The sequence below is a fragment of the Heterocephalus glaber genome, unplaced genomic scaffold (assembly GCF_053883595.1).
Source record: "Heterocephalus glaber isolate CG9 unplaced genomic scaffold, H.glaber_assembly_v1.0 deba00001481, whole genome shotgun sequence".
Classification (NCBI taxonomy): domain Eukaryota; kingdom Metazoa; phylum Chordata; class Mammalia; order Rodentia; family Bathyergidae; genus Heterocephalus; species Heterocephalus glaber.
The window spans coordinates 17,894,164-18,031,454 of NW_028258317.1; the positions used below are offsets into that span (position 1 = coordinate 17,894,164).

General features: G+C 48.6%; 10 protein-coding genes and 1 long non-coding RNA gene across 31 annotated transcripts in view; 8 read left to right on the plus strand and 3 right to left on the minus strand.

The window, feature by feature from the left end:
- The first annotated feature begins 4,747 nt into the window (after positions 1-4,747).
- Positions 4,748-6,613, plus strand: Ccl19 (C-C motif chemokine ligand 19). The gene is made up of 4 exons (XM_087183534.1): positions 4,748-4,987; positions 5,813-5,945; positions 6,162-6,255; positions 6,346-6,613. Exons 1-4 carry the CDS (start codon positions 4,927-4,929, stop codon positions 6,364-6,366), a joined length of 309 nt encoding a protein of 102 aa, XP_087039660.1. The 5' UTR covers positions 4,748-4,926; the 3' UTR covers positions 6,367-6,613.
- Positions 6,614-24,132: 17,519 nt separating this feature from the next.
- On the minus strand, positions 24,133-35,249 carry LOC101709319 (uncharacterized). The gene is made up of 4 exons (XR_204924.4): positions 35,064-35,249; positions 33,099-33,173; positions 27,758-32,508; positions 24,133-24,342 (listed from the first exon to the last, which is right to left on the minus strand). It is a non-coding gene; the product is annotated as an uncharacterized LOC101709319 (long non-coding RNA).
- LOC110347746 (uncharacterized) lies at positions 34,703-35,780 on the plus strand. Of its 2 annotated transcripts, none has more exons than XM_021253004.2 (4): positions 34,703-34,780; positions 35,147-35,214; positions 35,436-35,495; positions 35,618-35,780. In XM_021253004.2, the coding sequence occupies exons 1-4, from the start codon at positions 34,778-34,780 to the stop codon at positions 35,772-35,774; spliced, it is 288 nt and encodes a 95-aa protein (XP_021108663.1). In that variant the 5' UTR covers positions 34,703-34,777; the 3' UTR covers positions 35,775-35,780. The 2 variants fall into 2 exon arrangements, with proteins under 2 accessions (XP_021108663.1, XP_021108665.2); XM_021253006.2 differs by having other exon boundaries at positions 34,738-34,855.
- A 524-nt stretch (positions 35,781-36,304) lies between these two features.
- Positions 36,305-39,641, plus strand: Ccl27 (C-C motif chemokine ligand 27). The gene is given in 3 exon segments (XM_004921052.4): positions 36,305-38,663; positions 39,142-39,274; positions 39,464-39,641. Coding segments are annotated over 3 exon segments (330 nt in total). The 5' UTR covers positions 36,305-38,623; the 3' UTR covers positions 39,621-39,641.
- Positions 39,642-39,656: 15 nt separating this feature from the next.
- Il11ra (interleukin 11 receptor subunit alpha) lies at positions 39,657-50,094 on the minus strand. Of its 6 annotated transcripts, XM_087183739.1 has the most exons (15): positions 49,999-50,094; positions 49,049-49,131; positions 48,025-48,111; positions 46,757-46,856; positions 46,415-46,475; positions 45,418-45,587; positions 45,193-45,307; positions 45,016-45,048; positions 44,762-44,925; positions 43,553-43,716; positions 42,156-42,297; positions 41,743-41,847; positions 41,537-41,633; positions 40,905-40,987; positions 39,657-40,056 (listed from the first exon to the last, which is right to left on the minus strand). In XM_087183739.1, the coding sequence occupies exons 4-15, from the start codon at positions 46,854-46,856 to the stop codon at positions 40,040-40,042; spliced, it is 1,251 nt and encodes a 416-aa protein (XP_087039865.1). In that variant the 5' UTR covers positions 48,025-48,111; positions 49,049-49,131; positions 49,999-50,094; the 3' UTR covers positions 39,657-40,039. The 6 variants fall into 6 exon arrangements, with proteins under 6 accessions (XP_087039865.1, XP_087039864.1, XP_021108659.1 ...); XM_087183738.1 differs by lacking the exon at positions 48,025-48,111 and having other exon boundaries at positions 49,053-49,131; XM_021253000.2 differs by lacking the exon at positions 48,025-48,111 and having other exon boundaries at positions 40,905-40,999; positions 49,053-49,131.
- Positions 50,095-51,862: 1,768 nt separating this feature from the next.
- On the minus strand, positions 51,863-55,150 carry Galt (galactose-1-phosphate uridylyltransferase). 5 transcript variants are annotated; one of them, XM_004838443.3, is made up of 11 exons: positions 54,997-55,150; positions 54,540-54,709; positions 54,236-54,311; positions 54,098-54,146; positions 53,854-53,983; positions 53,645-53,701; positions 53,330-53,452; positions 52,931-53,063; positions 52,746-52,829; positions 52,285-52,439; positions 51,863-52,032 (listed from the first exon to the last, which is right to left on the minus strand). In XM_004838443.3, the coding sequence occupies exons 1-11, from the start codon at positions 55,076-55,078 to the stop codon at positions 51,952-51,954; spliced, it is 1,140 nt and encodes a 379-aa protein (XP_004838500.1). In that variant the 5' UTR covers positions 55,079-55,150; the 3' UTR covers positions 51,863-51,951. The 5 variants fall into 5 exon arrangements, with proteins under 5 accessions (XP_004838500.1, XP_012925127.1, XP_087039866.1 ...); XM_013069673.3 differs by having other exon boundaries at positions 54,540-54,677; positions 54,997-55,137; XM_087183740.1 differs by having other exon boundaries at positions 54,540-54,677; positions 54,914-55,095.
- Positions 55,151-60,123: 4,973 nt separating this feature from the next.
- Positions 60,124-62,794, plus strand: Sigmar1 (sigma non-opioid intracellular receptor 1). The gene is made up of 4 exons (XM_004838438.4): positions 60,124-60,391; positions 60,514-60,714; positions 60,848-60,940; positions 61,754-62,794. Exons 1-4 carry the CDS (start codon positions 60,241-60,243, stop codon positions 61,978-61,980), a joined length of 672 nt encoding a protein of 223 aa, XP_004838495.1. The 5' UTR covers positions 60,124-60,240; the 3' UTR covers positions 61,981-62,794.
- A 156-nt stretch (positions 62,795-62,950) lies between these two features.
- On the plus strand, positions 62,951-78,835 carry Arid3c (AT-rich interaction domain 3C). The gene is made up of 8 exons (XM_004838441.4): positions 62,951-70,693; positions 71,581-71,967; positions 73,686-73,758; positions 75,983-76,166; positions 76,281-76,570; positions 77,384-77,566; positions 77,794-77,883; positions 78,341-78,835. The coding sequence occupies exons 2-8, from the start codon at positions 71,653-71,655 to the stop codon at positions 78,439-78,441; spliced, it is 1,236 nt and encodes a 411-aa protein (XP_004838498.2). The 5' UTR covers positions 62,951-70,693; positions 71,581-71,652; the 3' UTR covers positions 78,442-78,835.
- Positions 78,836-79,717: 882 nt separating this feature from the next.
- Dctn3 (dynactin subunit 3) lies at positions 79,718-88,189 on the plus strand. Of its 2 annotated transcripts, none has more exons than XM_004838436.4 (7): positions 79,718-79,903; positions 82,815-82,899; positions 83,598-83,684; positions 85,740-85,823; positions 86,788-86,846; positions 87,649-87,708; positions 87,892-88,189. In XM_004838436.4, exons 1-7 carry the CDS (start codon positions 79,808-79,810, stop codon positions 87,979-87,981), a joined length of 561 nt encoding a protein of 186 aa, XP_004838493.1. In that variant the 5' UTR covers positions 79,718-79,807; the 3' UTR covers positions 87,982-88,189. The 2 variants fall into 2 exon arrangements, with proteins under 2 accessions (XP_004838493.1, XP_021108654.1); XM_021252995.2 differs by lacking the exon at positions 79,718-79,903 and adding an exon at positions 79,926-80,060.
- Positions 88,190-92,326: 4,137 nt separating this feature from the next.
- On the plus strand, positions 92,327-93,982 carry Rpp25l (ribonuclease P/MRP subunit p25 like). 4 transcript variants are annotated; one of them, XM_004838434.4, is made up of 2 exons: positions 92,327-92,424; positions 93,185-93,982. In XM_004838434.4, the coding sequence occupies exon 2, from the start codon at positions 93,212-93,214 to the stop codon at positions 93,701-93,703; it is 492 nt and encodes a 163-aa protein (XP_004838491.1). In that variant the 5' UTR covers positions 92,327-92,424; positions 93,185-93,211; the 3' UTR covers positions 93,704-93,982. The 4 variants fall into 4 exon arrangements, with proteins under 4 accessions (XP_004838491.1, XP_004838488.1, XP_004838489.1 ...); XM_004838431.3 differs by having other exon boundaries at positions 92,328-92,424; positions 93,182-93,982; XM_004838432.4 differs by lacking the exon at positions 92,327-92,424 and adding an exon at positions 92,434-92,618 and having other exon boundaries at positions 93,182-93,982.
- An 18,565-nt stretch (positions 93,983-112,547) lies between these two features.
- Cntfr (ciliary neurotrophic factor receptor) overlaps positions 112,548-137,291 on the plus strand; it is a 38,996-nt gene continuing 14,252 nt past the window's right edge. Inside the window, exons 1-4 of one of the 7 annotated variants that reach the window (XM_021252989.2) lie at positions 112,548-112,715; positions 121,633-121,746; positions 131,574-131,690; positions 133,815-133,899. In XM_021252989.2, the coding sequence (XP_021108648.1) occupies positions 131,631-131,690; positions 133,815-133,899 (145 nt within the window). In that variant the 5' untranslated portion in view covers positions 112,548-112,715; positions 121,633-121,746; positions 131,574-131,630. Of the gene's footprint in view, positions 112,716-112,941; positions 113,075-113,603; positions 113,762-121,632; positions 121,747-124,822; positions 124,848-131,573; positions 131,691-133,814; positions 133,900-137,291 lie in introns of those variants that run through there. The other 6 variants (XM_021252987.2, XM_004838427.4, XM_021252993.2 and 3 more) reach the window with 6 other exon arrangements.

A 137,291-nucleotide genomic window follows, 5' to 3' on the forward strand; every position in this document is an offset into this window, starting at 1 on the left:
AGGTACAAGCACCCAATGAGAAATGTAATTGTGTTGTATACCTAAAATGTACCAATAAAAGAATTTAAGCAAAAAAAAATAAAAATAAATCCTGTTTCACTTGTTGGTCTCTCCTGGCTCTTAATATCTTGCAATAATCTCATTAACATACAGGAGACTTATCAATCCAGTGGTTCCTAGGATTTTAGAAACTGCTTGTAAGGAAAGGGGCAGGAGGATCAAATATATATATTTCAAATATCGTACTCAAAAAAAATTAGCTAGAAAGGTTTTAACAAAGGGGCAGTTTAAGATGTAGGGTCAGGATCAAGGAACAACTAGGGTGCTTAGGCACCAGATCTAGCAGTAATGGGAACTCTTTACCATACCAAAGCCTAGCAGCCAAAAGGAGGGAATAGTTTTCAAGCGCTTTGGTTAGAGGCAACCAAAAGAATCTGTAATTCTAGATCAGTGGGACTCAAACTAGCATCTATCAGTGTCACTGGCACATGTGCTAAGTATTGTAGTTTATTGGACCCACTTCCAGAGTCTTTGACTTAGTAGATCATTGATAGAGTCTGAGGGTTTGTGGTAGGGTCTGAGAGCTTGAATTTCCAACAAGGTACTAGTTGATATTGATGCTGCTATCTAAGAACTACTTTTGAGAATAACTGCAGTAGAGGAAAATTACTTGTTGTCAGACCTGTAGCAAGACAAAGGATGTGTAGAATGAACACCCCAACTTCTCGCTCCTTCTTCATCTCTCTCCTGCTGCTTCCTCCCATTGGCCAAATCCAAACAGGAGCCAGAGGGCAAGGGACCCTCAGTAATGCAATCTGTAGAAGTCAGGTTTCCAGGGAACATAGCAGGGCAAAGAAGAATGGAGAATGGACAAGGCTGGTGCCAAAAGAGTAACCACAACTGAGGTAGGGTAGAAAAAATAAAGGTAGAAAAAGAGACAAGAAAAATTGTCATTTTAAAATTGTATTTTTGTTTTGTTTTGTTTTGTTTTTGAGACAAGGTCTCACTATGTAGTTCAGGCTGGCCTTGAACTCAGTATGCAGCCCAGCCTGGTCTCGAACTCAGGGGGATCCTCCTGCCTCAGGTTCCCTCAACCTGGGATTACAGGCATGCGCTGCCACACCTAGCCTAAAATTGTATCTTTATGTGGTGTTTATATATAATGGAGTACTACTCTGCTATAAAGAAGGGTAAATTTGAATCATTTGTAGAAAAATTGATGCACTTTGAGGCAATAATGTTAAGTGAAATAAATCAGACACATAAACTTTAATATCATGTGATTTCTCTTATATGAGAAACCCAAAGTATAATTCAAAGAGCAAAATATATAAAAGATAGATAATAGGAAACAGGGAGACAGGTCTTTTGCAAATGGGAAGGGGTCCAAGAGCTGGAGGGAGTGAGGAGGAAAGAGAGAAGTAAAAAACATTAAGATGTGTTATATATATGTACTAGCTCCCCACAATGGGTATAATCATTATGAATACAAATATATACTAATAAAACATTTTAAATATTTTACATTATATTTTTAAGAAAACTGCCCCTTCAGGACACAAAAGTCATTCAAGAAAATAAGCCTGTAAACTGGGTGTTATGGCTTGTGTTTAGATGTCCCCCCGCCAAAGTCTCATGCTTTTTCAGAGGTGGCTGAATCAGGTGGGGCTAAGGCTGAGGGCAGTAGTATTAAGGGTGTGAGTGAGATCCACCATAAGTAGTCTGAATAAGATAAAAGAGGTGGAAAGATGCTGTCAAGGCCCCTTGTTGCTTCTGTTATCTTCTGCCACCAGGAACCTAGCCCCTCTGCCACCCTGCTTTGGAGCCAGCCGATTATGAACTGAAATCTCTACAAACTGTAAGCTAAAAAAAAACTTTAACTTTGGATGTCAGGTATTTCATCTCAGCAATGAGAAAAAAGTAACTAAGACACTGGGCTCTGGACCTGTGCCTTTTTTGGTTTTGGGGGGAGTTTTTTATACTGGGGATCAAACTCGGGTCCTTGCGCTTGTGCAGCAGAAGCCAAAACTACTGATCTAAATCCCCGGCCCTGGACCAGTGGCTTTTTCAGGTATACACGGAGATCCTTCCTACAAATCTCCATCCTCAGGAAGCTGCACAATTGAGTGGGCAGCATATCTCAGCTTCAAACACAAGCAAATGGTTTGCATTCTAACACAGACCACCAAATGGGTGGCTGCAACACTAGGAATAAGCTCCTACAGATCCCATTTAGGGACACACCCTGGTCCACATAAAAATCCCAACTCCTAATCACAGCCACCTCTCTCCCTCTTAAGGGCCTGCACTCTTCCCTGAGTGTGTACTTTTAATATTCTACTAAATAAACCTCTTTATGCCTCTTATTGATGAATCTTAAAAATTTCTTTTCTGTGACAGAAGTGAGCTACCATGAGGATGGTAAAGCAAGGATCTGTATCTCTGCTTTGGGGGACTTCTTGGATGCTATACAGTAACAGAATCATAATGGCTAAAGGATGGATAGGTCAATGGAAACATGAATGGACAGCCTGGGTGTGGTGGTACATGCCTGTAATACCAGCACTTGGGAGGCTGAGGCAGGAAGATTGCTGTGAGTTCAAGGCCAGACTGGGCTACACAATGAGTTGAAGGCCAGCCTGAACTAATAGTGAGACACTGTCTCAAACAAACAAAAACAAAAAAATGAACAGGTAAATGAATTAATAGACATACAGTTGAGTGAGAGGATATAATAATAATAATAATAATAATAATAATGGTTAAACTGGGCATGGTGGCACAACCTGTATTCCTAGAACTAGGGAGGCTGAGGCAGGAGAATCACCTTAAATTTATGGCCAGCCTGGACTACATAGTGAATTCAAGGCCAGCAGGAACTACTTAGCAAGATCCTGTCTCCAAAAACAAAACAAAAGGTTAGTACTTATGGGTGCTTATCATCTGACAACTTCTAAACTATAAAGACTTTAGGGCCGGGGATTTAGCTCAGTGGTTCCACCGCCTGCCTTGAAAGCTAAGGACCTGAGTTTGATCCCCGGTACCAAAATAGATAAATAAAGAAATAAAAAGACTTTACTCAGAATAAAATGAGTAAACCTCATTCAATCCTGAAACATAGATCTATTATCACCCCCTTTTTATAGAGAAGGGCACCAGGACAGAGAGTCTGGATAACTCTCACCTGGCTTCGCACTAGTAAATAACAGAATCTGAATCTCAATTCATAGTATACAATATGTGCTCTGTACTATGATCAAGGGCAGCTGACAGGCATTTTAGGGTAGTGGCAAAAAGTGCAAACTTTGCCATGCAGGACATTGTGGTCCATGCCTATAATCTCAGCTACTCAGGAGGCTGAAGCAGTAAGATCAAAAGTTTTTTGTTTTGTTTTTGGTTTGGTTGGTTGGTTGTTTTTTTGTGTGTTTTTTTTTAAGAATCAAAGTTTGAAACCAACCTGACAAACTTAGCAAGACCCTCTCTCAAAATTTAAAAAAAAAAAATTAAAAGGGCTGGGAATGTAGCTCAGTGGTAGAGCATTTGCCTAGCTTGCACAAGGTCCTGAGTTTGATTTCCACCACACACCCACACAAAATAGAAAGATAAGTCAGAAAGGAAGAGGGAAACACTGTTCCCACTCACCCAAAACTGAGCACAGAGCTTGAATGTGATGGTTGAATGGATACCCCACAATTAATTCCTTTTTTAAGGACTTCTCTTCTGGTCATTCTTGTAACAATAGGAAATTACTTTATTCCTTCCCTAGCCTGTCAATTCCTTGAAATTTGGGGATTTGTCTGAATATGACTTGCCAGCCCATCTCCCTAGAAATCCCCTCTTGGTTCCCAGGATTGAGAGAAAGGGAATATGAAGGGGGCTATTCCAGGCCTGGATCCCTCCAGCTGTTCCTCTGACCCACGTGTTGAATTTTTTTTAGTGGTGAATAGAGGCCAGACATGGTGGCACACACCTGTAATCCCAGCACTTGGGAGGCTGAGACAGGAGGACTGCTGCAAGGTAGAGGCCAGCCTGGGCTGCTTAGTGAGTTAACATCCAGGCAGAGCTATACAGCAAGACCCTGCCACAAAAAAAAAAAAAAAAAAAAAAAAAAATGTTGACTAGGGGAAGGGGATGGTACGCTTGAGGAAACATAAGGCCAAATCCCAGGGGGCTGAGATGTAGGAAGAGGTCCTCAGCCTCCCAAGGAACTTTCTTTTGGCTCTGCTTTTCTCAAGGGAGGGGCTGATTCCCGGATGGTAGATGAGCAGGCACTGTGATGACACAAGGAGGCCATTCCAGGCTCCCATAGTCGTTCTCAGGACTCCAAGGAGTCTTTTCACCACCTGCCACACCAGAAAGGAGAGGGGCACAGGTGAGGATGGGGTGAAGCTGGGCCAGTGGATTTGCCTCCTCACTCCGGCCCCCAGCCCTGGCCACCACTTCCGAAGCCCTGTCTGACAGCTGATGATGCAGGGAGATGAGAGTGCAAACCCTCTCCCTGGAGCTGACAGTGCAACCCCCCCACCCACCCCCCTGCTTCTTGGCCAGACTACAGATTGCTGCGGTTCTCAGGGCTGAGGCCAAGGAAAGCAAAGAGAGGAAAGCTGCTGAGGGGGGAAAATAGAAGGCAGGGTCGGATTGTGACAGAAAGAGGGGGGTAAAAGGGAATCCCCCAACAAAACACAGAAGGGAATTTTTGGACAAAGTGAAAGTTCTGAGCTATAAAACAGGAGGCAGCCACAGCCTCTCACAGACTCGCATGCTCACACTCTTAGAGGACACCTCACACCCCACCTGGACACCAGTGTGCCTCTCATCGCTCCCTCGCACACGCATCTGGGCCTTGGCCTCACACAGACTCTTGCATACACCCAGACACTCGCTCAGCTCACACACGCACTGTCAGCCTGCCTCAGCTCACCCTCCATGGCACCCCGTGTGGCCCCGATGTTGGCCCTCAGCCTGCTGCTTCTCTGGACCTCCGTGGGTAAGGCTAAGGGGAGGGACAGGGAGTGGTGGCAGTGAGTGGGGCAATGTCTGGGTCTCAGACTGCTTGATGATGGTCAGGAGAGACACTGCAAGTTCAGGTCTGCATGTTTCAAACTGGGGATTCCCATACCAGGTGTGTCCCTGTGCTTGTGGGTGTACCAGTGCCTGGAATTCCAACATGGCTCCACGCTGGGCATGTCCAGGACCCTATGGCTGCCCCTTTTTCTGCAGGCTCTATTTCCTGCTGCCTTCATTTCCCAGGCAGGAGAAAGAACAGTGTATTTGTTTAAGGTAGGGAGAATGGGAAGCACTAGAGCTGGTAGTCAAAACATTTATAACTGTAATTGACTCATTTATTCCTTTTTTTAGAAAATTTGAGACAAGTTCCCCCTATATTGCCCAGGTTGGTCTCAAAATTCCTGGGCTCAAGTGATCCTCTTGCCTCAGTCTCCCATAGCTGGGATTGTAAGTGTGCACCACCAGCCCAGTTATTTAGAAATTCATAAAACCCTTAACACCAGCCTCCCCTGCCTCAGTACTATGATGGTCATCAACTCTGTTCTCTGGAATGAGGGGAACTGAGTGAACCTGGGAGAGAAGTTGCGGGATCAGAGCAGCAGGAAGGTAATGTGGGGCTCAGGCCAGTGGTTCTTTACCAAGCTTAGAAGAATTATAATATATTTAGCAACCAGTAGGGCCATACTGTTGTATACCAGTTGAATATCAGGTCCAGCTGTCCCCATCCCACACACTCAGGTGTCCTTAATGTCACTTAGGCCTGTGGCCCACCCTTATGTTCCATCACCACTTTCCCCTATCCCAGCCCCTGCTCTGGGTGGTGCTAATGATGCTGAAGACTGCTGCCTGTCTGTGACCCGGCGCCCCATCCCTGGGAACATCGTGAAAGCCTTTCGCTACCTTCTCATCAAGGATGGCTGCAGGGTGCCAGCTGTTGTGTGAGTTGTGGGAGGGAGTATCTGGCCACATCGCTCCTCAGCCCTTAGCGATAGCCCCCCATGCCTCATCCTTCTTTCCTGGTCACACTCAGCCCCTTCAAGGAAGCCGCTGAAACAGGCTCCCAGGCATGATCCCCAGCATTTGCCCCTCAGACTAGAGCCTTCCAGGAAGCTGGGTTCTGCGATTCCATTCTTTGGCTCTGGCTCTCACTCCAGGTTCACCACACTGAGGGGCCACCAGCTCTGTGCACCCCCAGATCAGCTCTGGGTAGAACGCATCATCCGGAGACTGAAGAAGTCCTTTGCCAAGGCAAGCCTGGCCCCTTCCCAGCCCTGTCTCCATCCTCCAAGCCCCCTCTAAGATTCTGTCCCATGACCCTGTCTTGCCTTCCTTCCTCAGGGCAAGTGCCATAGCAGTTAGCCCCTGAAAGCTCCAGAGGGAGCCTTGAGTTTGACAGAAAGGATGTGAATCACCTTGGCCTGGAGAACCAAGGACCAGAGAGAGGGACAGGCCTCCAGCTGTTCTGTACCAGACCTGACCCAGCCAGGACAGGGCCTGGAGTGTCAGTGTGACTGTGAATGTGAGTGTGAGCAAGAGAGTGTGCCACAAGCCCAGCCTCTCCACATCCAGAATGCAGTGCTTCCAATAAAGCCACTTGGCACCCATGGATCTGTCTGTCTGCTGTCTGTTTGCTCTCTACCAGAGAACAGGAATAGGAAGGGAGAAGACAGAATAGCAGCTGAGGTCTGGTGCCATTCCACCCTGAGATCTGAGCAGTCTCCTCATCAGTCTCCACCTAACACCCTGATGCCCTCAGGATCAGCCCCCACAATTAAGGCACCGCATCATACCTCCTCACCACGAATCACATTCCACATTCGGCCACACTCAACTTGCACCATTTCCCTGAATGAGCCAAGTCTCTCAGACCTCCCTGTCTCTACTCTCCAAGGCTGGTGTTCAAGCACCTAGGTTTCTCAGGGGTCACCTATCGGGGGGGCAAAGGGCAGGGAGAAGGGCTTAACTACTACCTAGGACAAAGTGCTCATCCACCATGCCATTCCCTCTGCTACACTCTGTCCTCTGCCCCCTGCCTTCCCATCTGGATCTGTATGTTTCTTCCTCTAGGAAGCCTTCCCTTACCCCTGACTGGTTTAGGAAGTTAACTCCCTTCCAAGCTCAAAGGGCCCCCTGTGCTACCCCCATCCCCCACCACATTCATCATACTAGCCTACATTTGCTAGTTTGTCCGTGTTTCCTGCACAGGGGTTGTGTCTATTTTGGCTTCCAATGTGCTGCCTGGTACAAGGTCACTCAATAAATATTTGTTTAGAGAATGAATGAATATGTGAGAAAGGGCTCTGCAGCCATAGCTGAAGGCCCCATCTGTCTATACAGTTTGACCTCTGGACCAGCCCTCCTCTCACACAGTCTAAGCAAGTTCCAGCTCTATCTGAGCAATCCTGGGGTCACATCTCTCAGGGACACTGACAGTCATATAGAGCCAGAGGTCAGATATGGGGGTAGGCCCATGGGCAGAAAAAGGAGCAGCTAGGGAAGCTAGTAGATTCAACCTAAAGGAGCCCCACTACCACCCCTGCAGTGCACATGGGCTACAGGACTCAGAGGCAACACAGAGACCAAGAGGACAAGAGCCCCATGACTTGGAATATGGGCTGCTCTGTGAGGAGTAAGCTTCTTGTGCTTCAGAAGTCACTGGGAAAGCTTCCAGACTTTGTCCTCTAAGGGCCTATCCAGCCAGAAGTGACAACTCTATGCCACTAGGGTCAGATGGCAGCTAAGAGTCCAGATCAAGTGTCCTTGACAGGAAAGAAAAGCTATCATTATACCAGATACACTTCAGCTAGTAATAAATCCAGGCCAGAGGAGACCTGGGCAAGCGTTGGAAGAGGAACAGTGGTGAGGCAGTTGTGCCAGCTCCTCCTCACTGGGCTGAAAGCATGGCATTCTCTTCCTCTTCTCTGCTCCCACAAGCAGGTGTTCAAAACCTCAGGTATCCCAGGTCTCGGGGTCACAAGGGTTGGGAGGGGTGGGGATAGTTTCCAAGAACAGCTGCTATGGCTGGAAAGCTTGGCTCAGCTGGCTGAGAAAAATTACCCATCCATTCATGCATTCATGCATCCATCCACCCAGCTGTCCTTCCACACATTAGACATTCATCCATCCTCTCACCCACCTAGCCACTTCCCACTCATCCATCCATGAACCCATCCATCAAGCCACCCAGCCATGGAGTGTCCTGAACCCCATAGGCAGAGAACACATATGTGAGGGGAGCACATTACCTCAAATCTTTCTCATGCCCCAATGAAAACAAGAGGAAGTCAGCCTGCCTCAGAAGCAGACACAAATCCTCTCCCTGGACCCTCAGGCTAATACATAGATGAAGTAGGAGAGGTGAGGGTGGGAACCCTGAGGGAGGTGTTAACAATATTGAGCCCCCAGACACTATCTTCATGACACTGCCACTGGGAGTTTCAAGAGAGAATCAAAAACTCATTGAATTCAATCCCTGAGTCCACATCACACAATCTTGTCTCTGCCCCCATCACTGTATGGCCTTGGGCAAGTTCATTCAACATTCCCCATTTTAAGGCCTCAGTTCTTCCATTTGTCAGATGCCAGGGTGGGGCTTGATTTTTGAGAATCCTTCCAAAGACTTGGCTCTTCAATCCTTGGATCTCATGCTCCATCCCAGAATTTGCATAGGCTCCCTCAAAGTTGGCCATATCCAGAAACTTTTCCACTTCTTGGGTCCCCAGGGGCCCTCATCTGGGAACAAGGAAAGGCTGAGGCTTAAAAAGACTGAAAATAATCTACAAACTAGTGAAGTGCCTTAGATTGAATAGTCCTCTGCTTGACCTTGGCAGCCTGAGAAATGAAGGATGTGAAGGAAGTCTGAGGGGCTGGATACCCCACAGGGAGCCGGCATATAGCTCCACCCTCACCCTCCTCTAGCCATTACCTTCTATCCTAGCTTTCTCTTGTTCTCTATTTCTAACTGCCCATCTATACCAACCCCTCCTGACACTGGGTCTTATCCCCATAGCTCTCTGCCAGGTATACTGATCTAGCAATCTGAGGTTGCCCCCTCCTATACAAACATTCTCAGCACTGTAACTACATTCAGTCAATATATGCTCCCTGTTTCACTATAATTCTCTGACAAATGTTTCATCTGCACTTATCACAAGTATTGCCTACCTACCTCTGACAATGATGAAGCTGCTAGCTTTCTGGCAGGTAGCATGACTTGTGGGTCCCCCAGCAAGGATATGGAATGTTATGGTTTAAATCTAGAATGTTCCCCTCAAAAGTCTCCTATGTTCAGAAGTGGAGCTTTTTAGAAGGTGATTGGATCATGAAGGTGCTAGAACTGATCATAGCAGATGGATCCACTGATCCACTACAGCGAAATGTGCTACAGGAGGAGGTGCCTGGTAGAAAGAGGAAGTTTGCTGGGGGTATGAACTAGTAGACAACCCACCCTTGCTTCTCCTTTCTCTCTCTGCTTGCTGGCCACCATGACATGAGCAACTTTCTTCCACCCACCCAGACTCTTCCACCATGCCATTTTTGCCTTGGAGTTCGACAACCATGGACTGAAACCATGAGCCAAAATAAACTCCCCTCCTTTATGTTGTGGGTATCACATATTTTGTCCCAGTGACAAAGTGACTAAGGTTCTGGGGATTTAGCTGAGTGGTGTCACGCCTGCCTCACAAGCCCAATGTCTTGAGTTTGATCCCCAATACCACGGGAATAAAAAGTAACTAAGACATGGAGGCCTTGACACCTACCTCTACAGACATCTTCCTCTCTCCTTGCAAATTCTTTCCCAGATCTCCACAGCACATGGTCCTTCCTACAAGTTTAAGTTCTGCAGCTGAATACCTCCTTCCCTGAAAGCTTATGGTCCTTACAGCTAATATCTTCCTAAACATATCTGAAATCCCTGTTCAGGGAGCTTTTTAGGATAGCTGATGTCCTGACCATCAGTTCTGGGAGGTCCCAGGGAGGAAAGACTGAGCCTTGTCCATCTCCATTGCCAACACTGCTCTGCACAGTGGCTGGCACACAATAAGCCCCAATACACATCTGATTAACAAAAAATAGATTTGAATGTATCCTTTCCTATTATGCGCACACACACACACACACACAGACACACACACACACACACACACTGGAGCACATCCAGTTCTTAAAACAGTTGGGGCTAACTCTGTTGCGTGGTTGAATATTTGGTCTGAGCCAGCTCCATACGGTTTTGATCATGTTTTTCATGTTCAACTTCTCAGCAAGCCCCCACCCCATGTCACTTCCTACTTCTAGCCTCTGGGAAATTCAGAAACAGACAGAAAATCTTGGAAATAACATTCTCACAAAAGAGCAGGACTCCTAAATGGGTTGTTTACTCCAAGAACCCCTACGTAGGAATAAGCAGGCACTTCCCTGGTAAAAGAGCTTCCTAGATGACCCTGAGAGTTTGTCCACATGGAAGGACATGGCTCTGTTGTACTAACTCACTATTAGTACTGGGAGCTGCTTTAAGTACTATGACCATTCTTCTGTTGCAGATCAGAAAACTGAGGTACAGAGGTGAAGTAATTTGCCAAGGCTATACAGCGAGGAAAATGTCAGAGCTGAGTTTCTATTTGCCAGTTTGGCTCCAGAATGTACCACCTACCATTTCACATACTGCCTCTCAGAGTTGATCTATATCCTAAGTAAAAATAGAGACCATTACAGCAGGGCCAGGTCTGAAGAAGTGTTCCCAGGGAATAGAGAAAGCCACTAGTTTGGGGTGTTAACCATAAGCCAGTCTCCAAGCTGAGTCCTATATTTACATTATATTATTGCATCCTCAAACAACTCCATGAAGAAGACTCCATTAGTACCATTCTATGTCTAAGGAAACTGAGGAGTAAGGAGGCAGAGTGACCTTCCAAGTCCATGCAACTTGTAAGTGTCAAAGCTGGAATTGCAGTCCAAGTCTGCCTTACCAGAATAACCTGGACTGATTGCTGATGGGCCCAATTAGAAAGGCCTTGCTTGTTGAAAAAACAAACAAGACAGCAACCTGAAAATCTCAGGCAGGACCTCTATGCATGAACCCAGAGAAAGAGATGGGCATTCCACCTGGGCCTCTCCAGAAGAAGGGTAATGAGTTTCTCCAGACTCTTCAAGAGGAAACCTGCTCAGGCTCATTTTTCCCAACAAGGGAGTGGTGGAGCAGAGGATCATTGGGCTATAACAATCCCATCCTATGCCATTCCCAGGAGAGCATCAGAAAAGGAGGAATGGAGGGGCAGGGCTGGGGATGATTGGAGATTGGAAGGGCAGGGGTAGTGGAAGGAAGGGGTAGTGGCAGTATTAAGGGTTCTGTGGGAGAGATTTCTAGAAATAGGTGGGCTCAAGCTTCTGATGAGCAAGTGACTAAGGGCCTCAGAACTAACCTGGAGAAGACCAGTCTGAAATACAAAGCACCTGGGAATGATGGGGGAAAAAACAGACCAGAGGTATAGTCAAATTGAGGGTTAGGTCTTTAACATATGAATTTGAGGGGCACACAGTTCAATCCACAGCAACATTCAACTCTAATTCCAAGACTGCAGGGTGACATCCATTCCTCTTCTAGTTTTGTTGTAATCTCCTCTTTCTATTCTGCAACATCTGGTAACTACTAGCAGAACACCTGATTGGCCAGGAAAAGCAAGGTTATGCTGTGATATTAAATGACACCAAAATCTCAGGAGCTCAGCACAACAAAATTCTACTCCTCACACATGCCAAGCCTGCTGTGGGTCCAGGCGAGTCTCTAGCACAGCTGTATTCCATGTGGTGGTTCAACATTCCAAACTGCTCTGATTGTTTGGCATGCTTCTTCATCTCAACATATGTGTCTATGATCATTCTAGTCAGGGAAGTCAGCAAGGGGGGAATCTTTGCTTAAATCTTTTTGTTCACATGCCACTTGTGCTCAAATTTCTTTAGCCAAAGTAGGTCACACAGCCATGCCTAACTTCAAACAGGGCAACTCCCAGGAAAAATAAATTAGAATCTTGCTTGGAGTAGTAATATTACCACAACAACCTACATTCCAGAATGGGACACAATGAAGCTTCACCTTAAGAAATCATGACACCGAGCATGGTGGTGCACACTTGTAATCCTAGCAATTGGAAGGCTGAGGCAGGAGGATCACTGAGAGTTCAAGGCCAGCCTGGGCTACATAATGAGTTCAAGGCCAGCCTGCACTACAAAACAAGATCCTGTCAAAATTAGGAAAGAAAAAAAGGAAAGAAAGAAAAGAAAAAGAGAAAAAAAGAAAGAGAAAGAGAGAGAGATAAAGGAAGAAATTAATTCATGACCATCAAACCAGCACTCCAAAATATTCTCCAAAATATCCTAGAAAGAGATAATGAAGCTAACAATGCCAAAATGTCTAATAGAATTAATACACCAGGCAGGGTGAGCAATTATCAGAAGAAGAGGGAAAAAAGAAATCAGCAACAGAAAAATAATGCAATGACAGGAATAAGTCAATACCTTTCAGTAATAACTTTCAGTATGAATGGTCTCAATTCCTCCAATCAAAAGACACAGATTGGCAGAATGGATCAATTCCAAATCTAATTCCAAGACCTCAAGGTGACACCTATTCTGCCAATGGTATGCTGTATACAAGAAACATATTTAATGCAAAATAGGAAGAAAAGGTCCAAAGGGGTAGGGGTAGTGGGAAGGGCAGGGGAAAGGAAAGAAGGGAAAGGAAAAATGATGAGAAATGGAAAAAATGGAAATAAAATCTTTGTAAATAGGGAAGGGTGGAAGGGGTGAAGGGAGGGCTAGGAATGGGGAAAAAATAAGAACCAAGATGCATTACGTAAAGGTACAATTCCCAATGAGAAATGTAATTGTGTTGTATACCTACAATGTACCAACAAAAGAATTTTTTAAAAAAGAAACATATTTAATTCAAAAAGAAATTCATGGACTAAAAATCAAAGGATGGTGAACAATATTCCATACAATGGGACCCCAAAAACAAGCCAGAGTAGCTATCCTCTTTTAGACAAAGTGAACTTCAAGCTAAAACTGATCCAAAGAGGCAAAGAATGTTACTACATATTGTTTAAGGGAACGATTTAACAGGAAGAAATAACAATTATAAACATATGCCCCAAACACTTGTGTACCCAACTTTATAAAACAAACCATACTGAACATAAAAATCAGATAAATGTCAACGCAATTATAGTGGGGATCCTCAATACTCCACTGTCACAAATAGACAGATCAACTCGACAAAAAATTAACAAAGAAATATCAGAGTTGAACCAAGCCTTCAAACAGACTTAATAGATATCTGCAAAGTGTTCCACCCAACAACAGAATACACATTCTTCTTAACAGCGTGTGAAATTTTTTCCAAAATAGACCACATACTAGCCAATAAAGCATATTTACATGAATGCCAAAGAATGGAAATTATCCCATGCATACTAACAGACTACATCACAATGAAACCAAAAATCATTGGCAAAAGAAACCAAAAGAAACTATGCAAACACGTGAAAATTAAACAATATGCTCTTGAATAATCAATGTGTCACAGAAGAAATCAAGAAAGAAATTGGACAGTTCCTAGAATCCAACCACAATGCCAGTACAACATACTAGAACCTGTGGGGCACAATGAAAGCAATCTTAAGAGATATGGTTATAGCTGCGAATGCCTATATCGGAAAAACAGATTGAGCCCAAATAAATAACCTAATGATACACCTCAAGGTCCTAGAAAAACAAAAACAACCCAATTCCAAAGCTAGTACAGTGATACCTCTATTCACAAACTTGATTCTTTCCACAATTCTGGTCACAAAACAAATTGTACAACAACCAAATCAAATTCAATGGTTAGGCTCAATTTTGACCTTATGGGAAAAATTGATTCAATTCTCGTCCAGTTCGGTTTGCCACCAGAATTGTGGAGAGGATGGAGTTCACGAACCAAGGTACCACTGTAAAGGAAGGAAATTACAAAGATCAGAGCAGAAATGAATGAAATTTTGAGACTCAAAAAAAAAAAAAACCAAAGAATCAATGAAACAAAAAGCTGGTTCTTGGGAGAATAAACAAAATAGACAAACACCTGGCTATCTATATGCAGGGGATTGACTCTAGACTATATGTCTCAACATATACTAAGCTAAAATCAAATGGATCAAGGAAATAAATGCTAGGGGCAGGGATGTAGCTCAGTAGCACCACGCCTGCCTGGCAAGCACAAGATCCTGAGTTTGATCCCCGGTACCGGAAATCAATCAATCAATAAGAAATAAATGATAGAACAGAAACTTCCTGCTAGAAGACAAAATAGGTAAAACTCTTCAAGTTATAGCCATAGGCAAGGACTTTCTGAACAGAGCCCCAGTTGCACAGGAAACAGTACTGAGAACCAAAAAATGGAATCACATCAATTTAAAAAGCTTCTGCACTGCAAAAGAAACAGACTAAAAAGACAACCTACAGAATGAGGAAAAATTTATGCCAGCTATTTCTCAGACAAGGACTGATATATAGAATATATAAAGAACTCAATAAAATTAGTCTCTCCAAAATAAAAGACCCAATCAAAAAATGGGCAACTAAAATGAATAGACACTTAATAGAAGTACAAATGGCCAATAAATATATGAAGAAATGCTCAACATCACTGGCCATGAGAGAAATGCAAATTAAAACACTGAGATTCCATCTTACCCCACAAAGAATGGTCATCATGGAAAAATCAAATAATATGTTATATAATATGTTATATAAATAACATGTTATATAAATAATATGTTATAAATAATATAATAATATAAATAACATGTTATATAAATGTTATAGAGGCTGAGGAGAAAGAACCCTTCTATATTTTCTATATTATTGGTCAGAATGTAAACTACTACAATCATATGGAAATCAGAGTGGAGATTCCTCAAAAACCTAAAACGAGAAATTCCATTTGACTCAGCTATCCCCCTTTCAGGTATCTTGAAAAATTAATGATACTGGGCCAGGGATTTAGCTCAGTGGTTTCGCCACCTGCTGCACAAGCACAAGGACCTGAGTTCGATTTTTTTTTTTTTTTTGGTACTGGGGATTGAAATCTGGTCCTTGCACTTGCACAGCAGGTGGCGAAACCACTGTGCTAAATCCCCGGCCCAATGCTTCAGTATATTTTAGTGATACATGCAGACCCATGTTTATAGCAGCACAATTCATAATAGCCAAATCTTGGAAGCAGCCCACATGTCTATCAGCAGATGAGTGGATAAAGAAAATGTGGTATTTACACACAATGGAGTATTACTCTGCCATAAAAAGAGGTAAACTTGAGTTATTTGTAGAAAAATGAATGCACATACTTACCTGGCAGGGGAGATACCATGATCACAAAAAATGAATGCACCTTGAGACCATGATGTTAAGTGAAATAAATCAGACATATAAACTTAAATATCATATGGTTTCTCTTATATGAGAAACTTAAAATATAAATTAAGAGCAAAATAAAAGATACATAATAGGAAAAAAGGATATAGATCTTTTGCAAAAGGGAGAGACTAAGAGATGGCAGGAGGAAGGAGGGAGGAAAGGAAAAGAAGATGGAAATAAGATGTATTATGTACATGTACCAACCTCCAAGGAATGTAAATATTATGCACTACAAACATGTACTACTAAAAATAAAAACTGGATAGCCAAGTGTGGTGCCACATGCCTATAATCCCAGCACTCGGGAGGCTGAGGCAGAAGGATTCCTGTGAGTTCAAGGCTAGCCTAAAATATATAGCAAAACTCTGTCTTGGAAATCAGTATGGAGATACCTCAGAGAACTAGGACTGGAAGTCCCATTTGACCCAGCTATTCCCCTACTGGGTATCTTCCAAAAAGAATTAAAAGAATCATACCACAGTGATATATGTGCACCCATGTTCATAGCAGCACAGTTTATAATAGCTAAAGCTTGGAAGCAGCCCAATTGCCCATCAACTCGAGACTGGATAAAGAAAATGTGGGTTTTTTATAAAATGGAGTACCACTCAGCCATAAAAAATAAGAAATTAGAGACATTTATAGCTACATGGATGTACACTGAAGAAATACTCTTCAGTGAAATAAATAGGACACACGTGTAAATACTGAATAGTTTCTCTAGTGTGAGAAACTACAAGTGTAAATAAGGACTAAAAGGTATAATAGATAATGTGAAATAGGAAGAAAAGGGGTAAAGGGGAAGGGGAAGTGGGAGGGGTAGGGGAAAGGAAAGAAGGGAAGGGTTAATATTAATATGAGAAAATGAAAAAATGGGAACAAAGTCTTTGTAAATAGGGAGGGATGGAGGGGTTGAAGGGAGGGCAGGGGAAGGGGGAAAAATAAGAACCAAGAGAGATTATGTAAAGGTGCAAATTTTCTATGATGAATGTCATTATATTGTATGCCCAAAATGTACCAATAAAGTTAATTTTAAAAAACAAAAAAACAACCACAACAAAAAAAACCCTGTCTCAAAAAAACAAAAATGGGGCCAGGGATTTAGCTCAGTGGTGCCAGTGCCTTCCTGGCAAGCACAAGGTCCTGAGTTCAATCTCCAGTACCAAAAATTAAAATTGAAATTAAAAAAATTAAAACTGGAAAGGAATGGGACTAAGGAGGGTAAAAGAAAAAGAAGTTGGGGCCGGGGATTTAGCTCAGTGGTTTTGCCGCCTGTTGTGTAAGTGCAATGACCCAAGTTCGATCCCCAGTACCAAAAAAAAAAAAGGAAGTCAATTAAACTACAAAAAATAGAAACATTCTCCCAGCTGTGGTGGTGCACGCCTGTAATCCCAGCACTCAGGAGGCTGAGGCAGGAAGATTACCATGAGTTCAAGGCCAGCTTGGGCTACATAGTGAATTCAAGGCCAGCCTGAATTACAGAATGAGACCCGTCTCAAAACAAAAAAACAAAATAGACACATTTCACAAAAAAGAAGGTAATATGGGTAGAGTTATGAAATTGGTCCTAGCACTTAGTTGGCAGTTACTTTCTTCTTGGGTTGGTTTTCAATAGCTGCATTTAAAAAATCATCACTGGTTCAGTGGCTTAAAATCATTCAAATGTATTACTGCACAGCCTAGAATCAGAAGCCTTGGCATGGGGGGCTGGGTCTGCTTAGGGTCTCACCTGGCTGAACTCAAGATGTCAGCTAGGGTTGAAATCTCATCTGCAAAGTGAAGTTTTTCTAACCACTGGTTGTTGGCACTTGTGGTTGTAGGATTAAGGCCTTTACTTCCTAAAGTTGCCTACTATTTCCTGTCATATGGCCCTCTCCATTTCTTCAAAGCCAACAAAGAGTGTCTGCTGCTGCTTTTTATTTCTAGACACTTTTGAAAAGGGTTGCTCTGATTAGGCCAGGCTCACCAAGGGTAATCCCCCTTTTGACTAACTCAAAGTCAACTGATTAGGGACTTTAATTATATCTGCAACATTCCTCCATCTTTACCATACCGCAAAACCTATCTTAATCACTCATATTCAAAAGTCAAAAGGTCAAAGGGGATCCCCTCAAAGTGAGAAAATTACACAGGGGGTAGGAAGCTTAGAATTTTCTACCACAATTCCTCTGTGACTCAGCCTAGAGTCTCTTTACCTCTAACTGGAACTTCAGCTGGTTGATATTCTATGTCCACTAAGGCACCCAAATCCCCTGTAGTCCTGTCTGATTAAGGTTATAGTGGTTATCGTTTCTCAGTCTTTCGGCTGGGATCAAGTGTAAAGTTATAGTAGTCTTCCATTAACTTTGACCACTGGACATGGCATTATCAGGAAGTCCCCAGAAACTGTACCTTTATTCCACTCCATAAATCCATCATGTAGCTGCAGCCTTACCTACCCTTGATAGTCAGGATTGGCTATCTCTGCCATTGTGATAACTTCCTACTCATTCTGAGGCACAAAAAACCCATGCCAGATGGTCTCAGCTGTGGTCTCAGGTGGTCTCAGCTTCCAATTCAAGGAGCCATTCCTCTTTCAGGAAAAAAAAAATACTCAGTAAGATGTTCTGCTCACTGGAAACATTGTCTTCTCCACTGTCCTTCAAGATCACCATGAATGGAGCTTTCATTTTATAGTGATCCACCCTATGTTAGTTCTAGCAAACTGTGTGGAGCCACATAAACCTGTTTCAAAATTGACTTCAGATAGTAGCCACAGAGAACTTTCCATGCAGATACGTGTGGACAGACAGAAAGGTGGTTTCTATGACCCAGAATCGGGTACAGAATGTGAGCCACCTCCTCACAGGTTCCATAGAGCATGGATATTGGCCACAGATACTTCAAACACTGCTGAGTCAAAGGGTCATTTCTATTGTGACTGTCTGCATTAGTCAGTTTTACATCACTGTGACCAAGTCCTTGAGAAAATAATTTAAAGGAAAAGATTTATTTTGGTTCATGGTTTCAGAGGTTTCAATCCATAGTTGGCCAGCTCCATTGCTATTAAGATTGTGGCAAGGCAAAAACATCATGGTAGAAGGGCATTGGTGAGGGGCTGGGGATTTAGCTCAGTAGTTCCACTGCCTGCCTTGTAAGCGCAAGAACCTCAGTTCGATCACCGGTACCAAAACAAAAAGAAGGGCATTGGCAGAGGAATGCTGCACACCTCATGGCAGCCAGGGAGCACAGAAGGTTGAAAAGAGCCATAAAGAAAGGCGCCAGGGACTAGATATAGTTCCCAAGATCACACTCCCATGGCCCCCTTCAACTAAGCTCCACCTCCTGTTTCCAGCCCTCCCAATATACCATCAAAGTATGATTTCATCAGTGGATTAACCCACTTGATGAAGTCATAGCCCTCATGATCCAACCACTTTCCAAAAAGCCTATCTGCTGGGAACTAAGTCTTTAGCCATGAGCTTTAGGGGACATTTCATATCCAAACCATAACACTACCAAACTGAATTCCCTATAGGCCCTGCTGTAGCTCTAGTTCTAATTTACAGTCCTGAAAAGGTGCATCCAGATTGGCTGAACCTCACTAGCTTCAAGGAAGGCTGAGAAAGTGAGTCCCTGGCCTATTTGGCTTTTACATAGGGAGGGGATCAAATTTTAGTTGGTCAAAAATAACAATAGTCGGGCCAGGGATTTAGCTCGGTGGTTTCACCTCCTGCCTAGCAAGCTCAAGGACCCGAGTTCGATCCCCGGTACCAAAAAAAAAAAAATAACAATAGTCTGCTGCAACACAGAAATAAAACAATTTATTGATACACACGCCATAGTTTTTGTTTTGTTTTGTTTTTGGTACCAGGGATTGAACTCAGGACCTTGCGCTTTCATGGCAGGTGCCAGAACCACTGAACTAAATCCCTGGCCCCCTAAAACAATTTAAATTTTGTGTAAGGAGAAGGAGAAATAAAAAGAATTAAGGGGTATTATGCACACATACTAACTCTCCATGATGAATGTAATCATTATGTACTACAAACATGTGATAATAAAAATATTAAAAATTTTTAAAACTGGGCATGGAAGTGCCCAGCACTTCAGAGGCTGAGACAGGAGGATCACTGAGAGTTTCAGGCCAGCCTTGGCTACATAGTGAGTTCAAGGCTAGCCTGAATTAGACAGTGAGAGTTTGTCTCAAAAAAGAAAAAAATTGAAATTGTGTATAAGAGAAAAATAAGGGTTAAGAAAGATAAAAACAGGAGAAGATGGCACAAATATGCTTAAAATGTAGTGCTTAAGGAAGGCCTCTTTGAGGATAGGCTATTTAAATAATGCCTACAGGAGAAGATGCCAACCATTCAAGGAGAAAGAGCTACGTGGCTAGAGCACAATGTACAAGGAGAGGAGGGTATAAGGTGAGATAAGATAGAGAGGCCAGGGTCACAGGATCTGAGTCTTTGTTGGCCACAGGAAAGGGTAAGGATTTTGTTCTAAGTGCTGTGAAAGATTTCAGCCAATGAGTAACATTATCTCATTTGAAAAGACCCTACTGGCAATCTGGAAGATAGATTGCGAGAAAAGAGGGGAAAATCAGAATCACTTTTCCAGAGTCTAGGAGCTGACACTACCCCGACCCAAGTGCTGGCAGTTGGAAGAGAAATGAGTAGGCATTCTAGAAATACTTATGAATAGAACAACAGACTAAGCTGAAAGATTAAATTTTTTCTCTTTTTGTTTCCCCCTGGTACTAGGAATTGAACTCAGGATCTCATGCTTGCCAGGCACGTACGGCACCACTGAGCTACATCCTCATCCCTGAAAGATTATATTTGAGGAATAAAGAAAAGGGACAAAACAGAGATGATCCCAGGTTTCAGCCTGAGCAGCTGAGGGATGGTAATGATAGTCTCAGAGACAGGTGAGTTGAGCGGGGGTGGAGACAAGCTGGAATGGAGGTCCTGGAAATCTAGAGTTTGGTTTTGGGATTAGGTGGCCATAAGAGATCCAACAGGAAATCCCAAATAGGCAGTTGGCTCCACACCCTGGAACCCAGAAGTGCATCTGTGTGTCATCCCCGGCTCTTCCATGTGCTTTTTCCTCTCAGTTGTTTACCAAGTCACAGACTTTCTATATCTTTCATGTCTCTGGTGTCTGTGCAGCTTCCTCTGCCCCACTGCTACAGTCCAGCCCTGGCTCCTACCTCCCTTCTTAGGGCAACTGCAGCACAGAATCCTCTTCCTACATAAGCGCCCGATTAGCCAGGTACTCACTTTCTCAGCCTCCCTTGTACCTAGAGAGATTCAGTCAATCTGGATGCACATTCTCAGGACTGCAAATTGAAGCTGGGATGGCCATCCCCACAGCTCCAGCCTCAGAAATCATTCTTTTCTTTCTTTCTTTTTTTTTTTTTTTTTTTTTGTACCAGGGATCAAACTCACAACCTTGCACTCTCGAGGCAGGCACAGTGCCACTGAGCTAAATCCCTAGCCCTCAGAAATCATTCTAAAGGTAGATCTGATCAGAAAACAATTCCCCCATTCCATTTTACACACCCACATATAGCCTTTCTTACACCCACCCTTGCCTATATTAGGATTAACACATTCACGATGGGGCCATACATACATATGACTGTGCCATCAGGCATGGAATAGCAATGTATGTATACCACCAGTGGTACAAGTCACCCAATGGGACAATCATGCATGTACTATCAGTGGTTCAATGTGTTAACCACAAACCCCAAGTCCTTCCTCTGAGCCTTTGTGCTTACTGTTCATTCTCCCTAGAATGTCCCTGCCTCATTCACCCTCTAGGTTCTCCAAAGCTCTCTTCATCATCCAGCTCCCCTGATTCCCTCTAAACATCCAGAACTCTTCATCTCCAGCCACATGAGTACTTTGTACTCAGAGGCCCTTGTTTACTGAGCCTCTCCCAAGCAAGTTTAGTTCAGACTCAGGTACCCTGGGGCCCAGAGTGGTCCAAATTACAGGGAATGAAGGAGAGAAGTATTCAAGAAACCATGGAGTGGCAATAATTCAAGCTCCAGGGGGTAAGAGGCAGTGAAAGGGGGTTATACTATTGCTCAAGACTTCTCCCTGTTCTAATGTCCTATTACCTCCAGAAGTTCTTGTAATATCCCACCCACACTCTGGGACTGAAGGGCCAAGCTCTGGCCTTGTCTGGGCCAAGACACTGGATGTGAAAGAAAATTTGGAGAAAGATGGGAATTGAAACAGAACTCTTCCAGGATCAGGGACTTTCAGAAGCTGAGTCATTTGATTTCTTGCTCATTTCCAGCCCCTTTCTGGAATAAGACATCCCAGTGTGCTCAGGCCAAAGCCCTCCTTCCTCAAGCCACATGCCCCATTTGCCTATACACTAGACGCCCTCTGCAGGACCCATGAGGTTGAGGTCTTAGGCCAAGAGCCCCCATCCTCTTTCCCCTAGTGATAGAATACTCTATGCTGGTCCTATGAGATTGAGAGGCACAAAGGGGTAGATTGAAACAGCAGCCAGAAAACAAGCCAACACACAAATCCCACCAGTGTCTATACCTCACCCACATACACATGCCCCCCCACCCACACATACAGACACACAATCACACAGTCATTCACATATATCAAGGGCATACCAAACGTTTAACCATATAATCACAGTACAGACACAAAGCACAAATAGACACATACAATGTAGAGAGGAATATTAGGAAGAAATAGGTTAAGAAGCCACTTGGAGAACAGGATGACATCCAGAGTGGTAGACTTAAGGGTGGGGGTTCACTAAATTGCTGTTAGGGTTTTTTTTCTTTTTTTCTCTTTTTCCTTCTTCTTGGTACCAGGATCAAACTCAGGACCTTGCACTTACAAGGCAGGCATGGCACCACTGAGCTAAATCCCCAGATGCTTTTAGGTTTAATAGAGCCAATTGACTGAAGAATCCTTTGTTTTGCTGGGCATTAGAGTAGTTTTAGATTTGGAACAGTGCAAATAAGAGTGGGGGTAAAACAGGGCTGAGATTTAGCTCAGTAGCGCCACAACTGCCTCGCAAGCACAAGGTCCTGAGTTTGATCCCTGGTGCCGCAAAAAAAAAAAAAAAGAGATGGGGTAAAACTATTAAAAAGATACAGCTGGAGTTTTCAAGAGCTTAATCTATATACCTTATATTGAAGGTTATTCTTAGAAACTGAACTCTAAGCTGGGCATGGTGGTGTATGCCTTTAATCTTGGCACTCAAGAGGCTGAGGCAGGAGGATCACTGTGAATTCAAGGCCAGCCTGAACTTCATAGCAAGTAGCTATGAGATAGCTAGACCTTATCTCAAAAAGTAAAACAAACAAATAAAAAGAACAAAAGAAAGAAACTGAGCTCTTAAATTCAGTAAACCAGACTGAACTGTCCTTCCTGCACCCCAAGAACCCTAAAAAGAGGCCTTCTGATACTGGTAACACATGGAAGTTGATATATGAGAAAGGGGAATGGACCTAGCTAACCTCATCTGTAAAATAGGAATGATACAGTAAATATTATGGAGGACTCTTTCAAATGCAAATGGCAGAAGATGGTGGAGTGGTGAACAGCAGAGAAACAGTCTGTCTTAGTTACTTTTCTCATTGCTGAGACAAAATACCCAACACCCAAAATTAAAAGGGAAAGGTTTATTTAGCTCACAGTTTGTAGAAGTTTCAGTCCATAATTGGCTGGCTCCAAGGCAGAGTGGCACATGGCAGAGGGGCAACAGTTCATGGCAGACCAAAGGTAGCAAGGCAACAAGGGACTTTAACAGCATCTTCCTGCCCCTTTTATCTTATCCAGAATACCAGAGTTAGAATGGTGCCAAACTAATCAGTGGACTGATTTAGTAATCACATACCCTTAATCCTAGCATCACACACTCTAGATTCAGCTACCTCTGAAAAAGCCCTATGAGCAACATGAAGCTTTGAGGGTACATCTAGACACAAACCATAACACACCCTCTCTGAGATTTAGTACTCAGATGCTGGAATATAGCAATGTAAGGAAGAGAAGAAGGAGGGAAGTGGGTCTCCTGGACCAAGCAAGTATCTGAAGCAAGAATTGAATCCCATGGAGAGAGCAAAGAGATTTCAGTGAAGAAGGAAGTGGCAAGTGGTGTTTCTCCCTAAGCCCTGACTCACTGGGTGGGAAGGGAAGCCCAAACCTGCAGATGCATGGTGACTACTGCCAACTCCAGAGGCCTCCACAGAGAAACATACCAGTGAAACAGAGCAGTGGATGCAGTGGACTGCAGTGGCTGGTGAGTTATTTGGGTTCAGACATCCCCCAGGAGAGGGTAATTGGCCAGCAGCCCTCTTGGAGAGGGGCCAACTGAGCTCAGAACTCAGAGCAACTGCTGGCTCCATCTAGCAGCTCCTAGTGTCAGAGTGAGGCAGAACTGAGTTCAAGCCAGCAGGAGGCACACGGAGTGTTGCAGGCTGAACAATCAGGTTCCAGCCTCACAGCCAGAAACCACCCTGACCTTTGGTAGAACTAAAGAGGCAGACTTACTGGGTTTATCCACTACCCCACTATAAATCTATGGTTGGTTTCCTGAGATTAATCAACATAGATGTGCGCTCTGTTTGCCAAATTTGTCTACCAGTGACAGAAAAGACACATCTTGAAGTGGACATTTTTTCTTGTTTTTGTTTTATTATTCTTGTTTCTATATGAGTGTGAACATTGTTTCCACTTTTTTTGTTGTTGGTCTGTTCTTGTTTATATTTCTCCTTCTCTCATTCCTTCCTATCTTCTTTACCAGTTTCCCAAAGTTTGCATTATCTTCCTTTATTTTCCAGCCTTGCTTTTAATCTCTTCCTCTTCTTCTATTTCCCTATTTTTTCCCCCAATCTTTTTAAAATTTTCTCCCCTGCAGGTAAAATCACAATATTGAGGGCATATTTACTGTACACAATTTTCTTGTTTGTTTTATAATTTGTTACATAACCACAAATATAGTTCACACAGTTAAAGGTACCAAATCAATGTCATTTTCTAGGCTGGGTTTGATGCTATTGTTATTGCTGATTGTACTACTTTAGCCAAGGTGATATAATTATTCTAATCAGTTGTTCTTCCTGGTATTCCAAGACTGAGATTGCCCAAGGGTCATAAACAATACTAAAGGCCAGTGCCAAAGAATCAGGGGCCAGGTCAAAGAGGCAGCAACTCCTGAACTCCAATAAATTGAAAAGGTAGGATCTTGCAACAAACTCAATAGCAAAAAGTCAGCTACATGTAGAATACATCTCTAAGTAGTCATTTCCTGAGGGTTCTAAATACTAGTAATAAAGCTACTTGCCATAAGCAATTTATAAGCATGAACCCAGAAATTTAAAAAAAAAAAATGAGAAGACTTAAGCAAGATGCAACTACAGACTTCCAGCTCACCAAAGGCAAACCCAGGGGAAAATGAGGTGGAACAATTTGAAAGCCACCCATCTGGGCTCTTTGAAGTGGTAACAGTACAAGTAACAAAGCAGATGAATGAGGCTCTAGAAAAAATCAAGTCAGAAATAATTTCTCATATAACTACAGAGATAGTGACCATAATGAAAGACTTGGTTAGTGACTCTAGAGCAGATATAGGTTAAAAAATAGAGGAGCTTAAGAAAATGATGGAAACCATGAATGCCCAACATAGGAAAGAAATTGAATCCATAACACAGATTCAAACAGATATCCAGAAGATTAAAAATTCCATTGAAAGTATATGCAGAAAAATGAGCCAATGTGAGGACAGGATTGAGGTTAGCAATCATGAAAAGAAAGATTTTTTTAAATAGCATAGGAGGGCCAGGAATTTAGCTCAGTGGAACTGTGCCTGCCTTGCAGGTGCAAGGTCCTGAGTTTGATCCCCAGTACCCAAAAAATAGCAAGGGAGGAGGCCAGGGATTTAGCTCATTGGTGCTGCCAATCCCTGGTTCTGCAAAAAAAAAATTTTTTAATAGCAAGGGACCATGAAAAATCAATCCAATAGCTGCTAGATGATGCAAAGAAGGATGACATAAGATTGATTGGAGCCAATGAAAAAGCAGGAGATAGCATAAATGACATAAAAAAAAACTGTTCACAGAGGTAAAGGCAAAGCCAGGAATGGTGGCACACACCTGTAATCCTAGCACTCAGGAGGCTGAGGCAGGAGAGTTTCCTTGAGTTCAAGGCAGGTTGGGCTACATAGTGAGTTCAAGGCCAGCCTGAACTACAGTGAAACTCTGTCTAAAAACAAAAAGACAAAAGAAGCAGTGGCAGAAAACTTCCCAAGCATGGGAAAAGAATTTGACATACAGCTAAGTGAGGCATATAGAACTCCAATTAGCCATGACCAAACGCAAATGGTAAAAACTCAATTCAAATAATCTTACATAAAAAGTTTGTCATATCACCAGCCATGGTGGTGAACAACTATAATCCCAGCACTCAGGGGGCAGAGGCAGGAGGATCACCCCAAGTTTGAGGCCAGCCTGAACTACAAAGTGAGCTCAAGGCCAGCTTAAACTACATAGTGAGATCCTGTCTCAAAAAATATTTTTGGTCAAATCACCTAATGGAACCTGTTAAGGAGATTTAGTCTTAGTCTTCTGCCCTGGTTAGAGATTCAATAATACCTTCATCTCTTACTTTGACTCCTAATTCTTTTTGTGTAGGGACATTCTTGTCATAAATAAGTGCTCTTCTAGTAGTGGGAAATATCACTACCTTGGTTCACCAACACTTCTATTCATGAACAACTCAGTTTGCAAACAGAATCATTCAGCAAAATTTTGCTTCTGATCACAAACTCTGCCTCAGGTGATGAACTCAATGATCACAGTCATCTTCCCTGCACAAACACAACATGTGGTTATGGTTTCCTCTAGTAGAGATCACAGTTGCAGACAGACCTGTGAACTCTTGCTGTGAATCTTTTCTGTGTGCTTTTTATTTTTTTAACACATACAGTACTGTACAGTATTGGTCAATCCAGCATGGATCCAAAGAATGGCACAGCAAGCACAGTGGTAAAAAGAAAGTCCAAAAAAAAAAGAAAAGTCCAGAACAGTAATGAAGATGACAAAAATGTGCAGAGCAATTATGAAGGTAACAAGAAAGTGCAGAGCAAGACTGGTAAGAAGAAGATTTGAAGAAAATAATCATTGACTTGAAGAAAGAAATTGTAGAAAAGCATGAGCATGGTATTCATGTGACTGATCTGGCCTTGGGGTACAAGATGGCAAAGTCAATAATCTTCACTATTTTGAAGAATAAAGATAACATCAAAGGAGCTGATGTGGCAAAAGGAGTAACAATGTTAACCAACCAGAGAACACAAGTGCTGGAAGAGGTGGAAAAACTTTTGTCAGTGTGGGTGAATGAGAAACAGCTGGCAGGTAATAATATTAGTGAAACTATGACCTGAGAAAAAGCCAGGAAATTGCACAGTGATTTACTGCAAGAAAACTCCTCTGTAAGTGCAAGATGATGCAAAGAAGAATAACATAAGATTGATTGGAGTCAATGAAAAAGCAGGAGATAGCACAAACAACATAAAAAACCTATTCACAGAAGTCATGGCAGAAAACTTCCAAGTGATGAATTTAAAGAGAATAGAGAATAGTTGGATAAATTCTGCAAGAGAAGTAGCATCCACAGTGCGATAAGACATGGTGAGGCTTCCAGTTTTGACAAGGCTGCTTCAGAACTCTACAAGAAAGAATTTATGGAATTCATGAATGCAAAAGGATAAGTTGCTCAACAAGTATTCAGCTGCAATGAAACAGGGCTCTTTTGGAAGAAGATACTGAACAGAACCTATATCACACAGAAGGAAAAGGCACTCCCATAAAAGACAGATGGACCCTTTTGCTGTGTGCAAATTGAAGTGCCAATCTGAAGATTAAGCCACTACTGGTGTGTCATTCCCAGACCCCTGATGCATTCAAGGAACAGAATGTGAACAAGGTCAGACTGCCTATCACGTGGGGGCCCAATGTGAAAGCTTGGGTCATAAGGCAATAGTTCATGGAATGGCAGCACATGGTGTTTGCATCACCATTAAGAAATACCTTTCAGGGGCTGGGGATTTAGCTCAGTGGTTTCGCCGCCTGCTGTGCAAGCACAAGGACCTGAGTTCAATCCCTGGTACCAAAAAAAAAAAGAAAAATATCTTTCGACTGGGGGGAGGGCAAGGATTTAGCTCAGTGACACTGCACCTGCCTCCCAAGCCCAAGGTCCTGACTTCAATCCCTGGTACCGAAAAAAAAAGACAGAAATATCTTTCTGACAACCAAACACCTGAAATGTACCTTCTTCTGTTGGACAATGCACTGGCACACCCTCCAGCCTTGGTGGATGATATGGATGGTGACTATCACGACACCTCTTCTGCAGCCCATGGAACAGAAAGTGATCTGCAACTTCAAGAAGCTGTACACAAAGGCAGCCTTCACCAGGTGTTTTAATGTCACTGAAGAGTTCTGGAAGAAAGATTTCAGTGTCCTCCACTGCACTGACCTCATTGACAAAGCCTGTGAAGGTGTCACATACTGGACCTTAAACTCAGCCTGGAGGAAACTGTGGCCAGAATGTGTCACTGAAAGTGACTTTGAAGGGTCTGATACACAGGGAGTGGAGACTGTGTCCATGGGCTGGATGCTGATGGGGCAGACACAGAGGAGCTTGTTGAGGTCCAGAAGGAGCTGATGACAGAGCTTGCTAAACTCCAGAGTGAGCAGCAGAAGGCATTTGTTGAGAAGCATCCCACCAAGGAAGAGGAAGACAGGGAGGAGGTTAGCAGTGATGTGATAAAACCCACTACGGAAAAATAGAATGAGTGCCAGGATTTCTTTGAAAAGCACTACCCCAAAATAACTGTAACAGAGTGTTGAACATGATGAATGGTAATATGGTCTCTCATTTCCAGAGGGTTATTCAGAGCAGGAAAAAACTAGTGAAATTAGACAGATTTTTTCATCAAAATTGACCCTTCAGCTTTTAAAAGACAAAGAAGAGAGGAAACCCTTGAAGGAGATCTCTCCCATGTTCTTATGGAGGGGGACTCTCCCTCCAAGACCTTCCTCTTCCCCATGCCAGAAGTCGCCTCAAACAAGGTTAGTGTTCTCTCTTCATACTGTACTGTACTATCTTTGGGTTCATATTTTTGTGGTTAAAAATAAATATATATGGCCCAGAATGGATTAACCTTATTTACATTGAATCTTTTTTTTTTTTTTTTGGTACCGGGGATCGAACTCGGGACCTTGCGCTTGCGAGGCAGGTGCCGGAACCACTGAGCTAAATCCCCAGCCCTACATTGAATCTTATAAGGAAATTTGATTCAGTTCTTGACCGATTTGTTCACAACCAGAACTGTGAATGAATTAAGTTCATAAGCCAAGGTGCTACTATACGGCCACTGGAAGCCTCAACTCAAATTTTCTATTGCAAATTTTTTTTTGAATACTGGAGATTAAAGCCAGGGCCTTCATACTGAGCTATGTCCCCACCTCTTTTATTTTTTATTTTGAGACATGGTCACTAAGTCCCCAAGGCTAGACTTGAATTTGTGATCCTATTGCCTCAGCCTCCCAGAATGCTAGGATTTCAGGCCTATACCACCACAACCAGCTATAGTGATTTAAACAGAGGCCTCCTTCTTCTGGCATCCAAACTTCAAATGTGAAAAGCTTTGGTTAACTATGCTTCTCATACTCAGTTCTTCAATCTATCACAGTGTCCAGGGAACAAGATATTCAGAGGACTGTGGTTAACAGCCCCACCAAGACCACATGAACTGGGAGAGGAGTTCCCTAAAGAAACATAAAAAGGAGTATGGACAAGTGGCCTGCATGAATAAACACAGCCAATGGCAACCTTCTGAGAGTTGTCATGAGACAACGAATTTTAAAAGTTTAGCAAGGTCCATAAGTATCAACAAACATTAATGACTATAACAATAAATTGATAAATGGATATATTAATAGATAGATAATGGTTGAATATAGAGATGATAAATGGAGATAAAGATATAAAGATAGAAGAAAAGAAAGATGAAAGAGGAAAGAATGGGCTGATGAAGAGACAAAGATGGGTAAACATAGACTCATGGATGGATGGATGGATGGATGGATGAATGGATGGAGCAGAAAAACACAGGCCTACATTTAAATTTGCCACATCATATAACCTAGGGCTAGGAATGGGAAACAGAATAGCATATCACAATAGTCTGCCCTGAGAGGTTTCCTCCCCTAGTCTGTCTCTCGGGTCTTGCAGGATAGTTCAAGTGGCCTTGGATAGATCCAGTCCCTCTCTCTGCAACAAAATTCCTCACTTGTAGTTCTCAAGAGAATGTTCTGGAAATGCAACACCTGAAGAGGGAGCTGCAACAGATCAGGTTCTTTTCTAGTCCCCTTCAAAAACTACCCTTCCGTGCTGTAGCCTAGTAAATCACATTATCCCAGGATATAAAATCCATCATGAGCTGTTTCCAGGCTCCTTCAGCTGCAGTGCAAGTGGAGCATGGGTGGCTGAGAGACTTCATCTGCCCTGGGTAGCTTTCCTGAGCTGTAGAGGCCTGCCTGGTTCACAATGAACCTAGGCTTCTGTTGTCCCCTGCTGCCTATCTATAAGTCATATACCCACTTCATGTTGCATATAAGTATGTTCCATATCACTGGTCAAACTGGTAACCAATGTGTAGTGAACCAGCTTCAGTTCTCTCTCATCCCTACTTTTCTTCCCTCTCTGTAAGCTCACCAGCCCCTCTCACTGCACTGCTCAGAAATCCCTCTCAATCCAGGATAGGAAGGGTATGGTAGAAGGGGGCGTTCTAGGGCAGATTCCCCTATAGATATCCCTCTGACAGATACGGGATATAAGAGAACAGAGGAGAGGACAGTTGCCTGGGCTAAAGGATTTTTTTCTAGTGTCCAGAAATATGAGACAAGGAAGCTGGATCTGCTTCCAAAGAACCTTCCTTTAGCTATGTTTGTGCAAGGGAGGAGTGGGTCTCAGGTGATGAACGTTTAGGCACTGTGATGGGCCTGGGGAGATGTGCACAATCTAAGAAAAGATTTTCTCCAGCCTTGCCCTGCTCCTGTGATTGTGCTCAAGGAACCTGTGGAACTGGCTCTGTCCCATCTTTCCCATTCATCCTACCACCAGGTGTCTTAAGACTACAGAGAAGAGGTAGGGGTAAGGAGAAATTTGGGAAAGACCTCTAATTACTCTGACCTCTAATCCTAAAACAAACCCTGACTCCCAGGCTTGGGATTAATAGTTCAAATAACTCCAAGGTTATAACATTGCAAACTTCTCCAAAAGGTAACACTACAACACACACACACCCCTTGTCCAAACTGATGGTCACTGACATTGTCAGATCTGAAGTCAGAGTGAGAAATGGGTGTAGGGTGACTACTGAGAAAAGTTGTAAAAAGGAAAAAATGGTCTTCCACAGAGGGAGACAATGGGGCATGCAGCCAGTGAGATGGTACACTGCAACCTGCTCCTGTACTGCATTCAGTTCTGACACTAACCACCCAGTTATCGAACCTCACAGGTTTAGGGGTAAAGCCTCCCAACAAAACTGCCCTACTCTAGATGCCAACTACAAGTAGGGTCCCCAAGCCACCTACATTCCTGATCAACTGGCTACAAAGTCTGGAAGGTTCCCATAAGCCTTCTCAAGTCAGATAATTTACTAGAATGCCTCACAAAATTTAAGAAAGTGCTGTTTACCTGGGCACGGTGGCACATGCTTTTAATCCCAGCTGCTCAGGAGGCTGAGGCAGGAGGATCCCAAGTTTGATTACAGTCTGAGCAACTTATTGAGATAATATCTCAAAATATAAAGGGCTGGGTCTGTAGCTCAGTGGTAGAGCACCTGCCTAGCACATATGAAGTCCTAGGTTCTAAATCAGGAATATCCAAATGATGAGACGAAGGAGTCAGGGAGAAATGTAGTTTCTGCACTCTCTGAGGAGACGTAGGGTATGCATCACCTTCCTGGCACATCAGTGTGTATCCCGACAGGAAGTTCTATAAACTTTGGTGTTCAGTTCTTATTGAAATATCATTACAGGGGCCAGGGATTTAGTTCAGTGGTGCCACCACCTGCCTCGCAAGTGCAAGGCCCTGAGTTTGATCCCTGGTACCAAAAAAAGAAAAGAAAGAAATATCATTACATAGGCATAATTGAATTGTTGACCACGTATTGGAACTCAATGTCCAGCCGTTCTTTTCTCCCTGCTGTTCAGGCTGACTCAAAGTCCCAACCCTCTGATCATATAGTTGGTCTTTATGGTGACCAGCCCCCATCTTAAGTCATCTACCTTTCAGCATAAACTCAGGTGTGATTCAAATAGTTCATGAAGCTGGATGTAGTGACATACACCTGTAATCCCAGCACTCAGGAGGCTGAGGAAGGAAGATATGTGAGTTCAAAGCCAGTCTGGGCTACACAGTGAGTCCCTGTCTCCAAAAACAACAACAAAAAAGTATTGTACTGCATATCACAGGACTGGAAAAAGATCAAAATTTGAAGTATGCTTGATAGTGAGTGCATATCACACCACTGTATCATTGTAAAGTCAAAAAATCCTAACCCAAACCATCATAAGTCAGAGATCATGTCTGTTACTTGGGAAATTTCAAAGGTTTAGTCTTCTCAAGAACCAGGGACAAATGCCAGTCAAATACTTTATTATACACCAGAGAGAAGGGAAAAGTACCGTAAAATTCTTCATTATACCCTGGAAGGGAGAGAATTGCTGGAAAATGAAAAAGTCTAGGGGGCTGTAAACAGGAAATAATCACAGCCTCCCACAGGTTTACATATATATCCTAGAGCCTCTCACCCTCAGATCATTCTCCTGTTCTCTCCCAGATCCAACTTCACATACAGTAGTCTCATACAGACCACATAAGCAGGACTCCTGCACATCCACACCCACACACGTCCACTTGCTGCTCCAGAGATTCTTGTCAAGTGTCCTCGGTGCATCTTCCTTGACCTCCAGCATGGCACCATTCCTCTTCTTAGTGTATTGATGTTCTCACATCAGTACAGGGGATAAAAATGAGACAAGGGTTTAAATAGTAAGGGGAGAGGCATAGTGGGGATCAGAACATACATCTTGGGCAGGAAATTGAGTTCATGTCAACATCCAAGTATGAAAATGAACCAGAGACCATGAGTGTGCTAAATGGCTGTGCTGTTTGGTGACTGTATGTCCCTGCAGGATGTGGGTACACCTGTGCATTGTGTGTATTCCTATGCAGTCTGTTTGCTTGAGTGGTGTGGGGATCTTTGTTCCATGTGAGCAACCTGTGTGATTTAGCTGTGTCTGTGCCTTGGTGTCCTTGCATGTGTCAGTGCCTGGAGGGGGAGCTCCTGGCTGCTCTGGTCTCCACAGGAACCCGACTCCTCTAGGCTGGCTTCCCAGAGGAAGAGGACAGTGCATATGAGTAGAAGAGAGAGCAATACTAAAGCTATGGCACTGGACAAAGACATCCTCAATTCTGATCAGGGATGTGGCCTTCTACCTTGGGGTTCCTTTAGGCCCTGATTCTAATACCCACCCCTCAGCTCTGAGTGAGGCCAAATACTCTGAGGACTCTGCTTTTTAGTAAACCAATACTTACTTATGGAGAAAGGGTGTGGTATCTTCTGCTTTCTTCTTTTCAACCTCCTCAAGGATGACTGGGGGGTACTTTGTCCTGTGAGAAGGAGTGAGTGTGGAGACTGTTCAGGCTCCTCCTTTCCAAATCCCTTCCTCCAGCATCCCAGCCTCCACACCGCCACCATATTACTTTGCCTCTTTCCCAGTTCCTCCTGCAAGGAAGATTCTAAAACAAGTTCCCAGATGTGGTCCCCAGCTTCTCCCCCTCACACTAGAGCCTTCCAGGAAGCTGGGTTCTGGGGTTCCATTTTACCTACCTCCAGGTTCACCACACTGACAGAGCACAAGTTCAGTGCACCCTCAGATAGGCCTGAGTGCACCAAATCATCCATACACCAAAAAAGTGCCCAGTCAAGGCAAGCCTGACCTTCCTCAGCCCTGCCTCCATCCTCCAAGGTTCCAGCCCATGACTATGCCCCTCCTTCTTCCCTCAGGGAAAGTGCCACAGCAGTTAGCCCCAGACAGCACCAGAGGAAGCCCTGTGTCTGAGAGAATGGACCAGAATCACCCTGGCTGGGGGAACCAAAGATCAGAGGGGGAACTAGGCCTCCAGCTTCTGCACCAGAGCTGACTCATCCAGGACAGGGCCTGGAATGCCAATGTAACTGTATGAGTGTGAGTACAAGTGAGAGGGTAGGTGTGCCAAGAGCCCAGCCTCTCTATATCCAGATTGTAACACTTCTAATAAAGCCACTTGACATCCATGGATCTGTCTGCTGATTGTATATGGTTCAAGCTAAAGAAGACAGAGATGAAAAGAAGAAAGAGGGTCCAATGTGGGGAGGAGAGAATATCCATTTTTCCTATTTAAGCCTGAGAAAACCTTCATCTCACTCATTTCTCGCCACTCTGTCCCATACAGTCAGTCCAGCCACAACCCCCCGAGACTAGCCCTGTCCAAGTATTGGACCTTGGCTAGGAAGCTATTTCCAGCCCTGTACATTGGGTTAACTGCCCTTTATTGGCTCTGGTGCTGCACCCTTTACCCCTACCCAGGCCAGCCTGCTGTTTATTGAAACAATCTGATTGTCCTCTTTCGATCCTTTCTCTACCCCACCTCATAAGCTCTTTGACAGTGCAGACTGCCTGTCTTACTATTATATCTCCGTGTCCAGCACAGTACCTGGCACACAGTAGACACCCAGTAGTTGCTGACTGAATGACTGTAAAAGAATGACTGGCTTCAGCTCAAGAAAGAAAAGGCAGTGACATTCTGACTATTAAGTGACTTGGCCAAGGCCACTTAGCTAACAAGTATTTCCATAGCCTAGCCTGCTCTGACCTGGGTTCTTGGGAAGGGGGTAAGGGTTTTATTCCCTCTGAGCTGGCAAAAAAAGGAGGGATGGGGAGGGAGCTGGAAAAACAGTACTGGACAGTCCTAGAGCGCTTTTACTGCAGCCTGGCGCCGAGGCCTCACCCTCCTAGGGCGTATCTCCAAAATCTGATCCAACCCTATAAGAGGGTCCCCTGCGCTCCGGATTTAATAAACCCTGACTCCGCCCCTTTAGTAAAAGGCACTGGCTCCACCTTTTAGAATGAGGTATTGTGAGGTATCAACCTCGCCTTCTGGAAGAGATGCTGACTCCGCCCCTTCCGGGTAACAAGCCCCACCCTAGTGTGCAGAGGCGTCCCTAGGACCTAATGGTAACGGGCCGTTTCCGGGGAGGAGCCAGAGAGGGCGGGAGTTTAGGCTGCGCCGACCCCTCAGCCCCCCTTCAGGTGACCCCAGCCCCTGAAAACCTTCACCCAGGGCCCCAAATCTTCTAGCTCCATGACTGCCAAACCTCTTGCCCTGACCTCTTACACGTCCCCGACCCCTGAAATAACCGTCCTCCAAACGCCTTGACTTCTAGTGCTTCCCAAATCTCCAATCCTACCCTGTCCCCAGTGGCATTTGGCTTCCCGAGGGGCAACTGCCTCCGATTACCTGATAACTGGATTCGTCCTGGGAATGACGGAGAAGGGGACCTGGGGCTAGGGAATACTTGGTCCAACCATGCCGCTCCCCAGGAGACAATCGGAGCCCAGGACATGCCGGGATTGAGAAACTACGAGGTGGCGGTGGAGGCGGAGGAGGAGTGAGTGGAGGCGGGGTTCCGCGGAGGAGGAATAGGGAAGCTCAGGGTGGGGGAGGGCCTGCGTCCTCCGGGGCGGAGGGGAGGGGCCCTAAGGGGCGTGGAGTACGAATGGAACCGCCTTGGCAGGGCGGGGACTGGGGCGAGGCGTGCGAGGGGCGGGGTCTGTGGGGTCAGCCCCTCTCCGCCCGCCGGCCCTGCCGGCCCTGCCTTCTCTCTAGCAGGATCTACTGGGGCTGTTTCTACTTTTTCCCCTGGCTGCGAATGTGGCGCAGGGAGAGGAGGTGAGGAGGATGCGACCCCGCGGGCCAGATCGGGGCATGGAGGAGGCTCGGTTTTGCAGGACGGATCGGGGGAATCTGGGCGCCCCCTCCCTGCTTCATGCCAGTGCCGGGTCGCCCTACAGCTCGGCGCACCCCCGGGAGCAGAAGCTGGAGCCTCTGCGAGGCCTGATGAGCTGTCTATCGAGCGGCCTGGGCCCTGCTCCCCAGCGCTCAGGTCGTGGCCTTCTCTGCCGCACTCCCGCTACTGCTGTCCAGCCAGCCGGTGCATTAAAAATTTAAAGCCAAGCTCACGGTACTGCCTTCCTGACTGCCGCCCCTGCCGCCGTTCGACTTAGGAGCTCCTCTTTTTCACACCTGCTGCTTCCTTATTCAAAGGGCCTCTGCCGGGTAGGGTGCCCTTCCAGGTCAAGGCTCCTGTCATTTCTAAGGGCCCCTCATCAATGTCCGGCTTCCTGTTGCTGTCAGTGACTGCCTTCTTTCCCTCTGTCCTCCAAAAACTCCGGTCATTGTTAGTAACCTACACGGGAACATCCAAATAATCCTGGTCTAATCTCCTTCCATACTTTATCCCCACACTGATATGCTCTACAACCCTGGCTGTCCTTCACCACCTTCCTCCTAGCCAAGACTTTGCCAGGTATCTGAAGACTCTTCCCTTCCTCGGAGTGAATCAGACATTTTAAGCCAGGGCTGTAGGGTGTAGACTATTATTGGGAAGAGGAGAAGATTCCTAGAACCTGCCTATTGTAGCCTGTCTCTGAAGAGCAACGTGGGGTGGGGCCTTTCCTACAGTTTAATATCCCAAGCTGCTTCCTCCAATCTGATCCAAATTTTAAAGATACTTACCATCAGCCAACCTTGAAGTTTTTGCCTCTTCTCTATAAGTGCTTCGCCCTGCCAGCCCTTTTTGTCATGTCAGCTAATCAGCTTGGGACCCACTAACTCCTAAAACAACAAGAGTCAGGGACTGCTATGTGTGCCTGCTTTCAGTTAGAGGCTGGCTCAGGGAATTAAGTTACAGAGACAGCCCAGTTTTTAGCTGGAGCCAATGCTGACTTTCAGCCTGGGGCTGCTCCTGCCACAGCAGATTGTGGCTGGAGAGGACTTGGCCTTATTTTTGGAGAAGCTAAAGGGGAGAGATTTGTTTTCTGCCTTCCAAAGGTCTCTGGACTGAGAAGTCCAGGAAAGACCACAAAATATGTGCAAGCAACCAGCTGATGAACAAGGTCTGTGACAAGATGATGGATCCAAGAGATCTCCTTGGAATATTCTCAGTAGCCACACCCAAGCTCTGGAGAACATGTCCAGATTGGGAGTGGGAGAGGCATCCTAAGCCCTCTGCTACCAAAAATTCTGGATGAGTGACCTCTGTGTTCACTTTCAAGAAAGTCCCCAGGCTCTTTAACCATTTCCTCATAATGTCTATCCAGCCCTGGGCCCACAGCTCACCAGGATACTGTCAGAAGACTTGAAGATCCCTGGGACAAATTGTAGAGAGGGACCCTCAGGCTTCACCTGGACAGGAGGAGGAGAGGCTCAGCTTTTCAGCCTGGAAGGTGACTAGTCCATTCTGTGGGAGCTGAAGCCCCTCCTAAATGTTGAGGCAGCCCTGTAGCAGAAAGGGCCACCCAGAGAAGGTATGAATGAAAACTTGGGCCAGGGATTTAGCTCAGTGGTTCTGGTGCCTGCCTCACAAACACAAGGTCCCGAGTTTGATCCCCGGTACCAAAAAAAAAGAAAAAGAAAACTTACCCCATAGAGTGAGTGGCCCCAGAACAGAAAACTAAAGATACCCCTACCACATCCAGAAAAGGCCTGGATTATTGATGTATGACTCCATTTATGTTTCAAATACAGAGCAGGACTTGAAGGTTAAAATCCCCAGCTAGGAATGGTACATTCTTCAAGGAGCCTGGGCCACTGACACAGAAACTGACTCTGTCCCATCCTAGGCAGTTTCTAGCATTCCAGAAACAACTGGATTAGGAGGGGTCCAAATGTTGCATCTAGACACAGGAAAGAAGGGAGGAAAGCCTGGGTATGAGATTAGGATAGGAAGGAGATACAGTTGGGGCTATAGCTGGAGAATGGGATCCAGAAGATGTAGGGACTATAAATGGGTATTATGAAACAGGGGTGGGGGTGTTCTTCCAGACCCACAGTGGAAGGAGGCTGGAATTTGAGTAGAACAAAACAGACATAATTTACTCTTGAGTCTGATGTCTCAACAAGGCAGGGATTGAGTCTAGAAACCCCAGGCCTCTGCTAACAAACTCCCATTCCTGGAACAGAACTAGGCAAAAACAGGAAGGTAAGATTTTTTTGTGCCTTCCACATATGACATCAGCAATCTGGCACCAAAGAACTTCTATCTCCTTTCATGCGTCTTACCTTTTCTGGTCTCATCTTCCCCACCATCTCCCACACATCTTTCCTCACCATCTCCAGAGGACCCCCAAAACCAATGAAGTCACCTTTCAGTTTCTCGGAATGTAGCTGGCCCCAGCCAAGACCTCTCCTCAGCCAGAGGAGGGATCCATTCCCAACTATTTCTCCTGATAAGACAAGCAGGCCAGGGCAGGAAGGCAAGTTAGTCCTGGCCTGTCCTCTGTTTCTACTCCATCTGCAACTCCTGTATGAGAATGAATATGCTAATATGAATATGTGATTGGATGGTTGTGGAAACACAGCTGTGTGGGAATGGGTCTTTGAATGTAACTAGAACTGTATAATTTTTGTCTATAATGGTACAATCATGGGTGTGGCTGTTATTCATGGGAATATGAATTTGAATGTCTATTATTAGATGTTATTGTGGATCCCCAGCTGTTGTTAGTCACTGTACCATCAGCCCCCATATCATGTACACCCTCTCCCCCTACTTCTCTGATGAGGGCTCAAGAGCCTATCAAATAATAGTCCTAGAAGAGGAAGGGGTCCATGGCAACAGTCCAGGAATTTGAGTTCAGGAATGTCACAAGATAAGCAGTACATCTCCACCTGTCTCTGACTCACCTGATGCCCCAGGTAAAATGCACACAGATAAAAGGTAAGGGAGAAGGAGCAGAGAGAAGCAAGTATCTCAGCTGAGAAACATAAAGAAACTCTTCTCACCCACCAGCATCTTCATGCTGCTGCTGTTATTCCTGAGCCTAGACCCTGAAGCAGGTAAGTACCTGGGGTATAGAAGGCTGGAGGTCTTGCCAGGCATAGTGGTGCATGCCTGTAATCCTAGCACTTGACCAGCTAAGACAGGGGGATCACCATGAGTTTGAGGCCAACCTGGGTTACATAGTGAGTTCAAGGCCAGCCTGAACTGCATAGTGAGATGCTGTCTCAACTAAAACAAAACATAAAAAGGCTAGGGGTCTTTCCAGGTGTGGTGGCGCATGCCTGTAATTGTAGCACTTGGGAGGCCAAGGCAGGAGGATCACTTTAAGACTGAGGCCAGCCTAGGCTACATAGTAAGTTCAAGGCCAGCCTGAACTGCATAATGAGACACTGTCTCAAAAAACAAAACAAAAGGCTGGGGGTCTGGATGAATCATATTAAGAGAAAAAGACTCAGGAAGTCCAAACTTTCAGCTATCTGATGGAGCAGTTCTGGGCCTAGACCCTTCTGAACACATGACCCTGTTTTCCCACAGCATTGCTACTGCCGCCCAGCACTAGCTGCTGTACTCAGCTCTACAGACAGCCACTCCCAAACAAGATACTGAGGAAGGTCATCTGAGTGGAACTGCAAGAGGCTGCTGGGGACTGTCACCTCCAGGCTTTTGTGTGAGCTCTGACCCCACTCTCAAAACCCAACTCTGACCTCAATCCCAACCCCTGATGTTGATCCCAACCCCAGCCTCAACTTCTAATTCTGATGCTGGCTCCAAGTTTCATTTGGCCCTTGCCCCTGACCCCTGGACCTTAATCTCACCTCCAAGGTATGGGCATAGCTTTGGACCTTTCCCTTCCCAGGCTTCACCTGGCTCGACGCAGTGTCTGCATTCATCCCCAGAATCGAAGTTTGGCTTGGTGGTCTGAGTGCCAAGGGAAAAGGCTCCAGCGGAGTCTGCCCAACCTGAATCTGGAGCTTCAAGGGGAAATAGTCTGGAGCAGCCAACACCCAAAATAATAAAGCATTATTGGACAATAATCTCTGAGTATGATCTCCAAGAACTTCCTCATTCTCTTTATTTTGTACCTTCACAGCACCTGCAAGGGGCAAGGCCAAGAGCCAAGGACCCACACATATTCTCCAGGCAACTACATATATATATGCAAAGAGCACATGTCCCACACCTCACATACACATGGTCACACATATCTACAGACATCCTTCAGGTAGACTTCAGTTCTGGGATGAAGTCAGAGGTCCAGACACTTTTCAGCTGGCAAGTTTGGAATACAGAGTCTCAAAGAAATGGGCTCCAAATAAAACTTCCAGCTGAGACCCCCATCCACAGGGATCTACTGCCTTGTCTGGTTCTGTCCATCCATCCACACCAGCAAGACAGAGTTAAGGTGGAATGAGCTGAAGCTCTTGTGGGTCTTCTACAGGTCTGGAATACCTAAAAGAACAGGAGGCAAATCATGAGAGACAGGATTAGGTCTTGACTCACACATCCTGAGAATGAAGGGTGGGACCCAGTTCTGAGCCCAACATTCTGAGAAGGGATAGAAAAGCCCAACTTTGAGGGAGCCCCAACATCTTCAAGATGAGGAAGCAGATGTAACTCTTGGCCCAGGCATATCAAGTATAAAGTTAGAGCCAGGCACAGTGGTGTACACCTGTAATCCCAGCTACTCGAGAGGCTAAGATAGGAGGATCACAAGTTCAAGACTCGAATGGGCAATTTAGCAAGAGCACATCTCAAAAAGAGCTGGGGATTTAGCTCAGTGGTAGAGTACTTGCCTAGCATACAAGAACCTGAGTTCCATGTCAAAAGAGGGAACAAGCACTGATCTAAGACATCCCAAGAAAACAAATAGATACTTAGCTCTGAGTCTTTTTTTTTTATAACAGGGTCTCACTATGAATGCATTCAGGCTGGCTTTGAACTCACTATATAGCCCAAGCTGGCCTCCAACTCAAAGTAATTCTCCTGCCTCAGCCTCGTAAGTATTGGGACTACAGGTGTGTGCCACCCACACCTGGCTCAGCTCTGAGTCATAATGCCCTGAAAATAAGAAGACAACCTATTTAAAATCCCCAGTACACCAAAAGAGAGGGAGAAGACCCAATTCTGAGCCAAGGGACTAAAAAATGAAAGGTCCAGGCCCCTAGCCTATATATAATGAGGAAATCCAGCTCAGATTGCCAACATCCATAAAATTATGACAGCATCTGGCTTTTAAACCAGACAATCTCAAAATGATGGCATACATCACCACATCTAAACCTAGAAGGCTTACTCACCTGGAAGCTTGTCAGCTGGAATCATTGAGGCCAGGAATCCAGGCTTTTGGGGTCCATCCTTCCTGCTCCACCTCAGCCTCAGCCTAAAAAGGCAACTGTCACCAACAATGTAGGACATCACAGTCTCCTCCAAATGGGTTTTTATTCTTTTAATTTTTATGTATTTATTCAGTACTGGGATTTAACCCAGAGCCTTCTTACTGAGCTATGTTCCCAGCCCCCCTTTTTTAGTTTTTAATTTTGAGACATGGTCTGTGTCACTAAATTGCCTGGGCTGGGCTCAAACTTGTGACTCTCCTGCCTCAGCCTCTCAGAGTGCTAGGCTCACAGGTGTGCATCACCACACCTGGCTCCAAGAGCATTTTTTATTTTTGGTACTGGGGATCGAACTCTGGACCTTGACTTGTGAGGCAGGCGCCGGAACCACTGAGCTAAATCCCCAGCCCTCCAAGAGCATTTTTATTAGTGAAGGTCAGGAATCAGTGAGAATCATGAAAGTGGGATGTAGGGGATTAGGATGGAGAAAGAGAGTTCAGAATAAGATAGATTACTGGAAAGTCGGTGCGAAATCATGAGGGGTGGTATGGATGTGGTTTCTGTGGGGATTTGAGGTACCAAAGGCAGTCACTTACCAGAACCCCAGTGTGAGGGCCCCAGCTGCCAGTCCCAGGAAAGAGAAGACTCCCAAAGACACTAGCACAACCATCTGCTCCAGAGGGTCCCTGTGATCTGAGAGGGATGGCCACATGCCACTGTGAGAGTGAGCCTGACCTACACAGGGCCCCTTCTCTCAGAGACTGTCCGTCCTCTACAGCCTTTGCCACGTGCCCAAACTCACTCAGTGGCCGAGGGTCTGGCTGCAAAGAAGGCCTCGGAGGAGCCATGCTGTCCACCAGCTGTGTGTATATCTTGCCCGGATCAGGAATCTCATTTGTTAGGGACTCTGAGGAAGGTGAGACCTAAGACGAGTACATTCACAGAGGGGTGGGGGCCAAGGCCTGAGCTGGATGCGGGGGTGAGATGGAGCCTGAAAGGCTATGGGCCACCCTTCAGGGATGTGGCTTATAGAAGTAGAGTGGGCAGGGCTGAAGACAGAGCACAACTGTGGGCCACCAAGGCTGAGGCCTGGGAGAGCAATGGTGACACCTGCATAGGTGAGGCATGTGCCACCTGGCTGCCTTCAGCAAACTTATCTAGGTACTAGATGCTTTAGGGTGGGACCTCTGCTCTCTTCTTTGGCTTCTTTCTTACCAGTGCTCGGAGTCCCCAAGACCACTGGGCTCCAGGTGCTCCAGGTCCCTGCATCCAGAAAATCCCTGGCACTGACCCGCACCTCATGGGGCAGCCCAGCCACAGCATCTGTGATCACCTCTTCCAAGTCAATGGGCTCCACCTGGGGGTGAGAGGATGGTTCCTTGGTGCATTACTCAAGGTGCAAGCACAAAGCCTATGCACACAGTCTGGAAAGCTCCCCTTCTTCCCAGTGCCATCCCCCTCAGCATTGTGGAGAGTCTTGGCCTTACAATTGGGTAGCTCATGTGGTAGGATCTATACCTGGTATTCAGAAGATGGTAGTTTGGTTTGTTTGTTTGTTTTTATGTTTGTTTGTTTTTAGACACAGTCTCACTATGGAGTTCAAGCTAGCCTCAAATTCATGGAGTTCCTCCTGCCTGAGCCTCCTGAGTGCTAGAATTATAGGCATGCACCACCACACCCAGTTGGAATATGGTAGATCTGGGGTGTTCCCCAGAAGCCTCCTGTGTGTGGAAGGTGGCTGGATCATGGGGGCACTATGGCTAACTTGCTATCATGAGGTAAGGCCTGGTCAGAAGAGGTGGGTCACTGGAGGATTGGCCTGGAAGGATATTCTCCCTCTTCAGTTGCTCCCTTCTCTCTCTCTGCTTCCTGGCTGCCATAACATGAGCAGCTTTCCTCTGCTTTGACCCTCTGCCATGCCATTTCTGCCTTGGAGCCAGCCAACGATGGACTGAAACTTCTGAAACTATGAGCCAAAATAAACCTCTTTAAGCCAGGTATTGTGTCTCACTAACAAGAAAGTGACTAAGATAGCAGTGTGATTGCTTGAAGGATCTGTGGCATCAGTCTGGGTTCAAATCTTTGCTAAACCACTTACTGGGTGAACTCTGGGCCTCTATGCCTCAGTTTCTTCATTTGTAAAATAGGGGTGAATATACCTGAACAAGATAATGCAGATAAAATGTGTGGCACAGTGCCTGAAAGGGAGACAGCACTAAATGTGGATTATGATCTGCTGCTGCTGCTGCTCCCCAAATCCAACTGCCAGCCAATCTCTGACGTCTCTAGAGGGGGAAATTCACTGCTATCCTTGGCTAAGTAGGAGACTGTGTAAGAGGATGTATCTTTGAGTGAAAGCCACTCCTTCTCCTAGAAAAGTTATTGTTTAAGAGATACTCTGTCTTCTCACAGATGGGTTTACATCACAGTGTAGTTATAGCAACATGGGACAGCAACACTGCAACCCAGCACCCAATCCCAAGCTTAGCCCACAGGAAGGATCAGGTCTTCAGGGGACTGCCAGTGCCTTGAAGCTATGCAGAATACCCAGGCTCACACAACCAGAGACAGGACCCACACAGCCTGAGGGTGTAACACACTCCAGAGCATACCGTGGACCAGGCCGGATGCTGTGCTGGACGGTACTGCAGTCGGAACTTGAGCGTGAAGTGTGGCTTTTGGGGCCAAGAGGTGGGGTACATCCAGCTAGCATGCAGGCGTCGTGGGTAACCAGGTACTGACTCCACCCGCAGCCCCTCGGGTGGGTCAGGACGCACTGAGGGCAGCCAGATACAAAGTCAGGGTAGGCAACTGTTACCCATCCCTTCCCCGCCACTTCCCAAGGTGTGCACTTAAAGGCAGCCTAGTCAGGTGCCTCTGTGTAGAGTAGGGAAATCTTAAACTTGGTTGTCTATTAGGCTCTGTCATCCTTATTATAAAATAAGCTGAGATTGGGGGTAGTTTTTTGAAATGTTCCATGAATAAAAGACTTTTTTGGAAGACAAATTGGCCCAAATTCCAGCTGAGGTGTTTTGTTTTGTTTTTTGTTTTGTGGTACTGGGATTGAACTGAGAGCTGCCTCACACATGCTAAGCAAGTGCTCTACCACTAAACTATATCCAGAGGCCCAGTCTTTTTTTTTTTTTTTTTTTTGAGACAGGGTCTCACTATGTAGTTCAGGCTGGCCTCAAACTCATGGCGATCTTCCTGCCTCAGCCTCTCTAGTGCTGGGATTACAGTCATGCACCACCACATCCAGCTCTCGGCCCTTTTTATTTATTTATTTTGGTACCGGGGATTGAACTTGGGACCTTGCCCTTTCAAGGCAGGCGCCAGAACCACTGAGCTAATTCCCCAGTCCTTTTTATTTTATTCTGAGACAGTCCTGTTAAATTTTCCAAAATTTGTGTCATCAGTGATGCCACAGAACTTGTGATCCTCCTGCCTTAGCCTCCCAAATAGCTCAGATTAAAAGCATGGGCCACCATACCCGACTCCATCCAAGTTTAGCTCCTCCTTCCCACACACAGGTCAAGAGGAGTGGCTGGCAGGGGCTTCCCTTAGGCAGACAGCCTGGAAGATTCAGTTTCCTAGATAGAGCACAGTCCCTAAGAGCAAGGAGTCGGCCCTCAGGCTAGGCAACCAGGAAGGACCTTGAGGAAAGGACCACAGCTTCTAGGCTCCCATCCCTTTGACTTCTTAGCCTGTAAATGGAGTCTATACAGGGAGGGAATCGTTTGGGAGCTGAGGTGGGGGTAATGCTGAGTCTGTCTGGGGTCTCCAAGGTGGGGATCTGGGGAAAGACTAGGAGTAGTACTCACAGATGTCCCAAAAGCTCACATCCAGCAGGCGTGTGCTGGCACCCAGTGGGTTCACTTCAGTGACATTAATCCGGTACTGGCTCCAGAACTCTGCCCAGTAGATAACACAGCGTGGATTCCCTAAGGGGTCCTGTGGGCATGGCTTCCATGCAGATAGATTCACCCTAGGAGGAAGAATTTAGTCTTGGGCTTTGGAAATGCCTGTTGTGGGACATGAGGTGGAGGCCCCTGCCTTTCTTTCCCTCATATCCTACCTCTGGTGACCAGTTCCTGGCAACATCTTCATCCTGGTGGGGAGGGGGCCATCTGAGGTCAAGAAAGAAAAGAGGACCCTCTGCCCTCTCTCAGGTAGCTCCTCCCCTCCTGCTCCCATACCATCATTGTGCCAGTACACCCAAATGCAAAGGCCACACACCAGATCATGCACACACCTGTAGGAGGTGAGGTAGCAGGTGGGTAAACCACTGACTTGGCTGGGGCTCCAAGTGCAGGAGATGTTCTCATAATCAGATGCTTGGCAGGAGACCACTGGACGGGATGGGGGATCTAGTGGCCGAGAACACAGCTGGAGACTGAGCAGTCCTCAGCTCCTCCCTATCCCAGAGGGCCTCTCTCAGGAACCCCATATCTCATCACTGCCACCATCCTTAACTCACAGCCCAGCTTTAGGGTCACTGTGCCTTCAACTTCATCATCCAGGGTCCGGCAGATGTAGGTGCCCTCATCAGTAGAGTCTGCCCGGGCCAGGACCAGTTTATGTCCCAGCCCAGAGTCAGGTCCCTGGAGCAGCCTTGACTCCCTGTCCCGAAACCAGTTCACAGGGGTCCTGGAGATGACATGAGGTAATGACTGACAGAGAAAAGATTTAAAGTATGTCACACCATGCCGCTGTTTTCCCTAGGCTTCTAACTACACTTGATAAAAATATCCAACTCTTCACTGGTTTACAAAGCTCCTTGCAATCTAGCCCTTCTCTTCCTTCATCAGCTCCTACCTCCCCCTCCCCCAGAGCACTCTGTCCACACTGCTCTAGTTTCTGTTTCCCAGAAGTACTGGATTCATACTTGTAATGTCAGCACTCAGGAGGCTGAGGCAGGAGGATTATGACTTTAAGGCCAGCCTGGGCTCAAGGCCACCCTGGACTATATAGCAAGACCCATCAAAGAAGGAGGAGGGAGGGAAGGGCAGGGAGGGGGGGATACTTAGTCCATTCCCACCTAGGGGCATTTATACTGTTACAAAACCTGTGCATTCCTGCCTCCTTGCTGACCTTCAGAAATCAGCTGCAATGTCACCTCAGAGAGACCTTCCTGGATTGTGAATAAAATGTAACTATCCTCTTCAATATCACAACCTTAGAATTTTCTGTCCTGCAAACATTACTATCTAGCAAGATTCTTACTTGTTTATTGTTTATCTTCTCCAGTAGGATGTAAACACTGAGGGCAGGCACACGTTGCCTGGCTTGTGCTATATTTCAGAGCCTACAATGGGCCAGGCACTAACAGATGCTCAACGCACACTGGCTGAATTTTCTGTTGAATAGGGATTGTCTATGGGTTAGGCTAGAGAGGTGAGGATTACAATCAGAAGGGCCAAGGGCAGGAGGGTACATGAAGATGGACAGTGTCAAAAAGTAGGTGAGGCACTTACCCAGCGCTCACTCCTGGGCAACACAGCATCACCAGCCTGCCAGGCTGCCCATACTGGACCCCTGCAGAGGGCACTGCTGAGATAAGGCTCTTTCTTTGCCCCCCTCCCTCCACTTTGTAACAATGACAGACAGGGCAAGGAGCAGACTACTAAACCCTGGGAAGGGTTATTGGGTAAAGCATTGGGTTATAATTTGGAGACAGATCAGAGGGCAGGGTAGAGAAAGACCATGTTGTCAGGGATTAAAGGGAAAGGAGGGCTCCATTTAGGCATGAGAAAGGGCCACAGTGATTGTGGCAAATCCCAAGTCAGAGCTGGGGGTCAGACAGTGTTTGTTCTCACCTGGGGGGCCCCAGCCCTGGGGGCAGGAAGAAGAAGCAGAAACCAGGGCTATAGCTATGGCCACTAGGACCCTGCTCAGCCCTGAACAGCTGCTGCTCATCTGTAGGGAGAGAGGCAGGGTCAGGGGTCCTCCACCCCTGAGATAGAAGGCTAAAGCCTGGCTCCCCCTCTCCAAAACTGGGGCTTCCTAGGAGAAACAATGAGGCACTGAGTGGAGTAATGTAGCAGAGATCATTAGGGGATCTGACCTGAGGGCCCTTTTCCCACCATATATTCAGTGTTGTGCACATGGGTGCGCTCACGCACACACATGCACATGCACACACACACACACACACACACACACACACGCTCTCACACCCTCCATCACAGTCTTGGGCTTAGGGCCCAGAACAAAAGCCAGAAGCAACAAACAGTGCCAGCAACCACCCCCTCCAGTGCCCTTGGTGCCCACCCTGGCACCAAGGGCTGACACTGGCTCAGCCACTCCCATTAACCCTTCAATCCAGCTACTGGGAATTCTGGCATTCACCCCACCTGTCCATAGCTAATCACCACCTCTGACTAACCTGGCGCAAACCTTATCACCCTGGGGTGGAGGTCACCATGATGAGTCTGAATCCTGTAATCCCACCATGAGGCCCAGTCCTGCTCTGGTGGCCAAGCCTCTGGCCTGGGCCTGGGCCTGGCTCCTTGCACTGGCTCTTTGGGCCACTCGGCTGGGCTTGGCTTAAAATCTTTGTTGGTATCACGCCTGTAGAGCTGGATGGGGCTAGGGAGCAGACTGGGGCTACAGAGTTAAGCAGATCCAGATGCCCTGGCTGCTGCTAGAGGCTGGGGGCAGGCAAGGAGCCAGTAGATGGAGATGGAGACAGAGTGGCGGAGAGGAGAGGGGAGCCAGGAGCCTGCAAGGACCTCAGCCTGGTGTGGGGGCCACAGCACCAAGAAAAGAGATCACTCAGTGATCAGGACCAGGAGGTGACAGGGGCTCAATAAGGAGAAAGCTGGGCTGGGAGCAATAAGAGCTCAAAGTCTGAGAAGGAACTAACAGTGGGGGTGGAGTAGGAGCTAGGATTCTGGCTTGGGGTGTGCAGGAGGAGGGCAGATGGGAAGAGCCCTGGGTGAGAGTGCCAGGAGAGAAAGAGCACAGACCCCTCCAGAGTGGACCTAGACCAGAGCAGGGATCTCCACATGTCTGCAGGTCTATCTAGGTTTTGCTGGCTCACCCTGGCTCCCCAGCCACATTACCCTGTTCAGCCCCACCCTACCTTGTTAATCCCAGTGGCTGAGTGTCCATGGCTCCAAGACTTCCACCAGCTACAGCACCAGCCTCTGCTCCACTCAGTTCTGGGACCCTAGGACCATCCCCTTCTTACTTAGCTCCGCCCCCTCTGGGCCCTGGAGCTCAGCCACCTTTAACCAGGCCCTCTAGGCCTTCCTTCTCCTCCTTCCCCATCCCCTCCTTCTTTCTCCCTCCTCCTTTCCCACCCGAGGCCCTGGGAAGGGAAGAGGCTCCCTGCACGGTAGAAAGAAAGCCACAGATAGAGCCAGGGCCGGGAAGAGGGAGAAGAGGTTTATTTATGCTAATGTCCCTGTCAGTGAGAGATTCCCTATGTTTTCACATAGCCATGCGAAGTCACATTCATCCGGGGACTCACTAGGTACAGTTAACAAAAGGACAATCCATTGAACACACACGGACACAGTCATACAAGAAACCAGTTACAAACTTGTGTGCCTCCTTTTTCACTCCCTTGCAAATGTTGTCTTAGAGCCCAGCTGCCCGTTTCTAGGGTTAAGAGAAGCCCCAGGCTAGGGAAAACGAGGAAAAGCCTGAGTCTAGTTCCTACACACACACACACACACACACACACACACACTGGAAGATCCAGCCATTTACCTCCCCCTTCACCCTTTGGGCCCCAGTACCAGGAAATGCCTTTGGTCCCTTGGTGCCAGGTACACAAAACCCACACTTACCCTCAGACTAACACTCTTCAGATACAGTTACACCAAAACACTCAGATATCCCCACCTGGATTCAGACATATTTATACATAACTGTACACTCAGTTTCAAACACACACACACAATATGATCCCTGAGGGGACAAGTGTCACAGCACTCCCTAAAGGCAAATGCTCATTATGGTTTAAGGCTCCTCATCTGCAATGGTAGATCAGCATCTCATCACTGTCACAGGATCCCAGGTAGCCAAACGGTAAACAGGTAGTCAGGTATAGGACAGAGATACAGACACTAGAAAGCAGATACAATTGGGTGTGCTGGTACCTGCCTGTAATCCTTGTACTCAGAAGGTTGAGGCAGCAAGATTGCAGAGAGTTCAAGGCCAGCCTGGGCTACATAGCAAGACCCTGTTTCAAAAAAGAAAGAAAAGCATGAGAAGAGAAGACAAGACAGATACACACAGATACTTGGGAGATAAAACTGTGAAGAGACACAGGGAGAAATATCCCCAGGAAGACAGTCACAGGGAGAGAAAAAGAAGTACTACACAAGGAAACTGAGTCGGGGGGAAACGGCAAATAAGGAGCAGTAGACCTTCTCCTTCCTGGGGTCTTACACACACACACACTGAGCTACACCTCCAGGCATCTTGAACTCTTGGCCAAAAGAAGGGGAAGCCATAGGTGTTGGGAACTGGACTGTCTATGGTGCAGGCTAAGGAGAAAGGTCAGTGCCATTGGCTATCAATATACAAACAGCTACACTCCCACATAGTCTACATTAGGACACAGGACACACATACAGTCAGGAGTCTCACTCTCGCTCTGCTACTACTGAAGTTACACATTGGCACAGCCACCCACTCTCATCCTGACAGACACAGCTGTAAATCCCACAGAGACCTTTCCAAAACACATTCCCTGATGTGGTCACAATCCTTCTCTCTCTGTCTCTCACAGACACACAGACACACACACACACATAGCCTATCTCACTAAAAACAACACATCGAAAGATACACACATAATCTCTCCCTTGCATCTCCACATGCAGACTCGGGTACAAGCACACTGTCACATGCAGTCACATTAGCTGACAGTTGCACCAAGTGACAATCACCCTTAGGGTCGTACACTCTGGCATCGTCACACACAAACACCCTAACATTCCAGCGGTCACACCCGTCACTCCCGGTGCTTTAGATCATACACCACCCTGACCCGCCCCCTCCTGGCGAGACTAAGTCTACAACCGCTTGCCCCAACAGGCCTCACCTTCGGCGGCAACCGCCGCCAGCGCCCTCCGCCCTCACCCTCACCCGGGCTTCTCCCTCCCGCTCTGGGCCCCCGCTGTGGGGATGGCTCCTCCGAGGCGCCAATGGAAGGAGAGCGGTGAAACGGGGCGGGGGGGCCTCCCGGCCCATTGGAGCCTCCAACTGCCAATCACTTCCACCCCCACCTCTGCCGGACACTTCCTGTCCCGTCGGGACTGAAGAGGATGGGAAAGGCCGAATCTTAATAAAGTGGACTGCTGGGACCTGGCCCGAAAGCCTATCTTCCCTGGGACGACAGGACTGGAAGTGCTCAGGCCTTTTCCCCTCCTAGCTGTCCACAAACAAAACCTCAAGTTCAGGGCTCAGGAGTCAGTGGGCAGGTGACTGGAGAAGTTGAAAGTGCCCCTGACCCAAGAAAGGAGGGCTTGTTTAGAACAATGGTTCTCAAACTTTGCAGGGTATTGTGGTTGTAGAACTGCCAAGCCCCACCTCATACCAGTTAAATCAGAATCTCTGGAGGTTGGACCTAGACTTCAGTATTGTTTAAAACTACCCAGATGATTCCAAAATGCAGCAAAAGCAGAAGTGTAAGGTCAGGGGAGTGTGTGTGTGTGTGTATGCCTTAAGAAACTAGCCACGCACCAAGGACTTTCACCTACTCCCCACCCCCTGGGAGGCTCAAAAGAGACACATACTGTATTTGATCTCTTTCCATATGAGGACAACACTCCGAAGTCCCAGACACTTTAACTCTAAGGTGTCAGGAAAGACTGTGGACTGGAAGGTAGGCAGTCAAGGTTCTTCACCCAGCTCCAGTTACTATCCAACCTTAGTATGATTTTCCCAAAGAATGGCGACCAGATTGATGGCCTTTTGTTCCCCAACTGTTGCAGAGGGATGGAGTAGACCCAGGGTCCGATGCTGAAAACCACACCTTCTTCTAGGCCCACCCTGGGACTCCTAAGCCTTACAGCTCATTTACTTTCCTTACTGGGGTACAGGAGCAATAGAGGTATACTGAGGATGCATGTGGGAGTGTGGAGAAGCCAAGGACACAAAGCCACCTACACGAGCCCTACTCACCCCTTCAGCCCCTGTGGGCTGAAGCAGAGCCAAGCTGCAGCCACTTACAAAGGCAGGGTCTGGCCAGAAGCCCAGGGTCTAGCCACTGACCACTGGGACCAGTATCCTCAGGGCTGGGCTTGATCAGCTGACACTGGGCTTCGTGCTGGAGAGGGCTCTGGCCTTCCCAAAGCCTCAGCCACAACCAAGAACACAATTTTTTTTTTGCACATTTGTAAGTAAATTGTGACTAGAGCTGTGCTTTTTTTTTTTTCTTTCTTTCATGGTATTAAGGATTGAACTCAGAGCCTAACATTGAGCCACATCCCCAGCCATTTTTATTTTTATTTTTTATTTTGAGACAGGGTCTCACTAAGTCCCTACATTTCCCAGGCTGGGCTCAAACTTCAGCCTCCCAGAGGGCTTTAGCCTTCCAGAGTGCTGAAATTTCAGGCAGTCACCACTACACCCAGCTGCCCTTAGTTTTTAACCCTAGATCCCTGAAGTTTTTTTTGTTGGTGGTAGTTTTGTTTTGGTTTGGTTTGGTTTGGTTTTTTTCCAGTACTGGGGATCGAACTCAGGACCTTGTGCTTTGTTTTATTTTTTAAGACAGGGTCTCCCTATGTGCTTCAGGTTCATCTTGAACCCCAGGCTGGCCTCAAACTATGTAGCCCAGGCTGGCCCAAACCTCACCTCAATCCTCCTGCCTCAGGCCTCACAAGTGTTGGAATTATAGGCATGTGCAACATGCCTAGCCCCTGAAGGTTTCTGAGTTCATACTCCTCTAGTATCAGAATATGTAATTAAAGTTTTAATTTAATTTTATTGATGTTACATCTGCCCAAACTCCAGGTCTCGATCTCCTCTGGCAGAAGGATTCAAGGCCCTGTGGTCAGGCAATGTCTGCTGTCTCCCTGTCCTTCTGCACCAGGCAGTAGTGTACCTCAGGAAGTGCCCTTAGTTTCTCTGCAGCCTGGAAAGGAGACAAAGGGCAATTAAGGAGGTAAGAGTCACAGAGAATGGTGGAAGAAGTTCTGAGCACCAGGAGATACTGGGGGAGGGCTTGAGGGATGGGGAGTCCTGGAGCCACCAAAGCATGGAGCTCCTGGTTCCTAGAAATGCCTAGATTTTTAATGAGGATTCTCAGGGTCATTACTATTAGGATCACTTGAGGAAGTAGGAAATAAAAGGGGACCTGGGGACCCAGGATTCTCTGAGTCCTGACCTGCTCAGGGGTGAGGTCCCTCTGGGCCTGGGCAAGCATTTCATAGCCAACCATGAATTTCCGGACAGTAGCAGAGCGCAGAAGTGGAGGGTAGTAATGAGCATGCAGCTGCCAGTGGTCCCAGTTAGCCCCAGCCTCAGATCCTGTGGGAGCACCTGACAGGAAGAAAAAGCCAAAGAAGGTGGGGAGGGCCCTTTCTTCAGTCCACCCCCTACCCCCAAATCAGGCCGCACACCTGAAAACTACATCTCCCAGCATCCTCCACTAGAAAGCCCAGGCATCAGAAGGCACTCCAGTGAGTTTCACCAAGTTTGCTACACCCTCCTCATTTGCAGCATCCCTGCTCTGGACATTTCACCAGCAAATGTTTCAAGGCCTGCTAGGAGTTTTGGTCCCCTGTGCTGGGACCTTGGAGCCCAGAAATGGTGTTGGGGCTAGAAAAAGATACACAAAAGCCTCACCATGCCAGCCCATAGAGTAAGGAAAAGATGTCTCGAATAGGTTGTCATACTTGGTCAAGAGCTTCTTCATGATGGAGGCTAGATCTGGAATGAGAGCCTGACTCTCAGCCTGGGAACCAGATGCTGGCTCTACCAGAGCCATCTCATCTGGTACACAGACCCAAGGTCCTAGCTGGGAGACTCACCATCACGTTCAGCGGGGGTCAGCTCAGGCAGCTGCCGTACATGTCGACGGGGCAGCAGCAGGGTCTGGAAGGGCCACACTGCCCAGAACGGGACCAGCACTAACCAGTGCTCACTGGTTAGGACCAGACGATCCTAGGCACCCAAAACAGGAATGAAGTCATCATAGTAGTTATAAGGGGGTCAAACAGGCAAGGGAAGTAAAAAAAAAAGAATCTGAAGGATTCCCATCGCTTCCATCACTTCACCCTATTCTAAACCACCATCCTTGTTCATTTATTGTTAATGTCTTCTAGTCAGTCTCTCTGCCACTTCTCTTCTACCCTCCTCTTTTACACACCTCTCTTGCAGGGTAAGAAGGCTAAGAACTCCTTGGGGATCAGGGCCTTGTTCTCTCCCACCTTCCTGAGTAGTTCTTGGCGACTGTACTCCATCAGTAGGGGTTCGCCATGCTGCTTGTGATAGGACTGCTGAGACCGCTCCTCACGCCGAGCAATATCTGGCAGGAAACTGCTGGCCCACACCTATCAGAAGACAGGAGAAGATAAGAGCATGTAGGTCTTTTACCTCCAATCCTCCATGTCACTAGTATATTGCCTTTGTCTAATCTCTTTTTTTTTTTTTTTGCCTTTGTCTAATCTCTTAACTCCGTTCCCCTGCCCACACTGCTGATTGGACCCAGCCAAGAAAGCCACTGCAGCCCCTAGCACACTTACCTGGCAGTGGGGGTGGGGGTTAGAACAGCCCATCATGGCTCCTTTATTTTCAAAGATCTATTGGGGAGAAATAAGGAGCTCAAATAGCTGAAAAGACATGTCAGTACCCTCCCAGCCACACCCAGTGAAAACAAGAATGCTACTCCCCTAAATCAAAGCTGTACCTTTCCCCTCCCTGCCCTTTCAGGAAAGGAGACCACCTCACAGACCTGTACCCAAGCATACTGGGCACCCAACTCCTCTGTGACTGAGGCCCATGAATCGATGACAGCCCGGATCTCAGGGACCGACATGAGAGGCAGCGTCACATCCGACCAAGGGTGGAAGCACATGACTTTACTAAGTGGGGAGGGGGAAGTGATGACAGAGGGATACAGGTTGGGTGCTAAGGGCAGAACCCAACCCAAGGGTTTAGTCTTCAACCCTGGTTGAAGAGGGGAAATCCATAGTTACCAAACTCCTCGAGCGGCCTCTGCTCGGAAAAGGGGGTGATCACTGGGTCCTGAGATAAAGGGATATTACTCTGTGCAAAAGGTAGTCCCCCAAAGGTCTAGCCTCCCTTCTCCCCAACAGTGGTTCAAGTCAGGGTACCTGGATCCGGAGCATCAGGCTGCAGAGCTGGGAAGTCATTGTCAAACAGAAAGGTGCCATCATAGTGGGGATTCACCTACAGACAAGGATAGGCTAGAAGCATCCGCTGCCCCATACCACCATCTGGTGGGCTTCAGGGGCTTCACAGGCTGCAAAGGAATGGGGAAGGCCCGCTCCAGGGAAAGACAGGGCTTGGTAGGATATGACCCCGGAGGTCTGTCTGTCCACTGGCCCTGTGGGTGGAGTAGCTCTGAGGGGGGAGCTTCCCCCACTCACCCTGTGGGTGTGGGCTCTAGAGGCTTACCTCTCCACTGGCTCGTGTGGCCCCAGGACACAGAGGGTTGAGGGGATCATGGCGTGGCACCGTCTTCATTAGCGGGGGCTCCACTTGCCCTTGCCAAGGCCGCTTCATGCGGTGAGCTGACACCAGCACCCACTCATCCTGCAGCGGGTTGTAGCGGATATGTTGATGCTCTGGAGACAGATAGTTAAGATCAGTCAGCAAAGCTCTCTGTCTCTCCCCCTGGCTCTTCCCCACTATCAGGCCCGAGCTCAGAACCACCCTGTTGGGCCAGTCCGGCTCAGGAGCTAAAGGCCCAAGACTGGCCCTTCCCAACGCCAGAGGGCGTGCAGCTTCTCTCTCGCCCTGCAGGTCCTGCTTGGGGTGAACGCGCTGACCTTGAAGTTGGGGTCAGAATGTTCTAAGGAAGAGGAGGGGTCGGCGCCGCGTTCCAGTGAGTCCTCAGCCACCCAGCAATTACCGCTAGCCCGGAAGGTTGCTGAGGTGGCATCCACCTCTGATGCCCGCTGCCGCTGCTCAGGGTCTGATCCACCGCGCGACATGAGGCCACCCGGGGGTAGTGGGGAATGTCTGCGGGGCCACTACACACGCTTTCCTTTCTGTCTGCCCAGCCCGCCCCGGTGATTGGCCAGCCGCCAGCACGTGACAGCCTGAGTGAGGGACCGCCTGGGGGCGGGGCTCAGGCGGGCGGTACGGCTGGCGGGATGATTTTGATGATACCCTTCCACCTAAGGCTGGAGCCACTCCCCTGAAAGAACCTCTGCGAAAGCTGCTTACCGCAGAGTACAGCTTCAGGACTCTTGGTGCACTTAGTTATTCTTGTGGCTATTCATTCAGGAAATAGTTACTAAGCATGTACCATGTGTCGGGCGCTCAGGCTCTTCATACAGCACCGATGACCCCACGCACATAAGTCTTGCCTGGCCTCTGCTCTCTCCGAGTCTATATTGTAGGACTCTCAACCACCTGAGTCACCTGCTCAGCGACCGTGGTAGAGGAGAGTCATAGGTGGCGGTATAGGTGGGCCTTGATCTGCTAAAGCTGAACACTGACCCCTCTGGTCTTTCTTGAGGAGTGGAAACTTCACTATACCCCATCCCCACTAGCAGAAACAGGTTTGGAAAAAACGGCCTAAGTAACCATGGACTCATATTGTACTCACATTTATTTATTTTTGGTACCGGAGATCGAACTCGGGTCCTTCCACTTGCAAAGCAGGCAGCAGAACCACTGAGCTAAATCCCCAGCCCCTCGTATTGTACTCATATTCATTTATGCATTCTCTCTCTTCCTCTTTCTCCTCTCTCTCTCTCTCACATACACACACACACACACACACACACACACACACACACACACACAAAACACATAAAACACACATACACAGACCAGAAACACAAGAAGTGGAAGAAATAAGAAGCTATAAGAAATACCAGGGCCGGGGATGTAGCTCAGTGGTTCCGCCGCCTGCCCTGCAAGCACGAGGACCCAAATTCAATCCCCAGTACCAAAAAAATAAAAGAAAAAAGAAATACCAAAATTGGGCTGGGGATTTAGCTCAGTGGCTACACTGTCCTGAGTTCAATCCCCGGTACCCAAAAAAAAAAAAAAGAAAAGAAATAGCAAAATTACAGGGCATGGTGGCACACACCTGTGATTACAGCTCTCAGGAGACTGAAACAGGAGGATCGAAGCAAGTCTGAGGCCAGCCTCGGCTACGTAGTAGTTCAAGGCCAGCTAGAACTACATATTGAGACCCTGTCTCAACCCTCCCCATATATATTATATATATATATATCCTGGGCGCAGTTGTGTGTATGCCTGTAGTCCCAGCTACTAAGAAAGCTGAGACAGGAAGATCACATGAGGCCAAAGAGTTCAAGACCAGCCTGGGCAACATAGTGAGACCAGTCTCAAGAACAAAACAAAGCTGGACATGGTGCCACATGCCTGTAATCCCAGAATTTGGGAGGCTGAGGCAGGAGGATCTCGTGAGTTCAAGGCCAACCTGGGCTCTATAGTGAGTTAAGGGCCAGCCTGAACTACATAGCAAGACCTTGTCTCAAAACATTCCCCAAAAAACAAAACAGACAAAAAAAGAAACAAAATAAGGACAGAGGGGGAAAGGAGAGACAAATAAATGAAAGATATGAGGACAGGACTGTTAGTAGCTCCAGCCACCAGCTGGGAGGCATCAGAGGTATTTCTTTTACATGTTCCCTTTTCTTCTCCATGTTTTTGTTTCTTTTTCAATGAGACCAATTAGCTAACACCAGGATACAGTTCAAATTAATTCCTCCCCTGGCACTTCTAAAGAGCCATCTAAATATGATCTATACCTCTTCCCCACTTCATAGTTACCAGGGTTACACAGAGAATGAATGGCAAGCTGATATTTGAATGCAGAGCTCCAAGAAGATTTCTAGTGCTGTGACATGTGTCTGAGACTTTAGCGGGATTCAGGACAGAAACCTAGTGAACTAGGATCTAAACTAGAGTTAGGGAGGCCCCTTATCCCAAGGCAGGCCAGGCCAAGCCAGGTATTCTGCAACCAAGCTGCAAAAACAAAAAAACGAGTCATTGATCATCTACCTGATCTTTGCCCTAGAGTCCTCAGACTGGAATCCAAAGAGGCCACTAGCTAGGGGATAGAAAGCAGGGACTAAGAAATGAGTTTTATCTGTCCCTCTGGCTGTTCATAGTACAAGATGGGGTGAGGGCAGAGATAAGAGACCTGTTTTTCTACTCTTTCAAATGTCTTTGTCTGAGTGTCTGGATTTTGAAGACTGCTTCATTTTCTCAGGAACACGGTGTTTCAATTCGATATCCTAGATTATGCCAGTTACTGCCAACCCCCTCCAGAAACATCTCCATATCTCTCCTGTGTCTCCCAGATCACCCTTTGGGGGCAAAAGAGAATGTTCTAAATGAAGCCCACCCAGCCCTCCCCCTCCCAGATCTCAGAAGTGTGATCTCAACTATGACATCTGGAGGAGATGACTGTGAACTTCAAGTCCCTTAGTCCCCTGTGTGGGACATACACCACCTTTTTTTTCCCCTTTAAATAGCGTTCACTAGGCCAGACATGGTGGCACACACCTGCAATCCCAGCACTCAGGAGGTTGAGCCAGGAGGATTGCCACAAGTTTGAAGCCAACCTGGGTTACATAGTGGGTTCAAGGCCAGCCTGAATTACAGAGCAAAACTCTGTCAAAGAAAGAAAGAAAGAAAGAAAAGTGTGCACTGGAGGAGCTTTCTAAAAGCCCAGATTGGCCCAGATAGTTTCAGAATTTTGTTCCATTTCACCAAGTTTCTTTTTTTCTTTTTTTTTTTTTTTTTTTGGTACCGGGGATTGAACTCAGGTCCTTGCACTTTCGAGGCAGGCAACAGAACCACTGAGCTAAATCCCCAGCCCCACACCAAGTTTCTTAAAAAAATTTTTAAAAATTTCATCTTTGTAGCCTCTACTTTTAGCTGACAGTATATTGAAATGTGTCTTTTTGTCCTATATTAATTAGGGTAAATAATTTTAGTTACTGTATTTCCCAAAGCTCAATGGCAAATAACCAGCAAACCATCAGTGGTTTAGTATCACAATCCATTGCATGTGTGTTTGGGATAGAGGAGACTTTGTGCCTTGTAGCATTCAAGGACCTAGGCTCCACCCAGCTAGTGGCTCTATTGTTCCCTAAGAATTTTCTACTAGATCCTCTGTAACTACAGAAACAGACAAGGAGGGCCGAGGATTTAGCTCAGTGGTTCTGCCACCTGCCTTGCAAGCGCAAGGACCCGAATTTGATCCCCAGTACCAAAAAAAAAAAAAGAAGACAAGGAAAGAGAATGTGAAGAATTTCACAGGTTTTAGGGGCCTGACCTGGAAATGGCATACATGATCTCTGCCTATATTTCATTGCCTAGAATACAATCATGTGGTCCCATCTACATAATAGTCTGTGGAATGTATTCTGGCTGTCCAAAAGCAGCAAAAGGAAATAAATTTGTGGATGTAGCATTGTCATAGCCCCACACCCCTACTGAAAAATCTAATGACAATTTCTTATCATCTTATTGAACCTCTCAATTATATTTGACTGTGTTGACTATTCCATCATTCCTGTGGTGTGAGGCTTTCCTCTTCCAGTTGTTTTATTTATATAACTAAACATAATGTTCACCATGTGCCAGGCACTAATTGCTTCAAAACTATTAGCTCATTTAATCTTCATGACAATGAGGGTATGGTTCTATGAAGTAGGTACTTTTATTTATTCCACTTTACAGATAAGAAAACTGAGTCATAGAAAGTTTAAGTAATTTGTCCAAGATCATACAAGTAGTAGGTGGCAAAAAGCCAAGGCTTTGACCTCAGTCCAACTCCAGAGTTTCTTAATCACCACACTGTAAAACAAACAAACAAACAAACAAATTCACCACACTGTGATGCTTCTTTCCTTTGCTTAGTGACAGACCCTCTCTTCCCCCCCTCCCTGCCTATCCCTTAATTGGTGTTTTCTACAGCTCTTTTACCTCTTTACCTTATTCAATTAGCCCTCTCTATGAGATTTTATCCACTTTAAAGGTTTTAATTACCATCTTTTTTGTAGGATCCCTAGAGAGATCCATAAGCTGGGATGAGACCACACCATCTCACTGACACAGATCTTCCCTCTTAGCTGTACCATAGATAGTCATGATCTCCCCAACTCTCATCTTGTACCCTCCTCTGTCTCCCCTCTGAGGCAAAATCTAATCCCATTGCTCTCCTGCAGATAACCCTCCACTGGTTTACAAAATTTGGGTTTTTTTTGTCTTTTGACAGGGTCTCACTATGTAGTTCAAGCTGGCCTCGAACTCGCGGAGATCCTCCTGCCTCAGCCTCCTGAGTGCTGGGATTACAGCCGTGCGCCACCATGCCCGGCCAAAGCTCTCTTAAATGTCATCCTTCAGAACAGAGAATGAATTATAGGCCCTCAAAGAACCCATGCTAACCTAGCATGGTGGTGCATGCTTATAATCCCAGCATTCTAGGAGGCTAAGGCAGGAGCATTATAAATTCAAGCCTAACCCCGGCAACTTAGCAATTTATGGAGACCCTGTATCAAAAGAGGGGAGGGTGGGCTGGGGGTGTAGCTCAGTGGGAAGGCCCTGAGTTCAAAGCCCTGTATGGGGGAGGGGGGGTCCCAGTCTCTGCACTGTTGCTCTTGCAATGGGTCCAGTTTGCTGAAATGCTCTTCTCTCTTAAAACTGTTCAGCTCTGGTCAGGCCTCTGAAAAGCTGTCCCAAGTTTCTCTATCTTCTCTCTACATCTGTGCTAGTAAAGGTAGGCCCCAACAATTACGAGTCCCAGAATGGTCCACCTTCTGGGCTCGCCTGCTTTACCGAGCATTGAGCCCAAGCAGCCCACCAGCCTAAGACAGACCCATCCAGAAGACCCCAACGTGCGCAGCTGGGAGGCCGGCCCCGCCCCCTCACCTCACGTGCGTGGCGCCGCCCCACCCCTCTGAGCTCCCCACAAGGAAATGGTTCAACCGATAGAGGCGGTGCTAGAGTGCTAGGACCGTTCCGATTGGTCAGGGTGAACCATACCACGGTGGTGGCGGGGGAGGGAGTCTTGGGCACCCGGAGGCGGGCTCACAACAGTGAGAGCCGCAGCTTTGGGCCTAGGCTTACTCCAGCGCTACCCTGTGCCACTACTCCCGCAGGGATGCAGTGGGCCATGGGCCGGCGTTGGGCGTGGGTCGCGCTGCTTCTGGCTGCAGTGGCAGTGCTAACCCAGGTCGTCTGGCTCTGGCTGGGTGCGCAGAGCTTCGTCTTCCAGCGCGAAGAGATCGCGCAGCTAGCGCGGCAGTACGCCGGTGAGCCGGCTGAGGGCGGGAGAGGGGCTGCCAGCCCAGGAGCTCAGCCGAGGTTCTGAGGGCGCCGTTCCCGGGCCCAGGCCCGGAGCTGTCCCTGACCGGCGCTCCCCTGTTTCCGCCAGGTCTGGACCACGAGCAGGCCTTCTCTAAGCTGATCGTGGAGCTGCGGAGGCTGCACCCGGGCCACGTGCTGCCTGATGAGGAGCTGCAGTGGGTATTCGTGAACGCGGGCGGCTGGATGGGCGCCATGTGCCTTCTGCACGCCTCGCTGTCCGAGTACGTGCTGCTCTTCGGCACCGCCCTGGGCTCCCGCGGCCACTCGGGTCAGTCCTAGTGGAGGGTTGGACTGGGAGGCTGGGGCTGGACAGGGGTCCATTCCCTCCTTTTTGACGTTTGGCTGAGCCTTGTGATGTTGCGGACACCCTGATAGTAGGTGTCCATCTGATTATCACTTAGGCCGCTATTGGGCTGAGATCTCCGACACCATTATCTCCGGCACTTTCCACCAGTGGAGAGAGGGCACCACCAAAAGTGAGGTCTTCTACCCAGGTGAGTAAAGAGGCTTTGTCAAAGAGTGGTCCCCTCATGCTGGAATCACCCACAGCTGGAAAGGGGGTATTGGGAAGGCCTTCCTCATGGTTTCCTTCCTCCCCACCCACTTAAGCCACAAGTGGTTGATTGGAGCTGAGCTGAAGGGCCGTATTGTTTTCCTCTGTTAAAGGGAAACAGAACATAATAGCTTCCTGTCAAACATGTCTGATTTTTATCTATTTTACCCAACCAATATTCCAGCAATTGAGGACACAGTTGATAATCAGAAATGTTCTCTTACCCAAAAGATAAGACAGTTGTGTCCTTCTGTCCTTTTTTTAAATAGTAAAACAATTTACATTAAAAAGGAGAACCTTGGACTTCTAAGTGAATTTGTGGTTAAGTGTAAGCACAAAAGCATTATGATTGAAAAGCAACATTTCTCAGAAAGCCTCCCAAATCTTGATACCACCCCTCCCTACCTAGCCCAGTCCAGGCCAAGTTTACCTAAATGTCCACTTGACGTGAATGAAGTTTAAGAATGTATATTTCCATGACTCCCCTACAATAGCCCATGGCCGTGTGGGGTGGTTCTGCTTTCCACCAAGAGAGGACATGGGCCAGATGATGCCACAGAACATTTAAGGGTGATTATACGGGACTCTTTCCTCTCTAAATGGAAGACTGACTAAGCTAGTGAAGTAGGGCCTTTTCCTTTCTGGAAGCTGTGTTTTCATCTCCTACCCTTAGACAGCCTATGGTCCAGGGACCCCAACAAGAGAAGGGCAGGGCAGAGATGGCCTCCTTATATGTGTGCTCCCTGTCCCCCAGGGGAGACAGTGGTGCATGGGCCTGGTGAAGCAACGGCTGTGGAATGGGGACCAAACACATGGATGGTGGAGTATGGCCGGGGTGTCATCCCATCTACCCTGCCATTTGCACTGGCTGACACTGTCTTCAGCACCCAGGACTTCCTCACCCTCTTCTATACCCTCCGAGCCTATGCCCGAGGCCTCCGGCTTGAACTCACCACCTACCTCTTCGGCCAGGACCCTTGACCAGCCAGGCCTTGATGGAAGACCTGTGGATGGACAGGAGTGGGCAGGCCCACACACATCCACTTACTGGAGCGCATGTGCACAGGCAGGGACATACTTACTCCATGCCAATACAGAGTTCCTGCTGTGCTAGGAGGGACATATATGCTTATACATCCAGACACAGAGACCCATGGGAACAATTGGGACATACAGATGCCAAGACCTGTGTGCCCTATAGGATCAGGCACTCATACCCATCCAGAGAGGGAGCCCCCTATATACCCAGGGCAACAGTCATGTTTGAACACATATATCACAAGCTTGACTCACTAACTCAGGCCTTTCCAGAGCTTCCTGCCTGCAGTTAGGGCTCTGGAGTTAAGAATGGGGGTGGGTATAACACTGCCTCAGTCTAACTCCTCAACCTAGCAGTAATGGGGTGGAGGGAGTAGCCCTTTGGAGGCCCACTTCCCCTGCAGCTATAACGCTCTTTCCCTTTATCTTCCCTGTCCTCACCATATGCCTTATCCCCATTCCACTCCCCTGCTATGCAAGTTCTCCTGTGGCTTGTCCCTTACCCCCATCAGCTGGGGAACCAGAGGAATGTAGAAAATGCTACATCCCATCCCTGAAAATAGATGCTCTTCTATCCCGAAAAGACCTCCGTTCCTCCCTTGGGGGTGTGGTGGGAAAGTTGGCCTCCACCTTGGGTCCAAAGGTCCACCCCGGCCTAGAGAGGGCTTTTTCTGTGCGTGTGTACACACCCCATCACAGTTTCCAGACACCCTCTTGCATTCTATGTCCATCTGTCTCAATAAAGACTTGTCAAACACTTCCATTTCTCTGTGTGTCTAAGCACCAGGAAAAACTGATAACTCATGGGGGACCTCGGAGATCTCTCACTTATTGAGCAATTGAGTTAATAAGACAGTGGCTTTGGACTATAGTAGAAGTTAATTTTAAAAATTTTTTTTTGGTACGGAGATCGAACTCGGGTCCTTGAGCTTGCGCAGCAGGCAGCGAAACCACTGAGCTAAATCCCCGGCCCTAAAGAAGATGTGTTTTTCTTTTTTTGGTACTGGGGATCAAACTCGGGTCCTTGTGCTTGTGCACCAGGCAGCAAAACCACTGAGCTAAATCCCCAGCTAGAACTTTATATTTGAGTGTGCCTACCTAAGAGACTCCTTGAGCCTACAAATTATTGGACACCATCCCAGGAGATAGGGGGTTTTGGGTTGAGCCCTTAAAGTTATCATATATGATAACATCCTCTCCAACACAGTTGGGAATGTCACAATCTGAGCAACTCAGGCCAGAGTTAAGTGGTGTGTGTCTTGGCTTTACTCTGCCTGTTACAACTCTGAGAACAGTCCTGAGAATCCAGCCCTTGATGGCCACAGGGTGGCGGTGTGTGCCTACTTTTGAGCAAAAACAAAAGCATTGTCTTTTTTTTTTTTTTTTCCTGGCCTTCAATAGTATTGTTTGGTGACCCAAAGCAACAGTTCCTATACTCTGTGGTCTGCCTCCTGACCCACCATTTCTGTGGGCTCCTGGAGTGGGAAGCAGGTGAACTACCTGGTAGTATGTGAGGTAGGCTGGGCCAGGACTAGAATGAGGCAAGACAGGGGCCTAAAGTACACTCCGAAAGGTGCTATGCTTGCCTTTTTAATTTTTCTACCCTAGGCACCAAACTTGCCTCACCCTCACCCTGGCCTTCTGAGGTTAAGTAAAGCCCAGGCTTTCCCATTTCTTAGGTTTCCTAGTATTTTTAAAATGTAAGAAACATGCTTATAAAATTATGTATTTTAAATTTAGCATTTTTTTCCAGTACTGGGAATTGAACATCTTCAGCCTCCTTTTTTACTTTTTATTTTATTTTTTGCAGTACTGGGGGATTGAACCCAGGACTTTTGCACTGAGCTGCATCACCAGCCTTTTTCTTTCCTTGAGATAGGGTCTCACTAAGTTGCCCAAGTGGGACTTGAACTTGTGATCTGCCTGCCTTAGCCTCCCAGAGTGCTAGGATTACAGCCGAGCACTGGCACACCTGGTTTGTTTTTCTATTTTGAGACAGGCTTTTTCTGGATCACAAATTGTTCAGATGCTTCTGCTACAGCCTCCCAGAGTAATGGGATTATAGATGAGTGCCACCATGCCTAGCTTTTTAAATTTGATGTTCTGATGAACACAAACTACATGTATAAGCTCACTGGAAAACATCAAAAGCCTAAATATATGGCTGTGGTACTGGGTGTGGTGCAGTATACCTGTAATCCCAGCACCTGGGAGGCTGAGGCAGGAGGATCACTGAGAGTTGAAGGCCAGTTTGGACTACATAGTTCAAGGCCAACCTGAACTGCATAGTGAGACCCAATCTCAAAACAAAACAACAAAAAAATGTATTGCTCTGAACATGAAGCCCAGGCAAATTGGCCACCTTGATCACCACCTCGTTGGCTATGACAGGCAAGGGCCAATCTCTCCATCGATCCTTGGCTGCAAAGCCATGCCTCCTTGGAGGAGTCCCACCCCCACCCCATCCACCTGTTACTCAGCTCTACCTCCAGGCTTGGAGCACATAGCCATGGGGGATGCCCCAGTGACCTCTTCATCCCTCCCACAAAGAACTAGGTTCCAAGGCCCCTCCCCATCTCTTGCAAGTCTAATAGTCATTTCATAGTTCTCAGCTTTCTTATTAGTGCTGGAATTGAACCCAAGGTCTTACATGCATTTTAAGCATGCCTTCCTCCACTTAGCTATACTCCCAGCCCTAAGGCTTTTTGGACACAGGTAATCATTCTTAGGACACTATTCTGCCTTCATTGCCTCTTTTGCTGAACTTTCTTATCCCCTCAACCTCTGACCTCTTAGGATTTAGTTCTCAAATCTCTTTTCTGTTTACACCCCCTCCCAAGTAATCTCAACTATTTCATGACTAAATACTATGGTTTTTTAATCTTAAAATTTTTTTTAAAAATATATGCGGCTTTTTTTTTGGTACCGGGTATCAAACTCAGCACCTTTCGCTTTCGAGGCAAGTGGCGGAACCACTGAGCTAAATCCCTGGCAAATATGTTTCTTGACTCCTAAATCTTTATGCCTAAATCTCTTCCTATGCTCCATCTTTGGATATCTTAACTGCTTCTATCTCTACTGAACATCTTCACTTGGTTGTTTAATGGATATCTCAAACTTAAAATGTCCAAAACAAGCCAAGCACAATGATTACTCCGACTCTGCTACCTAGGAGGCTGAGGCAGAAGGATCTCAACTTCAAAGCCAGTTTGTAGCTCTGTAGTAGTTTTTTGGGGTTTTTTTTTTTGGCACCGGGGATCAAACTCAGGACCTTGCGCTTGCAAGGCAGGCGCCGGAACCACTGAGCTAAATTCCCAGCCCCTTGTAGTAGAGTTTTTGCTTACCATGAGGGAAGTCCTAGGTTTAATATACAATGATTCAGGAAGCTGAAGAGAAAGATTACAAATTTCAAGGCCAGCCTGGCAATTTAGCAAGACTGTCTCAAAATTTTAAAAGGGCTGGGGCTGGGTGTGATGGCACACACCTGTAATCCCAGCATTCAGGAGATTGAGGCAGGAGGATTGCCACTGGTTCGAGGCCAGCCTGGACTATGTAGTGAGTTCAATTTTTTTTTGAGACAAGATCTCACTGTTGTAGTTCAGGCTGGCCTTGAACTTTCAGACAGCCTCTTGCCTCAGCCTCCTAAATGCTGGGATTACAAGTGTGCAGGTGTGTGCCACCACACCCAGCTCTAGTGAGTTCAAGTGCTCAATTTGACAGCACATATTGTAGTGCTAAAATTGTAGTGAGTTCAAGGCTAGCTTGAATTACATAGCAAGACTGTGTTTCAGAAAAAAAAGAAAAAAGGTAAAAAGGGCTGGGGATGTCACTCAGTGAGAAACCACTTGCTTAGCGTGGGTTCAATCCCCAGTACAAAAAGGAAAAAAATGTCCAAAGCAAACTGATTCTCTAATCCTGTACCACCCCAATACCCTGCAGTCTTTAGTGTCTCGGTTAAGAGCACTTCCATTTACCCAGCTGCCCAGACCAAAAACCTTGGAGTCCTCTTAGACCCCTCTCATTCTCTTCCATCCTACACCGAAACCATCAACAAATCCTTAGTTTTATTTTCAAACATCCAGGCTCTAACCTTTTTTTAACCTCCACTGCTAACACGCTAGTCCAAGACACCATCACCCCTCCCTTGTCTGACTACTGCAGTTGCCACCTAACATGATCCCCATGCTTGACCCTGTTCTGAAGCCACTTTCACTTTGAGGAGACTTTCCAATGACTTCCCACCTTGTCCTGCCCTCTCACCCCCTCCACAGCCTATGCCAAGACCCATGTTACCTCTGACCAAACATCTAGGCATTCAACTATTCCGACCCAGTGGTCTCCTTGTATCTCTTCCTATGCTTCTTCCACTTCAGGTTATTTGCACTGGCTGTTCTGACTTCAAGTTTCTTCATATAGCTCCTATCCTCCCCTCTTTCAATTCTTGCTCAGTGAATTCTTTTTTTTTTCCCCCTCAGTGAATTCTTAACATTTAAGCAACACCATCCCTTCTGGGTTTTTTGTTTTGTTTTTTGGTTCTGGTTTTTTGGGGGGGGGGTTTGGGTTTTTTGGTACTGGGGATTGAACTCCGGTCCTTGCGCTTGCGAGGCAGGTGGCAGGACCACTGAGCTAAATCCCCGGCCCTGGTGCTGGGCTTTAAACCCAGGGCCTCATACATGCTGGGCAAGTACTCTATGACTGAGCTGCACCTCCAGCTCCCTCCACAAAGTTGGTTTTGGGTTTTTTTGTTGTCGTTGTTTTTGTTTTTCAGTACCAAGGATTGAACTCAAGACCTTGCATTTGTGAGGCAGGCATGGTGCCACTGAGCTAAATCCCCTGCCCTATGAAATTTTTTATATTCCTCCCATCAAGAGGTGAATCCTAATTTCCTTCCTTTTGAGTTTGGGCTAGACTTAGTTATATACTTTAACAAATGATATACATGTATTTCAGAAATGACAGTGTGTGACTTCCTCTAAGCCATAAAAATACTATTGCCTCTTTAGTTTCTTTTGGATCACTTCGGGGAAACCTAACTTCCTTGTCAGAAGGACACACAACCAATCCTATGTAGAGGTGCATGTGGGGAAAAACAGGGCTTCTGCCCGTAGCTTTGTGGATGAACTGTCTTGGAAGTGGCTCCTTCCACCCCAGTCAAGACTTCAGATGACTGCAACATTGGCCAGTATTTTTACCACAGCCTCATAAGAGGGCTGGGGATTTAGCGCAGTGGCACCATGCCTGCCTTACAAGCGCAAGGTCCCAAGTTCAATTCCAGGTACCAAAAGAAAAAAAAAGAAACTTAGAGAAAAGTCCTTCAATCCCCAGAACCAGAAAGAAAAAAGAAAAAGAAAATCCAACTCCTAATAGGCAACAAATCAGAACCACCCCATTAGGCAACTTTTTTTCTCTTTTTGTTTTTCAAGAGAGGGTCTTGCTTTGTAGTTCAGGCTGGCCTGAACTCACAGTGTTCCTCCTGCCCAGCCTCCTGAAAGGATTACAAGTGAGCATTACCACACCTAGCTTAACCCACTCTTGAATCTCAAAAAATGAGAAATAAGATTGTGTGTGTGTGTGTGTGCATGCATGCATGCGTGTGTGCACGTGCGCTTTTCCAGCAGTGGGAATTGAACCCAGGGCCATCATAATGAACTGCAACAATACATCCGTAGCCCTTTTTTAATTTTTAATTTTGAGATAGGATCTCTCTGAGATGCACAGGCTAAACTCAAACTTGCAATCCTGGCTCAGACTCCCAAGTAGCTAGGATTAGAGGTATGCACCACTGTGCCAAGCTATGTTTGTTGTTTTAAGCTTCTAAGCTTGGGGATAATTTGTTACACAGCAGTAAATAACCAGTATACCCTCCCCGTTCTATCCCTCCCAACCCAGCCGTATTTCCCACATGGTACATATCACCATCTGACACAATTGTATTTTTCCCACTAGATTTATGCCATTTTTTTTCTATATCCAACAGTAACTGGCATAAAGTGGATACTCAATAAATATGTGTTTGATGAATGAAGCATTGGCTTCTGGAGATCTAGGTCAGTCTGTCTGTCTTTGTCTCTGTGAGGACTGGCAGCAGACTATGCGTGTGGATATGAGGAGCAGCCTTTTCTTTTTACAGATGAAGAGAGAGAAAAATCAGGTTCCCCTCAGGCTATTCCTCTCCCTCAGTCCTTAACACTTACAGTCCTCCTGGCCCAGACTCTAAAAGTGGTTTACTGTTACTTTACTTTTTTTGTGGTGGTCATGGTGGTGGTGGTGGTGGTGGTGGTACTGGGATTGAGCCCAGTGCCTTTGCACTGAGCTACATTCCCAGCCCTTTTTATTTTTTATTTTGAGATAAAATCTCAATAAATTGCTATGTTGCCCAGGCACTTCTCCTGCCTCAGCCTCCCAGAGTGCTGGGACTATAGGCATGTGCCACCATGCCCAGCGTGATTCCATTAATTAATTAATTAATTAACTTAGTTATTTATTTTGTGGGGAAGGGTAGCTGCCCCCTCCTCTCTCCTCCACCCCAAAATCTTTTTTAAAAGTAACCTACAAACTCTCAAAACTAGAATTCTCCCATGCCAATTCCTACCTTTCCAGGAATTTTACATCTCTCCAGGAACCTCTGAGCAGCCAAAAGCTGGGGGAAAGGGACATAATCAGGACAGCAGAGGTTTGCAGGGTCTACCTCTGCCCCAAGGCATGACATCTACCTCTGCTGGTTCACCTGTTCTCCCCTCCTGGGCCAGGGTTGGCTCTGCTCCAGGAGAACTCACATCAAACAGCCACCTTAGGACCGGGGATTTAGCTCAGTGGTTTCACTGCCTGCTTCGCAAGCTCAAGGACCCGAGTTCTATCTCCGGTACAAAAAAAAACAAACCAGCCACCTCGAAGGGGGCATCAGGTTAAAGGTAGTTGGGGCACCAAAGATAGGGGGGTGCTCTCCAGCTGTGAGGTTAGATATCTAAGGTGAGGGACACTGAGCCTCAGGGTTGGTAGGGATAGGCCATAGAGGACAAGGACTTAGTGCTGCAGCAGGAACTGCAGAAAGGTGGAGACTGGAGCCAGGGAGAGCAAGGAGTGACATCCAACATGAGATTCTGGTGAGATGAGCTGGTGGTCTGGGCTAGGATAAACTGAAGCCAAAAAGAGTGAATTGATTGGGAAAGAGTGAGGGAAGAGAAAATAGAGGAATGGTGGCCCTGGGACTTCATGCCTCACCAGCCGTGAGGTTAGAGGATGATCAGTGGTGTAGCAAGATATGGCACAGTTGTACACCCATGCCAGTGTCCCCCACCATGGACACTTGCTATTCACTCACCTTAGGGTGGTCCTCATACCTTTCATAAATAGGTCCATACTGGGGAAGTATGAGGGTGCCTGAAAAGAGTAGGGTTCTGGATGCTTAGAAGGGAAATTGTGGCCTGCCTCTCAGAACCTCCAAAAAGAGAACAGGATCTGGGCGATAGGGTACAGTAGGCCCAAAGCAGTACCTCCAGCGGGGGTCTGGAGATAACAGATGTGGAAGTCAAGCACACATGAGTGGAGAATGTGTGAAGATAGGCAAAATGCTGATCACTGAAACAGTGATGAGTACCTGAGGTTCATTATACTCTAATTTCTGCATGTTTGGAAATAGCCACAATAGAATGTCAAAGGAAGCTGAGCATGGTGGTACAAACCTGCAGTCCCAGCAGCTGGGAATGCTGAGGCAGGAAGATCACAACTTTGAACCCAGCCCGGACAATTTAGTGAGAACCTATCTTGTAATCTAAAATTCTTGAAAAGGGCTAGGGGTAAAGCTCAGTGGTAGGGTGCATCTGGGTTCAATTCCCAGCACCAAAAATTAATGAATAATAAAAATGAATGTCAAGAAAAAATTTAAAAGACAAAAGCTTATGCTGCCGTATATCTGTGTATGTGGCGTGTGTGCACTGCTATGGGTGTACAGTCAGCTCAGAGACCTCTGACTCTACCATGAGTCCGCTGCCTTATGCATGTACACCTGTGTGCAAACTGCAGCACACACAGAGGTGAGGACAGGGCAGGTGGGCAGGGCAGGAAGAGAAGCTTCTATTCCAGCTAGGTTCCACACTCACCCCAGCATTTGCAGCATGATTCTCGTAGTCACCAGCTGCCCAAGCCATTGGCACTGTAATGACCTGCAACAAGAGTGTGTGACTGGGCAGCTGTGTGTCTAAACTTGTGGCAGGATGTGTTGGTGCGAGAACGCAGCTGTGTGTGAATAATCAGCAGTGAGTGCAGTGTGCGTAGGGGGCATGACTTGGGGGGCTGGGCGGGCCCTTGGTCCACAGTCCAGGTGTGGTGTGCTCCTCACTCTACCTCGAAGGATTCCCAGTAACTCTCTAGCGCCCCCTCTCCCTGAGTCTGGCTGTAGGGAAGGTGGGAGACACCTGTTGGGGGGCTCAGAGGGGCAGAGCCCGCGGGGAGTCTCCCCCTCCGCCCCCACAAGCTGTGCCCGCCTCGGGTCCCGCCCCCGCGACCGCAGCCCGCAGAGCAGCCAGAGGAGCGCGAGGAGGCAGAAGCGCACCGCGGGGACCCAGAGCGGACAGAGCCGAGGCAGAGCCGCCTGGGAGGCGGGCGGAGCAGAGAGGCCGCCGTGGAGACACCGGGGGCAACGGGCCGCGCCAGGCAGGTGAGTGCGGCTGTGAGGCACCAGGAGCGGGGTGCAGGGACCCTGCCGCCCCCGGCCGTCCGGTGCGTTCCCGGGCTCTGCTTTCGCTCTCTATCGCCGCATCTCCCCTGCCTCTCTGCCCTCTCTCTCTATCCGTTGTTCCCTCTCTGTGCCCCTCTATTTTCCGACTCTTGCCCTGTCTCTACCTAATATCTCTCTTCTGTCTCTGCCTCTCGCTGCGTCGTTAGTCTTTCCCTGTCTCTCTCAACCCGTCTCTTTATTTGTCTCTCTCTGCCTCGTGTCTCTGTGACTGGCCTCCTTGGACTGCCTGTCACTTAGGTCTTTCGTCTTTTGATCCTCTCTCTTACCCTCCTTCTCTACCCAGTATCTCTATCAGTCTCATCTTTCCCTTTCTCTGTCTCTCTACTCTTGCCTCTGCCTGGAATCTCAGTCTTTCTCCACCTTAGTCCCTCTCAATCTCTGTTTCTCTCCACCTCTGTCTCTGCTTGTCCCAGCTCTCTCTTTACCTCTGCATTTCCTTGACAATGTCTCTCATATTCATTCTCATTCACATTCATTTTCATTCTCTCATATTCTCTCTCTCTTTTTCTGTGTCTCTCTGTCTCTCCCTCTCTCTCCCTATCTCCTACCTGTCTCCTCGTCCCTGTCACCCTCTCTTATTTGCTAAGCTTCCGCCATGTCCTCAGTCACTGGCTATTTCTGATTCCCCGGGTCTGGTCCCTGACTCTTCTCTTCTTTTTAGCTCTCTGTCTCTCCATCTCTGGCATAGCTATCTTTCTGCCCTTTCCTTATGACCCCCCTTGTGTCCCTGAATCCATGACCACCTCCCTTGTGCTGGGAGATGTGGGGACAGCAATACCCAGCACCCATAATTCTCTTCCCCACAGGCAGCCCTTTCCTCGGGGCCCCGCCTGGTACCAGGGGCCCCCCCAGCAGGGGGACTGCGCCTGGAAGCTGTAATGGAGGCCCTGCAGAGGCAGCAGGCAGCTCGGCTGGCCCAAGGGGTGGGTCCATTGGCCCCTCCTCACCCTCCACTGCCACCAAGGCCTCCCCTGCCTGGCCCCCGGACCCTGAAGGCTCCTGAGGGGGCCTTGGGTGAGGTTGGGGCTGAGGAAGAGGAGGATGCTGAAGAGGATGAGGAAGAGGAGGAAGCTGGAACAGAGGAGGAGGTGGCTGAGGAGAGTTGTCCAGGGGCCCGGGGCCCCAGCTCACCTACCACCCAGCCTCCTGGACCCCATCCCCATGAGTGGACCTATGAGGAACAGTTCAAGCAGGTAGGACCCCCTCCCCAACTGTCAGGCCTTCCCCCCTTCCTCCCCTCCAGGCAAAAGCAAAGCTAGGTAATCAGTAGTCCACCCATCCCCACTGCCCTCTGCAGGATGGAAAGATACAGAGACCTAGGGAGAGAGCTAGTGGGAAAACTAGATGATAGTGATAAGGTGACAGAGACACCCAGATCTGCAGAAACTGCATAGGATGCACTAAGAGGCACAGGAGATGCCCAGAAACATGGAGATTGACAAATTGGAGGCCACTAGTGAGGCCGGAAGGAAAGTGAGACAGGTGTAGGAGCCTTTGAGCGAGGGGGATCTGGAGCCTTGTGAGTCCAGTGCCAGTACCACCCCACCTGCCCTCTCACACATCAAGTTATAAGGACCAGTGGGAGTGTCGTGGGCTGTCTACCTTGTCTTTGGAAGCAAGATATTGATTCTGCTTCCTTAGCAGGCTGGTACATCCCTCCTCTTTCCTGTCAAACCACTTCCCCAACCCTGGCCTAAGTTCCATGGATGACAGTTTCCAGTCTGTATTTCCACCTAGCAGCTGCAGTATCTCTGTGCAACTAGGAATGACAAGACCTTATTCACAAGACTTTCATTCAAGTTTTTCCCTGTGAAGCCCTCCTAGGTGTTATGCTAAGGATACTAGTCACTATGAAGGTGTTACTCAGGGCTGAGACTTCAGGTGTGCTATTCTGGCAGTGTTACTCACTGGGTGTTGGTTTTGAGTATTTTCCAGAATTTTTAATCTGTGGCTAATACTCTGGGGCATTAGTATAACACTGAGAGTATTACTCAAGGCCCTGATACTCGAGATATGGTTCTAGTGACTCTCCTGTCTATAATTCTGGGGCATATTACCTGGTAAATATAGGTATTATTTGTAAGTGTCCACTGGAGACTTACGGTCCAGTGTTGTGGGAATGTGGCTATAAAGGTAGGTCTCATGAGTTTGTTATTCACAGGTGATTTTCACTCTGAGAGTTCTTACTGGGGGTTGGAGTGTTACTCAGAGATTGTTACTGTGGGTCAGTGACTCCATTACTCTGGTGATTGTTCATCTTAGATTTGGGAGGTGCTTCTGAGGTGGGACTCCAGGTGACTGGGAAGGGGTGGGATGACCAATAGGTCCTGAGTGGCATGTGGTGGTCAGTGTCTTTGTGGCAGCTTCTGTAGTAGGCAGGACAACTGCCTCTAGAAGGAGATCAGACCAAGCCTCAATCCAGGAGCTCCCGAGCATCCTCCTTGCCCCTCACCCACCTGTCCCTGGCATACAGGGATGCGAACAGCATGAAGCCCTTGCACAGATGAATGAGATTAAATGTGTGCCTCACATAAACATGTCAGTCCTTAATACAAAGCACAGCCCTACTGGGCTTCCTCCTGAGTTTCTCCGTCTCCCCTCAGGGTAGGTTAAGACTCTCCCCTGGAGTCTCAGGCTGAGGTGCCCTAGCTCCTTCCTACTTCTTCCCATATTTTCCAGGTGGGTGGTTTGAATTATGCACCACTAATGAGTAGGGGACTGGGGTGTTTCTGTGTCCATTAGAAAAATGCACCCTACCTGCCCCCTAGTGGGTGAGTTTAATGCCAGGGAGTCCACATTCAGACCCTATTCAGTCCTTCAGTAGGGACCTATGTTCAGGTTACAGCCTGAACTGGGGCCCCAAGTGGGTGGGGGTCAGTGGAGCTGGAGAGTGACTCTGATCCTTCCCCAGCTGTATGAGCTTGATGCAGACCCCAAGAGGAAGGAATTTCTGGATGACCTGTTTAGCTTCATGCAGAAGAGGGGTGAGTGAGGTGATTGGGGAAGGATCCTGTAATTGCCCCTACGTAAGGTTTGAGGAAAGGAGACACCAGGGTGTAGTTCCCAGGTGGGGTCCTCTCCCTGGAAGCCTGAGGTTGGCAGCACCTATCCTTTGGGCCCTCAATAGCATCTTTAACCTCTGACCCTGCCCCCCTTCTCCACCCTGGGATTAATTAGTGGCCAGCCCACTGGCAGGTTAATGAGTGTGGGATCAATTGGGAGTATGGAAGTGGGAACTGGTTGGGGGGATGGCTTGGAGTGGGAGGGTCCCAAGTCTGGAGGGCTGGGAATGCCTTGGTACTCTATTGGTGGGCCCTTTCTCCACCTTGTCTCCCCTCAATTTTCCCTTGCTTGCTTTCCATGTGCTCTATAGCAGGAAGGACTGGGTTTATGCTGAAGGAAGGACTTCATAAGGGCTGGGCTGGGGACCATGTCAGTTGGGGCAGTGGAGGAGAAGGAATTCCTTCCCAGGAATCTCAAAGCAAGAAGAGAATGGAAGAAGGGTCCAGGAGGGGATCAGGGTGGGTGGCAGTCCATCACTTCGGTTTCTCCCCAGATTCATGGGACTGAACACTGACTCATTATCTCTCTCTACAAAGCTAATTAACTCACTCAGAGCGAAGCCTGATAAGCTGCTAATTAACTGGCTGCACTGCACCCCCTCCCTTGGTGCAGCTGCTGGTACAAGTCTCCCTGGGCCAGCATCCCTTTCTGGTCCCTTCCTTCCCAGGGACCCTTGGTGGGGTTCCAGGTCCTCTTGCTTCCCAGGGAAGCTTAGGCATTGTGGCCCCAGTGTCCCTCCCTGCCCCTTCTTTGGTGTTTCTGCTCCACTAAGAATGTTGGGATAGTCTGAACTGATCCCAGCTCTGCCCACACCCCTGGCTCTGCCTCCCTCAGTCCCTTCCTCCCTCTCTCCATTCAGCTGCAGGGGGAGGGGGCATCCCATGGGACCAATAATTTCCCCCCATTAATCAGGCCGCAGCTAATTGTTCGGGTCCAAAGGCAGCGGTGGAAGGGGACAGGATCGGTAAGGAATTAACTGGGGCCCATCGCTCAGCGGAGACAGGCCCCTTTGTCAGGACTGGCTGGCGGGGGTGGTGCAGGCTGCAGAGTTGGTGGGCCCAGGCAGGAGTTGATTCTTATCCTCCATCCCCAAGCCTCAAGCAGCCACTGAGGGCTGCTGTTTAGGGAAATCGGCTCTTCAGCACTATCCGGAAGTTCATCCTATAGCCTACCCCAGGATTCAACAAAGTAAAACTTTCTGGTCAAATTCAGGCTCCTTTGAGATAATAAAAAGTAGTTTTGTTTGTTTGTTTGTTTGGCGGTACTGTATATGGAACCAGGGCCTTGTGCATGCTTGGCAAACACTCTACCACTGAGCTACACCCTCAGACCTTTTTATTTTCTTTTCAGATAGGGTGTCTATAACTTACAATTGTCCTGCCTCAGCCTACCCAATTGCTGAGGTTATAGGTGTGCACCCACCATGCCCAGATTAAGAATGGTTTTTACATACATAGAAAATAGAATTGAAAGAGGAATAACTTTCAGGACCGGGGATTTAGCTCAGTGGTTTCACTACCTGCTGCGCAAGCGCAAGGACCTGAGTTCAATCCCCAGTACCCCCCCCCCAAAAAAAGAGGAATAATTTACAGATGTGTGAGATTCGAATTTCAGCCAGGCATGATGGTGCATGGCTATAATCCAACATTTGGAAGGTTGAGGCAGGAGGATTGGAGTGAGTCCAAGGTCAGTCTGGGCTACATAGTGAGACCCTGTCTCAAAAACCAAAACCAAAACAAAACAAAAAATTCAAATTTCAGAGCATGTAAATAAAATTTTATTGGAATATAGCCTGGCTCATTTCTTCCCTTAAGCATCTTCTAGGGCTGCTTCAGGCTACAATTATAGAACTGGGTAGTTGTGACAGATACTGTGTGGTTTGCAGAGCCTACACAGTACCACCTGTCCCTTTACAAAGTAAGTTTGGTGACCCCTGGTTGAGCCTCGTCCTTCCTGCTACGATGTTGATCCTGAAGGTTCTGTGGGCCTCTGCCTGTAACCCCACCTCCCCATCCCTTCCTCCTTTCCTCCTTTCTCTGGGGTTCTGCCATACATACCCAAGTTTCTGCAGGCATCCAACTCCTTCATTCACTGGTGATGTCTTAAGGGCCTTAATGTGCTGACTGTCTGGCTACTCCCCATCAGGGACACCAGTGAACCGCGTGCCCATTATGGCGAAGCAGGTGCTGGATCTCTATGCGCTGTTTCGCCTGGTGACAGCTAAGGGCGGTCTGGTGGAAGTCATCAACCGAAAGGTGTGGCGGGAAGTCACGCGCGGCCTCAGTTTGCCCACCACCATCACCTCCGCAGCCTTCACTCTTCGCACCCAGTGAGGCGGGGTGGAGGGATGAGGGGGTGTGGATGTGGGGGGGGGGGGGGCGGATGGGATGTGGGACTTGATCAAGGGGTCCTGCCTCCCACCTCCCCCCATCCGCCCCTACAGGTACATGAAGTACCTGTACCCATATGAATGCGAGACGCAGGCGCTCAGCTCCCCGGGAGAGCTTCAGGCGGCCATAGACAGCAATCGGCGCGAGGGCCGGCGCCAGGCTTACACCGGCGCGCCGCACTTCGGCTTGGCGGGCCCGCCCCCTCGGGCTGCTGCGGGCCCCGCCTCTGGCCCTGGCTCTGCCCGACCTGCCCTCCCGGCCGGCACCGCCCTTGTCCCTAGCTCTGCGGCAGGCCTGCCAGTACACGCGTGCGCCCAGCTGAGCCCGAGCCCTATTAAGAAAGGTGCGAGGGGAGAGGGGTGGAAGTTTAAGGGGCGCTCAAGGTCAGTGCAGGCACCGAAGTATAAGAAACATTAAAATGTAGAAACCTTGAGATCTGGGAGGCATTGTGATATGAAAATAGCAACCTCAGACGGGGTGCTGAAGTTTGGGTATTGCTACGTATAGGCCTTCTGAGGTTTGGGGCCAATAAAGCCTTAAGAGGTCTAGGTTAGGAAAAGGTCCTTTACCCATAGCAGCTTCACTCCACACCTGACCAACCAGGGCTCCTATTTGCATGTGGTTTGTACCTCTTGTGACTTAAATTACTTAGCAACCAAGAACAGGGAAATCTCCCAGATTCTCTTAGACCAACCTAAACATAAACCTAGACATATGTATTGTCCCTTGGAATTTTACACCTTCAAAGCCTCCAGGCTGGGGCTCTGGAAGGAAAAAACTATAGAAGCTGCTTGAAGTTGCTGTGAGAGCTTGAGTGATCTCCTTCAGTCTCCCAGGCCTGGGGGAGAACCAAACACAACAACAGGTTGACCTAGCCTTTTGTGGTGGCACACGCCTGTAATGCCAGCACTCAGGAGGCTGAGGCAGGAGGATTGCCTCAAGTTCGAGGCCAGCCTGGGCTACATAGTGAGCTCAAGGATAGCCTGAACTATAGAGCGAGACCTTGTCTCAAAAAAGCAAAAACCAGGCCAGGGGATTTAGCTCAGTAGTTCTGGCACCTGCCTCGCAAGGTCAAGGTCCCAAGTTCAATCCCCAGTACCAAAACAAAACAAGTTGACCTAAGGAGGCAGAGGAGCTGAGTGATCTGTTCTTCCAGAGGAAAGCGGAATTCCCACCCATCGTCTGGCACTACCTGTGGGCCTTACCTTGGGACCTGTACGGAAGAAGATGGCACCAGAGGAGCCTCCAGAGAAGAGAGCTGTGCTCATGGGCCCCATGGACCCATCTCGACCTGGTGCACCCCCTAGTTTCCTATCCCGTGCCAAGATTCCCCTGAGGGGTGAGGAGGGGCTTGTTGGTGAGGGGGTTTCCAGCGTGTGCATTGAGGGAGGGTAGACCCATCACCTAATAGATGCTGGAAGTGGGCAGACAGATCCTTCTGTAGACAACTGTGTTTAACAGGTATGGAGTTGAAGTAGAATGGGGGCTGTCTATAGGAATGGAGGGGGTGTGTCTAAGTCTGAAGCCTGATTCCCCAAAATGACTTCCTTGCCCCCTCCTGGACAGAAGAGCAGCTGGATGAGCCCCTCAATCTGGCAGGCAGTGGCATCAGCAGTATCAACATGGCACTAGAGATCAACGGGGTGGTCTACACTGGTATGGGTACTGCAGGTTGTCTACACTGGCATGGAGTCGGGTATTTAGTCTGGCATGGGGACTTTAGACTTTTTCTACTAGCATGAGGTTCAGAGATATCTGAATTTGCATGGCTACAGGTTCAGAGGATGGCTCCCTTGGCATGGGTTAAAGGGGGTAATCTGTAAGGCATGGGGTTTAAGGCATGGCCTTTGTGGCATGTTTACCATGTAATGTTTGGCTTGTCATGGGCCTATGTATCAGTGTATTTCTTATTTACCTGTTTGAGGGTATCTACACTGGCATAGGAATCTCTCACTGGCCTGAGGGGCTTCTTCTTATTGGTTTGTGGCAAGGGTGTGTGTGTGTGTGGTGTTCTGGCAATCAGAACACTTACATTTTTTTCCCTTTTTCTGTTCTGTGCCCCACCCTCTCCTGCTTTTGTTTGCCTTTTACCATCTTCTCCCCTTTTCGCCAGGCATCCTCTTTGCCCGTCGCCAGCCTGTAACAGCTTCCCAGGGTCCAACCAACCCTGCACCCCCACCCTCTACAGGGCCCCCTGCCAACCCCTTGCCCTGAGAGCTCCTACTGAGAACTAAGTCAGCCCCATTTCTAGGGGGCAGGGAGCACCTTCTCACCTGATTCTTTCAAGATGCCCACTCTGGGACCCAACCCTGATTGTTACTGCACCCACCTCCCTGCTAAAGATTTTACTTTGATGTTTTATCTACCTCATTGTAAAAGGAGGGTACCTCCTCCCTGGCCAATTCCAGCAGCATCTACCAAAGAATTCTTTCCCAAGCCACTCTTATCATCTCCTCATATGCCCCCTGTGTCAATGTCATCTATGGCACCCTACTTTTTTGAGCCAACCCTGTTTCCCTTCAGGAGCCAGGTGGCAGGTTGGAGTGTTATGAAGGAGATATCCCTTGGGTCACATTTGGAAAATAAAGTTGTGATCCCTTCCTCTTCAGTGCCTTCTCTTTTTGTTTGGGTCTGGGAGGTGGGAATTATATGGTACACAGGCAGTGTTAGGCCAGAAGTTCTTACAAGTGAAGGCAGAGTTCCATGAGAAAGTTCCATGAGAAATAGAAATTACTTGAATCAGACTGCTTGAGTTTAAATCCTGATTCTTCACCATAGTGCCTTGGACAAGTCATTTAAGTCTTCTTCTTATTATTATTATTATAAACAATACTGGGATTTGAACCCTGGGCTTTCACGTTGGGATAGAATCCCTCCCCACACCTTTGTTTGAGTCAGGGTCTTGGCTATATAGTTCAGGCTGGCCTTGAACTCATTGTGTAGCCCAAGCTGGCCTCGAACTTATGTTGATCCTCCTGCCTCAAACTCCTGAGTGGGGGATTACAGGGTTGCACCATCACACCGGTATTTTTTGTTTGTTTTTTTGTGGGTTTTGAGAAGGGTTTCACTAAGTCACTACATTGTCCAAGCTGAGCTCAAACTTGTGATCCTCCACAGCCTTCCCGAGTGCTGGGATTACAGCCGTGCGCTCCTTCACCTTAAAAGATTAAGGGTTAATCTTTTGACCCTTAAAAAACTCCAAAAGTTTATGATAGTTGCACTCGGGAATCTTCCTACTGATCTATGGGAATGGACCTGTCTTGGAATAGCAGGCGTATTTATACGTGCAACTTCAAGTAATGTGGCGGAGAAAACTCTTTGGTATCCTGGAATTAGAAGAAAAAAAGCAAAATGTTGTCAACCAGATGCTAGAAGCCAGGATAGAGCCGGGATAGGTAGCGTTGCCTAGGTAACCAGACAGCTTTTGCCATCTTTCACCTGTCCGCCCGGCCACTTCCGCCATTGGAAAAAAAAAAAATTGAATCGTGACGCCATTTCCTGCAAAGAGGCCACGCCTTCCTATTTGGGCGGACGGCCCGCCCTCTGGTTTTTCCGCGGCGGAGGCAGGGTGGCGGTAGCGATGGCAGCCCTGACGGATGTACAGAGGCTGCAGGCCCAAGTGGAGGAGCTGGAACGCTGGGTGTATGGACCAGTTGGGGCCCGCGGCTCGCGGAAGGTGAGTCTGTTCTGGTGGTCCGTTTCTGGGCCAGTGCAAGAACGATCCACTGGTCCCGCCATCGGGATGGAAACAATCGCACCAGTCTAGAGGTCTACAATCCGGCCTTGGAAATAACAAAGATCTGAGGACACCTATGGCCGATTGGAGACTTCAGGTCCATTCCCATGAGAGGGTTCAGCGAACAGTTAGGCCTCTTTGAGATGGGCTTAGTGACAACAGTGACTAAGACTCTGCCTCAGCCCTCGAAGACTACTTGGGGTGACTTGACACGCTTAAGCTGACTAACGAGTTTCAATAAGAGCTGAACTCCACAGTGAAAGTGCTGTCCTGGAGCCCTACATAATTAATTGTTAAAAGAATTGTTAAGGGAGAGGTCCATGGGACCCAAGAGGAGGCCGACTGGAGTTGGATGATAAGGTTCCACGGGGTGAGGAATGAAGTTTGAGAAGGCCAGGACTAGGAGACTAAAGGATTGGGTACTGGATGTTCAGATATGGGCTGGCAGTTCACAACAATGACTGAATTTTGACAGATATAAAGTTCAGGTACACTAATCCCCTTTCTAAATAGAAAGAATATTTGTTGAAGAATTTCTCATGTAGTGTCAGTCATATCCTGCAGCTAAGGAATCAGAGGTAATGATGTCTGTGTGTACACTTCTTTTTTTGTTCATTTGTTGAGATACGGTCTCACTATGTAGTCCAGGCTGGCCTTGATCTCACTATGTAGCCCAGGCTGGTCTTGAACTTGTAGCCATCCTCACCCTTTCAAGTACTATAGTGTGTGCCACTATGCCCAGCTGTCTGTACACTTCTTGTGGAATTAGTTGTCACTTGAAGATTGTACTCTCATTTGAAAACTAACTTCTCAAAAAATTATCTTCCTTTGGCATCTATGACTAATATTCCTGATTTCCTTCTACCTCTCTGGCTGGTCTTTTCAGTCTTATTTGCCTCCCACACATAGTTGTTCCTTGAATATTAGCATTCTTTACCCTAAAACCCAAGTGACCTCGTCACCTCCACAGCCTCCTCCTTTATTTGACCCTTAAATTTTTTTTTTTGACCCTTAAATATTGAAATCGCTCACCTACACAGGGAAGCTCATTCACTTCTACAGTTTCAGTTACTATTTACATGTCATTATGTCTCAAATATGTATTTCTGGTCCACATTTCTGTTCTGAGAACCTGATTTATATATCCATTTGTCTACTAGACTTTTCCATTTTAATATCCAATAGACATCTCAAACTCAATCCATATGCTTTTTAACTCTACCTCTCACCTCACTTGATTCTCTTCTGTATTACTTATACAAAGATTGAACCATTATTGAGAGCTTAGAAGTTGTCCTAGATTCTTCCATCTCCCACATTAGAGTTGCAGTGGAGGGAATAGGGCTGGAGGTAGTCCAGCCAGTCTGACACCTGGACAGTCATCCAGTCATGAGGTAATGAAGGTCTGGATGAGATCCCTGCATCTCTCATGCTCAAACCCAGGATTTTATGAACCAGGGAATATATAATATATGCTGGTACCTCATAAACTCTAAAATAGTTCATTATCTCTGTAATCAGACTTCATCCTCCTTATAGTGTACATGATTCTCTGTTCTTTCATATTAAAGATTTTTCTGAAGGTGGACATGGTGCTATATACCTGTGATCCCAGCACCCTGGGAGGCTTAGCAAGAGGATCCTAAGTTTGAACCCAAGCTGGTCAACTTGACAATTTTTTTTTTTCAACTTGACAACTTAGCAAGATCTTATCTCAAAACAAAAAAAGAGCCAGGCATGGTGGCCCATACCTGTAATTCCAGCACTCAGGAAGCTGAGGCAGAAGTATCTCCACGAGTTTGTGGCCAGCCTGAACTGCATAGTGAGAGACCCTGTCTCAAAATAAATAAATAAAAATTAAAACAAAAAAAATGATTTGGGGCTGTAACTCAATGCAAGGCTCAATCCCCAGTTATTCCCTCACCCCCCAAAAAAGATTCTCCTGAAGGTGGGAGTGCATTTTCTTTATGTATGTATGTGTGGGTTTTTTGTTTTGGGGGGTTTTTTTTGGTACCAGGGATTGAACTCAGGACCTTGCACTTTTGAGGCAGGTGCAGCGCCACTGAGCCAAATCCCTGGCCCCTTGTTTGTTTTTTGAGACAGGGTTTCGCTTTGTACTTCAGGTTGGCCTAAAACTCACTGTGTAGCCCAGGATGGCCTCGAACTTATGGCGATCTTCCTGCCTCTGCCTTGCCTCCCGAGTGCTGAGATTATAGGCATGTGCCACCACACCTGGCTTACATTTTTTAAATTTTTGTTTATTTGTTTTGGTACTGGGGATCAAACTCAGGACCTGTGCTTACAAGTCAGGCGGTGGCACCACTGAGCTAAATCACCAGCCCTTACTTTTTTTTTTTAATACAAGAGAAGGGGACTAACATAGATTACTGGAATTCTGAGGTTTGGTAGTCTAGGGGAATAAAGATTCTTTTGTTTTCTTTTTCTTTTTCTTTTCTCTCTCTTGTTTTTTTTTTTTTTTCTTTTGGTTTTTTGAGACAGCCTTGCATCATGGTATATAGTTCAGGCTGGCTTGAACTCACTTTATAACACAAGCTGGTCTCAAACTCATGGCAATCCTCCTGCCTCACTCTCTCAAGTGCTGGGATGACAGGCATGTGACATCATGCCTGGCAGGATAAAGCTTCTTTACTACTTCCAACTTTGAACCAGATGGTATATTTAGAATTAACCTGACTGGGGATTTAGCTCAGCGGTTCAGGCACCTGCCTGGAAAGTGCAAGGTCCCAAGTTTGATCCCCAATACCCCCCAAAAAAGTACATGCTGCATCAGGGAAATACAGGTCTGGCTGTGGTGGAGTTATGATAGAATTAACCTCCATACCCTTTACAGGTGGCCGATGGTCTGGTCAAGGTGCAGGTGGCTTTGGGGAACATTGCCAGTAAGAGGGAGAGGGTGAAGATTCTGTACAAAAAGAGTAAGTGCTTCCATGGGGTGCCTGCTTGCCCTGCTTCCCATGCCTGTGATTCCTAAGACCTGACCTTGGCCCTTCAGTCAGTAGGTCATTGGAGTAGTCCTGTGAGGATAAAAAGAATGAGAAGACATTTCTCTGCTGAAGTGGTGAATTGGGCATGTGCTTTTTGGCCTTGTGAATAAACCTCAATCCCATTCCAGTGTTCTAAGTTATGAGATGAGAGCCCTGCCTGAAAGCTTCCTTTGGTGAAGGAGGGGAAGAGGGTATGAGATTTCTAGGCAAGATTTAGAAGCAGGAAAGAAATTAGGCACTGAGAGCCTCAGGCGTGTTCAGCCAAGTCTCTTTAATTATGTCACAATTAGTAACTGCTCATCAACTAGAAATCAAGTGAAGCCCTGGCTTGTATTGGTGGCATTGAGGAAGAAAGAAGTCTTCTACCAGGTGAGAATAGGTCAGTGGGAATTCTGGGGGCCCCAGACTGCTGGCAGTGATTATGTTTCTAGCTCCAAAACTCGAGGTCAGCCAGCAGGTTATGACAATGGAGAAACGAGGAAATGGGACAGGGAACCTGGTGGATACTGCTGATGGGTCACTGTGGGTGTCAGCTCCTCACTCAAGGCTCTCCCCAAGGATGACCTCTCCCTAAACTTTCTTTGTAAGACCCCACCCTGTTCTGTTTTTCCATCTTGTTACTTTTCTAGTTGAAGACCTGATCAAATACCTGGACCCTGAGTACATCGACCGTATTGCCATACCTGATGCCTCTAAGTTGCAGTTCATCTTGGCAGGTAATGCTGGACTGTGCGTGCACATGCACCTGATTGGGTTGTGGGGAGCCGCGCCCCCCTCTCCCATCTTGTCATAGATACAGCACTGAAAGTTGCTGTCTGGAATTCTGGCCTGTCTGTGGGCTAAGGTCCAAGGTGATTCTGTGGATCCCGTAGTAGGCACTGGTCCAGGGTACTTCTGGGCCAGCTGCAGGTCATGGTACTAGCCACAGTGGGAGCTATTCCAGTGCTCTGTCAATAGCCCACCCATAGAAATTTCCTTCAGAATGTTCCTCATTCTGATCACTGGACAGAGGTCTCCTAGGAAAGAGTGAGGGTAGATGATATCAGGAGAAGGGAAAATACTGGCATGTTTCAACATCTTTCTTTTGTGTTAGAAATCTCCGGGGTTCCAGATTTTAGGCAGGAATACCAGTCAGCCACTCCACATCTAGGGTTTTAGAACACCTGTGTTTGTTCATTCATGCAGAAGATACTCAGCTGGGTCTGGTAGCACATGCCTGTAACCCCAGCTACTCATGAGGCTGAGGTAGGAGAATCACAAATTCAAGCCTGAACAACTTCGTAACTTAGACCTTGTCTCAAAATATTAAAAAAGGGCTGGTAGGCAGGTGTGGTGGTGCATGCTTATAATCCCAGAACTCAGGAGGCTGAGGCAGGAGGATTGCCATGAGTTTGAGGCTAGCCTGGACTACACTGCACGACTTTGTCTCACACACACACACACACAGACATTTAATGATCATCTGACCCAGGCTTTGTCCTGGATGTGAGATACATAATGAAAATCCAGAAAGTTCTGCCCTCATACGTACAACCAGAGATAGAAAAAACAAAGTTTCTGCTTTAGAAACCTGAGCTTGTAACCTGTCTGTGCACTATAACACTGAGGACTAGGTGTAGAGGGGCAGCTCCTGCTAGGAGGCGCTCTCAGAGCTCCCAGAGGGCTCCTGATCAACTGCCATGGCACCAGCACCAAGTTCAAGAGATCTTCCCATACACTGACTCTTGAGCCCAACCTCTATATCCCTCCCCATGACACTGCCTCACGGAGTGGAGATTTACTCAAACATAAACAGTTGCAGTTTCCTAAATCACCCTTTTGACTTTTGTCTTTCCCTTCCTACATATGCTCCAGTCTCATCTTTACAAAACATTTCCAACATGTCACTTGCCTGCTTCAAATCTCAGTATCTCCTTTCCTTTCTAGGATAAAATTGTAATTCTTTAGCCTGCTGTTGAAGGTCGTCCAGTATGCTGGGCCTGTCCTTCCATCCAGCTCTGTTTCTTGTGATCTCCTAGCTTCAGTTCACCCAATTGAATTTTTTCCCTGTATTAATTGGCAAACAGCATGTAACAGTCCTCTTTCTTGAATGTCTTCCCGCTCCATGAATTTAAGTGGGTTTTGTTTTGTTTATTGTGTTATGGTATTGGGGACTAAACCCAGGCTCTCACTCATGCTAGGCCAGGGCTCTGCAGCTGAGCTACATCACCAGCCCAGGGTCACCCTAAGACATCCAGGCTCGCCTCCAACTTGAGGTCCTCCTGCGGCAGCCTCCCATGTGCTTGGAATTACAAGTTGTGACACCGAGCCTTTCTGGATTTCAGTGCACTGAACTTCCTGTATATACAGAGTCCAGATCCACTCTTCTCACTGGCCTTTCCCATTGCTATCTCAGCTCTCCTACCATTTATAATTGTCTGTGCCTCTGAGAGCCACTAAGCAGCACCTGACTGGTGTAATCTGTTACATGCCTCCTCCTTTGGAACTTCCTAAGGAGGTTTTGATGTGATACCCAAGATTCCTGTAGCCTACAAGGCATTTGCTGAGCTAGAACAAGGCATTTGTTAGAGGCTAGAAGAGGCTCCACTTGTGTCAGAGAGGCGTGAAAGAGTGTGGGGGCAGGATGGGAATGTGCACTTAGAGAAGAAGGCAGTGGGCAGGATTGCTTTCCAAAGCTCCAAGGTCTCGCCATCACCCCTGCCAGTTGCTTGGCCTAGGGAATAACAGTGCCAGGCTTGCTTCATTGCCGCTGTCTTGTCTTTATGCTTCAGAGGAGCAGTTTATCCTCTCCCAGGTTGCACTCTTGGAGCAAGTGGATGCCTTGGTGCCCATGCTGGACAGTGCTTCCATTAAAGGTACTTCTCTGGGACTACAGCTCCACTATGTTGCTTGAGGAGGTGTGTGGATGAGCAAGACTTCACTATGCCTCAGGTTCCTTGGGCTCAGGCTGGGTCTGCCCATTTTCTTTATTTTCCACCCTGGGGGTTCCTGCCACCTCCACTAGGATTAAAATTCCCAGGGTGGAGAGTCTAGTTTCAGTACCGCAGAGGGTTTGGGCCTAAAGACACCAGCATAAACAGTAGCAGCCCCAAATCTGGGGATTCCTTCTGCCTTCTACCCCACCCTTTAGCATCTGTCCCTCAGGGTGCTGTAGAGCCTGGTTTGTACTGTCAGCCCTGCCAAGTGTGTGAATTCTTCCTGCTGCACTGCTGAGAGAGTCCCTGAGCCTGGGCCTTGACAGGCAGGCAGTAGCTTTAATTGAATCCAGATACCCATCTTGCCTGTCTCCAGGTATCTTTCCCAGCTCCCTCTCCTTTCCCCTGCTCAGCTACCCACTAAGTATCTGATACCCTTAAGCTGTGGGCCCAGCATGGTGGCCAGGGCTCTGGATGTTGGATTCCAAATGTCAAGTTTAGAGATGTGGTATTTAGTCCACCTTCAGGCTTCCTGTTCCTAGGCCAGGCAGACCTGGCCTTGCTGGGCAAGAGCAAAGGGGCAGATCCCAGGATAGACAAAGCTGCGTTTACCTGGCTCTGCTCATAGCACTTGGGCAGGGTAAGGGCTACACTGGGGACTCCAAGGTTTTTTTCTTTTCCTCTCCACCTCTTCTTCCCCTCCCCTGTGGCTCCTGGAGTTAAGACCAGGGTGGGCAGGGAGCCATCCCCCCCACCCCCTTCTCCAGCTACAGTGGTCGATGAAGCCTTTCGTTTGTTTAGCTTCTCCACTCAATACTCTAATCCTGCCAAAGACCTAATAGACTATTGAGCAGTCCCGGGGGAGGGGACAACATCATCAGGCAGTGTGTGTTGTGTTTTACAGCTGTTCATGAGCATGCCACCCGCCTGCAGCACTTGGCTCAGATCCACATCCAGCAGCAGGTATGGGAGGGGAGAGGCCTGGAAGAGAAAGCAGAGGTGGTAAGGCACCTCCTTCCCATTCCTGCCACTTGGGGAAGGAGCCTCAGGCCTTTCTATTTAGAAACTTGGAGGTTTATCCTTTATCTTCCATATGTCCATCTCAAGTGGAGAAAGGACTTGCCTAGGGCCACATCCAGGCCTCCTGCCTCTCAGAGTAGATCTATTTTAAGACACCAGAAGGTTAAAGTTGGGAATTCCTAGGAGCTAGGCATGGTTATCCCAGCACTCTGTGAACCAGAGGTGGGAGGACACAAATTTGAGCCCAGGCTGGGAAAGTTGGCAAGACCCTACCTCAAAATGTAAGAAATTAAATAATTAATTAATTAAAGGACTGAGGATGTAGCTCAGGTTCAATTCCCAGTGGCACATGCATGTGCACACGCACGTGTGCACGCACACACACACCCAAAAATCCTGAGGATGTTACATCCTTGATTATGGTTGGAGGATGGAGCAACCTTCCCTTCTCTTTTTTTCTGAGGCCCTAGTTTCAAGTTCAAAGAGGTTTGGAAATAAGAGACACAAAGAAAGAAACATATTAGAGGGACAGTTTACTTAAGGTGTACCCCATTTCCCTTTCCACTAGTCTTTGGATGGCTGTTAGAACACCCATTCTGAGGCCTGAAAGTGCCCCGTTAGCAATTTGCTCCTTTTGCTCTAGGATTAAGCATCACTTTTTCTAGGCTCTATGGGGAATGATGAGGCAGGAAGTTAATGGGAGATGGGGGCTTTGTCCAATTTCTCTCTCACTTTGGGCCTACAGGACCAGTGTATGGAGATCACTGAGGAGTCCAAGGCTCTCCTGGAGGAATACAACAAGACTGTATCCTTTCTGCTCACCCTAATGAATGCCATCCCCAAGCTCTATCCTTTCAGTCACACCTCTAGCTCTCACTCCATTCCATCCCATTCCAACTAACCTATCTATTCCTTGCTCCCCCCACCCACACCCCTTTTGGCAGATGTGAAATCTAAGACTTCTGTTCTCACCTTGACCTATAATTAGACAATGCTTCTCTCTAAGCAGTTCGTGCAGTGGGATGAGCTACTTTGCCAGCTAGAGGCTGCCAAGCAAGTAAAGCCAGCAGAAGAGTGACAGCTACTCCCCGTCCCAGGGCAGGCAGGCTCTTAGGCCCTGTGCCAATCTGTCAAGGCAAAGGAAGCTTTGTATTTATTGAATTCAAGGGCTACCTGTCTGCACTCAGTTGGGGCTCTGAGGTTAGAGATCCAGTTACCTGGAAATTGTGATTTACAAATCCCCCTCTCAGTGTATTTATTACAGTGACAATAAACTATAGAACTCACTGGAGGAGTGTGCTGGCTTCCTGGTCTACAGTGGACTTCATGGGAATGATGGGGGAGGTAGTAGAGGCCAAACATGTCAACCTGCCTATTGACTGGAATAGGAACTATACTCATAATGGTCTGGCTTTTGGGGAGGGGTACAGCTTTCAAGATGAAGGCTCTCATTTGATGTGATTTATGCATCCATTTATCCCATGTTTACCAAGTTAGATGCCATACCAGATAGGGAAGACAGGTAAGGCCACCTAATCCCTGCAGTGCACAGGGTAGCAAAGGAGACAGTCAAAAGGAAAGTCCTACGAGGTGGGCACAAGGTCCTTTCAGGCACAAAAGAACAAGGGATTGAAGGGGATGCATTCTTTTTTTTTTTTTTTTTGGTACTGGGGATTGAACTCAGGACCTTGGGCTTGCATGCAGGCACAGTGCCACTGAGCTAAATTCTCGGCCCTGGGGATGCATTCTTGATGGGTGATAATGTGAGGACTTCCAGAGCCAAGGGAACAGTAAATGCAAATCCACAGAGGAGCTTTGACATTTCTCTTGGTGCCATTAGCTGAGAAAGGAAGCCCACGCAGTTTGGATGTAGAAAGTTTGAGGCTCAGGGGAGAAGTTGGGAAGAAAGGGCAGGGGAGAACATGGAGAAAGCAGGGACAAAAATGAGATTAGTGCCGCACTCCAAGTGCTTGCTGCCCCCTTGTAGTCTTAGAGAAGTTTTGGTTCCAGACTTGGAACTGCCAGCTGACCATCCAACCTATGCAGTCTCAATTTATACCTCAAATTCCAGCGTGTCTAAACCTATCTCAAACCTGGCAGTCATCCTGGACTACTTCTCCATCCAGTCACCAACTCTTCACCCAAACTACCTGCTAGTCTCCCAATTTAAATCTTTTCTCCACTCCCACTGCCATTTCTTTGTCTTTTTTTTTTTTTTTTTTTTAAAGCAAAAGACTTATTGGTACATCCCACTGCCGTTTCTGTGGTTCATTAATTCAATGAAACCCTTTAACAAATACTTGCCCAAGCGCCTATTATACATCAGGCCCCGTAGTAAACTCAGGACATGCCCCTGGGCCCCCATGGCCTGGGGGCACTATGAAAATTGGGTGGTGTGAGATACAGTCCTTTCCCAGGGTCCTTTCCCAGGGTCATTAGCGGCCTAAACAACCCCCCACCCCCACCCCCAGCCAGAGTGAGGTGCCCAAAATATGGTTCGACTGGCAGCTGCTGAAAGCTCGGTTTACCAGTATCCACGGATGAGATCGAAACTCAGAATTCGGTATCTAAGTATTTTGCGAAGCAGCAGCAGCCACGCCAAACTGAACCTCTTGCTTGCTCCCATCCACAGTAAAGCCCATCCCTCTTCACCTTTGCTTCTGCAGTCCCTCAACAAAGTAGCTCCTGCTCTCCCATCTTCAGGGCCAAATCCCCATCCTTTTGATGCAAGGCCTCCCCTGATGGCCACCCCTCTCCTCCCCAGGGACCTTCTCTCCCCTTCCATTTTTTCTTTTTTTTTTTGGTACTGGAGATTGAACTCGGGTCCTTGAGCTTGCGCAGTAGGCGGAGAAACCACTGAGCTAAATCCCTGGCCCTTTTTTTTTTTTATCAGCTCAAAAAGCTTTAATGAAGCAGCTGTAGTTACCTCAATCCATTCAAATGGACAAACAAGAAATTTAGAACATACAAAACAATTACTTTTAAATCAGTGTGCTCTTACTGGTCAAGTTGAACCATAATAATCTGTTACAGTTTTAGGGTTATAAGTATAAATAGACTAATCAGAACTTTTTTAGGGGTTAACAATTAGTATCTTTTAGGTGAATCATAATAGAGATATCTTATAAGTTAATACCAATTAGAGTCAGAAGGGGAAGAGAGAAAGTAAGGAGTGTTTAAAGAAGGCTTAGGCTGATGGTTAATTTTGGAATAGATGTGACCACAGTGCAAGTCCCTTGGGACACTCTGTATTAAGAGTTGCTATGGTAAGCTGCTCCTTTAACAGCTGTCCCTCTGTAATAGAGTTACTATGGTAAACTGCTCTTTTGATAGGGGCACAGCCCATGGGGGAAGTAACAGGAAAGTTCCTTCTGAGTCTCAGCATTTCTCCTCTGTAAGAGAGGCTGGGAGGAAAGGGTATCCCATTTATACTGTTGCTCTCTCTTCTTTGCCTCTCCTTGCCCACAACAGGAGAGGGGACCCACTACATAGGCTGGTCGACATTAGTTGCACTATATGTCCACATATTATCCTGGGAGGGTTCACCAAAGGTCTGATCCTCACAGTGGATAGATGGGTTTAGATTGGATAAATTTTGAGGGCCTCCCAGGAGTGACAGAAAGCCCTCATAAGGATATCCCTTAGCCCAGCCTCCAGGAAAGAGGGACAGTGGTGCCAAGTGGCTGTTGTCTAAAGAAGTAGCAGTCTCTCTTCCAGAATTTGAAGCAAGTGGTTGAGTGAGTTCCAAAATTAGCCTCTACCTCCCAGCACTGGAGGCTATGCCAGAGTAAGGTGAGGCTGGCTAAAATGGCCTGAGGGTCTCTTCCTTAACTTTGACCTTTGTTCTAACAAATTTCTCAGGGAATCCAAGGGATTACTTGCTAGGCATTGGCTGTATGAAAGTTAGGGTGGGGGCTGGACACCAGGGACATCAGGGACTGTGGGAATCCAGAATGTGGGATAGAATCCTAACCTGTTGCCAGTTCAGTAAATCTATCAAGAAATATCTGAAGAAGAGGAGAGTTTGTCATACTAGCAGAGAGAGAAAAGCCAGGACCTGTGGCTCAACCCTTAGTGGAGGCTTATAGAGGGCTCTGACAGAGGCGTCTCAGGTCATCTGGAAAGTGGATACCTGGAGAACACCAAGAGAATTTACCTTCCCCTCAGGCTGGATGTGACAAGGCAAGTGGAGGTTTCTCTGCTGAATACTCAGGTGGGCTACTGGGACATGGTTTCCACCAGAGGACATTTGAGCACCCACTGGGGAGAAGACCTCACCAGAATCTTGCAGCTGTCACACTGACATTTACCAGTTTCTTGCATCCCTAGATCTGTCTCAGAAAGGAATCCAGCTCCCTGCCCGGTCAACATTTCCACTGTCCAAGGGGATTAACAAAGAAAGTGAGGACTGGTTGTTCCACCACTCTTACCCCTCCATAGAAAAATGTGTCCCACGTCAGGTGCCAAAGATGTAGCCTATTTTCTGTTTCTGGGCTCTTGTCCTTTTTTACTAGGTATGACCTTAACTCCTAAAGACTGAGAGATTCCCAAATCAATGTATTTCACAGAATTCAGGGCTGGTGAATCATCAAGTTGTTGAAGCAAATAATGACATGGTTTTGAGTATGTATTCCATGTTCGTCCATTCCTTTGCCCAAAGTTGTACAAGAACCAGTCACCCTCTAAAAAGGTTACATTATTGGGTGCAAGTGCAGGCATGGTAGCAATGGCTAATGCATTCTTATCATCTGAAATTTCTGTGATCAAGAAGCTGCTGTAACCAGGAATCACCACAGTTTTCTCTATATCTGAGGCTTGAAACAAGGCGTTAACAGATTGTAAATCAAGAGTAAGTTTATAGAAGGGATTTGTAGTTTCTTTTATGACAAGAGAACTAGACAAACAAGACCTCTCGTTTACTTCTATTCCAAAAGGCAGTATCGTTTCTGCAATAACTGAGGACAAAAATTCTTTAGGAGTTTCATGTTGTAGTATCTTTCTTATATATGCTGTTCCAGTTTTAAGTTCGTAGAGGTTTCAGTCCATAATCGGCTGGATCCAAGGCAGGGTGGCAGAGTGACGACAGTTTATGGCGGTGGAAGTCAGCAGAAGCAACAAGGGACCTTAACATCGTCTTTCTACCCCTTTTATTTCGTCCAGACTACCAGGATTAGGGCGGTGCCAAACCAATCACTCACATGGTTTAGTAATCACACACTCTTTTTTTTTTTTTTTTTTTTTTTTTTTGCTAATGGGGATCGAACTCAGGATCTTGCGCTTTCGAGGCAGGTGTCAGTACCACTCCCTTCTCCCCCGTGGAGTGTCCTTGCCCCCTGGAGTAACCGCGAAGATAGCGGTCGTGGGTCCCCAGCCAGCAAGTCCGGGTTCCTCTCGCTCCGTCTCCCCTCCCTCGAGCCCCGCCCTCACCCAGCGTGCGCGGCCCCGCGACCTCGGCGCGCTTCCGGGCCCGCGCCATCTTGTCTGCGCTTCGAGGGTTGAGCGTGCGCTGGCCACCGCATCGGTGAGCGCTGGGTGACGGCGGGTTGGGGGCGCTCCGAGTTGGGGAGAGGGGACTCCTGCTGCTTGGCAGGGCCTTAGAGAAACGGACCGCGGCAGTGGAGATGGCCGAGCCCGGCTGGAAGTGGCCCGCGCAACCCCGCTCGCGAACTTCTGCTCTTGTTTCTGAAGGACCTGGGTTGATGCAAATCGACCCAGGTAATTTCGGGGCTAGGGTACTCGGCCCTGACCTAGGGGCCTCGGGGGTCGGGTTTATCCTCTGGGAGCTATGGGTAAAGACTTGGCTGTGTCCTGGGGAGCCTGGGGCGAAAGAGCTTGACCCTGGCCTCTGGAGCACAACTCGAGGGTGCCATGGCCCTGTCCTTGGAGATCCCTGGTGAGAAGCACTCAAGGGAGCCTGGGGTGAGGGGCCTGGACCATGGCCCAAGGGGGCTCCCTCCCCTCCTGGGGAGCTTGGGATAATGGGGCCAGGCCCTGTCACAAAAAGCCCAGTATTGGGGGAATTAGGTCCTGTCTCATGGACGCCATTGTTTATGAGGGGATCGTATGGCCCTGTCTAGAGGAACAGGAATGTAAGGGGTAAACGTCTTTCCCCGGGTGAGGGAGGCGTGGCCCCTGTTGTGAGGAGCTAGGGGTGAATGGATGTGATCCTGTTCCTGGGAATGAGAAGCAGGGCCACATCCTGAATGGGGTGGAGGGAGAATGAAGGATAACCTGGGACCCAATGCCTAGTATTCATTTACCTGATACCTTCCCCACAGCAGGCAGTGACTCAGAACTCGGCAAGCAAGATGGAGCACTACCGGAAAGCTGGCTCTGCAGAGCTCCCAGCACCTTCCCCAATGCCTCAGCTACCTCCTGATACCCTGGAGATGCGTGTTCGAGATGGCAGCAAAATTCGAAACCTGCTGGGGCTGGCACTAGGTCGGTTGGAGGCCGGCAGTGCTCGGCATGTGGTGTTCTCAGGTTCTGGCCGAGCTGCAGGGAAAGCTGTCAGCTGTGCTGAGATTGTCAAGCGGCGCATCCCAGGCCTGCACCAGCTCACCAAACTGCATTTCCTGCAGACTGAGGACAGCTGGGTTCCAGCCTCACCTGACACAGGCCTAGACCCCCTCACAGTACGCCGCCATGTGCCTGCAGTGTGGGTACTCCTCAGCCGTGACCCCTTGGACCCCAGTGAGTGTGGTTACCAGCCCCCAGGGGCACCCCCTGGCCTGGGCTCTGTGCCCAACTCCAGCTGTGGCTCCCGACTCCGAAGAAGGCCTCGAGATAATCGGTCCTGAAGACCTCCTGAGCTAAGCTGAATATCTAGGGTGACTGTGCCTTTTCCGGGAGCTGAACATCCCCAGCAAAGCCTGGGTCCACAGAACTCCTGCTCCCCTGTAACTCTGGCATACAGGAAGGGACTACAGTACTGTGAAGAATAACAGGTGTGGAGCCTCTGCTGAGTTCTGGATTGCTTGAGAAGGCTTTGGTCTCCCTTCTACATACAGTACATCTGATCTGCCTTCTGACAGGCTTAGGAAAAGAGTTAGGGAATAAAAGTTATACCATTTGTCTGATGAGCCTCTGCTTTGCTGTTGAAAAGAATGGAAGTCCCTGCCTTTGCTTTCTTGGAGTGTATGAATTGGAGACAGGGGAAGGGTAAGCTCAGGCTGGCATTGGGAAAATGGTGTTAAGGAGGCTCAGGGCCAGGGATATAGCCTAGTAGCAGAGTAATTCCTAGCATTCATGAGGTCTAGGATTCAATCCCTAGCACTACACATACATATAATACACAAAAAGCCTCAATCAGTAATGAGAATCTAGGCTCCTGGGTGGCTGTTTGCCACCTAATTTGGGCTGCTTTAGGAATTCTGCCAGGTCATTTTTCCTCAAATGTGGCGTATGTTATAGTAAGATCATTTACTGAGGCACCACACCAGCCTGCCTGGGTTTGAATCCTGGTTCTGCCACTTGGAAGTTACTGTTTTGTAACCATGACAAGTTTCTGCACTGTGCCTTAGTGTTCTCATTTTAATACAATAGTGTTTATTTCAACAGGTGTGGTGGGGTAAGCCTGTAATCTGGGAGGCTGACACAGAAGATCAAATATTCAAGTGCAGGGCCGGGGATTTAGCTCAAGCACAAGGTCCTGAGTTCAATTCCCCATACCAAAAAACCCACAAAAGTTCAAGTGCAGTCTGGGCAATTTAGCAAGACCCTGTCTCAATAAAAAGAAGGCTTGGGGGCCGAGGATTTAGCTCAGTGGTTTCGTGGGACCTGAGTTCGATCCCTGGTACCAAAAAAAAAAAAAAAGGGCTTGGGCTATAGCTCAGTGTGAAGGCCTGGGTTCAATCCCCAGTACCACCAAAAAAAGTGTTTATCTCCTAGAGTTGTTAAGAGAATTAAATGAGAAATATATTTGACAGATACTACCTGGGTACCTAGTGCCGTATATGCTTATTGCCATTATCATAAATGACTCATTTTACAAGTGCTTTTAACTATTTTAAAAACACCTCAGTTGCTAGGCATAGTGGCATGCCTATAATCCCAGCACTCTGGGAGGCTGAGCCAAGAGGATTGCAAATTTGAGCCCAATCAGAAATTTTATCAGACCTTAACTCAGAAAGGGCTACAGATACAGGTAAGTATGAAAGCTTTCTCTAATACTGAAGGGTTGGGGGGTTTCAATCCCACATCTTTCCCTGAGTGTCATCCTTGGCTTTTTACCCCTTGCTGCTCCTTTTCTGCTTCACTTTCGCCCTAGATTCAGATCTACAATGGTGAGATCAAATGCACAAGGGAAGTAAAGGTTGAATCAGTAACCAAGGGCTATCACATTAAAGTAGGTTTGTGGGCAATGGTAGACTCCAACGAGTTTAATCAGTTGGGTCTCCCATGGATCTCCAGGTTTTTTCCAATGTGTCCAACAGCCTGGGTTTCCAGTCATGAGAAAGCATAAAGTTGGAACTCGAGAATTTATATGGGTTTTTTTTGTTGTTATTTTTGGTCTTTTTGAGACAGGGTCTCACTATGTAGTTCAGGCTGGCCTTAAACTCACTTGTGTAATCCAGAGTGGCCTTTAACTCACAGCAATCCTCCTGCCTCAGCTTCTCATGTTCTAGGATTACAGGCATGTGTCACCACACCAAGTTATTGGCATAATAAGGGTTTTAAAGAAGGATGAGGTGATCACAGGGCCCGCAGACTATGGTAAGAACTTTTATTATTTTTCCTCTGGTGCTGGCGATCAAACCCAGGGCCTTGGACATCCTATCCTTTGCTTTCAAGGATAGTTCAGCCCTGAGTGATGTGAAAGACCCTAAGGATAGGTGGGACAGGTGATAAGCACTCAGAGGATGTGGACCTGGAAACTCAGTGACTGCCCCACCAATCCCTTTAAATGCAGAGGGTCATGAAGCATCTCATAAACCCCTGAGGCTAATTATGGCTGCTGTGGTGATTCAGGTGTCTTGCTGCCAGAATGGCTTTACCTCCATTCTCCTTTCCATAGCTCAGGTTGTTTCTTTGTCTACAATTATTTCAATTATTTTAGTTCTTAGGAAAAGATATGTGACTAACATACAGCTTACATATATTATAACTGCATTAACATTGAAAAGGGATAACACAACAGGTTTAGATAATGCATTGGTTTTTTTGTTTGGTTTTGGTTTGCTTTTGGGTTTTTGTTGTTGTTTTTTTTTTTGGTTTTTTGGTTTGGTTTGGTTTTGTTGGTACCAGGGATCGAACTCGGGACCTTGTGCTTGTGAGGCAGGCTCAGTGCCACTGAGCTAAATCCCTGGCCCTTTTCTTGGTTTTTTTGAGATAGGGTCTCCCTTTGTAGTTCAGGCTGGCCCTGAACTCACCATGTAGCCCAGGCTGGCCTTGAACTCACTTCAATCCTCCTGTCTCTGCCTCCTGAGTGCTGGCATTACAGGTGTCCCCCACCATGCCGGGCAGGTTTGCTTTTGTATTTTGAGATAGTCTCACTATGTAGTTCAGGCTGGCTTTGAACTCACTGTGTACCCCAGGCTGGCCTCCATATCATGGCAATCTTGCCTCAGCCTCCTGTGTACTGGGATGATGGATCTGCATCACTATTCCCAGCTTGCACTGGTCTTTTCTTTTTCTCTTTTCTTTTCTTTTCTTTTGAAACAGTGTCTCACTTTGTAGTTCATGCTGCCCTTTAACTCACTATGTAGCCCAGGCTGGCCTCAAACTCCATGATCCTCCTGAGTGCTGGGTATGCACTACCACCCCCAGCTCATTGGTTATTTTCAAGCACCAAAATGATAAGGATCTACACATACAGTTTAAGGCACATCAGCATATTTTAAACTTTTTTTAAAATAAATTTTAGGGGGCCAGGGATTTAGCTCAGTGGTTCCAGTGCCTGCCTTGCAAGCGCAAGGTCCTGAGTTCAATCCCTGGTACAATAAATTAATTAATTAATTAATTAATTTTAGGGCCAGGGATTGAACTCAGTGGTTTCGCCGCCTGCTGCACGAGCGCAAGGACCTGAGTTCAACCCCTGGTACCAAAAAATAAATAAATAAATTTTATCCCATTCCCCCCTGCAAGTCCCCTAGCATATTTTAAACTTTAAGAAAAATAAAGTTTTGGGGTTTTGTTGTTTGGGACAGGCTCTTGCTGTGTAGTTCTTGAACTCACTAGCCCAGGCTGACCTTGAATTTGCAGCAATCCTCCTACCTGGGCCTCCAATGCTGGGATTACAGGCATGGGCCACCATGCCCAAGAAATAAAGTTCTGTATTGCTCACAATTTTTTAAAAAGTCCTTCATATCTACGTATAAACTAGTCATAATTCCTCCCAGATCCATCTTCTATGTCCTACCCATACCCATAGATCCAAGTCTTTTAAGCTGAACCTTGACAATTCCAGACATTTGCAAATTCCAAAACCAAAAAAAAAAAAATCTATAATTCAGGGATTTTACTTCATCTCAGCTTCTACATACAGCTTTTTCTCTTAACATCTTCACTTGTGTTTTCTTCCATTAATAGTTGTCGTGGGCTGGGGATTTAGCTCAGTGGTTCCATTGCCTGCCTCGAAAGCACAAGGTCCTGAGTTCAATCCCCAGTGCCAAAAAAAACCCAAAACAAAATGAAACAACAACAACAACAACAAAAACAAACAATTGTCGGTATCATAGGTCTCTAGATCTTTGGGGCCAGTTTCTTGCAGACTATTGGTCTTTGATAGCAGCATCCCATCCTGATCCATTCTTTTTTTTTTTGGTAGCAGGGATCGAGCTCAGGACCTTGTGCTTTCAAGGCAGGCGCCTGATCTATTCTATGGCCAGGGCAGAGAAATCACATGGAATAAACATGGAAACTATTAAAGGAGCGATTCAGTAAGGTGGCATTGCTAGGTCCTTGGGCCCCTGGAGGGACTCCTGATTGGGTTGCTTATCATTGAGGCACCACCTGGGGGCCCGAGGATGATAAAAGTGTTATTGTGGAGAGAAATAGCAGCTAAAAGTCCCAGTGGGAAGAAAAAAAAAAATCCCAGTGGGGAAGGGCCAGGGATTTAGCTTAGTGGCACTGTGCCTGCCTTGCAAGCACAAGGTCCTGAGTTCAATCCCTGGTACCACAAAAAATACAAACAAAATCCCACTGGGAAGGCAGGATCTGTATCTCAGAAAATCCAGAAGTAAGCTATAAACTGAAGAAGGGATGGCTAGCAGTTCTGGAACATTTTCTGTTCCCCCTGGCCTCTACAAAGCCCAGCTGAAGCCTGTAGGAGAAATGGCAGGGAGGGAGCCAGAGACGTGAGGCTTTGGAATGAGAGTCTGACCAAGCCTACATGAGAACGCTAGTTGTACATAATTTTTTACTTCCCACTTTCTCCTTAATACACTGTGGTGTGGTTTCTGTTTACATAACTTGTTAGAAAGATTTTACCTTGGCTACAAAAGGAAATGGGGCCAGCCTTTTCAGGAAGTTGGAGAGATGACTCCTTGTCACAGGAAAGATTTGAGGATGGGTATGTATACAGATAGGTGTGGAGAAGCAGGAGTCTAGTTCCACAGCTGAGGGTGGGATCAGGAAACTGGTGGGAAGTATGAGATAGCTGTTATTGGGAAAGGAAGATTCCCAGGCAGGGCTAAAAGCCCAGTGTAGGTAGTTGACTATGAACTTGTGTATTATTAGTAGCGGGTGTGTGAGCTTCAGCAGCATCCACAAAGACAGACAAGGACTCGAAACACACAGTTGCATTTTTCCAGGCAGGTTAAAACAGGCAGGAACAATGAAAGAGTGTGGATATGAGAGTAGCTAGCTGGGTGTTTGGGAGGAAAAGTCACTGAAGGTCAAGTCAAGAAATCAAGAGGCAGGGGCACGGGAAGAACATCCAGATGTGTAATGGAGTTACCTAGGATGGAATGTGTTGACCATTCTAATACCTCCCTTAAGAGGTGGTATGTGTATTTGTTACCCTTGAAATGGGGACTTAAGAATATAATATGCCTGGAAGCACATAGTATATGCTTCCCATATCCAAGCAGACACTAGGTCCTGCCAATTTTGTCTTCCAGGTCTCTGTCCCCACAGCCAGTGTTAGTTTGTGCCCCTCATCTTCCATCAGTGTTGTTACTGGTCTCCTTGCTTTATTCCCCATCATCGAGCCCTGTTCCTTTGTTTAGAATGTTCTTCCCCAGATACTCAGATAGTTAAGTCTTTGCTCAAATGTCACCTTAATGAAGCTTGCTCTATCCACTCCATTTAAAATTGCAGGTCAGCACCTTTGATCTCTCTTACCATGTCTTTTTTTTAATGTATGTTTTTACCTTCTAAATATAATTTCTTTAAAATAATGTTTGTATATATGTGTACCCCTGATAAAATATAAGCTCTGAAAGGGAAAGGATATTTCTTTCACTGATATAACTTAAGGATCTTGAACATCACTTGGCACATAGTAAGTAGGTGCTCAATTAATATTTAATGAATGAATGATTGTTGAACCTCCAAGTGTGTGGCCATACTCGGAGTGACCTTCCCTGGCATTCTTCTGCTCCTGTAGCCTCTCATTGCCAGATTAGAAGAGAAGATCCAAATTTCTTTTTTGGTACCGGGGATCAAACTCGGGTTCTTGAGCTTACGAGGCAGGCGGGGGAACCACTGAGCTAAATCCCCGGCCAAGATCCAAATTTCTTTATTGAATGGCCTTATAGCTTAACTGCTGCCCATGATTCAGTCCATCTTTGGCCTGGGCTCCTGGGACCCTGGGCTCTGACCACATTAATGCCTTGCCCTTCCCAAGCACTATGAGGTTTCCCTCTTCAGATCCTTTGCTCTTGTCATTCTGTCTGCTTGGAATTCAGCAATAGTATTTAAAGGACAGTGATGATAACCTCTGAGAACTCTCCCAGGGCCTACCTTCCCATTTCCTACTATTGATGGGACCACTAACCCGGAGCTTACCATTCCTGGAGTTCAGGAATCAGGCCTGATTTTGTTGGTCATCTCCAGATCCCAGATTGGTTCCTGCTCTGGGTAGGTGATGTTCTGCCTGCACTTCAACACATGAACACAAGGTGACAGCATTTGCAAAGGGATTGTCCATCCCTTCCTTTTTTTTTTTTTTTTTTTTTTTTTTTTTTTTTTTTGGTACCAGGGGTCAAACTAAGGACCTTATACTTTCGATGCAGGCAGTGGAACCACTGAGCTAAATCCCCGGCCCTCCATCCCTTCCCTTTGCAATTTGCAATGTCTGTGCAGATTCCTTGAAGCTCCAATTCCAAAGAACATAGTGGTTTAATTTTCAGTTTTTCAATCAACCACATGTGGGCTATAGCCACACGTATATAGAATGTTTTACTACTTTGTCCTCAGATAGGGGTGTATTGTGGTATGATAAGTCCACAAACTAGAAAAGTTTGTTACTGCAGGAATCAGAGCCCCTAGCCCAGCCTTTAGGGACAGCCAAAGCTTCAAAGAGGTGGAGGTAGCTGGGTGCAGTGACACATGCCTATAATCCTAGCACTGGAGGAGGCTGAAATAGGAGGATCCCGAGTTTGAGTCCCTCCTAGGCAACTTAGTGAAAACCTGTCTCAAAGGGGGGTGGGGGCGCTGGGAATGTAACTCAGTAGTAGAGCATCCCTTGGTTCAATTTCCAGTACAAAAAAGCTGTAGTAGTAGTAGGAGTAGTAGTAGTAGTGATGCCTGTGTAGAATCTTGAAGAATCGCTGGGAGAAATGTGGAAAGGACATTCAAAGTGAAGGGAAGGCATGAGCCAGACACAGAAGTGAGAAGCATAGAGATGAGCACTGGAGCATGAAGTTCAAAGCAAGGAGTATGAGGAATAAGGCTCAGAGGTGAGTCAGGGCTGGACTGGAAGTCTGCATGCCTGGCCCAGGAGCTTGGATTATATCTTAGAGGTGATGGAGAGTCACTGAAAGGGCTCTGAAGAGGGAATGAGGTGGACATCAGGTTGTGTTTTTGGGTTTTTTTGGTACCGGTGATTGAACTTGGGTCCTTGCACTTGCGCAGCAGGCGGCGAAACCACTGAGCTAAATCCCTGGCCCCATCAGGTTGTGTTTTACAGTGAGAACTCTGGTTACTATACTGTGCACAGTGGATTGGGGGCACAGAGTAGAAACAGCAGTGCTGAGGCTGCTGTGAGATTTCGAAGGAGATGGTGAGGTTGAATTTTTGACTAGAGTAGACCCTGGAAAAGGGCCTCCCAGCCCACAAGGGCATTCAATGCCTGGTACTCTGAAAGAGTTCTCAGACCTAGGCATTCTCTGCCCGATATGAGCCACTAGAGTCTCTGTTCCTGGAGTGCCTTGGGCTCTATCCTGGCTCCTATGATTATTGTGGCTGGAACCAGGTTCTCTATCAACTTCCATATGGAGCCCACAGTGTCCTGGGTTTCTCTGTTGGTAGATCTGTCAGCTTTCATCTTATCCTACATGCTGGCCTCTGTTAATGTGCCACCTTCAAGTGCCCTCAGAAGTGTGGCTGAGGGGTCTCCTCCAGCAGGGAGCCGGGGTAAACATTTCTCCTGCCATCTCTCACTGCCCACTACCAGAGAAGTGTGTGTGTGTGTGTGTGTGTGTGTGTGTGTGCCATTGGCAGGACTGATGGTGAGGGAGAACTGACCTCCAGAAGGTAGAAGAGCAAAGGCATAATCTGAGGATAAGGTCCAGATATAGGAGAAAACAAAGGAGTGTTTGGGTAGCAGAGGGAATAGGAGTGTAGTTAACAGGGTCTTGCACATTCAGATGAGGGCGGGCAAGGCCAGGCTGGATCCATGACCATGTACTACAAGCAGGGGGCACCATAGCCAAGTTTCGCAGGAATTGGGAGAGCCACCTTCATTCACAGTCTCATGAATATGCACAGAAACCTGTTGAATTATGCAAACAGAAAGGATGTAAATGTATATGCAGATTTGGTGCTGCCCTTCTTGTTGCTATGGAAACCAGAGAATAGCACCCTTGCTAGCACTCTGGGGACACCACTTTGGAAAGAGACCAGGAGACTCTCCTCTGTTGCTGCTTTTCCCACTTCTGATGTTTTGATCTCTTTTTTTCTCCTCACTCTTTGTCCTCCTGTGCCTTACTCTCTCCATCTCTCTGCCTCTCTTGATCTTGCTGTTCCCACATACCCCTCTTCCTCTGTCTTTTCCCCAACTGTTTTTTCTGTTTCCTAGTCTCTGACGTTCTCTGACTGCCTCTGTCTCCATATCACTGTTGCTCTGTGACTGAGATGCTGAGTTTGTCTCTGACTTCCTGTTTCTCCCTATCTCTGTGTGTCTTTAATTCCATGACTCTCCTTCTTTCTGCATTTCTTTGTCTCTGTGTCTCTGGATCATTATGTCTTTAATGTCTGTTTTTGTGTCTAACTGTTGTCTCGGAGAGTTTCCGTTTCTTGATCTTTCTCCTAAGCTCTCTATCGCTCAGATTCTGACCCTCTGAAAGTCTTGTCCCCATGCTTGTCTCTATCTGAGGGAAAGGACAGGAAGCTGCACATCTGTCCTTGCCTGATGGGATGTTCCACCCCTGGCCCAGCTGCCCACATGTCCAAGGATTCCTAGGCACTCTCCCCACATAAAATCCTGTTTTGGATCTGGCCTCTGTCATAGCGTTGGCACATGATCCCCATGACAAGCCCCGGCTGGCTGCCAGGATACCAAGACTCTCGTCCCAGTCTCTGCCTGCTGTGTGACCTACCCAGTGTTTCTCCTTCTCTGGATTTATAGTCCCCAGCTCTCTCTCCTTGAAGCTGGTGGGCGCCTCAAGGCAATGATACGTTGAGAATAGGGAATAGTCTTAATTGCTTACCCATCTGGCCATTTGCCCAAAAGTTGACGCGAGGGTATGGCTGGGACCCAAGTGTGGGGGAGTCTGGGGCTAGTTGAGACCAATCCTGGCCCCCAGAGAAGACTCCTTGCTAAGCCACAAAGTTAAGCAGCAACCTTTAAAATAAATTTTTTAATTAAAAAAAAAGTTAAGCAGCAGCATTTCTGTGGTCTATCCCTACTCCTGCATGCTACCTGCTCAGCCATCTGGTCTCTTATTTTGGATCTTCCATTTGCCCCTATTTCCACTGGTTTACATTAGATGAGCACCTATTCCACACCATCTACTTTGTCTTCACAGGTCCACAGTGACATAGAAATGAAATCTGGACTTCTTTTGCCCCACCCTCACTCTAAGAAGGAGATTTTTGACCGGGTGAAGAACACAGATTCTCCAACCCCTCACACTTTCCTGCCCTCAGTGTGAGAGTGCAGACGCAGATGTACGTAGCTGTGAAAGTCATGGGTCAAGGATGAAAGAGACAGCAAGAGACAGACAAGAGGGATTAGATCTATGAAAGCAACATGTTTCCATACAGAGCTTGGGGTGGGGTATGAGAGGTTCCTGAGAATTTTGAGGCCAGCTAAGCCATCCTATGTGGAGGTGAAGGGCTTCCCCTTTTGGTCCTGGGCTCTGGCAGATTGCCTCACCTCCAAGCAGGCACTAATCATAGGGGATCTGGCCTTTGCCTAGATGTAGGGGTAGCCGTAGCAGTCAGGACAAGTCCCCTCCTCCAAGAGGCTGTCAGGCCAAGCCCCCAGACAGGAAGGGCTGTAGACATGAGTACTTTCCCCACCAACTGTGATTCACCCATATTCAGTCAGGCCCAGGCATGATCCTACTGCTGGGAATTCCATATTCAAATTAAAAACTTCCCTGGATACCCCTATACCACCCCATCCTAGCTGTGCTTAGGGGTTGGAGCAGAATGAAGCAGGGATGCTGGGGGTGAGAGCTATAGATCTATAGAGCCAGACAGAAACGCACCAAAGAGATAGAGGGACAGTCAAACAGAGATAGAGGATGATGTAAATAGAGAGATGGGAAGAAAGATGTGACAGAGAAGATATAGTGGTGTGGGCTGGGAACAAGATGAAACCAGCATATGAAGGGGCTTTTGTAACTACCAGGCCTAGTGCTGAGCACTTGACTAGATTATCTCATTTAGTTTAATCTTTACAACAATCCTAAGAAATAGGCACTATTATGATCCCATTTTACTCCCAAGGTAATTGAGGCTCATTTTACTTCTGAGGTAGTTGAAACATTAAGTCACTTGCCTGAGGTCACAAAACCAGTAAGTGGTGGAGTAAGTGTTTGAACTTCTCAGTCTCCCTGATGAGCCAGGAAGATAGACAGATGTGGAGACTGAGGTGGGGACAGATTCCCACACCAGCACTCTTGGGAAATCTAGAAATCCTGGAATCTTCAGGCAGCTGTTCAGGGGGAGGCCCTTCCCATCAGGCTGACAAAAGTTCAGCTTCCAGTCCTTCCTTTCAGAGACAAGGACTAGGGAAGAAAAGGAGGGGGAGAAAGGAAGAGAGATATCAGAGCGAGCAGAGAGAGCAAAGGGACCCAAAGTCATGGAGACCTTTCCTCTCCTAGAGTGCAGCCTATTCCACCACAATTTCAGATCAGCCAGCTAACATCTGGCTGTCGTGGGACCCATGCTATTCTTTCTCCTCTATGTATGTCTGTATGTCTGTATGTCTGTATGTATGTATGTATTTGGGGGGGGGGGGTTTGAGATGGGGTCTCGCTATGCAGTTGCTGGCTTTGCACTCACTACGTAGCCCAGGCTGGCCTTGAATTCCTCCTGCCTCAGCCTCCAGAGTGTTGGGGTTACAGGGGTGTGCCACCGCACCCAGCTCTTCTCCATGTATTTATTGAGTACCTTGCTACTTGAGGGACGCTGCTTTCTTATGTCTACCTCCCCCTTTTCTCTTTGCTCTTTCACGATTGAGAAATCCTTCCCATTGTCTAACTTCAGCCCCTCCCCTCAATAGTTCTACCAAAAAGAGATTAAAAATAAAATTTGGGACACTTCAAGAGGAAGAGGTTAGCCTAGTGTACACTGAAGTTGTCCAAGCACAAAGAAGAGGTCTCAAAGGGCTGACTCTGGGTGCCTTCTGGTTGGAGGCTCCTTCTAGCTGGTTTGGGAAAGAGGTCAATGGCCCACCTGGTGGGGGCCTAGGAGAGCCAAGCTGTCAGCACCAGGGAGGATTGGGGTGAGAAGAAAACCAGGAGTTATCCTGAGGGAGCCAGGGAGTTGGCGTTATGGTTTCTAATGTCTCAGCCCTGGTTTCAATTACTCCCATGGTCCCCAGGGTTCCCTGACCACTACATGCTCCTGAGCTTGAGAGAGGCTTAGGAGCCTCTTGGGAAGTCCAGAAACCAGAGGCTCAGGGGTGGAAGGCTGGGACCCTCTCTTCTGTCCCTGCGCCGGGCTAAGGGAGGCCCCCAGACCAAGCAGGGCTCCCAGGAGAAGCAGGGAGGCTGGGGAAGGAGGGCTCCACACTCTGCTCACAAGCCCTTGCAGGCAGGGCTCTTTCTTGGCCTCACCAGGCTCCTTTCGGCCTCATGACAACCCTGACTCCTGGCCTCTTTCCTGTGGGGCCACCACACTTTCCCTGTCTTCTGGGAGCCCCTCACCTTCCCTCTCTGCCTTTCAATAATGGTTCCCAGGGTTTCGGCCTTCATCCTCTCCTCCTCTCCCTCTGGTCACTGATGTCTCTGATGTCTATCTCACCATTCCCCATCAACTTCTTTTTTTGTTGTTTGTTTGGTACCGGGGATCGAACTTAGGACCTTGTGCTTGTGAGGCAGGCGGCGGAACCTCTGAGCCAAATCCCCGGCCCACCTTTTTTTTTAATCATTAATGAAGTTTATTGGTACAATTTAGCTATACATAGTGATTACATTTATCATATGGAATTTGTACCTGTACATGATATATCTTGGTTCATATTTCCCCATCATCATCTTAATGCCCAGGTTAGTCTGGGACTTTGATGAATGACCTACCCTCCACATTTGTTGGGCACAGAGGGTGTTGGGAACTGTTGATCAGGAACTACACACCTCTAGCCAGCTAGCCCTTTCTCAGTTTAAGGACTCCTCGCCCCGTCCCCTTCTTGTCCTGGCTAGCCATCATTCCACCAGTCCTCAGCTGGACATGTCAGGGCCTCCTCTCTCCCAGCTTTATGAATGACACCATCACCTCCCAGACACTCATGCCAAAAACCTGGGAGTCGTCTGTGCTTTTGTGCGCAATGTTCCCTCTGGGCCTGGCACACAGTAGGCGCTAATAAATGTCTGTTGAACTGAATTTAATTCAGTTTTCTCTATTGGACTCCCCCTCTGCCTCTGTCTGTTTCCTTGGGACTTGATGTCTCTGGCATTCACTCTCCACGTTTCTGAATTTTCTCTATCCTCCCAGGCATCAGAGTCGAGTTCCTGGGAGACATTGAGGCCTCTTCTTCCCTGTTCCCTGCCCCAGGGAATCATAGGCTGGCTAGGAGTGCAGCCATGTAAGATAAAAGGAGAGAACCAATCTTGGAGGTATCTGGCCCTCAGTCCTTCCTGAAAATCCCAGTTCTGCTGTAAGGGAGACAGTTGTACAGCAGCAAGGATCAAAGTCAGACTGCACTGGCACTGGGAGGGGACAATCCTTTGAGGACATATGCCTTTACTGCAAAGAATGAGAGAGGGGATCAGAGCCCGCTGGGGCTCTGGAGAGGCAAGGAGGGGCTGTGTGCTTCTAAGCAGGGAATTAGTTTCATACAAATTTTTGCAAAATGAAACACCACATCTGTGATTTTGCAAGTCCATGTCCCTACTCTTGCTTTCAAGTACACAGAGTCCCTGATTCTAAGCACCCTTGCCCTCCCTGTTCCTCTCCCCAGCCTTGGAATCTCCCAAGAGGAGGGTCTGAGAGAGCAGACACAGGATTAAGTGTGCAGAGAGTGTGTTCTAGAAGTATACGTGACACGGGAGTTTCTCTAGGGCACGTGGAAACAGATGGAGAACATGAATCTGAGTGTCCCCCTCTCCCTCGAGGCCCTGTCCTCTCTTTCCAGCCTTGCAGCCTTTGTCCCAGGTCACTCTGGAGGACTGACCCTCCTCCAGCAGCCTCAGTGATCTCTCTAAAACTCAAATGTGCCTGTATTCCTCACCTACTTTGTGTCTTTCCAGGACTCCATGACTTTGGCACCAAAGGCATTGTAGGATGTGGTCTCTTAGCCATTCAGGCTGCCTCAGCCTGACTTCCAGGTCTCAGCTTAATCCCTCACTGGTTACTAAACCCCTTCCCCATCCATAACGGCTGTAACCTATTCAGCTGAGGTCCCTTCCTTGTACCCTAGAGCTCAGGCTTAATTGTCGTAGGTCAAGGTCCTCCTATTTTCTTGCTTGTATCATTCATTCAGCATTTACTTAATCTATTTCAAATGTTAGAAGCACCTGTTCTATGCCAGACCCAGCTGTAGGTACCTGGTATTGGAGGCCACAGAGCTGCCCTCATGGAGCTTGCAGGCACCGCATAGATAACTCAGTAATTAGATATCACAATAACCACTCTAAGGCAAAACAGAATGGCACTATGAGAGAAGACAAAGGGGATTAGACTAGGCCTCTCTTAGGTGACATTTAGGCTGACCCCTCTCAGCCAAGGGGGCTGGGGAGTCAAACATGGAATTTTGCATGAACAAACTATATTATTATCAAATTTGGGGGGGTGGGGACAGCATCTCACTATGTTGCCAGGCTGGCCTTGAACTCATGATCCTCTTGCCTTGCCTCCCAAATAGCTAGGATTATAGGCATGCACCATGGGACTTGGCTTCTATGTTGTTGTTTTTTTCCAGTACTGGGGATCAAACTCAGGATCTTGCACTTGCGTAGCAGGCGCTGGAACCACCGAGCTAAATCCCTGGCCCTCTATGTATTTTTAATATCCATTCTCTCTGAGGCATATGAGGGTAGGGGATTTTAAAACTTTTTTTTGAGGCAAAAAGTAAACAGTAAAGTTCAGATCAACTTTTAGTTATGCTCTTTCTTTCTTCCTTTCTTTTTTTTCTTCCTTTCTTTTTTTTCTTCTTCCTTCTGGTTTGTTTGAGACAGGGTCTTGCTATATAGTTCAGGCTGGCCATGAACTCATGGCAAACTTCCTTGAATGCTGGAATTATAGGCCTGTACCACCATACCCAGGTAGTTTTGCCTATTCTTGAGCTTTATATAAATGAAATCATTCAGTATGTCTTTTGTGTCAGGTTTTTTTTCCCCTTTGCTCAACATTTTTTCTGTGAGATTTATTTGTGTTGTTGTATATAGCTATAGTTGGTCCTTTTCCATTGCTGTGACTATATCACAATCTCTCTATCTGGGTTTCCACTCAGGGGGTATTATGAATAAAACTGCTATGAACATTCTTTTTTTTTTGTACCAGGGATCAAACTCATGTCCTCGCGCTTACTCAGCAGGCGGTGAAACCACTGAGCTAAATCCCCGGCCCCACGATGAACATTCTTGATGAATATATATGATCATTTTGGGGGGTACACATCTGAGAATGGAATCGCTAGGTCTTAGAGTATACACATGTTCAGCTTGGTAGGTCCTGCCAAACAGAGTTCCAAAGTGGTAGTACTGACTGATACACACATGGGCAATGTATGGAATCTAGTTGTGCTACATCTTTCAGAGAGCAGGGATTTTTTTTGAGAGCAGGGATTTTTTGCCTGGTTCACTGCTTTGCTTTGATCAATGCCTGGTATACAAAAGGTCCTCAATATATATTTATTGCTATTTATTGTCTGGCTTATGGGAGGAGCCATCAACATTCCTGAGGTACTGCTTTGGCTCTGGCAATAACTTGCTGAGTGACTCTGAGGAGTGACTTCTCTGTGACATTTGCCTGTATGTAGCACAAGAGGACCAGCACCAAGGGCTTTGCCTTCCAGTGCCAGCTGGGCACTGTGAAAGCTAGACACCTGTTCACTCATTTGCTCCACTTGTATTACTTAAGAATGGTGCCTACTATGTGCCAAGATGGTGAGGGTGTGATCTGTGATGTGCCACAGACAGCCTCTTTCAAGTCAGCCAGGGCCAAAGGTCACTGCCCATTTTGTCCCCAACTCATCTTCCTGGAGCCCGCTCTTCCTCCCTCTGTCCAGCCCTGACCCCAGGAGGAGGGGGTCTGGACTGAGCTGCAGATGGAAAATGTGATTAATAATCAAAAAGACATCCAAGAGGAAGAGACCAGGAAAACAACTCGGGAAAGGCTCCTCGCCCAGGGGAGGGAGGCCATGTCCTGGGCCTTGGGACAGCTCCGGCCGCCCTCCCGCCGCCCTTTCTGGGAGACTGCCACAGGACTGGGTAATTTTAGCCGAAGTGGGGGGAAGCCACTCTATTTATTAAAAAAGAGAGTCCCCAATGTAAAATATGCTTCCCCTAAGGGCTTTTCCCTACTCTGATACTCCCTCCTAGGGGTCCTCATGCTTGCTCAGACTGATGGTGGGGGAGGGGGGCTAGAGGTACCAGACTATGGGCAGAGGAGGAATTTCAACATGAAATGTTTTGTTTATTAACAGAGAACATAGGGAAAATTCCCTTTCTGTTGGGTCTGGGCAGCCCAAGCGGACACTCAAAAGCTATTGTGAAAAATGACTGCGGTGAGGGTTATATTGAAGGAGGGTGATAAGAGACCTTCTTTCCCCTCCTAGATTCCTGACTTCCAAGGGTTTCCTGAGCCATAATCCTTCCTCCTTCCAGGGATTTGGTTCCCAATGCCTCAGGTTGCCCTCAGAATTCCTTCTTAGCAAAACAGGAGGAACTGGGATTAGACTGGAGTTAGAACTTCCCACTGAGAAGGAAGAAAGGCTATCAGAGAGAGGGAGGGTAGGCGTTAGGCCTATCTGAATAATTTAGAATTCTGATAGAATATGCTGGAATTGGTAGGCAGGTGGGCAGAAATCGGAGGGGGCCCAGGACCAGTAGTGTGAGCTCCTCCATCAGAGTGGATTTAGAAGGCCCTTGTGAAAAAGAGAAGAGACCACTCCAGGGAACTGGGGGCAATTTCAGTTTAAATATTGTAGCTAGCTTTCTCCATTAGGGCTTCAGCCCTCCCCCATTCTCTACCTTTAGGGATTCCTAGCCCTTTTCTGGTGCCAGAGGTTGGAAAGGTCAGGGCACATAGAGGTAGTGTCCAGCCGATGAGATTCCAGAGGGAAGTCTGCAGAATGGGGGTGTTCTGTGTGGACCCCAGGTGCTGCCCCAGGATGGTGCTGGGAGCTGTCTCAGGATGGAGGGAGCAAGTCGTCCCTGGGGAGCTGGGCTGGACCCTGGGGGGGGGGTCTGGGCCCCCTCCCTGGCTCGGCCCTGGGCTGTGTCGGGATCGGGTTTCTCGGCGCCTGGAGCCTCCGCGAGGCCGAGCTGTTCCCGGGCCCCGGCCAAGCCGCCCCGGGCGCTGGCACTGCACGAGGAAGCGGGGGGGGGGGGGGGGGGGTTAGGGGGAGCGAGGGGGGGCGCTGTGAGGGCGTTTACGTAACTGCCTCCCGGAGCCCGCCCCGACCCGCCAAACCCCAGTGTGATTGAGATCGTGTGTGCCTGTGTGACACACAGTGAACATGGCTGTGTGTGTAACTGTGTGTGTGATTCTGGGGCTCATCTCACCTTTTAGGTTCTAGCTCAAACCGGGACTCTGACTCCCAGCGTGCCAGAGTGAAGTTGAACATACACGGCTTACTCTTGAAGCTGAGCGTGTGACTTTATATTACACCGTGTGTTGGGCACTTCTAAGACAGAAAGCCTGTGTGTTAGCGTGTAACTTTGGGTATCCAAGGATGTGCTCCGTGGTGGAACTTTCTGATGGTATAGCACAGTAGAAATGGGTTCCATTTCCTGGAAAAGGGAGCTAATCACAGAATTGACATGTGGACCCTCCTTCCATGTAGGCAGATCAGTAGGAGGGGTCTTTGCTGCCCAAAGGCTTGAGATGGCACAGTTGACTGCTGGAGGTGGTGTGTGGTCAAAGTTTAGGTCATTGCCAGGGTAGAAAGTGAAGTCAGAAGTTCCCAGCCACAGAGCTCCTTTACGTGGTGGCTATAAAACTCCCGGAACCCAAAGTCAAAGAGAACTTTACCAGTTTCTGCAGACCTCTTAGAAGCTTACTGCATCTGGGATCCCCATTATTTGCAGGGTATAAGGGCTCTAACCTGGGGGCGTGGCTTCCTGCCAGACCCTGAGCGAGGCAGATGGTGAAGATGGTGGAGGCAGTCAATGTACTGAGATGGAATTGGTAAGAGAGTGTTAAGTGGGGTTTGGCTTAAGGACAGGAGCGCTATAACACTGAAGGGGGTTGGTGCAGATCTAAGAAGGCCAAGGATAAGAGTGTCGAAGAAAGCTGGAGTGGAGATGCGGCAGGATCCTGCAGGGTTTTGAAGTCCCGCCTAGGAAGCCTCGTTTTACCCCCAAGGCGGTGAGGAGACCCGGGAAGATTCAACACGGAGGCTTGGGAAGCTCAGCGGCTAGCACGCAAACAGGACACTGAAGGTGGCAGGAGTGGAAACCTAAGAGTAGTCCTTCGTTTCCTCCCAGCTCCGGTAGGAGGAAAATCGTTTCTGAGCCAGGTGACCGCTGCTTGGAGAGGGGGCAGCATCCTGGTTACGGGGTAAGTTACCGAGGCCTCAGCGCAGAGCGGGGAGCCGCAGCGTGAGGGGAAATGCACGTTTCGCACTATCCGCCAGGTGTCGCTGCGGCCCTGGGGAAGTGCGCAAGGCCGCTGGGTCCCGCGCCAGGAGCAGCAGTTGACCGACAGACCCTGGGACAGGGTCCGACGTGCGCCTTTCCTCTTCTCCTATCCGGCCCCCGCATCGACACGTCGGGTTCCCCGACTCTGGATGCCCGGTGGAGACTCTGCCTTGCACCCAGGGACTGCGGCACTGACGATCGCAGCCTCTGCCACCCCGGTGTCGAAGGGGACCTAGGCCCGGGGCAGAATTCCCGAAGGCTTCTAGCCTGCAGAAACAGGCAGCGCGATCCAGAAGTCAGTTGGTCCACGAATGAGCCGCGAATCTTAACCCCGGTCGGTCTCTCACCAGCCCGGTGTGAGCCCCGAAGCCCATCAGCCCCCTCCAAGACACTTAACCTCGCCCAGGCCCAGCTTCAGCAGGGAGTGGGGGCGATTACTGTCCCTTCTCCCGTAGGTGTCATCGCGCTGGGGTCGCTCCTCCCTGGAGCTCACGATCTCATCCCATTCCACGGCCTGGGGACCTGGTGCTGCTGGGACCAGAGGGGCGGGATAGAGGACGTGTACAGTGGGTGGGTGTGAGCTGGACCTCAGCTGGGCTATTTTGCTGTGTGTCCCGCCGTCTCTGAGCTTTATACCTGGGTGACCCTCGACGGTTGTTTGGAGGGATTCTGCGGCTATGGAAGTTAAAGTGAAAAGCCCTGGCAGTGAGGGGAAGGTTTTTCCTCTGCACTGGAAGTCCCTGAGGCATTAGTTGGGAAAGGGCCTATAGGCAACCTGCTGGCGATGGGTGTGAGGAAACAGCAAGATTTTTCCCTCCCCGCGCCCTAGGCCTTGGAGCAGTTCCCTGGAGGATGAGGCCCAGATATTTTGGGTGAAAGGCCAAGGGAAAAATTTAAGGGGTGTGTGGGGTGGGCTGAACCTCTGGTTCTCTGCCTCTGGCATTCCACCCTCCGTTGCGCTCTCGCGTGGCCTCAGAAGTTGATCGGGGTGTCTAACTTAATCTTCCATGTTGTGGGCGGACCAGAGGCCCGGGGGCGAGTGAAGTGAGCACACTGGCCCCTCAGAGGCCCAGGCTGCGAGGGGCGAATGAACCTCTGGCGCCAAGCTCCCGGCAGGCTGTGCCTGGAACTCCGGAACTGCCCCGCCAGAGGTTAAGGGCACAGCCCCCTGCCCCCTTTATCCATCGGGCTTCTCGCGGCCGGGGGTAATCAGTGACAGAAGAAGAAAAAGGTAGTAGTGGTGGTGTCACTGGGATCTATGACAGGAGACCAGGGCCTGGGCTCCCACCCTGGTCCACCCCGGGTCATGGAAGCGTACAGCTAGCTTCCCCTTTGCGCAAGGGTTCGTCTGCGTGTGATTAGAAGGGGGGTCGTTGCTGGGGGCAGTAGGAATTGAGGAGGAGCCAGCCGGTAGGCTGCCTCTACCCAAAGTGGGGGTTGGGGACTCTGCCTCGCGCTCCTCTCACGGTGATGCTGGAAGGAGGACCCCAGAGTTGGCCCGGGGTGCGCCAGTGTGTCGGCGCGCGGCACTCGGGGCCTGAACGTGCGGGAGTGTGCGCAGGAGAGACTTGGCCAAGGCTGGGAGAGAGAGTGAGCGTGAATGAGCGATTCTGGGGGGTGGTGGGTGCGCGCCCAGCCGCCTGGGGAAGCGGGCGGAGTGGGTGTGCGTTTCTCGGTGCGTGCGCGTTTGTGAGCCCCGAGGCCCGGGTTATGCGTTAAACACGGGGGCCACAGCCGCCTGGAGGGCGCGCCCGAGAAAGGGCGAACGTGAGGGGGCCACGCGTGCCAGTGCGGGCAAGTGTGCCAGCGGTGAGGGGGAGGGCGCGTGCCTGCGCGGGGCCAGTAGGAGTGCGGGCCTCGCAGGCCTGCGCCGGGGCCGCGCGTGCCAGGCGCGGGAGTGTGCCAAGGCGGGGGCGCGCAGGGGCCGTGGCGGGGAGGGGTCGTGGCGCGCGGCCGCGGAGGCGAGGGGAGACAAGGCGAGAGGGGGAGGGGAACCAGGGCGCGCGCGGCCGAGCGGGCGCCCGCGGTCACATGGCGAGGGAAGGAGGGAGGGAGCGCGCGAGGGAGGGAGGAGGATGGGGGGGGTTAAAGCCGCCGAGCGCCGAGGAGCCGGTGCAGAGCGGGCGGCGGCGGCAGCGGAGGCGGCGGGTCCAGCCGGCGCGGCGCGGGGTTCGGTGGTGGGATTCGGCAGCGGCGCTAGCTCGGCGCTCTTTGCCTCTCTCCTTGCGGGGGGCGGTCGAAGGGCGCGGCTCTGTGCTCCTGTGGCCCGAGGGCGCGGTGAGTACCCCACGGCTCTCTGCGCGAAGCTGGACCCTCGAACCCTCGAGCGGACAGACCCGCGGACGCGCGGCCCTCGTGCGCGCTGAAGAGTGAGGGGACACGCGTGGATCCGCGGCCGAGGGAGGCAGGAAAGTTCATGAGAAACTTTGCCCACAAACTCGGGGCCGGGGGCGCAGAAGCGGCCCCCCACGTCCGAGCGCGCCAGGGGTTGGGCGTGGTAGTAGTAGGGCTGGACAATCGGCTGGAGGGAGGTGGTTGGAGCGGTTTGTCCTAGTGTCCCTGTTCTTCCTAGCCTTCAGCCGCACGCGCCAGGTCTGGGAAAATTCCAGGGTTTGGGGGGTCGCCGTAGACCCCGCGCACCCAAAGGGGGCTTCTTTCTTGGGCAAAAATCTGGACTTCAAAGCTCCCGGGGGTGTGAACGGACGGCTGCGCGTCTGCCAAAGCTTGTATGTCCGTGTGAATCTGCTTGTGTGTGTATATTCGTGTGTGTGTGTCTGTCGGTGTGAGCCTGCCTGTGGTTTTCTCATGAGTTCGCCTGGATGTATCTCTACGCAGTGGGTCTCCTCCAGTGTGTCTCCTTGTAAGTCCCCTGGTTTGTATGAGTCCGCCTGTGGTGTATCCCCAAGTGTCTCTGTGAGTCTGCCCATGTGTGCCTCCTCTAGTGCGGCTCTGTGTGAGCCGGCCTGGGTGTCCCTGTTGCTTAGAGTAGTGTGTCTCCCAGTGCGTGGGGGGCTGGGCCGCGGGGAGGTCACCAGACGGACAGCTCTCTTCGGTTCCTCTCTCTCGAGCCTCTCCTTCAACGTCTAGCTTGATCACTCGCTCCTTGCTTGCTCCCTGGGCCCCCTTCCCCCTCCAGTAGCTTCGGGGCGGGCAGGACTATTTCACGCCTTGTTGAAAATTCAGGATTTTCTTTCTCTTTCCGTCTCGTCTCTCTCTTTGAAAATCATCTGTGTGTCTGTGTGGCTGGCAGCTTGTCTGAAACATTGAGTGTGTGTCTGCATGCCGTTTTAGGTGTGTGTTTGTAACACTAGTTGTTTTGCCTTTGTTTTGTGGTATGTTTGTGTCTGTGTCATAGGGGTGTTTGTGTGGCTTTAATCACTGTGGTGGTGAGAGTCTGAAATGCTAGGTGTCTTTGTGCATATGTAATTGCCATGTGTCCAGAGGATCTGAAACACTGGGTATGTGTGTCTAACCCGGGGTGTGATGGTGTGCTATTGCATGTATGAGGATGGTGCTTAAACAGTTGGATAGTCTGAGGGATACAGGGCTGGCTAGTGCTTGGGGGGGTGGAGGGAACTGTGTGTCTCAAACTATGTCCCTGTCTGCACTCTCAAAACCCACACAAACCCTCTCAGATGGTTCTTGGAGCTCTGGTCAGGATTGGTAAGATGGAGCAAAAGGTTCATACTGTCAGAGCTGATTGTCCAACTGGGACCATGAGCCTCTACAAAGACTAGGAGTTTAAAGTTTACACTTAGGACTTCCTGAGGCTCTGGAATTCATACTCAGATTCACACTGGGACGCTTATATCTCATTCTAAAGTCTCAGGATTTACAGTCCTACTCTCATGCAGAATTACACCAGGACAGAATTACACCATGCAGAATTACACCAGGGCTCACATTTGGATTCACACTTGTATTCTGGGGCTCATCCAGGTATACATTTCAAGTCTGGGGTTTACACTCATACTGGGACTCTGCTCGAACTTGAATGCACAGTGGGACTATAGACACACACTTAGACATTTCCAATCTGTAGCACATAGGTTTGCACTGAGACCTAAAACTCACACTTAGAAGCTGATTGGATTCTAGGTCTCACACTTGGATTCATACTAAGACTCAGGACTTTCCTCAGATTCACATTTACATTCGGGGACTCAAGAGTCACACTAAGATGAGGGGCTCACACTCAGGCTCACATTTGAACTCAAGGACTCTTAGACATTGCAGTTCCTAGTCAATCTCACTTCCATTTCACATTCAGACTTACACATCCACACTGGACTCACACTCAGACTCAGCAAGGACCCTAGTGCTTACTCAGATTAATGCTAGGATTCAAGTGGGGAGTCTGGTCAGATTCACACAAGTAACCTGGAGCTCACATTTAGACTCACACCCAGATCTGGGTGACTTCCTTACATTCAGATTCATCTTAGGATCTTGGAGCTCACACTCAAGATTCTTACTTCTATCTTGGGATCACTTAGATTTGCACTAAGATCCTGATGTTCACATTTATACTTATATAGGTACTGTGGGGCTCACACTCAGACTTTAAAAAGAGTCCAGTGTTCACATGTGGACTCATATGGGACCCTTAGCTCATACTCAAAATGCCATTAAAACCAAGGACTCACACTCAGACACTTACTTATGCTAGAGCTCACTGACTTCTTTAGGCCTCCAAACTTTCACTTCAGTGCTGGAGCTTTCTTGCATTCCAATTCACTGGGGCTTATAAAAGATGTTCCCTGGGATCTAGAGTCATACTCAGACCCATACTTCCATCTTGAAGTTCACACTCAGACTGACATTAGACTCTGGCACTTACGTTAAACTCACACTTCCAGGGCTCACATTCAGACCTAAATTAAAATTGTGATGTTCACAATCCCAGTGGAATTTAGGACTCAGTCACAGGTACCTGTGCGTTCCTTTGGTTTGTAGTATGTATAAGGGCACTTAAAATTTGGAACAGATACTACTACAAGACCTCATCTCTCCAAAAGATGGGGAGAAGATGGGATACATATTTGCTTACATCCCTCACTTGGACTGTGGGCTGGGGAAGGAGGAGTGGGAAAGATACAGTTAAACTTCCCTGCCTTGTGTTCCACATGGAACTAGGCTCTTGGCAGGGAAGTCTGAGTGACTTGATGGTACAGAAGTGACATGAACCCTTTGAGGCCTCCATGTGCCATACACATCCTCCTTAAATCATTCTGGACATCTCTTCTGAAAGGGCCAGATGTGGGGAAATAAGATGTCCTCCCAAGACACCCTCCCATTTCATCCCAGTCATTCTTAGGATGGGAAGGGTAAGACTGGCCTGGTGAGTAAACTTCTGGTTCCAGGGACTTCCAGGGTGCTGAATTTGTAATTCTGAGAAATGGTAGCCCCAAATCTGTAGTGAGATCTGGAGGAGGAAACTGGGCTAGACTTCACCTTCCCTCCTCTACCATGGCCAGTGTTTATGCCTTTTGAGCCCTGTCCTTGCTCTAGGGCTTGCCCAGGAATCCCTACTCTACTCTGCAGGAACCCTGGGGTGCCTAGGCTGCAGCCAGCCCTGGCATTCCACCTGCCTTAGAGAGGCAGCCCCGGACTTTACATGCCCCTTCTATGGAAACCAGTCCATGGGGCTACCTGAGGCAACTATTCCCCCATGGGACCTCACTCAGTTGGGACCTGGCCAGCATGCATCTCCCCCCAGGCTGAGATGGCTGGGCTTTAACTGCTCCCTGGCCCTGAAGGGGACACATGCTCTCCAGCCCCCTATGGGGGTGAGGGGCTTGGAGGCAAGGCGCCCTGCTCTCTGCCCCCCCCCATGGTGAGTTGAAGTGTAAATGAATCAGAAACATATGGAGTGGATTTTCTTTGAAATGCAGATGGGTTGGGGGGGACCATGTGTGCCTGGTTGGGGGGGTGGTCCCTGAGAGTAAGGAGGCTGAGGAGAGCTGACCCCTCCTCCAGACCCACCATGGGGAGGGGGTGTGGGGGAGAACTCAGCTGTGTAAACTGTTGTGGCCCTGGGTGACCACACCCACACGGACTTGGCTTCCTGTGGGGAGGGGCTGGAGAGGCAAGTGGTCCCTGTGGGTGGAGAGCCTGTAGTCATCATCCCTCTTTACCTCTGCAAAGGGCAAAGGAGTCCCTAAAGCACAGAGCTGTGCTTGGTGTGGGGGTGTCACCAAAGCCAGGAGCTTTGAGGACAAAGGAGTAGAAGGAGGAGCTAGAGCAGATGTGGGAGAAGAGTCAACCTTAGAGCTGGGACTAGCACTACAGTAAGAGGAACTGAAATTAGACTATGGCGGTGACTTGTGGCCAGCATGAGAGTCCCAGCTGCAGTTAGGAGTAGACTGAAGAGTTCTCAGTCCTTCAGGAGGACAGATTTTGGCAGACCCAGGGCAGTCAGTGTGCCCCACCATACCCTATCTATTCCTTCCCCATATAACACTCAATAGGGTGGCATAGTAGTTGCCTTTAAGCTTGACTGGGACCTAATTATAGGGTCTGCTTTCCTGAATCATGTCCCTGGCACAGACCTGGTACACAATAGGAAGGTAGTGTTGATGCACAATGCGGGTTTTTTTTCTCTCCTATTAGACACAGGGGTCTTTGCACAGTGCTTGGCAGGAAATAGGTGCTCAATAAATGTTGAAGATGAACAGGGGTAGAACAGACCTTCTGGCGTTTGTGCTTTAAGACCCACAGCCTCTGTTGAACACCCTGCTTGGCTCAAAGGAACCCTGAGTGATTTTTAGGCTAGACTAAAGGAAGAACTTCCCTTTACTAAGAGGAGTGTAGAGGAAAAGTGCCTTAATCCTTGGAAAGGTCAGAATGAGGGAAACTGAGGTAGGGCAGTAAGCCTGATTTTGTGGCAGAGGTTGATGATCACTCTGCCCTCTCCCCAGCTTCAGGATTTTTCAGAACATGGGAAAGTCTTTTATTCCCCTGTGGTTGTGAGCCTGTTCGCTACTCTCTAGGTCTGGGATTCTTCGATTCTAGCTGACGGAATGGACTCCATCTCTGATTCACTAAGGTTGGGATCACAGGCTGTGTAGCTGCTGCAGGCAGCATGGACTGTGGATATTGGTTATTAATGTTTGTCTGAGAACGCAGTGTTTGGATCCTGAAATTACTCCATTCTGTCAGAGCCCAAGAGTTGCCGGTGTGTTCTGGTGTAGCAGTGGCTGTAACTTGGTCAAACAGAGAGACAGAGAGGGAGAGACTCACGCTTATGCAGAGCCAGAAGAGCCTGGGAGAATGTTTGAGGGTGGGGAAACTGAGGTAAATATGAATAGGAGATGCACAGACAGAGCTTTGTTATAGATGGAGCAAAGATTTATAAAATTTATGGTGCCATTTGGTCAAATTATGGTAAACATTCAGGGTAATTGGTTATCCTTCACTGTAGAGAATTTCCTTCTTAGAGAGTCTGCAGATACATCTCATAGCAGACATAAAAATCAAGTAGTCAGTAGGAACCCTTTCAAGTCCAGCTTCAGGATGTTCCAAATAAATATTTGGCAAAGAGAACAAAATCTCCCCAAGTGCCCTTTTCTGGGCCACTGCCCCATCCCTACCTCATCTGAGACCTTTCTTGCAGCCAGAGTCCCAATGTGGCTCTTCAGTCACTCTTTTATAGACCTTCACCTTACTTCTGGTTCCCATGCCTTTGTGTAGTCCCTCTCCCCAGAAGGGACTGCATGGTGGTCCCAAAAAAGGCAAGAGGAGCCCAGTGTCAGGGGACAGATGCCATGTGACCTTGGCCCATAAGCTGACCTTTCTAGGCCCCTCCGTGAAATTGCAGGATGGGGTTGCTGGGCCCTGTCCCAGGCTTGGAGAAAAGGCGGGTTTGGCACCCATCCAGCCCCCTGACGTCAATGACTCTCCAAATAATGGAATCAATATTGGGGGGGGGGCAAGCGTGAACCAGGCCCCAGCGATTAGAAACAGATCAGCACAAACTCGCAGCTGATTCTGATAGAGCTGCCTTGGCGCTCTAGGGTGGGAGGCCAGGAAGGAGGTGGACCTGGGGCGGGGCTCAGGAATGGGGAGGTGGAGCCACCCTGTGTCCAAAGGAAGAGGGTACATCACTGGGCAGAGGCTGGGCTGTTGGGGGTTGGAGTGATAGTGTGGGGCCCCCTGTCTTAGTCCCTTCCTCCTTGCAGCCTGTGGAGTTCTAAGGCTAGGTGGTTTGTAGATGGAGACTTCTTTCAGCTAGTGAGGGTGAAGAGTGGGCAATGGGAGTTCATCTCCCTACATCCCAGATCCTGCCCTCTAGGCCATGTTAAGGGTCACAGGTTATACAAAGGTAGGTGGAAAGAGTTCTAAGTGAGATGACTTTGCCTAAAGCCAAAGGGTATTAATCAAAAATAGCACAGAGATGGGTATCCCCCATCAGACTGGAAGTCTGGGCTCTTCTGTCAGTTTACATTCTCTCAGCCTCCTAGAAGGCAGCAGGTGAGGATGGAGTGGGTTATGGGTCCATGGGGGTCTGGCCTGGCGGCAGCTGACAAAAAACAAGAAAAAGGGCTGGGGGAGCAACTGTAATTATGGGGCATTTATTATTAATCAGATGAAATTGCTGGAAGCAGCTGGTGTAATGTGCGTAGTGATACAGACTGCATGCTTCCCCCCAACACACACACACACACACACACACACACACACACACACAGCCTGAGCCTTGCTTGCTTTCACGATTTTTTCTTGTGAAGGTCAGATGGGTCTATGAGTGTCTCTGTGCCTGTGCATATCAGTGTGTATCTGCATGTATTTTCATGTCTGCCTGTGGCCTCCTCTGCCTCTATTGTCTCCTTTTCTAACACCTCTCATTCTTTGGCTTCATATATGTCTCTGTCTGTGTCTTACCCTCTTAAGTCTCCCTGTTTTGAGGCCCTTGTCTTGGTGTGTCTGTATCTGTCACCGTCAGCCAGGCTGTCTGTAATACCTTGTTTTAGTTTTCCGGCTCTCTCTCTTGGTGTCTCTGCCTCTCTGAGCAGGTTTAGATGACAAAAAATTCTTTTCTCATGAGTATGTGTTTAAGAACCTAATTGTACCTTTGACAGGTATATCTAGGACCTGTTGGGGGCAGGCAATTGGATCCTGAGGATCTCCTGGGATCCTGTAAAAGCTGAGGGTTATGTTAAGTGACTGGACTGTTCAGCACCAGCTTCCTTACCAGCTACCAGTTGTGTGACTTTGGGCAAGCTCCTTTTGCTCTGTGAGTCTCAGTTTCTCATCTATAAAATGCAAACAGGATTATCTCTGAAGGCTGGTTTGATGATTCGGAACAAAAGTGTAAGTTAAGGACTTTTCATAGTGTCTGGCTAACCAAGGACATGAACAACTCCTAGCTATTAGGATGTAGCTCAGTGAATGGGTACTTCCCTAGTATGTGTGAGGACCTGGGTTTGGTTCCCAGCACTGCAAGAAAGAAAAGAAAAGAGACAGAGCAAGTAAGCAAGCTAGCTGTTATTATTGGGAAAGGCACAGTGCTAATGAGTAAGAGCTACAGAAGCAAATTGGTAAAGCAGAAAGGCTTTGGAGCTAGATATGGACACAAATTTAGGCTCTAGAACTCTTCCACTCTATGGTCTTGGGCAAGATATTTAACCCCTGTGAGTCTCAGTTTTCTTAGCTGTCAAATAGGAAGAATAATAGAACTTGCCTTGTGGAGAAGTCAGGAGGAATAAATGAGATAATGCGTAAGAGGTACCTAACAGATGCTGGCACATCACATGCTCAAAGGTCATAGTGATAACAAGGAAGAGGATGTTATGATAGTGAGGGCTGATTCCATGCTTGTGACCCTGGGTCTCTGAGTGTATGCATGCATGTGTGTGATATGGAGGTGGTGCCCATAGCTACAGACTGTGTGGCAATTTTGAATCATCTGTGGGTAAGGATCTGGGAGTGGTGTCAGGTCACTATCTCTGGCCTTCCTTTGTCCTTGTGGTTCAGAACTAAATTCAACAAGGGGTGCTGGAGGAGTCTGTACTATTCTAACTTTTCCTCTTCTAAATGTTCATCCACTGTGGTCCTTGTGAGGAGTTGTGAGTATTGAATGAGCTCTGACTTGGACTAAGATCTGTGGCTCTTCTGTGACCTCTGATTTGTGCCCTTTGCCGTTCTAGAATCCAGCCTTGTCACATCATCCCGCCCCCTTGGTTTTGGAAGTCCAGGGAAGAATCTGGTCTGGAGGAGGAGGAGGACATTGATGTGCTTGGAGTGCAGCTGGTAGTGAAGAGGTAGGTGCTGGGGCCCTCGTGGAGAGGGTCAATCTCAGGGCATCAAGCAGGTGTATTTGGGCTGTAGGTGTGGGAGATACGAGTAAAGTACCTGAGATCCTTTCATTCAACTTCCTTGTCCTTCTACCTCCTGCCATGTGGGATCTGCCTGGCTTGGGACTTTTCATGCCCTATGATAGAGAAGGGAAGAGATTTACCCATGGTCACAAAAGCAAGGGCAAAATCAAGCCAGGAAACTGGTTTCTACATTAGGGGGCTGAATCCCAGATATGGGAATATGTTTCTGTTTCAGTGTCTTCTGGTTTCCTCTCTGACCCCAAAACATCACTCTGGCTTGATTAGGGGAGCAGCTGGGCCTGGAAATGGAATGGCAGGTCGGAAGGTCCAGAATCTTCTGGGGCCAGTGGTGGGGCTGAGTCTGACTCTCCCTGCTTCATTCAGACCAGGCAAGGCCCCTGGATTGGCAGCCCGGGGGTGAGGGCATCCAAGGAATCAAGGCACTGGAGCGGAACGGAAGGGCCTATTGTCCAAAACCCGCCAGAGCCCCACAAAGGCCGGCTGGGCTTTTCATCTCAGCTCCCAAACAGACTGGCCATTTTCCTGGCCTGGGGCAGCAGGTGTGGGGGTAAGTGTGTGCTAACTCTTCAAAACTAGGGGTAGGGTATTGAGGATGGAGTGGGATACCGCAGGAACACATGGCCTTAAAAGGAGTTTAAATGGATCCAGGGCCCAGGAGAGGAAGGAGGAAGGGATGGCTGTAGAGATATAAGAAGTTAAGTTTCCCGCCCCACTCTCCCCAAAGACCTAAGGACATGGGGTAATATATGTGATAGAAGTTCATAGTAGAATGGGGTCAGGCAATGGGTTTATAGACTGATAGATGATATTTATGGCAGCACACCTGGGAAGAGTCTGAATGTCTACTGGGAAAGTGGGCTACTGAGCTTTGAGCATATATGATCCTCCCCCACATTGGGAACACCTTAGGGAGCCAGGACAGGGGCTGGGAAGACAAGGCTAGTGCTCAGCAGAGAGAATGAGTTCCTCACAGCAAGAAGGACTAAAGCCAGACAGCAGGAAGAACTTCCTGCCAGTGAACAGTAGCTCAGATGCCATGACCCTGTCCCTGGGGATCTCAGGATCGAAAAGAGCAGGGAAGCTGGAGTCATCCCAGGGGCCCAGGCTGAGGCAGCTTCTGTGGGGGCTGAAGAGAAGGCCTAGGAGGGAAGATTCGACAGTTCTATCCACCTTCCCCCAGCAGCACATCCAGCATCACTTTAAAACAGCTTTTTAATTTAACAAAGTGGATGAAAAACTGTTTTTGGAAATAAAAGATATCTGCTGTCTCCCAGGCTAGCACTCAGCCCATGCAGAGAGCCTCTCTTTGGATTTCTCTAGGCTGCCGGTGCCTCTTTTCTCTCTTTCTCTGTTGCTTTTTGAGTTGGTTTCTGCTCCGCCGTCCCCCACCTTCCTTTTGGCCTCCCATCACCTCTCTCCATCTCAGCCTCCCTGGGAGTTTCACTCTCAGTCTCTCATCTCAGTTCTCTGCATCTTCTGTCTCTCCTCTTCCAGTCTCTCTCTTCCGGGGCTCTCTCCCCTGATTTGTCTCTGTCTCCCAGCCTGTCTCAATCTCTGTCTCCCTCCAACCCCCCTTCTTCTCCCCCAACCCCTGCTCTAAATGGGTCTATTTAAAACGCCCGACGCTGCCAAGTCAGAAAAGCGTCTCCTGATAAAGCGCATTAGGCGGAGGGAGAGAAGAGGAGGGAGGAGGAGGGAACGGCAGGGCGGACGAATTGATCCAAGCCTGTAACCCCATTAATCAGGCAATGAGGATCCCCCTCCCTTCCCTAGCTTCAGCCCCTTCTGAGCTAAAAGCCCCTTAAATATTTATCACCCCTCCCCCATGAGGGCAAGGGAAGAGGAATGTGGCCCTTGGTGTGAGCATCCCCAGCTGCCTGGGGCCCCCAGCCCCGTGTGTGTGTGTGTGTGTGTGTGTGTGTGTGTGTGTGTGCGCGTGTATGGATGTGCATGCCCAACATGCCCAGTAGGCCCCAAGGCCCAGCTGTTGACTTTCCCCCTCTGTCATCTGGGCAGCCTGGTCCGTTGGATAGCTCCTGGGGACCCTAGGGGTTTGGCCCTTCTCCTTTCCCTCCTGAATGGGAGCTTGGGCAAGCAGAATAGGGAGACTAGAAGTTAGGTGGAGGTCCTCATCTCTACCCAGTGGTTGGCATTTGCACTATTATTCTGGAGGGTAAGACTATGAGCTGAGGTTCAATTTCCAGATTCCATCAAATTTTCAGTGCAGGAAGTAACTTGAGGAATAATTGGGGGGAGCATTTTCCTAAAGTGCACAAAAGTAACTTGGAAGGCTATAGGAAGTTCCTCTTTCCCCTCCGAGGGCAGAAATATCACCTGTGAATAGTTGGTGGTTTTCCATACTGTAAAAAATGTGAGATGACCTGGGCCTTGGGGGTGGGGGTGTCCCTCACCTAGTGCAGGAGACAAGGAAGGTCACCCAGAGCTGGGACTGTATTGCACTTCTCACTGCCTGGTTCTACCCCGACAGCAGGGCTCAGCCCTGAGACTGGCAGTGGTCTCCTGGGGTGGCTGGAGGCAGCTTCATTTTGGGAGGGGTAAGGGTCTACCACCCCTGGGTGTGAGGAGGGGCCCGAGAGCCCGAGGGTCCCTTCCCCTCTCCTCCCCTCCCCCTGCATCAAGTGCCACATCTCCTCCTGACTCAGACAATTAGATTCAAAGGATGACCTCACTGCATGCCGTCCCTCACTCGCTCCCTCCGCTAGCTCGCTCGCTCGCTTTTCGCTCTCGGCTCTCTCTCGGCGCGCTCCTTCCTCCCCTCCTCCCGGGCCCGCTCGCCGGCTGCCTTGCTGCTCGAGGCTCTGTCCGTGTCGGCTCCGGCCGGGCCCGGCCCCTCTCCAGCCCGTCCGTCTGCCTGCGGGGACTCTCGGGGTGGGGGGCTGCTCTTGCCTCCTGGGCCGTCTGGGGCTGCCCGACCCCAAGCACAGAGGGCCGATGCCCGCGGGCGGCCAGGCGGACCCACAGAGCGCTGGAGGCACCGACCGGGCGCCTGCGCGGGGACCCAGGTCAGTGGCCACACGGCCCTGCGGCCGGAGGTCTTGTCACCCCCGCGGCCGCCGCCTCTGAGACGCCCCCGCCTGCGCCAGCCCGCCCGCCCGCCTCGGCGCTTCCCGCTCCTTTCTCGGCCCCCGCCCCCCGCGGCTGCTCGGCGCGCTCCCCCTGCCAAGCTGTCTCTCTTCTCTTCTCTTTCTCTCCCCTCAGCCCCCCTGCCTTTGCAGCCGGTGGGAGGGACTGGGACTTCCTGAGGTCCCAGGGATGGGGCCGGGGCCCATTGGCTGCAGTCGGACCAGGCCTCTTAGAGGGGAGGGGGCTCTGGCTGTGTCCATCGGCCTGGGGGAGGGGACCACTTCTTGGGTGGGAGGGGGGCTACTGAGAGAGGCCCAGGGTGCAGGGGTGACTTCTAGTCAGGGGGATGAGCTCCTGCTATCTTTCTTTTCTCACATCCTGTGGGCCTCTTGCCTAGTTTCATTTGATCCCTGAAGCCTGGCTTCATTTTTCCACACCTTCTAGCTAACTTCAGTTCCACTGCCTGTTTTTATCTAGCTCCCAGAACCTACCTCCTTCTGGGCCTTGTCACCTGGTTTCCTTACATCTTTCTGCCTAGTTTCTTTTGTCTCTGCTGCCTATTTTTCCCCACATCCCCATCAGCCAGCTTTATGGGATCACCCTTGCTTGGTTTCCTTAGGTCCTGCTTCTTGGTGTTTGCAGCCCTGCCTGGTTTCCATGGAGCCATATCAGGCTCATTTAGGAGGGGAGATCAGAGCCCCAGCTCTACCTAGGTTGGCAAATGGTAAGGATATCTACAGCCCTGCCAGTTGTTCCTGAGTTGGGCCAGGCTAACACAGCCTGGGTTCCATTCTTCCTGGACAGAGAGAGAGTAAGCCAGAGCTACTGTGATGGGGTGGGGTGGCTTCAGGGTCTTAGGACAATTTAGGACTCTTGGTCTCAGTGGTTAGTTAGGGGAACACCTACTCTGCCTGCTTCTGGGTATCAGCCTCCATCTCTCTTTGGGTGTGACACTGATAACAGGACTTTAGCAGGGTTATGGTGGGGGAGGGGGCTGGAGTCAAATCCTTATCTCCTTCACTTCCTCTTTTTTTTTTTTTTTTGGTACCGGGATCGAACTCGAGTCCTTGTGCTTTCGAGGCAGGCAGCGGAACCACTGAGCTAAATCCCCAGCGCCCCTTCCTTCACTTCCTCTTGAAGCCTGATATCCAGGTGCCAGAGAAACAGTTATGGGCACAGAGAAGCTTCAAACAGGCCTGAAATTGCACAGCAGATAACTAGGCTGAGAGGTGTTGCTATTTTCAACCTGGAGAAGGGGAGAGTAAGAAGACAGTAAGGGCCTGGGGAGTAGGCTGGTTCTGGAATTTTCTGAGCCCTGCTGCTCACCCAGAGGCTTCCTTATCCCTTCTGTCAGGCCTGGATCTCCCTTCATTCCCTAATGCTGTTGAAAGTAGGGTTAGAGGAGGAAGGAGCTGTCTGGGGATTAATTGTTTATTTCCTCACCTTTTAGAGAACAACAGAGTTTCCCTTCCTTTCTCTTCCTGATACAGACTGTCCTGGCTTAATTCCCTTGTTTGAAGCACAGCCAGGCAACTTGAGGTCCCAGCATGGCATGACTGTTCTGAGTGTGTATTCATGACTTTTCCATTCAGGTTCATGCAGGTGTGGGGGTGTGAGAGACTGAGGGTGAATGAGGGGGTCTGAGCTTCTGGAGGTGTACAGTGGTGTCTAAATGCAAGATACACTGTGCTGAGTGTGTGATAGTATCCATATGTGACACCATGACTGTTTTGTGTGAGGGAGTCTGTGTGTGACTGTGACTGTACTGTGTGTGCACACACACCAGTGAGTGTGAGGCTGTGGCAGTGGGTATCCATGTGGGAGGTTGTGATGTGTGGCTGTGATAGTAGACTCTGAGTGCCAGTGAGTGAGAGGCATCCTGGGTGTGTCTGTAAAGCTCTGGCTGTGTGTAAATGGAGGTGAGGGGCTGTGGGGAGCTCCACAGGGTGGCAGTGAGAAGCTAAATGTGTGCTCCATCTTGGGGTGAAGTGAGCACTGCATCCTGTGTGACCCTCAATCGCTGGTGTGTGTGTGTGAGCATGTGTGTGCGCATACTTGTGCCTGTGTTTACCCATCAGGAACAGATTGCTCTAGCTTCCCCACTGTGCAGGAGGGGAGGAAGGGGGAGGAAGGATGGCTTGCTCTTGCCCAGCAGACCAGAAGGTTCCTCAGAAGCCGCATGCATAGTGCATATGCATGTTGGGGGGCAGAGAGAGCAGAACACTGTTCCACAGCAACAGTTCAAGCTTCTTTCCCCTCAACTCAACTCTGATTCTATTAGAAAGACCCTCGTTAGTTCCTTTTGTTACAAACCCATGCTTCACATACACTGCAGCCCCCACCCCATGTATGTGTGTGTGTGTGTGTGTGTGTGTGTAGGCTTGCATGCATGGGCCTCTGTGTATACTTTCAAGGGTGTGTCTACCATAGCAGTGATGGGGCCAGGGATGGGGTATGGTAGGACTTGCTGAGGCAAGTAGGTCTTTGAATCAGACTCCAAGTATAGAAAGCCATTCTGTCCACCCTCCAAGGAGGGCTCTTCCTTGCAACCTCCTTCCTGCCCACCCCACACCTGCTGTGGACCCTCTCCTGCCCCTCTCGGAGGGAAGTCTCGTTCAGCTCTATTGGTCTGCCCAGCCCCGGCCTCTCATGGAGTCCTTTCAGCTGTCCCACCTCTTGCTGTAACATTCTGTTCCTCCAAGAGGAGCAGCAGCCCTCTCCCCTTATACTTAACCAGACTGTGAGGGCCTTTTCTGGGAGAAGGGATCCTCCTGATTCTTCTAGAATCCAGAAGAGATTCTGGACTGGGGTTGAGGGATAGCGTATTTGGCACTTGTACCTCAGGTCCTGTGAAACTGTCCAGGACCCATGGGCCCAAAGGGAGGATATGAATTTATCTGCCCCTTCCTGCTCCTCATTCAAGAGGCAGGAAGCTGGACCAGATGACTTCTGAGGAAGAAAGCCCAGGCCTTCTGCATCTAGAGGGCTGCTTGAACAGAGGCTTACGAGCATGTGCATATACAATCCCATGCCTGGGTCACCACAGCTTGCAGGGCCCCAAATGGGCTTTCACATGTGGGCACAGGCTGGTGGGACAGATTCCCATCTCCCCAGGACACCTCCCCAGCTACCCAGCCGGGCCCATCATGGGAGGGCTCCAGACTCCCCCAACACGCCCGCACACACGTGCAGCAGGGCACGCACATGCTGATCTCAGGGTCCCCACGGTGCAAGAGGCTGGGGGTGGGGGGTTTGAGCACTCAGAGTCCAGGCCGCTGCCAAAATCCATCGGAATCTTGTCGTCCCCCCCCCAGGCCCCCATCTCCGGCTGTGGAGGTCACAACAGCAGGTGCGGATACCCACCCTCCCCAACTCACTCACATTGGGCCGCCTCCTTTTCCACAACCTCAGCCAGCGACTGGAGCTGGGGGACTGCTCCCCCTGCCTCCCTTTTGGCCCCCCTCCCATTGGTGCTCAGCTTATCCTGTCCCCTTCTAAGAGGTAGGAGGGGGGCTATGCTTTTGTGGGTTCCTTTCCCCCTGAGAACCCGACTTTTGCCCTTGGAGAGGGTAGGGATGAGGGAGCCCAGGAGGAGGAAAGGATTGCATAACCCTAGCATAGCTTCTGGGTCCTATGTCACTTGGGGCACCAAGAGCTGAGAGGAGGAACAAGTCTGGATTCTGAAGAGGAGGAAAAGAGAAAGAGCCTGAGACAAGAGACTCAGAGAGACAGAAGGGCTCTGAGACACTACAGGGAGTGGGAGCCTGCCCATGGCCAGCCCAGCCCCAGCATGGGAGCTGGCCCCTGACCTGGGCCGGCCCCCTCCTTGGTGGGGGGCTTGCTGGGCCAGCTGCCAGGGGCCAGGCCTTCCTCCTCGGCCTGGCCCCCCACCCTTCCAGCCTCTGGACGGCTTAGGCCTCTGCCCCCGCCCCCACCGCCCACACTGTCCAGGCTGCCTAGGCCTGGTGGGATCTGGGGGCCTCCTGGCCTCGGCCCCTCCTCCCCCTCCTGGAGCTTCGCAACCGCCCTGACTGTCTCTTCCAGGCTTCTCCTTGGCCAGGCCAGTGCTGTTCCTCCCTGGCCATCCTGTCAATGTCCCCATCTTCCCTCCACCCTGCTTGGTTTCTTTCTCCCCCTCCATGTGCAGTATATGTGTCTTCCCTTTCTTCCTCCACCCTAATTCCTCTGCAGGTCTGAGGCCTGCAGTTCCCCAGGCATTTGAATCAGTAGTGGGTGCTACAGGTTGCTGTGAAGAGAGGGGAAAGAGATGAGGCCTCAGGACAAATGGCCCCCTTTCTGCCTCCCTCTGTAGGATTCAGAAGTCTAGTGTTGCTTCAAGGGAACTGGAAGTTGTGATGTCACTCTGGCCCTGCACTGGGCGAGAAACCCTCCATTGGGTGACTGTTCCTGGCCCCACTCCGGCACTGGCAGGCGGGGCCGGGGGGTCCTGGCTGGTGACCTTAGGATCTCAGTTCTCCTTCTTGGAGTTGGACCTGTAATCTTGCTTTGAGGTCACAGTGTGAGGCCTCTCTGCTCATTCATTGTCTAGGTCAAATGGAGCCTGACCATCATGCTGGCTTCCCCTCCAGATTTCAGAACACACTATTGCTGGTAACACTCAAACGCAATTGAAGCTGAGACCCAGTTATTGGTGCCCATAACCCCCAACCCCAACCTGGTTGTGGTAGGGATTTTCCAGGGTTGGCCTTGGGTAACCCACAGTACTGGCCATGGTTCTGCAGGGATAAATAGAGGCTTTCCAAAACTCACAGCTCCATGCTGCAGGCTCTGCCTTCAGCTGAGCAGGGGGTGAGAAAGGGAAACAGGGAAACTGGAACATTTCTGGGCTGGTAAGAGAGGTCTTGGGTCCTGGGTCCTAAGTTGGACTCCAAAACTGAATAATTGAAGTCCCTCATCTGGAGCTTGTCACTGTATCTGTTACTGATGTTGACTGACATCCTCCATGGGTGCCAGTATTGCTGTGGACTGCTGTCATTTTGTGTGTCACTGAGGCTATCAACATCCCTGTCACTGTGTTAATGTCACCATTAGCATTCTCTATGTGACTTACCAGTCTCGTTACATCTTTGATTCTGAGGTTACCATCACTGTGACTGTGTCAGCCTCAACAAGTGTCATTGCCTTGCTGTTTGTGTCATTGTATGTAACTTTCATTCACTACATCATTGGCATATGGTGACTATTGACATGTACTGTGTCACTGTCAGCAGACCTATTGTATCATTTTCACTGGGTGTTATTATCACTGTGTAATGGTATATTTGTGTCATAGTGGGACAATTGCAGTAAATTGGGGCTCCAGGATTTGTCTTATATGTCATTTCTGTGCGTGTGTGTGTGTGTGTGTGTGTGTGTGTGTGTGTAATGAAACACTGGGGTCTCGTGTTGGACAGGTGCTTGGACCCTTGTGCTCCTGAGCACTGGGCTTCTTTCTTGCTGGTGGGGTGTTCTGCTCCCTCCTCATTCTGGGGTTGACCTCTTCAAGGGGTTTATAGGGAACCTGGGACAGTTTGCATGGCCCTTTCTGGGGCTCTACGGCATTTATCGTCCAGATCTATCCCAGAGTCATGGGATGTGGGCTTGGAAAATTCCTGGGAAAGATGTTCTTTGCTCTGGGATGGGAGCCTGAAGTGAGCCAAGGCAGGGCAGTGGTATGTTTTGGATGCCTCCAGCCTTAGCCTCCCCACCTGTGGACTGGGTCCAGCTGGGATTCTCAGGAAATGAAAGGGGAAAGTGGCCTGGGGATTGGCAGAGGCAGGAGCAGGGGTAAGATTTCAGTTCACTCGTTTTGGGGTTTTTAAATTTTTGGTAACAGGGATTGAACTCAGGACCTTTTGCTTTTGAGGCAGGTGCACCGCCACTGAGCTAAATCACTGGCTTCAGTTCACTCTTGTGCCTTGGGGGCTGGACTCTTAGTTTTCCATTGGGAATTTCCCCCACCCCCAGGAGGGTCCTGCTGTCTTGCCTGACACCAGTTCTTGCTGCTGGACACCCTCCTCCTTCCCACTAGACGAGTTGGGGGGACTCCCCAAGGTGCTCTAGGTGTGAGCACAGAGATGCTTTGAATCTGTCTCTCCTTCTACCTTGGACATCCCCCATGAGCCCTCTCTTCTTCCCTGTGTCCCTTCCATTTCTATCTCTGTCTCTCCTTGTCCCTCTGGGTCTCCACTCAGCACTCTGCCTCTTTCCCTGCCTCTCCATTTTTCCTCCCTGGGCCTTTCCTTTCTCTGGGTGCCTCAACCCTGCAGTGTCTGTCTTGGTGCCCCACCCCCACTCTCTGCAGCGCTAGCTCTCTCTCAGCAGCGCCTGTCTCCCGTGGCTGCAGCCCCGTTGGCCCAGGGCCCGGCCCTTACAGTAACTCATCGGGCTGATGGAGGCGACTTTGATGAAGAAGCCACCCCTCCCCCTGCGGGGGCCTAAGCATTTGTGTGTGTGTGTGTGTGTGCATGTACTCATGGGGTATATGTTTGTGTGCGTGCCTGGATGCCTCCCCCTCCTACCTGACTGGGACCCAGAAGGAGCTGGGAGCAGAGACCATCCTTGCCCTTCTCCCTCTGACTCCCATCCTGTGATCTAACCTCAGTCCATTCCGCTTGCTTATTTCCCTGCCCATGGCCTGATTCCTGCTCCCATGTGGTGGTCAGGGGACCTGGCACTGAGGTGGAAGATCTTCCTGGCTGTGAGGAGAAAGGCATCGACAGATGGCAGAGATGGAGGGGGAAGGTCTGAGGGCCACCAGCAAGGCTGAGGTGGGGAATCAGGTAGGCCTCTAGCCTCTGTCTCTTTTTTCTAGTACCAGGTTTGAATTCAGACATTCCTAGGTTTGTTGCCTGGTTGCTGGCTGTGTGGCTCTAGTCTTTGCCTTAACCTCTTAAGCCTGAGGAGTAGCTGAAGATGGGGAATGGCTGAGGGTCAAAAGGAGCCAGGCCAAGTGGTGGCTAAGGCCCCAGGAGTTATTATTGTGGAAAGGGAGGTACAGGGAGGGGCAGTCAGAGGACCTGTGGCTATGGCTGTGGCCAAGAGGACAAACAGATTCAAAGAGGAGAACTTTCCTGGGGAAAGCGGGGAGCAGCAAAGGACAGGCAGGAACCCTCTCCTGTAACGGAGTCCCAGGAAGTCAGATTCTCTCCATCCACTCCCACCCCAGCTGCTATAGACTGATACCCATCATTGTCTCCCCTCTGCTATAGCCATGCCTGTACTGTTTCTGTTTCTGGCACTTTCTCTGGGTATATCCAGCAGTACATCTCTTGTCAGTTTCCCTAGATGTGTGTCTGGCTGTTTCTCTGGCAGTATTTCTAACAGTGTCCCTGGCTGTGTCCCTGACAGGGTCTCTGGCGAAGTATCTGACTGTGTGTCTGACAGTGTCCCCTGGCAGTGTTTTTAGTGGTGTAGATACTTCCTGACTGAGCATCTGGCTGTGAGTCTGGCTCTTTTTCTAGCCGTTTGTCTGGGTGTATGCCTGTTTGTGTCTCTCAGTTTCTCTTGTATTTATGTGCCTGTGTGTCACACAGTTTCCCTGGCACTGATTGTGACAGCGTCTCTAGCTCTCTGGCTGTGTTGCTGGTGGATTCTCTGCCTATGCTCCTTGCTCTTCCTCTGGCAGTATGTATGCATGGGTCTAACTGAGTCTTTTAGTGTTTGTGGCAGCTCTTTTGGTTTTATTGGCCATTCTCTTACCATTTCTCTGGCTGGTTATCTGGTTATATCCACCTTTGTCTGATGGTCTCTCTAACAGTCTCTAGTATTCTCTCCCTATGTATGGAGCTGGGTTTTGGAGTTCTCTGTGGTTGTTTGGGTATCTCTGGCCAGTGTCTTTGCTGTGACATTGTCTATATCTCTGAGGGTCGCCCTGGTTGAGTGGTAGTGTCCCTCAGTATCTCTTTCTTGGTTGACCGTTCCTCTCCCTCCTCAGACAGGAGAGAAGGCTGTTGTATTTGGGGTCTGTTCTGCAGGAAATAGTTATTTCTCTGCCCTAGGTGTGAGTGTGTGTGCTGGAGTTGGGAGTGGGAGCAGTTGGACTCATCCCAGGAAGCAAACACCAGGTGAGGGTGCTGGATCCTGCCTGGCTTCTGGGGACATGTCCTGAGTGTACTTTGTATGCTTACTTGGGTACATGTAGACACAAGTGCATCTGCTGGGCTGGGAGTCCCATGTCCTGGTGGGCACATGGCTGAAGTAAAGTTGGGTCCCTGGGTCCCTGGGACCTGGGTCCCTGACAAAGACTTACATATAAACATTCCTTGTTTTCTCTTCATCACTGGTATAAAGTAAAGCACAACCACACCGGACTGGGGTCATGTACCATTGGCCTGGTACCCTGCTGCTCTGAGTTTCCCAGAGCCCAGAGACTAGGCTCTTGGAAGGATGGGTGGGGATCAACAACAGATCCAAGAGGCTCCTGAGCATTTAGGTCTCAGGGCTTTTCCCCAGGAGCACAGCAGGGGGCCTTCCATGCAAGGCAATTTGGAGAAGTACAGACCTCCAATTAAGTTAAAACATTACCCTCTCAGTTTGTGATGTTTATAGCTAATTAGCCAACCTCAGTAAAGTTATATATTTCTTTTTAGAAAAATAGCCCTGACATTACCAGTGTTCTATAACTCATCCACAGTTGACTACATTCCATAGCCAGCAGTCTTATTGAACAACAAACCACTGTAGGTTGCCTTCTACAATTGTAGAAAACCTTTGCCTGTAGATGCCAGTAATGTTGCTTTCTGTTGCTGAAAGAGGATCCTGAGCCCCATTAAGAAGGGCATTTGGGATCAAGGTACGCTGGCCCCAGGGCTGGGATTTTCCAGTCTTGCCTGAGAACAGGGGGGGTGCTCAGGAGGTTCTTGTCTGAGCTGATGCTGCCCTCCTCCACTTGTTTCTTCCAACAGATGGCTGCTCCTGTCCCATGGGCCTGCTGTGCTGTGCTTGCTGCTGCTGCCGCAGTTGTCTACACCCAGAGACACAGTCCACAGGGTGAGTTTTCAGGGGAGCTGCCTGCTGACCTCCCCGCCTCACCGAGATGCTTATGAATTCTCATTGGCACAGCTGCATACTAACACCACCCAGTAGTCACACAGGCACATGCTGGCATTGTTGCACACGAGCACCTTGAGGGACACATAGTCATGTGACACTGACAGCAGGGTGACCCACTGATGTCTCATAGGCACAGACCTTCAGAGTCACACCTGAGTGGTCACATGCAATCTGATTGTGTCTCTCTGGTTTGAAAGATCTGTCGCTCTTCCCATTAGGGAGAATGTAGGGTAGAGAGATGGGAGGATAATTGGGAGTGGAGTAGGGTATGGATACCTGTACAGTATTTGGGTAAAAGGGGAATCTCCTTCACCAGAGTTGTGGGGGTGCAGTTGGGGGCACTGATAGGAGACAGTGAGAAAGACTGCTAGTCACTGTCTACCCTCAGCTTTATCCTAGAAGGAAGAGGGGGAGAGGTGGGAGAGTCTGGTGCACTGAGGAAGGGGACCAGTCAGTCAGCTGGAATGTCGAGTGGGGAGGGACTGCTCAGGGACTGGGCTATTGGCAGCCTCCCCCACTTCCCCCACCTATTTGTCCAGTGAGGGCTGAGTCCTTCCCACAGCCCACAGAACAAAGAGCTGCACCCCTGCTGGGGGAATAAATGCCCTTCTATTTTGCCATCAGCCCCTCTCCTGCCTTTGAGGCAGCACCTCCCGATGCAAGTTCTGAACTTGAAACCTGTCTTGAATGAGGATCCTTAAGCTCCCCCACTGGTTAGGTCCCATCCACACTCCACTTCAGCTGCGTTGGACAGAAACAGGTGTTGGGAGCATCTCCAGAGCCCAGGCATGGAGCAGAACTGATGGCTGAGCTCTGCTAACTTCCAGGCTGGGGTTCAGAAGAGTAACAGGTTTAGTATTCTGTGGACTCTGCCTGTGAGACCAACGCAGTGAGACCCAGAGAGACCCTGGCCACACACACCACCTTCGCAGGGCCTGCCAGTGGTCTCTGCCTTTGCAAAGGTCTCTACATGTATTATGTAAAGATGGCTGCACATGACCAAGGCCTTGGCATATGGCCAGTCTCAGAGACTATGTGAAACTGTTCTTGTGTAGGTGACTGTACATCCCTGTTTGAGTGGGTTTCTGTGTACAGCTCTATCCTTGTGGGTTGTACCGTTTATGTGACATTGTCTGTGTGACTGTGCCCTTTTAGGGGCTATATTCTTGTGTTTGAGAATACACCCCATGTATAAAATAGTACACTACATCTGTTTCTTTTTGTTTATATTCCTGTTAAGTTGTCTCCTTGTGTGAGAGACCCTGCCTTCGTGTGTAACTGTCCCTGTAGGTGACAGTGCCCTTTGTGTACATGTCTGTGATCTTGTATCAGGTGTTACCATTCCTGAAGTGGGACAGTGTCTCTTTGTGACTGAACACACGTGTGACTACAGCCCTGTGGATGACTTTCCTGTATGTGCTGGTTCTTTGTGGGTGACCGTTCTCATCCTGTGTAGTGATGTGAAGTTGCTTAGGATGCCCCGGGGGGACTGTTTCCGGCATGTGGTCCCCATGTGAGCCTATGTGTGCAGGTGTGAGGGAGCTGTCAGCTCTGTCCCTCTGTGTTCTGCATGTCCATGACCTCATCCTGTCTCTGTCTCTCATCCTGGCTTCTAACAACCTTTTCACAGCTGATTCCTTTGGAGCATTTGTCACCGAGTCAGGGCCAAGAACCCCATCCTCCCCCTGCTGCTTGATTTAATTTCTGAAATGGACAGCACATCAGTAGGGGCACCCACAGGGTGGGAGGAGAGCTGTCCAGAGACAAAGGATTAAATTATTGCCATCTTTGGAGCTGTTGCTTGGCTGTGTGTATTGTAATTGTTGTGTTATTGTAGCAATTGTGACACTGTGTGATGATCGTGTCACATTGCCCCCCCCCCCGTATTGTGTCCTGTAGTTGTCTTCTGTCATTGCACTGTCATTTTTTATTCCTTCCCTGCTCTTCCATCCTTGTTTTGTCACTGTTGTCTCGTTGTGTTCCTGTTTCTTTTGTGAGGGAACAAGGTGTGGTGGGGAAGTGTTTTAACCCCACTGCCATTGTATTTTTTGTATTGTTGAGTTGCTGTTTCCTCACCTTGTGGCTGTACCTGCCTCCCAGCACTAAAGGCCATACCCGGTCTGTGTTGATTCTGAGTTGCTCTAGGTCAGTGTGAATGTGTTGCCACTGGGACTGTGATGGCCACGCCCCCTCCCCAACGGTCAGTTTTCAGCCTCTTCCTCAGGCAGCTGGATGCAAAGTTGCTCCTGGGGGGTGGTGTTCAGAGAGAGGGGCTTGGCATGTTTCCTGGACGCTCCAGGTTTTTGGAAGGAAGGCTGGGGTGGGGGGTGCTCAGTGGCCGGAGCTGGTGGACTTGGGGGGGGGGTCAATGGCTTGAGTCTTGGACACTGGGCCTCTGGTCAGGGGGAGGCCCCTGTTCAGTCTCTAGTCCAGCCTCACAGCTGTGGCCTCCAAGGCCCCCAGCCACCGCCCTTCCGCCTGTTCATCCTCTGGCTGGTCCCAGGCCCCACAGACGAGTGGTCAGGGCTGGCTGGGTTTCCTGCTTCCTTCTCCTCTGACAGGGACAGAGAGGCTCAGAGAGGGGCAAGACAGACAGGCAGTGAGGAAGAGAGACACAGAGACCCTGGAACAGGGTGGACAACAGAGGCACCAAACAGGCACAGATGTTCCAGCATAGAGAAAAGCAGTCCTGAGGAGGGGGCTGCTGTAAGGGGGAGGGGTGGCTGGCAGGCCCAGGGGCATCCTTGCCCCCCCCCCCCCAGTCCTGGTGGTGTTAACAAGTCTAATTAAGAGGCCACTGGCCCAACTTAATTGGCTCGTTAACAGGAACTGCCTCTGAAAATCCCCCAACTCAGCGGGGTGGCTCTCTGGAGGGGAGATGTGAAGAGTGTTAACGAGGGATCCCGCAGCCCCCCCTTGCCCCCTCACCCCTCCTTTCTCCCCTCCCACCCTCACTCCACAGATCTGGCTGGGAAGAGGGAAGCATCTGTCCTTCCAGGCTTAGGGGGTAGGATGAGAAGCTGGAGTTGGGGGGTGTCCTAAGATTCCAATCTCACTGGCTTTGCATGCCTGCCTCTGCTGCTGCTAACTGCGGATCTGCCTCTGACTCTGTCCTGCTCGCTGCTTCCCCCACCTGGCGCTGCCTCTCGACAGGTGCTCCCTTCCATCTCCAGTCTCCTGGGCTCAGTCCATCTTGCCTGGGCTGCTGAGGCCAGGGCTGGGGATTGCTTTTGGTTCTGACAGTCCCCTCCTGGGGGCAGGAGAGGATGGTCAGAGCACTCACTCAGTCCCAGCCTCCCCCACACTTTACAGTTACCACCTCACGAAGT

Bases quoted from the DNA above. Each gene is read 5' to 3' on its own strand.
- Ccl19 (XM_087183534.1), top strand. From the start codon at position 4,927: ATGGCACCCCGTGTGGCCCCGATGTTGGCCCTCAGCCTGCTGCTTCTC. The intron at 4,988-5,812 runs GTAAGGCTAAGG...CCCCTATCCCAG, and splicing joins GCTTCTCTGGACCTCCGTGG to CCCCTGCTCTGGGTGGTGCT. The intron at 6,256-6,345 runs GCAAGCCTGGCC...TTCCTTCCTCAG, and splicing joins TGAAGAAGTCCTTTGCCAAG to GGCAAGTGCCATAGCAGTTA.
- LOC110347746 (XM_021253006.2), top strand. From the start codon at position 34,778: ATGGTAACGGGCCGTTTCCGGGGAGGAGCCAGAGAGGGCGGGAGTTTA. The intron at 34,856-35,146 runs GTGACCCCAGCC...GCCGCTCCCCAG, and splicing joins ACCCCTCAGCCCCCCTTCAG to GAGACAATCGGAGCCCAGGA. The intron at 35,496-35,617 runs GTGAGGAGGATG...GTCGCCCTACAG, and splicing joins ATGTGGCGCAGGGAGAGGAG to CTCGGCGCACCCCCGGGAGC.
- Il11ra (XM_021253000.2), bottom strand. From the start codon at position 46,856: ATGAGCAGCAGCTGTTCAGGGCTGAGCAGGGTCCTAGTGGCCATAGCT. The intron at 45,588-46,414 runs GTAAGTGCCTCA...TGTCATCTCCAG, and splicing joins TGCCCAGGAGTGAGCGCTGG to GACCCCTGTGAACTGGTTTC. The intron at 41,634-41,742 runs GTGAGTTTGGGC...CATCCCTCTCAG, and splicing joins GCCAGACCCTCGGCCACTGA to ATCACAGGGACCCTCTGGAG.
- Galt (XM_087183740.1), bottom strand. From the start codon at position 55,078: ATGTCGCGCGGTGGATCAGACCCTGAGCAGCGGCAGCGGGCATCAGAG. The intron at 54,147-54,235 runs GTACCCTGACTT...CCTTTATCTCAG, and splicing joins GCCTGATGCTCCGGATCCAG to GACCCAGTGATCACCCCCTT. The intron at 53,064-53,329 runs GTGGGAGAGAAC...TTGGGTGCCTAG, and splicing joins GCCAAGAACTACTCAGGAAG to GATCGTCTGGTCCTAACCAG.
- Sigmar1 (XM_004838438.4), top strand. From the start codon at position 60,241: ATGCAGTGGGCCATGGGCCGGCGTTGGGCGTGGGTCGCGCTGCTTCTG. The intron at 60,715-60,847 runs GTCAGTCCTAGT...ATTATCACTTAG, and splicing joins GGGCTCCCGCGGCCACTCGG to GCCGCTATTGGGCTGAGATC. The intron at 60,941-61,753 runs GTGAGTAAAGAG...CCTGTCCCCCAG, and splicing joins AAGTGAGGTCTTCTACCCAG to GGGAGACAGTGGTGCATGGG.
- Arid3c (XM_004838441.4), top strand. From the start codon at position 71,653: ATGGAGGCCCTGCAGAGGCAGCAGGCAGCTCGGCTGGCCCAAGGGGTG. The intron at 76,571-77,383 runs GTGCGAGGGGAG...CTGTTCTTCCAG, and splicing joins CCCGAGCCCTATTAAGAAAG to AGGAAAGCGGAATTCCCACC. The intron at 77,884-78,340 runs GTATGGGTACTG...CCTTTTCGCCAG, and splicing joins CAACGGGGTGGTCTACACTG to GCATCCTCTTTGCCCGTCGC.
- Dctn3 (XM_004838436.4), top strand. From the start codon at position 79,808: ATGGCAGCCCTGACGGATGTACAGAGGCTGCAGGCCCAAGTGGAGGAG. The intron at 79,904-82,814 runs GTGAGTCTGTTC...TACCCTTTACAG, and splicing joins GGGCCCGCGGCTCGCGGAAG to GTGGCCGATGGTCTGGTCAA. The intron at 86,847-87,648 runs GTATGGGAGGGG...TTGGGCCTACAG, and splicing joins AGATCCACATCCAGCAGCAG to GACCAGTGTATGGAGATCAC.
- Rpp25l (XM_004838434.4), top strand. From the start codon at position 93,212: ATGGAGCACTACCGGAAAGCTGGCTCTGCAGAGCTCCCAGCACCTTCC.